General features: G+C 46.2%; 11 protein-coding genes and 1 pseudogene across 14 annotated transcripts; 7 read left to right on the forward strand and 5 right to left on the reverse strand.

Annotated features, from left to right (window-relative positions):
• Window positions 1-942: 942 nt before the first annotated feature.
• On the reverse strand, window positions 943-23722 carry LOC120650450 (annotated as a pseudogene).
• Window positions 15207-20546, reverse strand: LOC120650453. The gene is made up of 6 exons (XM_039927600.1): window positions 17135-20546; window positions 16855-16993; window positions 16421-16760; window positions 15923-16330; window positions 15536-15837; window positions 15207-15465 (listed from the first exon to the last, which is right to left on the reverse strand). Exon 1 carries the CDS (start codon window positions 18748-18750, stop codon window positions 17224-17226), a length of 1527 nt encoding a protein of 508 aa, XP_039783534.1. The 5' UTR covers window positions 18751-20546; the 3' UTR covers window positions 15207-15465; window positions 15536-15837; window positions 15923-16330; window positions 16421-16760; window positions 16855-16993; window positions 17135-17223.
• Window positions 23723-23849: 127 nt separating the features above from the next.
• LOC120650451 (lysine--tRNA ligase) lies at window positions 23850-30416 on the forward strand. 3 transcript variants are annotated; one of them, XM_039927597.1, is made up of 17 exons: window positions 23850-24155; window positions 24240-24315; window positions 24542-24616; window positions 24695-24857; window positions 24939-25032; window positions 25788-25873; window positions 26295-26377; window positions 26584-26664; window positions 27505-27630; window positions 27704-27986; window positions 28102-28198; window positions 28321-28477; window positions 28781-28924; window positions 29005-29073; window positions 29377-29520; window positions 29605-29669; window positions 30120-30416. In XM_039927597.1, the coding sequence occupies exons 1-16, from the start codon at window positions 24022-24024 to the stop codon at window positions 29641-29643; spliced, it is 1851 nt and encodes a 616-aa protein (XP_039783531.1). In that variant the 5' UTR covers window positions 23850-24021; the 3' UTR covers window positions 29644-29669; window positions 30120-30416. The 3 variants fall into 3 exon arrangements, with proteins under 3 accessions (XP_039783531.1, XP_039783532.1, XP_039783533.1); XM_039927598.1 differs by having other exon boundaries at window positions 30055-30393; XM_039927599.1 differs by having other exon boundaries at window positions 23858-24155; window positions 30136-30393.
• A 2061-nt stretch (window positions 30417-32477) lies between these two features.
• LOC120650454 lies at window positions 32478-48017 on the forward strand. Its single transcript, XM_039927601.1, has 19 exons — window positions 32478-32981; window positions 33891-34022; window positions 34352-34423; window positions 34816-34886; window positions 34976-35075; window positions 35148-35246; window positions 36834-36960; window positions 37213-37346; window positions 37426-37485; window positions 37575-37810; window positions 41166-41595; window positions 41959-42282; window positions 42396-43001; window positions 43087-43260; window positions 45201-45431; window positions 45502-45785; window positions 45873-46151; window positions 46313-46450; window positions 47514-48017. Exons 1-19 carry the CDS (start codon window positions 32493-32495, stop codon window positions 47644-47646), a joined length of 4119 nt encoding a protein of 1372 aa, XP_039783535.1. The 5' UTR covers window positions 32478-32492; the 3' UTR covers window positions 47647-48017.
• A 1201-nt stretch (window positions 48018-49218) lies between these two features.
• Window positions 49219-52088, forward strand: LOC120650455. The gene is made up of 3 exons (XM_039927603.1): window positions 49219-51184; window positions 51264-51396; window positions 51476-52088. Exon 1 carries the CDS (start codon window positions 49828-49830, stop codon window positions 50812-50814), a length of 987 nt encoding a protein of 328 aa, XP_039783537.1. The 5' UTR covers window positions 49219-49827; the 3' UTR covers window positions 50815-51184; window positions 51264-51396; window positions 51476-52088.
• A 3385-nt stretch (window positions 52089-55473) lies between these two features.
• On the forward strand, window positions 55474-58826 carry LOC120650457 (DNA-directed RNA polymerases II, IV and V subunit 6A-like). The gene is made up of 6 exons (XM_039927605.1): window positions 55474-55655; window positions 56566-56599; window positions 56688-56860; window positions 56935-56986; window positions 58317-58384; window positions 58475-58826. The coding sequence occupies exons 1-6, from the start codon at window positions 55621-55623 to the stop codon at window positions 58542-58544; spliced, it is 432 nt and encodes a 143-aa protein (XP_039783539.1). The 5' UTR covers window positions 55474-55620; the 3' UTR covers window positions 58545-58826.
• A 240-nt stretch (window positions 58827-59066) lies between these two features.
• Window positions 59067-60941, reverse strand: LOC120650456 (protein POST-ILLUMINATION CHLOROPHYLL FLUORESCENCE INCREASE, chloroplastic-like). Its single transcript, XM_039927604.1, has 6 exons — window positions 60499-60941; window positions 60327-60411; window positions 60028-60220; window positions 59807-59919; window positions 59574-59681; window positions 59067-59411 (listed from the first exon to the last, which is right to left on the reverse strand). The coding sequence occupies exons 1-6, from the start codon at window positions 60666-60668 to the stop codon at window positions 59292-59294; spliced, it is 789 nt and encodes a 262-aa protein (XP_039783538.1). The 5' UTR covers window positions 60669-60941; the 3' UTR covers window positions 59067-59291.
• Window positions 60942-64432: 3491 nt separating this feature from the next.
• LOC120650458 (arabinosyltransferase XEG113-like) lies at window positions 64433-76294 on the forward strand. Its single transcript, XM_039927606.1, has 10 exons — window positions 64433-65260; window positions 66537-66793; window positions 67017-67152; window positions 67340-67434; window positions 67530-67583; window positions 68074-68187; window positions 74761-74859; window positions 74966-75085; window positions 75416-75502; window positions 75585-76294. Exons 1-10 carry the CDS (start codon window positions 64531-64533, stop codon window positions 75753-75755), a joined length of 1863 nt encoding a protein of 620 aa, XP_039783540.1. The 5' UTR covers window positions 64433-64530; the 3' UTR covers window positions 75756-76294.
• Window positions 76295-78049: 1755 nt separating this feature from the next.
• LOC120648552 (dof zinc finger protein DOF5.7-like) lies at window positions 78050-79720 on the forward strand. Its single transcript, XM_039925301.1, has one exon. It carries the CDS (start codon window positions 78406-78408, stop codon window positions 79498-79500), a length of 1095 nt encoding a protein of 364 aa, XP_039781235.1. The 5' UTR covers window positions 78050-78405; the 3' UTR covers window positions 79501-79720.
• A 1985-nt stretch (window positions 79721-81705) lies between these two features.
• Window positions 81706-86456, reverse strand: LOC120650459 (alpha-soluble NSF attachment protein-like). The gene is made up of 9 exons (XM_039927607.1): window positions 86153-86456; window positions 85422-85471; window positions 85246-85318; window positions 84668-84747; window positions 84299-84450; window positions 82880-83039; window positions 82758-82805; window positions 82458-82538; window positions 81706-82283 (listed from the first exon to the last, which is right to left on the reverse strand). Exons 1-9 carry the CDS (start codon window positions 86295-86297, stop codon window positions 82200-82202), a joined length of 873 nt encoding a protein of 290 aa, XP_039783541.1. The 5' UTR covers window positions 86298-86456; the 3' UTR covers window positions 81706-82199.
• Window positions 86457-87771: 1315 nt separating this feature from the next.
• LOC120650460 (endoribonuclease Dicer homolog 2a-like) lies at window positions 87772-100126 on the forward strand. 2 transcript variants are annotated; one of them, XM_039927609.1, is made up of 10 exons: window positions 87772-87974; window positions 88238-88506; window positions 88641-88848; window positions 88978-89044; window positions 89148-89248; window positions 90307-90503; window positions 97210-97416; window positions 98045-98452; window positions 98780-99052; window positions 99506-100126. In XM_039927609.1, exons 1-10 carry the CDS (start codon window positions 87884-87886, stop codon window positions 99854-99856), a joined length of 2172 nt encoding a protein of 723 aa, XP_039783543.1. In that variant the 5' UTR covers window positions 87772-87883; the 3' UTR covers window positions 99857-100126. The 2 variants fall into 2 exon arrangements, with proteins under 2 accessions (XP_039783543.1, XP_039783542.1); XM_039927608.1 differs by having other exon boundaries at window positions 88641-89044; window positions 99506-100110.
• Window positions 90770-91937, reverse strand: LOC120650462 (uncharacterized mitochondrial protein AtMg00810-like). The gene has a single exon (XM_039927610.1). The coding sequence runs from the start codon at window positions 91850-91852 to the stop codon at window positions 90968-90970; it is 885 nt and encodes a 294-aa protein (XP_039783544.1). The 5' UTR covers window positions 91853-91937; the 3' UTR covers window positions 90770-90967.
• Window positions 100127-101800: the final 1674 nt, after the last annotated feature.

A 101800-nucleotide genomic window follows, 5' to 3' on the forward strand; every position in this document is an offset into this window, starting at 1 on the left:
TTTGAAATTTGGCTAAAATAGAAGTTGTAGAGGAAAGAAAGATCTACAACTTTGATATTGGGCGAAACTTGATTTGAGGCCTGGATTAGGGAGAAAAATGGGGTTGAACTTAGCTAAGGTTGATGTTTACTATGCATGCTTAATTAATGCTAATGACCAAAATAAGATCATGATTAATAAATTAAGCACAAAATTAACACTGCCGTGTTACACTTGGATGATGCATGCATCTTGCATTAGCATCAGATTTTATCGTCACGTGACTCCAAATCAATCACGGGCTATACATGCTGTCTTGTACTCCTGTCCCAACTCACCAACCAAACACACAATCTGAGATGGCTTGAACACCACGTGTCTCTTCTCGATTTTTTCCCTGCCGCGGGGACCGCCTTGACTATTTTTTTTTTGAGGGTGACCGCCTTGACTATTTTTAACACCTTGCAGCAGCATATTCTGGCGGATCTTCTCCGCAACCAGAGACCAGAGCAGGAATAGCGTCACCGGGATGTTTGGTTCAGGATAGGGAAGTTCATGCTAGTCACTTTAACCGCTAATTACAGATATTAAATAAAGACAGTTTGTAAAACCAACTCTTAGAATTCCTACGTTAGGAACTCTGAAGAATCTAATAAAGCATTTGGCGCTTATTTAGTACTTCATGCGTGTGAGATTTTTTTAAAAAAAATATACGCGTTAGAATCCTAGTGCGATCGAAACGGACCAATTCCACAGCACATTCTACACTGCGGAATATTGTGCTTTCCAACAGTTCATTCCAATGACATCAGCAATGGCAAAACGAACAGCATAAGAATATACTCGCTCCCTTCCAAATTATTAGTTGTTTTAGTTTTCTAGATGCATAATTTTTATTAAGCATAGTAAAATCAATGTATTAAAAACGCCAAAACGCCTAATAATTTGGGACAGAGAGAGTACTATAGGTAATCATGTATTCTTAACAAAAAATGCAAGGATAGTTAGGAATCGTAGCATTACAATGGACTTCACATCAAACTCCTATCTACTCCGTCCGTGGATACGGATATGGGGAATGCTACACGCCTACACTAAATGGATCACCCCTGCTTCCTGTTCAAGAACAAATAGAGTAGGAGCATCAGTTTGGAGGAGCCACCGCTTGAATTTGCGAAGGAGCATGGTACCGTGTCTGTCATGCCAGTCAGCTGCTCTGGTATTCTGAAGCGCTCAAGTACTCCCCATTCTCCTCAAAGTATTCAACCAAACGTTTCAGGAACTTGTCGCTGCTCACGGCCTCCACATCGCACACCAGGCAGCACTGCCTCCTAGCTCGTGTCACCGCGACATTCATCCGCCTGTGATCACTCAAGAACCCTGTTGGCGCAGAACTAGGGCCAACACACGAAAACGCTTGAACGCGCAGCGAGCGACGGCACAATGCAGCGCCGATGCTTAGACCGGTCAGACCGGTCGGGTATACCGGTCAGACCGGTTGTCGCCGAGCAGATCGGTGACGAAGCCTACGAACGTTAGCCCGGGAAGACCCGTCGGGGCAGGCGCACGTAGGGTTGTTCTAGGGTCGGCAGGCCACCTAAAACGCCCTCAATCGACGTAGAGACGATGGAGGAACAGCAAATAGTAGATTGGAAAAGCTAGGGCAAGAGAAAAGTAAAAAGATAAAAGTTGTATTGATTTGATCGATTGGATACCCTAATCGGCCGTGACCCTTTATATTTATAGGGTGGGGTGGACTTATCCCGCAAGAAATCCTATTACAGATCTAAATCTACAAAGAGTTCTAGTTGTACTCGGATTCCAGGTAGACCGGTCTGACCGGTCCGACCCACCGGTCAGACCGGTCGGTGTTGCCAGACCGGCTACATGGTCCAGACCGGTCAGACCGCTCTCAAGCACCGGTCAGACCGGTCTGTTCGACCAGTGCCAATTTTGGTCGTCAACATATGCCCCCCTGTTTTTTGGTAATGCTAGCATGCCAAAAAACAAGCATCTGGACCAAAATTGTCTAAGGACGATGATAAATATGCATCGGCCATATTTTGTTCTAAGGGCGATAAATTCTATCGGCCATATCTTGCTTCTTTTTTAAGTTGATGACGAAACAACTTGCTTAGGCCTCCATACCTGCTTCATGGTCGCCGACCTTGCTGGTACAACCTCCGATTGCTGTTCCATAGACTCCTTCTTGCGCATCCGCTGTAGCCTTCTCTTTTGGGTGTGAGACAAGCCTGAAGGGCACCACTTCGGCTGTAAATACTTGTTGTCTTTGCTTTATGTCTTTCTCACCCTCCTCGCTGCAATCAGGTTTGCTTTTGACCAGATTATTGCTAGCAACAATCGGTCTTTGAGAGGCACCATAACTTGGATATATAGAAGAATATTGAATAAAATATGGATGCATATACATTCTACTATAATCCATATGTGTGTAATAGTAAGGATACAACCAGGAACATAGAGCAATCGGCCCACCAAATGAATATGGCGCAAAAGCATTATTACCTTGTTGAACATGAGAAGCCGATTGCTCACGATGCTCCGATGATGGATTTGTATCTTTAACTTTGTCCGGCCGTTCCCTCTGCCTCTGGATGACTCATTTCTTCTCATATTTGGCCAAGAGTTCTTTAAAACTCGGCCTTTCTTTTTCTTTCTTGTCTCTGGAATTCTTTCCAGAAATTCCAGATCGACCGGTCAGACCGGTCTCCAGACAGGTCAGACCGGTCTGAGCAGACCTGGCGCCCTTCTTCTGTTCTTGCCCCCCCCCCCCCGAGTGTTGAATTCTTCAATGAATCTTCAGGGACTTTCTTTGCTGGAGCTTCCTGATGAGATTTCGAAGGCTCGGACCTTTCTTCACCAATGATTATATTTTTTCCTTTTGTTGATTCGGCTTGATTTGGCCGAATTAACACTTTAGGATTACTCAATTCAATCACATGTGTATGCGCAGGGAAAGGATTCTGATCCACCTGCATTTGTGGAACAATTATTCGGCCTTCATTAACAGCCGATTGAATTTGCCTTCGAAGCACATTGCAATCATTAGTCGCATGAGAGAAAGTATTATGAAATTTGCAATAAGCTCGCCGCTTTAATTCTTCGAGCGGTGGTATGACATGCGACATCTTGATGTATCCATTCTTATATAATTCATCAAATATTCTCTCACATTTGGATACATCAAAAGTAAATCTTTCTTGCCGATCTTTATGAATCGGCTTAAGAGAATCGCAAACGCAATGTTTATCATTAGAGGACCAAACAAATTCAGCAGTATAAACATCTTTACCTTCATCGTCCGAACAATTGGAATCACACCTGAGCACATAAACATGACGATTAGGTTTTTCATTGGACTTTTGAGAATCTCTAGCTTCTTTAGCTCGGCTTTCATTAGCCAGAGCCTTTTGTAAGACTTGACTAACATCTAGAAATTCTTGTCCCTCTAGCTTTGCTTTATGAAAATCAAGTAAACCAGCAAAAGCTAGATCAGCTAAATCTCTATCAGAAATTGTCAAACTATAACATCGGTTTCTAGTATCTCTAAATCTTCTAATATACTCAGAAACACCTTCATGTATCTTTTGCTTAACCGATGTGAGATGTGACAATTTCAATTCAGTTTCACCACTAAAGAAATAATCATGAAATTTTTGCTCTAAATCAGCAAAAGTGAAAACTGAATTGGGTGGCAATGAAATAAACCATGTAAATGCAGCACCCGATAGAGACAAAGGAAATAACCTCAATTTGTAAATATCATTAGTGCTAGCTTCACCACATTGTATAATAAATTGACCTATATGCTCCAATGTAGTTCTACTATCATCACCAGTGAATTTAACAAATTCAGGAATTTTAAACCCTTGAGGATATGCAACATAATCGTAATTCTCAGGGTATGGCCTTTGATAAGATCGACATTTGGCTTTAGGCTCTATACCAAAAGTTTGCCGAAATATCTTAATCACCTCCTCTTTGATACTACCTGATCCAACATCATCGGCGTTAAGCCGATTTGTGATCGGTGTACTACTAGGTTGAGCAAAGTTCGGCGGTGTGGAATGTCGCAACGAACTTGCTGCCCCATATGGCACATTGGCATGAGGTGATGCATCATAATTAATTCGGCTTTGCTGATTAGCCGAATTAGTCACAATAGCATTATTAGTTGGAATTGACGAACCACGAATTGTCTTATCGGTATTAGATGTAGATGCATTATTACCGACAGACTTCATACCAAGATGTATTTCAATTCGGCTAAAACGGTCATCAAACATATCATGCATATTTTGACCAATAAATTCCAACTTATTATTCACATGAGAAGAAACAGCATCATCTATATCATTAGCTATTTCAGAATTAAGGATAGGCTGCTTGTTCTCATCGAAATTTACCTCAAATTGTGAAGCATCGAAGGCGGCATCCGTAGTGACCTTCCCTTGTCGATCGATGGAGAAGTGCGAGATGTACTGGTTCATGGCTTCTTCTTCCAGCTTCTGGATCTTCTTCTCCTTCTCTTCTCTGATCTTCTTCTGGATGTCATCAAGAATCTTCTGATGCTCGGCCGGAAGTTGTTGAACATTCGGCCTCCGGATATTGGCAGAATCAACCTCACCAGGTTTAGGAATACCGGTCATGGCAACCGATTTATTTTTTCTTTTCCCCAGCGGAGTCGCCAAAATATGTTGGCGCAGAACTAGGGCCAACACACGAAAACGCTTGAACGCGCAGCGAGCGACGGCACAATGCAGCGCCGATGCTTAGACCGGTCAGACCGGTCGGGTATACCGGTCAGACCGGTTGTCGCCGAGTAGATCGGTGACGAAGCCTACGAACGTTAGCCCGGGAAGACCCGTCGGGGCAGGCGCACGTAGGGTTGTTCTAGGGTCGGCAGACCACCTAGAACGCCCTCAATCGACGTAGAGACGATGGAGGAACAGCAAATAGTAGATTGGAAAAGCTAGGGCAAGAGAAAAGTAAAAAGATAAAAGTTGTATTGATTTGATCGATTGGATACCCTAATCGGTCGTGACCCTTTATATTTATAGGGTGGGGTGGACTTATCCAGCAAGAAATCCTATTACAGATCTAAATCTTAAAAAAATTCTAGTTGTACTCGGATTCCAGGTAGACCGGTCTGACCGGTCCGACCCACCGGTCCGACCGGTTGGTGTTGCCAGACCGGCTACATGGTCCAGACCGGTCAGACCGCTCTCAAGCACCGGTCAGACCGGTCTGTTCGACCAGTGCCAATTTTGGTCGTCAACAAACCCCACCTGAAAGAACCAAATGCATAAGGTTTACTAAGCAGTGGATGTAGAAAAGCTGTACCAAAGACAAGTATTGTTGTTTGGATCAGATGGCACGAGCGCGACAGGAATCCCCACCTTATATATAATATAAAATAGGTAGGAACATCTTGTTTCGGCTGTGACAAGAACTGCAAACTACAGTGACATGAACAAAATATTTGGACATAATGCTAGTGATGCTAGTGATGCTTACTTATTTTATTTGGCAATTTAATGATTCAGGAGCATCTGCAGTGTTGAGTTTTACAATGTAACATAACATGTAGAGCAGCATTAGAGGTGAAGGCGAAAATAGGAAACCTTTCACTTTCATCTCACAGGATCTTGGAAGGGAGCTTACCTCTTTCTTTGAGTTAGACCGGACCATTGAAATGATGATGGCTTCTTTCTCCCGGCCTTGGAACCCATCAACTGTCGATATCTCTAAATCTTTCAGTTTAGCATCTTTGTTTCTCATCATCTTCAGGCAGGTTACCTATGACATTAAAATATTTAATGATTCAGTTCTTCAGAACTAGGTGAAGTCCTCAAGAAGCCAACCATAAATTCATAACATATAGATGAATTACAAGCTGAAGGTTGCAAGAAACAATGTTCACAATGTAAACGGACTACAATTGGCCATGTGTAGTCTGCCAACCACCAAGGATGGTATAAAGCAGAACAAAAGAAATACTGTAGATAGGCATCCTATATTATACATAATACATGAAAATAAAGCAACAAATGTCATGAGGATCAGATCGAAGAGTGATTCAACAGAAGATTAAGCTACTGCATGACTGGTAAACTGCTATAGTATTATTTTGATCATACTTATGGTATCCAAGGGGGTAAGGGACCAAAAACCTGAGCAGCATAAGGTGTAATTATTCCAACATCAGATGCACGAACACCACTCTCAACAAGCAACTTGGCATGAGCAATGGATACTGCTGCCTCACCCTCATTCATAGTGCTCTCCTCTTCATCTTTTACTTCTTCCATATCGCACCTAAGAATATATGAAAAATGCGAGAAGCATTATTTGAAAAGCATATAGCCTTAGAAAAAACAGTCTTCTTTTTCAATCAACCAAATGATTGTTCCACATTTGAAAAGATAAACTTCTGAGTATTTTCTCCTCAAATATGAAATATCTTTCTGCAGAGAAAATAGTAATCTTAATCTCTTGTAAATTTTACATAGCAATACTATTTGCAAGGCGCACAGAGAAAACATGAAACAGAAGAATCGTGAAATCTCTATGCATGAACAGTTTGACAAGTACAATTACAAGTGTTATGAACAGTCAGAAGCATCAGGTAATAATCACCCTGTAGTGTCAATGAGTATAATAGTTGGTTATGTTGAAGAAGATCTTGTGACTTCTTCGAGATCATAGAGCATATGCCCAGCTACACTACAATGTGCTTTGATCTGAGAAGAAATATGGGAATAATAACATTAAGGAAAAATGAGAATTCAAAGAATAAAACAAAAGGATCAGGTTACTGAACTGGTAGCACAATAACATGATGTCACACCTTACTGTTATAAAGTTCTTTAGATGACCAATTCATAATGTGCTCGTGCATTCTATACTGGACAGTGAGCATGGATGTGATCTCCTCTCCATAAGCTTCAGTAAGCTGTTCAAAGAGTGTCTTTCCCATCCCCTTCTTTTCAGCCTCAACACTTTGAATTGTTGGGGGAAGTTGAAGATGGTCTCCAGCAAGAATGCACCTTGGCCCCTGAATGCCAAGAAAATAAATTAAGAAGCTTCGTATCATAACCAAATTGACTGAGAACAAACATTGGGTAGATTACCAAAGCTACAGTATTGCACATGCTGACTCAAACCAAACAGAAAGTCTATCAGCCTATCACTTAGCTAATGACACTACCTAGTGGGGAGTTCACATCACCAGTAGCAGGATGCTTCAAGTGAATTTTATGTTAACAAACAACTTCATACATGTCCAAAGATTTACCTAGTGGGTAATATTTGTGATGCTTTTTCAGTATATTCAAATTGCATCCTTACAGAGCTTATCATAAACTTTGATTTTTGCTTCAGTCATATACTTACTTTCAGCAAGGCTATCCAGCATGCCACCTCAAGTGCCTGAGCAGCTTCATCAATGACAACCAAATCAAATGTAATGCCATTTAGCTTTTTTGAAGATGCGCCAGTCAAAGTTGTCAGCACAACATCTGCATTTTTTAGTACATCAGTTACTGCAAGCTGCTGTCGTTTTCTTTCCTCTTTGGCAAGGGTTTTGAGCTCTTTCCTGATGTCCCTTTTAGTGTTCCGATCTTTAGCTTTCAGCAATTTGCTATTCAGCACCTGCAAGCAAAGAGAGAACGTATAAAAAAAACCTAAATGCAAATATGATAAAATAACTGCAGTCACAACTATAAGAGCCTTGTAAGTAGTTCGTTCCTTTGATCGTAGTTGGTAGTGTGTCCAAAGTATGTACTCACTGCATTCTTTTTTATTTGATATTTACGATTTTTATCTGCTCTCCAATGACCCTTTGACCTTGATTTTGTAGTTACATTACTAAAATTCATAAAACTTCACAAAAATATTGTAACAAATCTGGTGATGTAGTTGTCTTATATCAGAACATTGATGATTAAACATATAGATGTTGAAAGTTAAGCTTGGTAGCATGGATTCTAAGAAGCAGTCATGGGTTGAACAAAAGCAACAATGTGGAAGCGAATAGTTATTTACCTTCATTTCCTTGCGAATGTCTCCTGCTAAGCTACTATTACCAGCTCGCAATACCTGGTCCCAAAAGTCATATGAATACATGAAGGTATCACAATTAACATAGCTTCAAACAAAAATTCTTACAAGAATTTTAAACGGCTTGTGTAGTTGTAAAAAAGAAGCAAAAAGAAAGAATCAGCATGCAATAACAGAGGCAAAAAGTGATCTAACCAAAGGGAATACAACACTCATAATCTGGATTTTCACAAAATCTCCAACAAAAACAAATGATTGTAACTCTTTACTATGCATTTCGATAGTACAACAGTTAAAAGACAGTCAATCATGACTTATGACGTAAATAGCAAAGTTCAAGTGTCTAGAAATTCTAGTTCAACAGCATAGAAGCAAATTGATAAGCCACTTAAAACATGGTTATACCTGTGCATCAAGAGCGCTGTCGAGAACTTGGGGTACTAAACGAGCAGGATGCCCCAACCTCACTAATTTTGTCCTGCAGAATTTCAACAGCCCCATGTCACATTGAGCAAATTGGTGAGAAAGGAATATACTGTGTCACTTATGGGACAATGAGATTATTTACACATTCTATCTTCTCTAAATTGGATACAGTATATGCTTGTCATTTTTTCCCAACAGAAATCATCAATCAAAAATTTTCAGTGAAAAATATCTTTCATAACTTTGCTTCAACAAACCTGTATCGTGCAAGTCGCTCAACAATATTATCCACAGTGATATTAGATGCAGCGCAGGCAAGAATCTTTGATCCACGCTTGACCTCCTGCAATATTATCTCAATAATAGTTGTTGTTTTTCCAGTTCCAGGAGGCCCATGAAGCAAGAAAACATCCCTTGATCCAAGCGCCTTCGAGATAGCATCTTTCTACAGAATAAACAAACATATTTTTGTATAACATGGCTGATAAGCATCCAATTTATGCTCTATTGTTAAAATACTATGATGTGTCTTGTACGTTTATTCAAAAGCAAGGTGAAAAAAACATACATGTCCAAAGATCAAAAAAGAACAATGAAAATGGCTCCGTCTTTAGTGCGATTATATGAGCAAATGCCTGAACCGAAATACGTCATTGCTATGGGAGCCTATACTATTACAGGCGGAATGTTCAGTACAGATTCCTATAGTACTGTTCGAGGAGTTGATAAGTTAATTCCTGTGGATATCTACCTACCGGGTTGCCCGCCTAAACCAGAGGCTGTTATAGATGCCCTAACAAAACTTCGTAAGAAGATGTCGCGAGAAATAGTTGAGGATCGAACTCTATATCAAAGTCAAAAGAAAAATCGATCTTTTACTACCCGTCACAAGTTTTATGTTCGGCGCAGTACTCACACTGGAACTTATGAACAAGAATTGCTCTATCAACTATAAGTTACCAATGCCAGAGAAACAACATAAAAATATGACAAGGTAAGCCATCAAAATTTAAGAGGGTGATATGATCCTAGACTAGACAGCTGACATTCAAGAAGAAGGCCAGCTAACTGATATTGAAAAGTAAGAGGGTGAAACGCAGAAGTAGCCATAGGGCATAACACATAATGTGATGTACATCCACAAGCTGCTGGCGCCTCCTGGGCTGGTTTCAGTTGCTACTTCTATTATCAGTTTAAAATTTAAGAAATTCTCCCATTTAAAAGAACTGCAGCTAAGATAAACTATCAACAAATGTTATTCCTTTCTTCTAAAACTAAATTCGAAGTGTAAACTGTTGGGTATTTCACCGGTTATATGGTAGACATCCATGCAGTGAATCACTCTGTTCACCAACGATGAAGGCATTAGGTATGTTAGTTTTAATTCAGGCTTGAAATTCTTTCAAATATAGCCATAAGATCTTTACATATGGTGTTACAACTGATAAAAGCAACATCAATTACAATTGTGTCATCTTCTGATGTGGTCCTCCTAAAATGCCAAGCATCAGATACTAAGACCATTCTTTCTGGCTTTTTTTTTTAGATCCCATTCTTTCTGGCTTGTAGCATGTGATTAATGCCAGACATCCTGGTGAGTTGAATTGCAATTATGACTCCCATAACTAAAATAATTATATACACTGTAAGTCTATCATTGTAGGTTGGAAAATCACGGTGTTAATTAATATATGATTCAACTTCATGTAATATAATTAATGTGTACGAGGGACAACAGAACAAAACAATTTACGGAAATTATATGGTATACCATACTGAGGAATGTGAGTACTCTATCCTGCCTGTGATGAGTGAATTGTCAACCGTGCGGTGTGATCGTGCACTTGGTCTTTGGATTGCAGGTACACGGGCGTCGAGTGTCGGCGGGGAGCTGCCGTGGAGGTGCTGTGGCCGATGGACCGTGCGGTGGACGGCGGTGAAGGGCAGCCGGGACCAGAGCTCGGACCGGGCGGCAGCTGTGGCATCCACTCCTTAATCGAGGGCGCAAGCGGCGACGGGAGGCGGGTTTCTTGGTTTGCGCCACAAAACCAAGGAGGCAGACGGCGGTTGAAGACGCCAAGTCGTGGAGGCACGGGCGTCGGTCTCGGGACTGATGGAGGCGACGGGCGTCGGGCGGCGTCTAGGACCGTCAGAAGGCCGAGGCGGGAACGGCGTCTAGGGCCACGGCGTGGAGGCGGGAATCTTCCCGCGCGTGAGGTTTTGGCGGTTTTCTCAAAACCGGCCACCTACCCGGGTTTCGCGGACCCTCCAAAACCGCGGACCGGATCTTCGTCGACGTGGCGGCATCGCAGCAAAGACTTCGAGTCGAAGAAAGAAGCTCCGCCGTCGATCGAGGTTGTACAGCAGGGTGCTGCTGACCCGACCGGTCTGACCGGTCTGGCCGCAGCAGCTGGGTATAAATACCCCCACCAGCCCGTGGCTGGTTGAGCCTCTTGAGCCTTTTGTTTTCTCTTCGTTTTTCCTTCTCCCTGCCCCTGCTCTAGGTTAGGGCCAAGGTCTCCAACGCAAAGGGAGGTTAGATTATAGCTAATCTCTTCGATTTAGAGGGTGGATGATAGTGTGGTCGGCTCTAGCCTTTGTATAGGTGAATTCCTCCGTGAATTATGAATGAAATTGTGTTGAGATTCACCCGTGTGTGCTGAGCTTTTCGTCCTCCCCTTCCCTTTATGTTTTTGGACTTGATTTTTCCTCCTTTGAGGTGTTTTGTGTTTGGAGAAGTCAAGTTCTTCGATTCGTGGTTTGATGGACTCGTTGTGACGATTCTAATCTATCTAGCCTAGTGCCAAACCTGTAGGAATCGCGAGTTCTCACAGATTGAGATTTTTGGGTTCTTGAGAAAACCCCAATTCTCTTTGATCTTCCCTTAATTTCTCACGATCTGTTAATATTTTGGGAAAGATCTTTTGGGAATATGTTCATGGGGTAAATGCGAAGCTTTCCTCCAAGTTTCGTTGGATTTGGACTTCGTTTACTCGAGATTTGACATTTGGAGCTTTGTTGGCGGGCTGTCTGGGAGCGACCGGTCTGACCGGTCTGTGCAACCGGTCTGACCGATCTCTGCAGTCTAGTTCTGCGTTTCGACTCGCTTTGCTTCCGCGCTGCGACCTGGGTCTTCTGCTTCGAGATAGCTTGTCCATAGCTATTCTCGCTGATCTAGGTTCGAGGGCTTGTGGTGATTTTGGGACATAGGCCGACGTTTCAAATTTCGGAGAAATTTTATTCGGCTCCCATTCACCCCCCCCCTCTAGTCGCCAGTTTCGGTCCCTCACATACTTATAAATAATATAGTAAATCCTACTGTTCCAGCAAAAAATTATATTTTTGATTTGCATATGACTTTTGTTTAACTCATCCAACCATGTGGATCAGAACAGAAATGAACTCAATGATACAGCATCAACAAGCTCTTACTGAATGTGATCAAGAAAGGAAAAGTTTCAAATAGTGACCTGTGAATCATCCAAATTCTTGTTGAATGGACTGAATTTCATAGCATCCTTGGAGCGCATGGGTGCTTTCTCTCCAAATAAAACAGGAACAAGGTTTGCACAAGGTCCTGTTTGGACAGCCTTGCTAAGTTGAATTAGCGCATCCTTCATCCTGCGATAAGTGACCTAGAATAGAGATTATCACAATTCGATATCTAGCAAATGGCAACAGCAAACCAGCAATTCTGAACTATGCTAGGAGAAATCTATGATGGATGAAGTCATATTCAAACCGTAGGCCAATATAAAAATCAAATAACGATCATACACATCTAAAACAAATTGGTGGTAGGCTACAAGTGTAATTGTTCGTGTGATGTGCAATTTTGAGCTGTGTAGGCTGCGATTAACAGAAATCATGGAGTAATGCAAAAGATGGTAGTACCTCATTTGCAAGCTTCTCAAGACGCAGAGGGCTGTTTAAACCATTTTCAGGAATATCATCGAAAGCAACAGTAATGGAAGAATCCTGTTGGTTCAAAAACAAAGTTCTATTGTTACTCTGACACACAGAGAAAAAAACAAAAGTAGGCAGTCTTAGATGACACGAAGGTACCTTTAACCGATAAACTACACCTTGCCCAAGAGAAGCAGATCCAGCATCTGCCTTATTTGGCTTCAGGGCAACTACATCATGCGTTCCAAACTAAAGTAGCAAGAAAAAGAAGCAAGCATTATCATGACAGTAAACATGAATGCAATCAACATCCTGCGAATTTACATAGCAATTGTGAGCCTTTCCTGTAACACAATTACTGCACAGTAAATCATGATTATGTTTAATTGACTGAAATTACAGTGTCTGCTCGCAGAAGAAACAAGGTGCCAATTTCAACAATGGTTGTAATGTGATCTCAGTGTGCTCAAACAAAAGGTATTCAGTACAAGAAAAAAAATTGTTTGGCTCTATAGTTAACACCACTAATATACACAAGATAACTAGCACAGGATTTGCAACTGTCAAGTCCCACAACAACTACTAGTACAACAGCAATTGGTAAAGAGCTCATTTACATTTACATAACAATCTGAATTCCCAACCCTACCAGTGTCATGACAGCAAGCACCCAAAAGAGAGGGTGAGGGAGGAAGGAGAACAGCCTGACCTTGTGAGACGGGAGCACGTCGCCTTTGTTGGGCTGGAACTCCAGGAGCGTCTTCCTTTTTTCATTTCTATATTAAAAAAAATCAAAAATATATGCCCGTTGGGATAAATTGCAAATATACCCCCCTGCCGCCCATTGCCCGGGCGACCGGGCACCGGTCGCCCCCTACGGGCGACAGGGGGCAAACTGCTAAATGGCGCGGGGGGCAGGCGGGGCCGGGGAGTGGGGGCGCTGGGGGGCGGTCGCCCCCCCCCCCCCCCCCCAACCGGCGACAGGGCATGGCTGCCCTATTTAAACCCCTCCTCCCCTCTCACCTCTCATTCTATTCTCAAAGATTCTCAAAGATCCCCTCTCACCTTTCATTGTGTTTTTCTTATGAATTAGAGTAGAAGTAATTTTTATATATTGAAATATTGGATCGTAATCTTAGAATAATAGTAGCTATTGTTATTTCAGCATTTCGCCATGGCTGCCTCCAATTTTGGAGATTTTTTCTAGACCGAAGAGAAATCTACTATAATACTTGATATCGTGAAATATCTTGTGCTTAGAAAGAAGTTGGATCCACTTGCGGATGGTACGATATGGATGGTTATGGCCAAAGTATTAGGGTTTCAAGTTTGCACACTGTTTCATAGTATTACAACGCAAGATCTAAAGGGACACCTGCTAGAACGTCGTAAGGTATACATGCGTATATGTGAACTTGCGAATCATCCTAATGTTATAGGATTCTTAGAAAGTACTGCTAAGATATGGATGCGGCCAGAGGTGTATGAGATACACATTAAGGTAACTTTCATTCAGATCTAATCTTTAATTTTTTTAATTCATTTTTTGAAACTATAATATTATTCCGTATTTATATGCAAGGATTTTCCTGAGGACACGGAGTTGATTAACAAATCAATACCCAATTAATTGGTATTAATCTTCGGTGGCCCTATGCGTCAAACTAGACGAAGGAGGTGCCAAAGATCGTCGGGTAATACAACTTTACGTCCGCATGAACAAAGATCCGGAAGTTCATCAAGTCATAATGCACCACCTGCATCACGAACTTCTGTTAACCTCGACGACGACCAAGATGACTTCATGCCACCCAAACCATGGTCTCCAAGACCTGATCAGCGAACCGGAGGTTCGTTCAGTCGTACTGGACCACCTGCAGCACCATCTTGTGTTACCTGGGACGACGATGATGATTTCATGCCCCCCAAACCTTGGGCTCCAAGACCTAATCAGGGAACCAGAGGTTCGTCCAGTCGTAACGCACCACCTTCAGCACCACCTTGTGTTAACTGGGATGACGACGATGATGATTTTATGCCCCCAAACCTTGGCCTCCAAGATATGATCAGAGAACCGGAGATTCGTCCAAGTCTTCAAACTCTTGTGCAGCACCACCCTATGAGAACTCGAATGACGATGTAGATGATTTCATGACATGATCTATGATATGTGTTGTACTGAACACGGAAGTTTGCATTTGTTGTGTATAAATAAATGTTTGTTTACGGTTTCAATGTCTATAATTCGTACGTAATGGAAAATGCGCGAGAGAACAGAGGAGTATGCATGAAAAGTAGTTAATAACAACGAGAAGACAACATCGTTGCTACCATAAGACATAAACGTTTGGCCACTATGTCATTACAAAGAAACATACGAGATACAAACATAAGTCATATCTAGCCACCCCGACGGTGTCGGACCCTCTTCGCCCTCTGTTGGGCATGGACATGGCCCTGCGAGTAGGTGTGACGATCCGGAGACCTCAGTTGTCGCTGAGGATGCAAAGAAGGCTGCGGTGTCTGCTGCTGAGAGTAACCAAGTGGTGCTCCTCCTAGATGTGAAGAGACCAAGACATCGGGGTCACCTTGCTCCGCGGGTGAGTGGGAACTGAAGTTGTCGAGGTATTCTAAGTTGAAGCCACCGCTATCTGGAACGAACGTGTTTGAGACGAACCCTGCATAATATGTAAATGTGAACCAACATATGTTGCGTCTTAACTTTGTGAAAAAATTGAGAGTGTTATGTACCAGGTTGTGCTGAATAATATTATGAATTCGAATTCATTCGCAAACACTATGAAGAGACTCACCGCGCCAGCTAGTGCCTCCACATGGTGCTGGGCGTAGCCATCCCGAAGACTCGCCTGGTGTGGCTGCGGGTTCGTGTCAGGAAAGACCAAACGAGCCCGAGTCCGAGGCAAGTACCAGGTGAGGTAAGCCCAGAAAGAGTTGTCTGTGTGTGGTCCTGTCGGCTCGACCACGTTCTCATCTGCATCGTCCCATTGCTCCAACCACGGCTGCATCGTGGTGAGCCAAACGGCTGAGCACGGCAAGCCACTACTCGACAACCTACAAACGTGGTAGACGAAAAATCGTTAGATTCGATACGATTGAATAATACAAGTGCATTCATAATTACCTGTGGTTGTGCCGATCGACTCGGTCCAAAGCCGTGGCCACCGAAAACTCCTGTCGCTGTCCAAACTGTCTCATGACTCTGTGCGGGCAATGCGCCTCAACCGCGATGTCGTAAACAACGACGGCTGTAGTAAGCCACATGCCCACATTTGCAGAGCAGTGTGGAGACAGGCCTAAAGGTGCACGTGTCGCCACCGCCTCTGGGGTGTATGGCTCCCAGATAACGTCCTCTGGCGTCAGCATATCCAGCTCCGACACGAACTCAGGATATGCGCGCCTAACCTGGGCATGCGCCCAAGATCTCTGCACATCGAAAAGGTGAAATTAATAATGAGCTTCATGTATCGAGTAACTAACCAAGACAGAAGTAGAGTTTCCGCGAACGTACCTGACGCCAGTTCCAGAGGGTACCCATCGTGGGCCAACCCTCCTCGTCGTCGCCGTTCACGATGTCATGGTATGGCTCCTGGCTCACGATAGGGCGACCAACCGCTATCCTCTCGTACGACCAAATCTGAAGCAGGAGTGGGCACCCCGAGAGAATAGCCTCACCATCGGTCTTGCTGCACCCGTCGCAGAGTCCACAATAGGTGGCCGCCAATACCGTCGAACCCTAGCTGTAGGGCGGTAAGTCATCCTCTGCATCTGCAATCTCTCGTGCGTACGGAAGTAGGATCCTATCGACGGAGTTGCCATGGGTGTTGTTGAATATAATGTAACCAAACAACCATAGCAGGTACGCCTCCAGCGATCTGGTCACACTATACTCGTCCGCATCCGCATCCAACTGGGTAGGCTGCATACACAAATATTATGTACGATTTAAACTCACAATGAAACATATGAATTTTAAAAACATAGTGTAAAGATGAATCGAAATACGTACTATAAACTGTAGCAACCAGGTATTCGAAGGACCTGCGGCTAGCGGGTGCGGGTTGATCGGTCCTGCTGCTGCCACGCGCTGTACCGGAGCAAAGAGCTCCTCCAGGTCATTCTTCCACGAAGCCGGCACCACGCGCGGACCTACGGCATCACCGACGATAGGGAGACCCAGTAGGTAGGTCACGTCCTGCAGCGTCGGAGTCATCTCCCCACATGGGAGGTGGAACGTGTGAGTCTCCGGCCTCCATCTATCCACTAGCGCCGTCAGGAGGAATCGGTCAAGCTTCACAATCCCACCCTCCACAAGACGGCCCAGAGTCAGTAGACCACACTCATGTAACCTGAAATAATGGAACAAACAAAGAAAAGTGAGTACAAATATTACAAAATAAAATAGTAAATACATGAACTAACATATAAAATTTAAATACATACCTTGCGACTCAATCTTGGTGTATAGAGATGACCTCTCCTGGTGGACGCGGTCGTAGCACTCCAAGGGCTCGGCGCTGAACTGCTGCGGCGAAAGACTGGTGGCTCGCGTCGATAACAGGGTCTAGCAACGAGCCCATACCTGCATTAAAACATTCAAATAGGGTTGCACGATTAGTACAAAGGTAAACATACGTATAGAAACACATTCAACAATATAACGCCTTATATGTTTTGGATTGTGCCACCAAGCAACAGCACCGAGTCGACAGAATGAACTTACAATGCCTTGAATCACGACACTGAGTGCCTTTCACGAGCAATTCTCGGCAATGATGGTCTGAACGTAGGAGGTGCTCCATCTGTTGGATTTCAAGAAGGACCAGCGTTTGTATCACCGTGAATTGCATTCTGAGGACACCTTTTGTAGTTGTGACCCAATGCTCCACATTGGCTGCAACGCTTTTGTGCCTTGCTTGACTCGGTCTCGTCCATACCATTTCTTATACGACGCGTCTGACGACGGCCTTTGCCTTTCTTAGTGGCTGGATCAGGAACATAAGTCTTAACCTCCCGGACCGTAATAAAGGGTCCAACTATGCCAATCCCGTATATTTCATGTCCCCAGGTGGATGAAACTGCCTCCTTGCTGAAATAGGGTGACACAAATACTCCTGGCTGCAACCCAGATTCTGCACAAACGGCAATGACGTGCGAACAGGGCAAATGCAATAACTTTGGCTTCATGCAGGTGCAGCGGGCAATGCTATCTGCTCTAATTAAACTCTCTTGCACCACCCTATCTCTACGGATGCCACGACCAGTTCTATCCTTGCATAGCACCGCAAATCTATGCTCCCTTGTACCCGTCGATAGGACGCGGTACTGTCTGGCCTTTGCTATCTTGTCTTGCATATATTGTGTCACTCTTGTGCAAAACTGAATTTGGGGGTTGCTCATGTTTATGGTTGCAGCCATGTATCGCTCTCTAAAATACTTCATGCATCCATACATGATGAACTCAACAATTCCCACGAGAGGAAAGCCACAACAACATCGCATCACCATATTGAAACACTCTGCGTGGTTTGTTGTCTGGATACCGTACCGCATTCCGTTTGTATCATAAAGGAATGACCATTTCTCCTTCGGTGCACCTCGAATCCAGTGCGAAAATGGCTTCTCCAAAGAAGCCCTTGCATCTGCAGACTGGCTACTGCTGGTTCCTGCTGCCCTTGCCTTCATTTGCTCCGCAGTTAGCTGATCAAGCATCTGCCACAAAGCATTAAATTTTCTCTGCTGATTCTGAGTGCACAACCTCTTGAACAAGTCCTTTAGTTCCTTGTTCTTGAAGTGGTCAAAGAAGTTTGCACCCATATGCCTAATGCACCACCTGTTTTGCACATCTGGCCATAATGGAGGCGTTGTTCCATTTCCGACTTGTAATTTCATAATTGCTTGTAGCAGACCTGCGTGCCTATCACTTATAAGGCACACATCTGGACGGGCGGCAACAATATGAATCTTCACTCGTTCAAGGAACCAATACCAACTTTCTGTGTTCTCATTCTCAACAAATACAAAAGCGACCGGTACTATTTGGTGGTTGCAGTCTACCCCGATTGCGGTGAGTATCTGCCCTTTGTACCTTCCAGTCAAAAATGTCCCATCAATGCATAAAACCAGAAGACAATACTGAAAAGCTCTCACACATGCACCTAGGCAAAAGAAGGCTCGAAGCAGAAAGCTTTGTCCCCTCCTCACGGTTGGCACGAGGTAAGTGTCATAGAAACTTCCAGGGTTTCTAGCAACAACATAGGATAACATTTGAGGTAGGTTATCATAGGATGCCTCGTACGTGCCAAACCGCATCTCAAACACATTTTGTTTGGCCCCCATGCCTTCATATAACTAATGTTGTACTGGTAAGTTTGTTCAATGTATCGAACAATCATTTTTTGCTCATAATTAAGGTTGTCCATAATCAACCCATAAATATGCTTTGCAACAAACTCAGATGATACATTGCGATGCGAAGGCCGAACTTCGGACATGAAACAAGTATACTCTGTCACAATAGAACATTTCCAATTGGAATTCCATTTGCCTTTGAATGCGTGCACACGCCATGGACAACCATCATTCACACACTTCACCTCGTATTCTTTTCGTCCAGATTTCACGACTCTGAATTCTCTCTTCAGAGATACTGCCCAGAGTTTCACAGCATCTTTCACAGCATCAATGGTGGATATGTAGCACCCTGCACTACCTCATTCCCTCTGTACTCTCATTCCTGATGACGTACATCCTCTACCACAGGATTGCCAAAACCATGCTCTTTCCACTCTTTTGGCAATGCGTACTGCTCATCATCAGATGACTAGTCATCTTCTTCCATGTCCATTGCGGCTTGGTCTTCTGTCTCCATCTCCTCCACGATGCTTTGTATCCTCTCTCCCTCGTCAGCAAGACCCTGTGGTTCGATGTTTTGGTTCTCTATCTGTTCTGACTCATCTTCCTCAACATAATTGGGGTCTCCTTGTCTACTCGTAGTGGCTTTATCTTCACCATATTGGGTTTGCGGTTGTGGCTTCTCTCGAGTCTGAACAAAAATGGCCAGAGGCCACCCACGCTCTAGAGCTGCTTGCATGTACTTCTGCCACTCCGCAGTGTTGTTTATCATCATCAATTCCCATTGCTCACCATCTACCACCCAATTCATAAGACCGTGCATGGTCATCAGATGGGTTTCCGGATCAACCCGGAAACCACGGTGCAGCCACTTGTATATGGATCCGAAACTCCTCTTTAGAGGTTTATCTATACCGCTAGATGTGCAGTTAAATGCTGACAAATCTACTCCATTTGGTCCATACAAAACACTGTAGTCACAAAAAAAACTTGAAACTGCATCTTGCTCGACATATCTGTGCATCAACGAACACTTATGCAGTCATACTCTTTATTTCACTATGTTATTCAATAATCTATACAAACTACGTACGAAATTCAACTACAACATATAAGTATTCCGGTCTACGTATATAACTAACGTGCAAATTATCCACCGATTCGTATGCATACATATACTACATATGCGATCCATAAAATAATTCTATTCTAATTCATTTATAAATATGTCTAAAAATAATTTGTATTGTACTAACTTCTAATTCTTAATTTTCTACAAATTAATTCATTACCTCCATATTAATATTATTCTAATTCAAAATTAATTTCTAAGCACATGTCTGAAATTACTGAAATAGCAAAACAGAGAAATAATCCTATTATAATCTAATACAATCTAAAACAAATCTAATTTATAAAGTAATCTCTAATATTAAAGATTTTGTAATAAACGCGTGTTCTGATATTCCAGAAATAATTTCATACAATGTAAATAATATATCCGCAAACTACTGCTAGAAATTAACTACTACAACACTACTTAAAATAAATTACAATAAAAAACAACACAACTACGTGGAAGGTCAAATGTTAATACCTGCAGATCACAGATGCGCACTCCTGCAAGGCTTCGTCGGTTTCCTTTTTCTCACCTCTCTCTTCTTTTTTTCTATTTTTTCTGGAATTTTTGAGAATATAATGAGGGGTGAGAGGGGAGGGGGGTTAAATAGGGTAGCCATGCCCTGTCGCCCTTTGGGGGGCGACCGGCCCCGTCGCCGTCGCCCCAGGGGCGGGCGACCGGCAACCCCCCCCCCCGGCCCCGCCTGCCCCAGCGCCATTTAGCAGTTTGCCCCCTGTCGCCCGTAGGGGGGGCGACCGGTGCCCGGTCGCCCGGGCAACGGGCGACAGGGGGTATATTTGCAATTTATCCAAACGGGCATATATTTTTGAAATTTTTTTAAAATATAGAAATGAAAAAAGCGCCCCCATCAGTCCCGTCTACACTACGCCCCAACCAGCGCGCTTTTTTCTTTTTTATATTTTCAAAAAATAAAAATTTCAAAAATATATGTCCGTTTTGAAATATTTCAAAAATACCCCCCGGTCGCCCCCCATAGAGCGACAGGCCTTAAGTGTATTTTTTTCTTCAAATTCGCAATGAGGTCCCTGGAAAAAAAAGGGCCTGTCGCCCCCCAACGGGCGACAGGGGCCTGTCGCCCACCCCTGGGGCGACAGGGGCCTGTCGCCCGTTGGGGGGCGACAGGGTCCCCTCCTCCTATATAAGCCATGGCCGCCATATGCCGCCATTCCCTTTGTCATTTGAGCCAAAAAATTCAGGAAAAAAGAGAGGGGCGAGGAGAAGAAAAACGGCGAAGCTCTGCCGAATTGCGTACTTGTGATCTACCGGTAACTTCCGTATGAATCCATTGATATTGTATAACAATTAAATTTAATTAGCAGATTAGCTGAATTAGATTTGGTGCTTTAGAACACTCGTTTAGTATTACAATTTCAGTACTATTACATACTTGTTTTTAAATTAATTATGAATTAGAATAGAATTATGAAAGTACCTTATTGATATTGCAGCATAAGGCAATGGCTGCCTCCAATTGTGGAGGATTTTCATGAACCGAAGAAAAATCTAGTATAATACTTGATATCATGACCCATCTTGTTATCAGTAAGAAGTTGGATCCGTTAGCGGATGGTACCATAGAGATGGTGTTGTCCAAAGTAGTAGAGTTTAAAGATTTCACATTATTTTGAGGTATTACGACGCAAGATGTAAAGGGACACCTGCTAGAACGTCGGAAGATATACATGAGAGTATGTGAACTAGCGAATCATCCTAATATCATTGGATTCTTACAAAGTTCTTGTAAGATATGGATGCGGACAGAGGTGTATGAGATGCACATTAATGTAACTCTCATTCAGTTGTAATCCCGTCCGTCATTTCGAATCCATATTTATGAAACAGTAACATTGTTTTTTAATTATATGCTAGGATTACCCCGAGGACACGAAGTTGATTAACAAAACGATACCAAATTTTCGTAAATTGGTATGTATCTTCGGTGGACTTATGCCGCAAACTAGACGAAGGAGGCGGATAAGATCTTCGGGTGATAGTACTTGGCCTGCGCAAGAACAGATGCCCGGAGGTTCGTCGAGTCATGCTTCAGCAACTCAACCACCAACTTGTGTTAACTGGGATGACGACATGGATGACTTCATGCCCCCCAAACCATGGCCTCCAACACATGATGTTCCTCCCCCTGTACATGAACCTAGAATCAGAAAGGAGACAAAGGGAAAGGCAAGAGGTTCGTCAAGTCATGTTGCACCACCTTCAGCACAAACTTGTGTTAACTGGGATGACGACATGGATGACTTCATGCCCCACAAACCATGGCCTCCAACACATGATGTTCCTCCCCCTGTACATGAACGTAGATCCAGAAAAGAGAGAAAGGGAAAGCTAAGAGGTTCGTCGAGCCATAGTACACCACCTATAGCACCACCATCTGTCAACTGGGATGACGACCTAGATGATTTTATGCCATGATCTATAACATATGATGTTCATCGGTTTAAGATGTATTCGCATTTAGTATTGTTAATATTATATTATACTTGTATGTATGTCTCGTACCAAACTTGTATTCACTGGACATGTACATAATGTCGAGTTTGAATCGTACTTAGTCGTAATGGAGCATCGAAGTATAAACATACTATCTATTGTATGTAATGTAAAATACAAGAGTGATCAGAGGCCAACGTTGAAGTGTATAAAAAGCACTAGGGCGTCGGACCCTCTTAGCCCTCTGCTGGGCACGGACATGGCCCTCGGAGCTTTTCATGTGACTAGAATACTATAAAGCACACATTTAATTAATATAACGATAAGAAATAAGAACTAAGAAATGCATTACATAATGTGAACCATCAAATTTTACATCATAATACAACGATAATGAAACACACATCACACATGCAGTGGCATGGCAGAACCCGTTGCAAACTACAGTAAACAGATTCCGGACTAACCTAACATGCCTTAGGTAATTTAAAAAAAACAGAACAAACACAACGATGCAGCAAGTCACTAGCACTAGGGTAGTTCTAGTAGCCGTACCCCCACGCCGCTTCCCTTCTCCTCACCTCTCTCTTTTTTTCTAGATTTTTGGTGGAATTTCCGGGCTCAAATGAGGAGGGAAGGGGGGTTGGAGCTTATATAGGGGGGTTGCCCCGGTCGCCCGTGGGTGGGCGATAGGCCCCCCTGCCGCGCCCGTGGGACGGGCCCAGCGGTCGCCCGATGGGGGGCGACAGGCCCCCTTTTTTCCAGGGACATCGTTGCAAATTTGAAGAAAAAAAATTACACTTAGAGCCTGTCGCCCTATGGGGGGCGACTGGGAGATATTTTTGAAATATTTCAAAACAGACATATATTTTTGAAATTTTTATTTTTAAAAAATATAAAAAAGAAAAAAGCGCCCAACCAGCATCATAAGCAAGTCAAAGCCCATTAGAAGATTAGCACTGAACTGCAGCATCCTAGATGACACCAAACAGCACAGGCAGCAAACAGCAACAGAGGTACAGAACTGAAGCTTTAACCTGGGCGTCGGTGCACTTGAGGTTGGCGATGACGCTGCCCCGCCTCTCCAGGCTCTTGGCGCTCGTCTCCGACTCCGCCGATATCTCCGCCGCCTGCGACGCTCCCACCATCCATTCCAATTACCAGCCGATTCAAAAGCAAACGTGAAATAAGGGAGAGAGAGAAAATACCTTCTCGAGATCGATGAGCGGGGCCATGGAGGACACGAACTCCTGCAGCGACATCATCCTCCCCGCCGCGCCCTTGCCACCGCCGCCTCTCCCCGCCATGGCTGATTGGCTGGCTGAGACGCTCAGTGGCTGGCTTGTCCAGCCAGAGTCGCCTCCGCCGAGAAGCCTTGGTCCGTATTGGGCTGGGCCCCCATTCCTGGCCCATCAACAAGCTAGTTATTACGGCCCATTCAGGCCCGGCCCTAAAACAAGCTAGTTATTTGGAAGGATGACCTGGCGAGAGGTTCCTCCTTTTTTTTTTTCCATTTTACCCTTTCCTCCGCGCCGCCACGAGCTGCCCTAAAACCCTACCACCATCCACCACCACCTGCGCCTCCGCAATCCGACCGCGTCGCATCTGTTCTCCTCCTCAAGCCGCTCCGCCGCTTCACCACGAAACCCTAGGTTCCGGCGCGCGACATGGCGGACGGCGCGGGCTCGGCTTCGGGCCTGGAGGAGAAGCTCGCGGGGCTCTCTACGGGCGGCGGGGGCGACGACAAGCAGAACGCTCAGCCGGCCGGTGAGGGCGGAGAGGAGCCTCAGCTCTCGAAGAAGTAGGGATTCCTGAGCATTCCTCTACCCTGATTCATTGGTTTGTGTTGGTGTTTTCATTTCCTGATTCATTGGTTTGTGTGCAGCGCGAAGAAGAGAGAGGAGAAGAGGAAGAAGCTGGAGGAGGAGCGGAGGCTCAAGGAGGAAGAGAAGAAGGACAAGGTGAGAATAATCGAATTGCTCTCTCTTTGTATAACTGTAGTTCGTATTACTATATGCTAAATGGGCTAGTCCTCGCTTAATTTAGTTGGTAATTGTCATCGCTTCCCTAAGTTTTTTGTTTTGCTCTGTTAGCTGTAGAGAAGACTGCAATGATGCAATTGAAGTTTCGATTTTAACTAATAGTGCCAAAACTCTTAATTGATGTGAATGCTTTCTGTTGCTGTAGGCGGCGGCGGCTGCTGCTGCCAGTGGAAAGACTCAGAAGGCATCTGCTGCCGACGATGATGACATGGATCCCACTGTATGTTTCATTGTGCTGCTTCTGTATTGGTTTACTGAATTCTATTCCTTGCTCTTACTGATGTGTTTCCTGCTGCAGCAATACTACGAGAATAGGATCAAGACACTTGATTCGCTCAAGGCCATTGGTGTAAACCCCTATCCGCATAAGTTCCCAGTTGGCATCTCTGTAGCCGAATACATTGAGAAGTACAAGAGCTTGAGCGATGGGGAGAAGCTAGATGTGACAGAGTGTTTAGCTGGTAATACCTTATGTTTTCCTAGGGTTGTGTTCTTAACTTGGAGATTCGTATAGGTCTCATTTGTAAATATATTTTTTGTAGGGAGGATCATGAACAAGAGAACATCCTCATCTAAGCTATTCTTTTATGATCTTTATGGCGGTGGCCTGAAGGTTCAAGTGATGGCTGATGCCAGGTAAAGCTTTACATGTCTTGTATAGTGTCCATTTTTCATATTTCTTCACAATGCAACTAGCCTTTTATTGCTTCAGCTGATTGCTACTCGTGCCTGGGTCTCTTTCATGGTTTCAATAGATTATCATTCACCCCCTGGGCTTTATCAAGCCCTTTGTTTAGTACTATAACAACATTGCAAATTGATCGGCTGGATGAGTGACGTGGAATAATACACATATTCATTGGATAGAAGAGCTGCATGTAGAATTCGTGCATCCTACACATGCTAAGGTCAAGGAAAAGTAAATGAGCTACTGATTCAACCTGGACGCATATGCAATAGTTTGCATAGGGAATATTCCTAGAACTATACTAACGACATTCTTATGGCTTAGCTAGTTCAAATTTTCATTGTTTAGTCAACAAGCAGGTAGTTTCTTATGGCAGTTTATTAGACATGTCACATAGTCGACCTTGAATGTTTGCTCGGTTTATAGTCATAAATGTTGCCTATTTTGTACAGTGGTTAAGCCTGATGAGACTACATATCTCGTTTTTTGTATCAAAAGGTCTTTGTTTGTCTCCTATAAGACCAAGTAAACAGTCTCCTTTTTTGGTGGACAATACATAGCTAAGAGATTTGCTCACTGATATTTCATTGATTAACTATTTTCTCAATTTAGATGTTTTTAATTAATTATAAAATGGGACTTTAGGGATCAATTATTTATTCCAATTGTATTGTATTTGCTGACTCTTTTATCTGTTATATAGGACCTCAGAGTTGGATGAAGCTGAATTCACTAAATACCACTCGGGTGTGAAGCGAGGTGATATTGTTGGCATATGTGGCTATCCAGGTCTGTAGAATTTGCATTTATCTTATAGTTTTGAATTCTTAACTATAAGCAGGAATGCAGGATGTCTATTAACTTTGTTAAGTAAAATATCATTTGTTCATAGCCTATAGAAATGTTATAAGTAGGTATTATGTTGTTACAGTTTCAGTACACATAAATTCCTTGATAAACTGTACTGTTATGTTTGCTTGTGTCCCTCGTTAGCTGCACTCTATTGTTTGGCTGAGAGATTGCCGAATGATGCAATTACTGTTTATTGTGATTCATTTGCTACATTCGATAACTTTGAGTTTTCAACATTGTAATTCGTAAGGCAATCCTGTTATCCAAGTGTGAGCAATTGCCAAATGATAATAAGATTGTTTATTGCAAATTTTTCAGTATAGTTTGTAACTGAAGTTTTTTATTTGACGAACATCAGGAAAAAGCAAGCGAGGTGAGCTTAGTGTATTCCCAAAGAAATTTGTTGTGCTCTCTCCTTGTCTTCATATGATGCCTCGACAGGTGAGAATCAAACTGAACTCAAAGAAATATTTGTCTTTGTATTATCTAATCAATGAGAAGGAAGGTGCCCAATATGTATTTTTAAGCAAATTTTTAAATTTCATCTTTTGTACCCCTCTAATGTTGTGGAGCAGAACTCTGCTTTGGCAAACTTAGCCATCAGGAAGGTCTTGCAATGTTTACATATTTAGTGTTTACCTCTACAGAAGGGTGAAGGAAGTGCAGCACCTGCACCATGGACTCCAGGAATGGGCAGGAACATTGAAAATTATGTTTTGAGGGATCAGGTTTGCTATTGATGCTCAGTACACTAAACATTATTTCTTGAAGCAAAAATTATCATTATCTACTTTGCTGGCATTCTATCTTTGCAAATAAACTTGTTTGATTATCTTTTTTTTCCTGTGAATTTAGAACCTATTTTATATTTGTGCTTTGCTTTAGTAGTTGCATCTTTTTTCCTACTATGCTTTTGCGTAAAGAATGCTGTGCAAGGATAAATTGCTTTACGGTAGTATCCAAAATAAACAATGGGGGTGTAATATCATTGTGGTCACCTAATCTTTGTAAGGGCTTACCAGGCAGTCTTGGCTCATGAACCTAGTTAGCTTGCACCTGTGCAATGCAGTCTTTTCTTTATTTGGTTCCTGTGTGCAAGTCATTCTTGTGGTGACATTAGGCTGAAAATATTGATAAGCCACTTTAAGAATCAGCAAGCCTGATGACAGATAATATATTTACTTATTTAAGCTATGTTTGGATGAGCTAGGATCATGTGCTGGCCAATGATCCTGGGGCCACAATGTCCGAAGCAGGCATTACGGTACAGAATGTGAATGACCCGTCAGGTCTCAACTTGGAACCTAACACTCCTTTTGGTGAAGGGTTGTTTGCTCTGGCCCATCGCCACCTTATTACTCAAAGCAGATTTTTACTATAATTGTGAGGGATAGTGTCATCCCACAAAGATAATCAGTTGATCCCATGGGAAACCATCCAATCTGGATGAGTTCGTCAAACCAAACACCTCCGTAGTTTCTAGAGCTAATTGCCAAAAATGAATAACTAGACAATGCTTTGGTAATGAAGCATTTGTTTTGGTTATTAAGTGTTTGTTTTCTTATCAGGAAACTAGGTATCGTCAACGGTATCTTGATCTAATGGTAAATCATGAAGTGAGGCATATCTTCAAGACACGATCTAAAGTTGTCTCTTTTATCCGGAAGTTTCTTGATGACCGTGAATTTTTGGAGGTAAGCACTTGCTGTTTCTTGTGGTTCCTTTCCAGTTCATACTTTAATATCTGACCTATCATGTTGGTGCTAGGTGGAGACTCCAATGATGAACATGATTGCTGGTGGAGCAGCTGCAAGGCCTTTTGTCACACACCACAATGAATTAAACATGAGGCTTTTTATGCGCATTGCTCCCGAGTTATATCTGAAGGAATTGGTTGTAGGTGGATTGGACCGTGTTTATGAAATTGGAAAACAATTCAGGAATGAAGGGATTGATTTAACACACAATCCTGAATTCACAACTTGTGAATTTTATATGGCTTATGCAGATTACAATGATTTGATGGAGCTTACCGAGACCATGTTGTCAGGCAAGCATCTGATTTTTTTTTCAACTTAATACTGAGCAAACATCATTTGAATGTGAAACTTGTGAGTATTTACCTTTTTTAATTATAACATACATTTTTGTTTTATGGTTAACAGGCATGGTTAAGGAGCTTACAGGTGGGTACAAGATAAAATATCATGCAAATGGTGTTACAAATCCCCCAATAGAAATTGATTTCACGCCTCCCTTCAGGTATTAGACAGATATTCTTCAAAGCATCAGGATAACTTCTACTTCCCCAGATGTGAACAATGTTCTTCAATCTTCAGTTGCTACAAAATAACTGATGCATTGTTTCTGTTATCTTACTGCAGAAGGATAGATATGATTAAAGATTTGGAGGAAATGGCCAATCTCAATATACCAAAAGATCTGTCAAGTGATGAAGCGAATCGTTACTTGATAGAAGCATGTGTGAAGTATGATGTCAAATGTCCCCCTCCCCAAACAACATCGCGGTTGCTTGACAAGGTTTTTTTTACTTCATGGAAACTACAACATGTTGTATTTGATTCTGATAGTTAGATTTGAGTACGGTTTCATTGCTTGAGGTGGTTGAATTTTGTTTTATTTCCAATAGATTCTCTGATTCGCTAAGGTGAATTTGTTCAATATTCCGCTCTACTGGAAAACTATCCTCAGTGGTGCTAGGCTGCTAGCCTAGCCTGAATTCATCTGTCTATATGTCATGGTCTTGGCCTTCTGTCATTCAATTATGCATTCTGTTGAAACTATATTTGCTATATACTGATGTGCTCTGTTACGCTTGGATAGTTAGTTGGCCACTTCTTGGAGGAGACCTGCGTGAATCCAACATTTATCATCAATCATCCAGAGATAATGAGTCCATTAGCAAAATGGCATAGGTCCCGACCTGGACTGACTGAGAGGTTCGAGCTATTTGTTAACAAACATGAGGTATACAGTGGTCTTCATTAGCACTTGCATGGTTAGTTTTCTTCATGTTGTTTTACAGTATAACCTTTGAATGTATGTAGGTGTGCAATGCGTACACAGAGTTGAATGATCCTGTTGTCCAGAGGCAACGGTTTGAGGAACAACTAAAGGTACATTTTTGAACTTATTGAACACCTTGGTAACATTATAACCTGTTACTCTGTTAGAACATAACCACATTTGGGATTTCTGAGTCTGACATGCATGCACAATTGCACATGCACATGCACATGTGCACTTATAAGAATATAGAACCAACAAAAAATGGACACTGGGAGATGGAACAAAGAATAACCAAGTGTATCTATTCTCCCGTTGGAATAGAGTCATGTTAACTGAGACTTGCATTTGCCTATTTTCTATTGTTGCTTATTAGAAAGTTGTACAATCTTTTAAGTTTCTATCCTGCTTAGGATCGTCAATCTGGTGATGATGAAGCTATGGCCTTAGATGAAACTTTCTGTATTGCCCTTGAGTATGGTTTGCCACCAACAGGTGGTTGGGGTTTGGGAATCGATCGCCTTACAATGTTGCTAACAGATTCCCAGAATATTAAGGTTTGAATCTTTCCATTGTTCATATGAATGCCCAACATTTCTTGACTTTCTTGGTGTTCATTGGATCTTTTGATGCAAACTCAGGAAGTTCTTCTATTCCCGGCTATGAAGCCTCAAGAGTAGTGTCCAGAGCCGAAATGCACAAAAGGGTATGTTTTACATTTCTGTAACTTGTCGCTCTCTTTGTTTGCTGTATTGAGACTGCAAATGTGGTCTTCAAGCATTTCTGCACATGTTTTCAAGTTCAAAGAGGCTACCACTTTTAAAAACACCTTTTTTGAGGTATAGCTTAGAATCACAGTGATCTCGTGCATCATGGAATAACCCTGAGAAGTAAATAAATAGCATCCTTTATTTTATTTATACCTTTCGCCTCGACTTCAAGCAAACCATAAGGGTTGCCTCCTTGCCCTTTGCTGGCTGTGATGATACTCAGAATCAAACGTAGTGAGGAAAATCACATTTTGTGGTGCCTTCAAAATGAGAGCACTACAGTTTTCTTAATATTAATTGATGTGTTACTTTTGATTTCAGAGTTACTTTTACACCTGTTCTACCACATCATGGATTCGCAGTTACACTGATGACATCATCTGCAGGACGTGTCATCTGCAGTTAAATTCAGCCGGCTGCTTTGCGCCATGACAGAAGGATATATGGAGGTTTGTGGATCTGTAGGAAACTTAATACATCTTTTTGCCAGTGCGTGTGAGGTTTTTTTTTCAATTTTCATTATTTTGATAAACCATTGTGAAACCTTGGCTGATGGTTTATTGACCAAAATGTACTCAGCAACTTAAAATGTACTAGCGTTTAAGGAGGATGTGCAAAATACTCTGGGTCTATGCAGAAGCAGAAATATGTGCCCGCAAAGCCTACGCGGATTTTTCACTGTAGATGTAAGAAGTAGTGGCGAAGTGATGTTTTGCCTCTGCAGTTCTGTCGCTGCCCGTTACCTGTGACTTGACTACATAATCCAAAGGTGTAGTACGTATGTCACAATGGCCAGCGCAGATGAAGCGAGCGTGAACGAATAGACAAGAAAAGCTGATCTCAGCGAGCGTGAAGGAATATACAAGAAAAGCTGAGAGATCAGGAACGATAGAGAAGAAAAGGTGTCCGGCCGTCCATGGCCTCAAGTGAAACTAGAGTGATTTAATGAAAACACATTGCTTAGTCTTGACGCAGGATCGTAACGACAAAAGCTGGGGAGTCACTAGTACTCGCTAGCCTGTCGGCGAGATCTTGTGGCTGAAGCTCCCTGGACCGGCACATCGACAGAGAGGTCGCCATCCGCATCCACTCGATCATCCATGCGACCTTTTTCATCGGTTGTAGCGACACTCATCGAGCGCGGCACACGTCCTCTCGCTTGTCGTTACGAGGAGGCGCGCCGGCCGGGACTGGAGCATGATCATTGATTTGCCCGAGCGAGCACTAGCTTGCAACGTGCGTAGTAGTACACATGCTTTTCCGAACTGCCCAGCTGCATTGCTGTGGCGGCACGCACGTCCCAACCCACCAACCTTCTTTCCTCGTGGGCGTGGGCGTGCCGTGAGCGCGGTGATCGGACAGGTCGGGTGAGTGGATCGCACTGTGGGGGGTGGGTCTGCGGGTGCCCGGTGACGAACGCGTAGTACGTCCGGCACTCCGGCCGGAAAAGGGCAGGGAGGAAAACGTGGCCCGCCCCTGACGTACGCGACGGCGCGTCGGGACGCCCCGGGTCAGATCGGATCGGATCGGCTTGGATCCTCTCTTGCGACTTGCGAGTCGCATGTCGCCCGCATGTGCCACCGCACGCGTCCTGCCACCGCCCGAGCGCCGAACTTGTTAGTCCTGGTGTCCAGCCCGCGCGGCGCGCGAAAAAGCGCGGTTGCACGAGGGGGTGGCGAGCGGAGCCCGAGCCGAATATGCCCCCGCGCCCGCGCCCGCGCCCGCGCACGGCATCGGCGGCGTCGGATATGCGGATCATGCCCCGCGCGGTGCCGCGGCCGCGGCAGGGGAGCGCGCCGCGCGCGTGGCGCGGGAACGAAACGAAAGGTAGCTTGGTGGAAGGGGGGGAATATGCCGGCGCCGGCCTTCGCGCCGCGCGCGTAACACGGGCGGGGGAGGAGCCGACGCAGATGCCGCGCCGAGATGCGATCCCCGTCTGCTCGGGGCGAGGCGCACCGTGCGTGGCCTGCGGGTTCGGCGCCGCGCTGGCACCGACAGTCGCTTTCTCTCACGCCACCACACCCCCGCGTCACCCGTTCCGTTCGCACCATATATATTAGTACCAATTTTTTTCCTTGAAAAAGGAGCCGAAAGCCAGTTTTTATACCGCGCCCCGTCGCGGTCACGCATGCAATCCTCGACGGCAACAACCGGCCGCCAGAATACGAGCGCGCTCGGTCGACGGCGACGCCGGCCTCGGACCAGCCCATTACTTAAGACTAGACGGTTGTTAACCGGCCACCCCAAAACACAAAGCATGTGTATTTTTTATACAGCAGATCAATTAACTATCAGGCCAGCTCGTGGCTTCGTTGATGAGAACGACGACGACCCCTGCGGTGCGGCGGGGCCCACCGGGCGAGTAAAAAACCGCAGCGCGTCAAGCAAAACAAAAAAAAAACCCGGCAAACCGCACGCCTATCGCGTGTGGCGCGCGTGATTGGATCGGAGTTGGAGCAGCGCTGGGCGTGGAGTTCCCTTTTCTTTTCTTTTTTTTTTGTTCCCTCTCTCTCTGGCGACACGGCAGGACGTGTATCTCCTCCGCGGCTCCGCAGGCGCATCTTCCTGGAGTCGACAGGAACTGGAGTTGCGCCTGCCCTGGGACACGGGTGTCAGAGGCGGCGACGGCCATAATTGCCATCTGGATCGAGAAAAGCTGCTGCCTGGGCGCCTGGGACTGACCGGGGGAGGGAGCGGGGCCTACGCGTACCCGCTTGCACGGAGCCAGCCCGCGAGGGAGAGAGACGAGCCTGCGCCGGATGCCTATCCCATCCTCCGCTCCTATAAGGCCCGCCTCCCCGCACCGGCCGCCCCCTTTCGCTTCCGCCCCGCCCCATCCCTTCCCCCTCCTATTGGCTTCCGCTTCCGCCCCCTCTCGGACCCCATCGTCCTTCTCCTCCTCCTCCTCCCGCGGCCCGCGCTCCCTCCTCCTCCCGCCACCGCCGCGCCGTCCCGGCCCGCCCAGTCTCCGCGCCGTCGCGTGCGCCAGCGCCCCGCCACGCCGCGGGAGCAGGAGGTGCCGCGCGGGGCCGAGGGGAGCGGGGCTGGGGGTGTCACCGCTGGCCGCGGCGGGGATGGAGGCCGGGGAGATGGAGGCCGTGCGGGCGGCCGCGGCCGCCGAGCAGGTCATCAGCAGCAGGGGCGGCTCCGTGCTCGGGAAGAAGACCATCCTCAAGAGCGACCACTTCCCGGGGTGCCAGAACAAGCGGCTCTCCCCGCAAATCGACGGCGCGCCCAATTACCGCCAGGTTGGTTTGGTTGGTTGGTTCGATTGGGTTTTCCGCTGCTCTCTCGTCTCGTCCCGTCTCGTGCCTTGTCGGCTCCCCCCGTAATCAATCGCGCGTCCTCTCTCTCTGTCTCTCTGGGTGGATGAGATGGTGGTGGTGGGGTTGAATTAGCAGCCACTCCTCTGTTGCGCGCCGCGGGTGGGTTCTCCAATCTCCCGCGTCGCCGGCATTCCCCGCGATCGTCTTTCGCACATGCTTCCCTGCCGACTTCAGTGCGCGTGCGTTAACTGCTTCGTTTTCAGGCGTGCTCTTTTTTCAGTCATAATAATCTGTCTGAGTTTCTAAGCATTCATTCTGATTCGTGTCACATGCTTGCCTGGTTTTGTTACTTACTTTCGTTCTAGACCGCCTTTGCTAATTTTAAGTTCCCTTGAAGATTCAGTTGCTTAAAACCACACACTACTTGGCTTGGCATTGCAGTGCTTCATGATGTTAAATTTTGGAGGAAAAAATAACTGCGTTGTTAACACTATATGGGAACACACATTGTTGGTTTTAAAAAAGTGCCCGAAGTATTTCAGTCACAAGATAATTGGACATTCTGACATTGCATTCATGGCAGCACAGAAAAATGTACTTTTCTATGCGGACATATGCAGGCACTAAAAAGTTCATTTTCAATTTGGCAAACTACATGCTGCCTTAAAAAAAACTCGACCAGTGGGGGAACACTGTTGGCTTGAATCATTAGCTTTAGAGTAGTTTCTTATCAATTTGTACTGCTCTAGTTTTGTTTTCCATGGGACCATTCAAATTCAGTGGTCTGTCTGGTCTTTCCCTGCCATTCTTAAAACCTGTCTGTATCAGTCATTTCTTGATGTTTAACAGAGTAGTTCTTTCAGCAGCTGCTATCATCTCTTTGTTTTTCAGGCTGGGTCGTTGCGTGTTCATGGTGTTGCAATGCCAACAATGGAAGGGATTGCTAATGTGCTAAATCATATTGGAGCAAAAAAGAAAGGAAAGCAAACCCGAATTCTATGGCATAGTCTTCGGGAGGAACCAGTAAGAGCACTAATTTATAGACTACAGTACACCAAATTTATGGGTTCAAAACCTTTGAAGACATATAGAATATCAAGTTGCCACTCTCACTAGTAAAGAGAAGTAGAAAAGCGAGCGCATGTGTTATTTAAGAAAAAAATTGAGAAACCTCCCTCTCTTCCTCTCTTTAGAAACATGTAATTTTTATTTCAAGTGAATTGAATATATATACCTTTTTACCTCTTAGTGAGCAGTTCTGCATCTCCCTGGAACAGGGTATATGTTCTGTCTTTCTGTCTCTCATGGCATGGTATCTAGTAACTTGTGTTTTCTTCACTAATACTATACAGGTTATCTACATCAATGGTCGGCCCTTTGTTTTGCGGGATGTTGAAAAGCCCTTCTCAAATCTGGAGTACACGGTTAGCTTACATCCCTGACTTACTTAGTGATTTCACTTTTGCATTTTTACTGATTTTGATAGAATCCACAAAGGTCATAAAGCACAAGCCATTGGTCTTGTTAAACTTACAAAGGGGGAATTATGCTGCTAACACATATTGTTTTATTTAGTAAAATTATAATGCAGCAGCATAGTTGCCAATCTTGAGTGATTTTCCTGGAGATCTATTAATTGAGTGCTTATGGCTTAACTTATATCTACGGCATACTTGTTTTTTCTTAAATTAATTGTCTTTACTTTTGCAATTGTTGTTAAGTCTTGGAAACATATTGACTATGGTATTTAACCTAGAAATATATGCTTTCATTTTTTTCCTTAACAATTAGTGATCCTGAATCTCTGTTAATATAGGGAATTAACCGAGAGAGAGTGGAGCAAATGGAGTTTCGCCTTAAGGAAGATATTCTTCAGGAAGCTTCAAGGTACATCACTTGTAAACTTATAAACCAAACTACTTTTTATGTCCATGTGACTATTAAGAGGTGTCTGGTACTGGAATGTTTGATGGCAGATATGGGAATAAGATACTAGTCACTGATGAGCTGCCAAGTGGTCAGATGGTGGACCAGTGGGAATCAGTGGTGTCTGATACAGTGAAGACTCCACTTGAGGTAATGCCATATTTATGGTTTCATTATTTCCTTACATTTAGTCCTATTCAGAGAAAAACTATTCCTCTGTAGGTCTATGAGGAGCTGCAACATCAAGGGTACCTTGTTGACTACGAACGTGTTCCAATTACTGATGAAAAAGCACCAAAGGAAGGAGATTTTGACAACCTGGTTAGTTCTATACGTTGCTGTTGAACTTGCTAATTGCTCCTGCTAGTATCATCTCACTTCATTTCTGGAAAAATAAGACCTTCACAGGTCTACCTTGTCTGGATCTGTATACGATGAAGCTTTGGGAGAGGGTTATCGAGCATCGCCTAAGAAGAGTGACAAGTGTGACCCAAAACCAATTTGGGTTCATGCCTGGAAGGTCAACCATGGAGGCGATTTTCTTAATACGACAATTGATGGAGAGATATAGGGAATAGAAGAAGGACTTGCACATGGTCTTCATTGACCTTGAGAAGGCATATGACAAAGTACCGAGAAATGTCATGTGGTGGGCTTTGGAGAAGCACAAAGTCCCAACTAAGTACATTACCCTCATTAAGAATATGTACAAGGATGCGACGACGTTTGTCCGGACATGTGATGGCAACACCACTGACTTTCCTATTAACATAGGCCTACACCAGGGGTCAGCATTGAGCCCTTATTTATTTGCTTTAGTGATGGATGAGGTCACAAGGGATATACAAGGCGAGATCCCTTGGTGTATACTCTTTGCTGATGATGTGGTGCTAGTTGACGAGAGTAGGGCAGGAGTTAATAGGAAGTTAGAGCTGTGGAGACGCACGTTAGAGTCGAAAGGGTTCAGACTTATTAGGACCAAGACCAAGTACATGATGTGCGATTTCAGCGCGACTAGGCATGAGGGGGGAGACGTTAGTCTAGATGGTCAAGTGGTGGTCCAGAAGGATACTTTTCGGTATTTAGGATCGGTGCTACAAAAGGATGGCGACATTGATGAAGATGTTAGGCATAGAATTTCAGCTGGCTGGTTGAAACGGCGGCAAGCTTCTGGCATCCTTTGTGACAAGAGGGTGCCACAAAAGCTAAAAGGCAAATTATATAGGACAACAATTCGTCCGGCGATGCTATACGGTGCTGAATGTTGGCCTACAAAAAGGCGACATGTCCAGCAACTGAGTGTAGCAGAGATGCGGATGTTGCGGTGGTTTTGCGGGCACACAAGGAGGGATAGAGTCCGGAACGAAGTTATTCGGGATAGGGTCAGAGTGGCACCAATTGAGGAGAAACTTACCCAGCATCGGCTGAGATGGTTTGGACATGTCCAACGAAGGCCTCCTGAGGCGCCGGTGCGTAATGGGGTTCTTGAGCGGGTCGATAATGTAAAGAGGGGTAGAGGTAGACCTAAACTAACGTGGGATGAGTCGGTTAAGAGAGACCTTAAGGATTGGAATATCTCTAAAGAGATAGCTTTGGATAGGAGCGCTTGGAGACTAGCTATCAATGTGCCTGAACCTTGAACTTATTTCTTTCGGGTTTCATCTCTAGCCTACCCCAACTTGATTGGGAAAAAAAGCTATGTTGTTGTTGTTGTAACTTTTCTTTTTAGTTGAAAAAGGTCTGGACTGTTTTGCCATGCTTCACAGGAAGCGTATCTGGCAGGTTCCAAATGTCTGCAGACAATGAACTATGGCAATTATGAAATATTCAGAAATTGTATAATATCAAAGTTATCCTGCTGTAGCAAGTTAATTGTTACATAACGTCGAGTTTCATTGTACTTAACAGGTACGTCGAATCTCTCAAGTTGATTTAGAAACAGAAATTGTGTTTAACTGCCAAATGGGGAGGGGACGGACGACTACTGGAATGGTCATAGCTACATTGGTTTATCTAAACCGAATAGGAGCTTCAGGTGAGAACAAAAGTTTACTTCAGATGCATTAATGGTTCCTTCTGTTATCTGTGTAGAACTAATTGAGAAACAGTAGTATGCCCGCAGACAGTTGTCTTGGGAACTGTTGTGTGGTCTTTTAGTATTACAAACTGATGGCAACTGATTCTACGTAAGGCACACTGAATCTTGATATATGCTTCTTGCATTTTGTGCTCATAATCATGCATGTACTTGGATTTTATAGGTGTGGGGATTTTCTATGTGCTGCAGGTATCCCGAGGACAGGCTCGATTGGGAAGGTCTTCTATGCTGGAAATGATGTAGATGACTATATGCCTAGCTCAGAGGAAGCAATCCTCAGAGGAGAATATGCTGTCATTAGGAGCTTAGTCCGAGTTCTTGAAGTAATAACCTTTTTTTCTTTTGTTTCCTTAATCTCTCATTTTCTGAGTCTCGTCATTTTATGATTTGGTATTTTTACAGGGTGGTGTTGAAGGAAAAAGGCAAGTTGACAAAGTTATTGACAAATGTGACTCTATGCAGGTATACCATTTTATGTTCTGAATGCTAGCAATTTAATCGGAGCAATTTATCAGTTATTTCCTATTTATGCCTCATTTCTTTGTGAACAGAACCTAAGAGAAGCTATTGCTACCTACCGCAATAGCATTCTTCGGCAGTCTGATGAGATGAAACGGGAAGCATCACTTTCCTTCTTTGTGGAGTACTTGGAACGTTATTACTTCCTTATATGCTTTGCTGTCTATGTGCATTCAGTGAGCTCTGCTCACCAAACAAAATTTTCAGTAGAAGTTAGTTTTTCTGATTGGATGAGAGCAAGGCCTGAACTGTACAGCATTCTTCGAAGGTGAGATATAGCAACTTTACTGTACAAATGTCAGAAGTATACAGCTTGTAAGAATGTATGTAGCCTAAACTATGTTTCCTTTCTGAGATTAGTTCTTGAAAATCAACACTTTTTTATTTTGTGATGCTTTACTTGTTGAGTGATAGCTTATTTTGCTCTCACGTTGCCCATTCATCCTCTTAGACTTTCCAGTGTGTCAACCAAGTTGTCATGTCTTGAAAGCTCCCTAGTCTCTGCAAGATGCTATATCGATCTTTGGTCAGATTTTACTTTTGAATTCTTGATGGCAGTGAGAACTGTTGCAGGCATACACCATTGTGTCTAAAGTTATATGGCTCACACATGAGTGTGATGATCATTAACGCAACATAAGAGGCTAATAACAGCGCCGTGGCTCAAGAATTCTTTAGGTCATGGCCAAAATCTGAATAATTACTGCATTTGTCAAAAATCTTAATTTGGAATTGTGGCTTCAGAGCCAAGAATTCTTATTCTTGTGGACTGTTTTGGAAAAGTGGTAGAATTATTAGATATAAGCAAGACTACCTGCATATCAAACCAATACTGTGAACTGGACATATAATTTGCACGCACGAAATTCCTAGTCAATCTTTTATAGTTAAGGCAATGTAAAGTCTTCGTGTACTAAAAATATATTAGGTCTTTTTATCTATATAGACACTTGCCATTTCTGAACACCATTATTTTCTAAGCCACACAATATGCTCTAGAGAAGGGCAGGCCTGGTGCAGTTGGTTGAGCGCTTGCTCACCGAAGTGCCAGGTTGTGGGTTCGAGCGGCCTCCCCGCAGTTTACTGTGGGGGTAAGGCTTGCCCGTATATTTCCCTTCCCCAGACCCCACTCGAGTGGGAGCCTCTGGCACTGGGTCTGCCCTTTTTACACAATATGCTCTAGACATTCATTGTTGAAGAGCTACTCTGCATCTAAGTGCCAGTGTTTACAGAGATATTATTTAAAATATAGGTAATGTTGTGGATATTGAGAGAGCAGATCATACAACATCAGTAGATATGACCCATTGCTCACTTGCACATGACATCTTCATAGCTTACAAATAATAATTTAGCAGTATCGCTATTCACTTTCATTCATCTATCTGCCTTCTCTCTTTCAACATATTTTAAGTTTATAGAGGTTTCATCGCTTTTCCCCCATTTGATAAAGGATGTTCTGTGGATATGCCTAGCAAGAATATGTTGAGAGTATACCAAGAATGCATACACATCAGAGATAATATCTCTGAAAATCCGAGCGGAATCAATGTGTTCCAGTTTCTAGCCTTGCACCAAGGGATGAGTGTATGCTAGTAGTAGAAGCAAGCGGAGATGGACGGAGGTGCTACTTAACAATTTCAAGGGCAGGATCACTGTTTCCACTAGTGCAGTATGAAGGACTAGATATGACAGGAATGTTACCTGGACACCCCTGTCAGATTTCATTTTGTTTGATTTTTTGCTGAATTGGGCACCCCACACCCGAGTCGAACTCTGATACATACACCTTTGTCCGGTAACACTGCGCACAGCTACTTTTGGCAGTTTTCGTGGTGTATTTGTGCAGGGTTCACAACTTCTTGCTATAGTCGGCTAGCGACAGTAGGGCACTAAAGTACAAAACCTTAAGGATTGCTTATGTAATTTGCTGGCATATTGATCTCTAGATATTGTCCACTATATAAAGTCCATTGATTCCATTGCTTTCTGTTTAAAGCATGGGAAATGATGCATTGTGATGAAGGTCAACAGTGCCAGATAGAAAATTTTCTTTCTAATATTACGACCGGTTTTATTTGTTGGAGTATATTGAGCCCATATATAGAGGTCCATCTAGAGGCCCATATATAGGAACTATATATCCCACCCTTCTAGGATTTGGAGGAATACAAGCCATTATTCTCTCCTATTCTCTCTTACATGGTATCAGCCTAGCTATTATGGCCGCCGCCGCCGCCGCCTCCATGGCCGGCCGGCCGCCGGCGCCGCCCCTCCCTTCCCTCTCCTCCTTCCCTCCCCTCTCTTCATTTCCTCTCTGCAGCAGGAGTTTGCTATGAAGGATCTGGGTCAGCTCCACCACTTCTTGGGCGTCACTGTTGAGCCTCGCGCGTCTGGCCTTCTCCTTCACCAGCGGCAGTACGCACTTGATATTCTGGAGCGGGCTGGGATGACTGATTGCAAGCCCTGCTCCACTCCTGTCGACACTCAGGCGAAGCTGTCTGCTGATCTGGGTGATCCGGTGGCTGATCCTACTGCCTACCGGAGTCTGGCTGGCGCTTTGCAGTACCTCACCTACGCTGTTCAGCAGGTCTGTCTCCATATGCATGATCCCCGGGAGTCGCACCTTGCTGCGCTGAAGCGTCTCCTCCGGTACGTCCGTGGCACTGTGGACCTCGGCCTGGTGCTTCACCGCTCGTCCTCTGCTGAGCTGGTGGTCTACACCGACGCTGACTGGGCTGGTTGCCCGGACACTCGTCGCTCCACTTCCGGCTACGCCGTTTTCCTGGGCGACAACCTGGTCTCCTGGTTGTCCAACCGGCAGCCGGTTGTCTCCCGCTCCAGTGCCGAGGCGGAGTACCGGGCTGTCGCTAACGGCGTGGCGGAGGCGTCCTGGCTACGACAGCTCTTGGCGGAGCTCCACAGCCCGCTCGCCAACAGCACGCTCGTCTACTGTGACATCGTCAGCGCCGTGTATCTCTCCACCAACCCCATCCAGCATCAGCGGACGAAGCACGTGGAGATCGACCTACACTTCGTGCGCGACAGAGTTGCAATCGGCGATGTTTGGGTACTCCATGTCCCGGCTACCTCCCAGTTTGCTGACATCTTCACCAAGGGGCTGCCCTCCTCGATCTTCTCGGAGTTTCGATCCAGCCTCAACGTAGCTGGTGGCTAGTTGTGGCTGCGGGGGTATTTGCCCTTTGTACTTTCTTCTTGTCCAGTCTTGAACACCGCTGCGTCGGTAGTTCAGACTGCGGGGGGTGTTAGCTTTCTTGTTGTCCAGTCTTGAACACCGCTGTGCCGGTGGTTCAGACTGCGGGGGGTGTTGGAGTATATTGAGCCCATGTATAGAAGCCCATTTAGAGGCTCATGTATAGGAACTATATATCCCACCCTTTTAGGGTTTGAAGGAATACAAGCCATTATTCTCTCCTATTCTCTCTCTTACATTATTCTCTATTCTCAATACATGGTTGTTCGTCATAAAAAGGAAGCTTTTAAGCTTGCCATAATAAAAAACTGTTTGTAATACTATCACCTATTCTATTCTCTACTTCCAGCCTCTTGTTCCATGCTCATTCCACATAACAAGCTCATTTCTCCCATTTAAATGTATTCAGGCTACTGAGGAGAGATCCAATGGGTGCTCTTGGTTATTCAAGTTCAAAACCCCCTCTTACAAAAATTGTTGAGTCTGCTGATGGGCGTCCACAAGATATGGATGTTGTTGCTGCCATGAGGAATGGTGAAGTTCTTGGGCGTCAAACTGTTCTGAAAAGTGATCACTGCCCAGGTTGCCACAACCTTAATTTGCCTGAAAGAGTGGAGGGTGCACCAAATTTTCGGGAAATCCCAGGATTTCCAGTCTATGGTGTTGCAAATCCTACGGTTGATGGTATTCGAGCTGTTATCCAGCGTATCAGTACAAGCAAAGGAGGGTGGCCAATACTGTGGCATAATATGAGAGAAGAACCAGTTATCTACATAAATGGAAAACCTTTTGTGCTACGTGAAGTGGAAAGACCTTGCAAGAATATGCTGGAGTACACGGTAAACACCATCTTCAGTTTCCTCAATGGATTTTGTGAAAAAGTGTTGGTTGCTTGTAACTTTTTGTGGTAATAAGAACAAGATTTTCAATAGTCTATATTGGATGTGCATTTTTATGCTTTTCTCTTGTTATCACAGGATGCGTCAATTTGAAAATTCTTAAGTTGATGTGATAATTTGTACCCTTAATTCTGCATATGGGTTGTATGGATTGAATGTGGCTTATTTTTTTCATGCGGTTAGAACTTATGGAGTGTCAATTATTATATCTAAACTTGTTGAGTGTATATTGTGTATATTTTAATGTGGTATGTCATTTGCTCCGGAAAATGGTTTAGTTCGCTAACTGATACATGATATCAGGGGATTGATCGTGAAAGGGTGGAACGCATGGAAGCTCGGCTAAAGGAGGACATTTTAAGGGAGGCGGAACGGTATGGTGGAGCAATAATGGTTATCCATGAAACTGACAATGGTGAGATCTTCGACACATGGGAAAATGTGGATAATGAAGCTATTCTGACTCCATTGGAGGTATTCAAACACTTGGAGTCTGAAGGCCTTCAGATAAAATATGCACGAGTGCCCATTACTGATGGTAAAGCTCCAAAAAGTTCAGACTTTGACACGATAGCCTTCAATGTTGCTTCTGCTAGCAAGGACACTGCTTTTGTATTTAATTGCCAGGTACAGCTGCTCAATTCTTTACTGTTATAGCATACTACATTAAGCAAAGGATTGACTCTTGACTTATTGAGTTTTAAAAAACCTAAATGTTGACTTTTGTGGTGTTTATATAGATGGGCAGGGGCAGAACAACTACTGGAACTGTGATTGCTTGCCTGCTGAAACTCCGAATTGATCATGGCAGGCCTATTAGAATTCCAGCATGTCAAAATAACCATGAAGATGCCAATGATGCTGTTTACTCAACTGGTGAAGATACTGCAGACTACAATGGGCACTTGAGTTCAGAATCTTGGAAAAGTCGCACTTTGACCAAGCTAACTGCTGGATTTGGAATTAAAGACATCCTCCTCCTGCGAAAAATTACAAGATTATTTGATAATGGAATTGAGTGTAGGCAGACTTTGGATACTGTTATTGATAGATGTTCAGCTTTGCAGAATATTCGCCAAGCTGTTCTGAAGTATACAAAAGTAATTAATCAACAACATATGGAACCTAGAGTTAGGAGGGTTGCATTAAATCGCGGTGCTGAATATTTGGAGAGATACCTCAAGTTAATTGCATTCTCGGCATACCTTGGTAGTGAAGCATTTGATGGTTTCTGTGGGCAAGGAGAAGTGAAGATCTCATTTAAAGGATGGCTTCAACAGAGGCCAGAGATCCAAACCATGAAATGGAGCATAAGACTGCGACCTGGCCGTTTTTTCACTGTACCGGTAAATATATTTCTTGTTCCTCACAAAAACTTCATTTTGGGCACCTTTCCAAAAGTGACTACAAAGAAATATTTGCTATTTGCAGCATGAGCAGAAACCAACATATCAACCTCCACAAGGTGATGTAACAATGGAAACTGTTGTCAAAGCTCGTAATGGTTCTGTTCTGGGAAAGGGATCAATACTCAAAATGTACTTCTTTCCTGGACAGAAAAGGTCAAGCAACGTGAATTTCCAGGGTGCACCACATGTTTTTAAGGTATTGCTGTGTTACTAAAAAATTGACGCATTCAATGTTTTCAGCCTACCCCAACTTGCTTGGGAAAAAGGCTATGTTGTTGTTGTTGTTGTATTCAATCTTTGATAATTGGATGTGTACAGTTTTTTAAGTAAATTGTAGAATAATAGAATTGGTGTATAATGCACGGATTGATTGCATTGAGTCCTCGGCCGGTATATATGAGAGTACATGACTTGGGGGGTAAGGCATCCCCCGGGATACATATGGCAGGATATGATATGAATATCTAAACTACTAAATATACTCTAATACTCCCCCGCAGTCACAGCGGCAGCACCGCAAACGGTGAGACTGGAGAAGAAGCCGGAAGCAGGAGCCAACGGACTAACATCTCCCCGCAATCGTAACGTCGGTGTGGTGTGGATGCTGCGACTGGAGAGAAAACCGGCGAGTAACTCATGCGGATGGTAGCCCTTTGTGCCGATGTCGAGGTAGCCGAGCTGGAGGGCGAGGAGCCATGGTCGAAGATGCCATGCGTAGAGTAGCCGAGGTCGACGTAGAGCTATCGCGGTTGCAGAAGACGAGGTAGCCGCACATGAAGCCGCGAGCGCACGAGGAGGCGCCATGGTGGTGGTGTAATGGAGAAGACGCCGGAGACGAAGATGGCGATGCGTCGAGGCAGTCGTAGAGGGAGCGATGCCGAAGTCGATGCAGTCAGGCCATCGGGTGACACATGCCCGGGTTTGCCAGGCTCGGGAATGCATCGGCGACGACGGGCACGCACCAGATGAGGTCAGGCCATCGGTGTTGCCAATACCGGACGTGCAAGGGAGGATGCACAACCAGACGCCGTCGCCGGGGGGACCAACAGAGAAGGCCTCCATGGCCGTCGCAGGCGCAGAAGAACGGCGGGGTAGAAGATGCCGTCGTGTGCTGTTGCTTGAAGTAGAGGTGATGGCGATGCTGGCGACGGTTGTGCTGGACGAAGCGAGGAGAGCCCGGATTTTCCATCGCAAGGCCGGACGATCCAGGCGACGCGGCGGCGATGCTCGAAGGAGACGACGAAGAACTCGAACGGCTTGGCGCGCAGCGACGCGTAGTCGACAACGAGGTCGTGGACGTGTTCGGCGGCGGTGAAGAAGCAGCGGAGAAGACCACAAGTGGCGCCACTGCTGCCCGAAGAGGTGAAGCAGCGACAGCCCTCTGTACTCGGTGAAGGAGCGCGCACGACGACGAGGATCATTCCTGTCCTAGTCAATTTTGGCATTGAACTTCTGTTGTTTAAAATTTAGATTAGGTGATGTTTTGGCATGAGACTGCTGATGGACAAATATTTCTAATCACTTCATACCATATGTAATAATATTGCAAAGAAGGAATGACTTCTCACTCTTTTTAAGCTTTTATTATGGCAACTAACCTGTACTAATATGTCTGCTGGGTTCATAATTGAATTTCAAATTGAGAGCCTTGAATCTTTATGTTAGGTTACATACTGAAATAACATGTTGGTTGTTTCACTTAGATGCAGAGTGTTAGTCTCTGCATTAGATATTTTTCAGTTTGTTGTTCTGTTAACACATAGGCTATGTTGAATCCTAGTGCATAAATAGGTTTTTATCCAAGTAGTCATAGTAAAGGGGAGAAAAATCTATATCACATTCAATGTGCAATTAATAAAAGTTTCCTGTTCATTAAAATTGCACTACAGCTGTAGCCACTATGGTGTTTTCCATCATGGGATCCTGGCTAACCTGGGCAATGTTTTTTTACCTCTTCTTTTTTGCGGGTATTTTTTTTTTACCTCTGTGCTTTCAAGTTCTTGAAATCATAAATTGATGGATTTTACAACCAAACCAGAAGATGTACTTACAACAATTGCCAATTTTAAACCTTACTTCAGAAATGAAGGGATAATTTGGAACAAATAGTTACAAATTTTAGAATATCTATTTCAGGTGGATGGATACCCTGTTTATAGCATGGCAACACCAACTATTGATGGAGCAAGCGATGTTCTGTCATATCTAGGTTCTAAAGACACAACCGGAAGAAGCAGTGCCCAGAAGGTGATCGTCACTGATCTTAGGGAGGAAGTGGTTGTTTACATCAAGGGAACGCCATTTGTTTTGAGGGAATTGGATCAACCTGTTGATACTCTGAAGCACGTTGGCATTAGTGGTCCAAATGTGAGAGACATCCTTGCAATAACTAAAGGAGTTCTTTTTTGTGGCAATCCTTAAATTATCTTCTGTGCAGGTAGAGAGCATAGAGACAAGGCTAAAGGAGGATATACTTGCTGAAGTCAAACAACTAGGTGGCCGGTTACTTCTCCATCAAGAAGAATTTAATGCAGACACGAATCAATGTAACGTGGTAAGTTATTGGGAACACATAGATCTGGAGGACGTGATGACACCAGCTGAAGTGTATGGCACATTGAGAGACAAGGGCTACTGTATCGACTATAAAAGAATACCTCTCACCAGGGAAAGAGAAGCATTAGCTGCTGATGTAGATGCTATACAATCATTAATAGATGAGTACGTACATTGATTTTCAAATTTCTATAACTTGTCGAGTTACGTTCCTCAGTTACAGGATAAAGGCTTACGGTTGCTTTTCTACAGATCTGCTAGGTACTATCTCTTTATTTCACACACTGGATATGGTGGTGTTGCTTATGCAATGGCCATTACCTGCCTGGGACTGGGTGCAGATGCAAAGTTTGTCATGGAGGAAACAGCAGAAACACACTTCGTATCAACATCTCTTACAAAGAATGTGCCCATCAAAACATCCACTGACATAGCACTTAGGCAGGGTGACTACCGTGACATATTAAACCTTACTAGAGTGTTGGTACATGGGCCAAAGAGCAAAGAAGAGGTTGACACGGTTATTGACAGGTATGTGGTGTAACTTGTGTCTGCTTCTGAAGCTGTGGATTTTATATTGACGAATTAAATGCAGTTGTGGACTAACTGAAAGCTAGATGAGTTGCCTCGCTAATGTGATCCATCTTATCGTTGCTTGTCATCTTTTCTGATAATCAATTTCTTCCGTGAAGGTGTTCTGGTGCTGGTCATTTGCGGGAGGATATTCTGCAATATAGGAAAGCACTGCAAGATTGTTCACATGACGACGACGACGATGATGATGATGAGGAACACTCTTATCTCACTGATATGGGTACGAAAGCTTTGAGGTATGTTTAACTAAAGGGTTTCTTGTTTTAATGCATAATCTCCTCTATTTGTCAGCAATTACCGTACATTCTACTTGTTCATCTTTGATAGATAGTTCTCAAGATAAATTTCCCTTGTTAGTATCTTGTGAGCAAACCATATTCACCTTATGTTGTAATAAATAATTCTTCTTAGACAATTTTAACTCCTTAACATACATGTTCCCATTATATTTTAGTCAGTCCCCCAAGGAATCATAGATTAGAGGTTCAAATCACTTGATGGTTCAAGACAATTAGATGAAATAGGGCCTAGTTTTGATCTGTGCCTCTCAAAAATAATTGATTTTGAGGTGCCACTGAAAACACGCAATTGACTGTATGCAGCTAGAAATATTGATTCTTTTCCTTGTAAGGAGTTTCCCAGTGGTTTAGACTTCAAATCCTTCCGTCCCTGTTAGCCACATGACAATGCTATAATACAGTTGGACAAGCCACCAGTTGGTGCTTTAGTTAAAATTCCTCTTAAGTAACTACCTCCTATGTGCTATGTTTAGCCTTTCCTGACATTACATTGTATTATCGTCCACGGCCATGAGAATTTATTAACATCAGAAAGAACTTTTGATGCTTCTGTAATGTATTCAAAACAGCCAAGGGACACTATTCATAAGGTCTTGTATGCGTGTCACAAAGTGCTTACTCTGTCATGGTCTGCCTGATAAACTATGTTGCTGAAAACATGACCATTATATGAAATAAAACATGGAGGCAACAGATGTTGGTGGTCATTTAGCCCAGATTGATGTTTGGATATATAGCAGGGGATCACATTTTAGATGTAGTCGTATGCTTCTAGGGGGAGCTTACGTACTGATATTGCAAGTTAGAAAAAATAAATGCTATTTAAAAGACATCCAGAAATCAGGTACTTCAAGATGTTGATCAGGTGATACATTTGGTTAAGCAGTGCTGCATTTTTTCAATTATTGTTTAGCTGCCTGATCCTAAATGCTCAAATACTTGCTTTGCTATGTCAATTTGTTTTTCACCTGGTATTGATTCATATTGTACTATGTTGCAGGCGTTACTTCTTTCTGATCACCTTCAGGTCCTACCTCTACTGTGCAACACCGCGTGAAGCAACATTTACATCATGGATGAAAGCTAGGCCTGAGCTTGGCCACCTTTGCGATAATTTAAAGCTGGATAAATAGATAATCTTCAGGGTCGTGGTTGTGTAGTTAATTCTGGCTCTTCCTTAGGCAAACTCACCTCGAGATGGAAAGGGAAGGAGATAGAATGGCTAGAGAGGAAGGTGTGGTTATGGGATTTCGGGAAGAAAGAAAGTGCAGCTTAGGCTGAGCATTGTACTGTAACTTGTTGGTGTTAATTTAATTGACACCAGCAAGCATGTATATATTGTCAAGCTTATGTAGGTTAACATGTTAGGACTTTTCGGTTTAGTTTTTTTCTTTTTACTGTTTTATTTAGTTCATCCTCATGTATGTATCTGATATGCGTTTCGACAGCTTTGATTTATGAGTTATATCCGGGCGTCGACATGGACCCTGCCCTTTTTAAAAAATTTATTGAGTTGATTGGCCAATTTTGAAAATCCAAAGAAAATGGGATTGAAAAGAATTAGAGATTAAATCCTTACGAGTTAAAATCCCCTCAATTTTCTCCAATCCAATCATGTCGCAAAGAGAATTAATTGAAGGTCTAGGAAAAAAAATTATATACAATGCCTAGTGCAATTTTGCTGTTCATCTCTTCATATATAAATTTCGGATAAGGATGGAGGTTTGTCATAAATGTCTGAATATCTAGGTATCTTAACCGACCGGTTTCTTTGTAAACAACTCGAGTAGATCTTTTCCCTTACTTGTAATCTATGGCTCCTAGGCTATAAAGGGGACGTGGGAGATATATAGAAAAGACGTGACATCATCTTCAACCTTCCACCCCGCAAACTCTAATGCAGCAACCAACAGGACGTAGGGTATTACGCTACTCTAGTGGTCCAAACCTGTCTAATCTCTTGCGTCATCACGTAACCATCGACCCCATGGCTCTAGAATCCTTCATCTAAAATTTACCGCCGGGCATATCCCTGGTGGACTTACCGGAAACGCAATCCGACATGTGCCTCTTTCGCATTTTTCAAGCTCCAGTGGAAGACCAACAATCGAATGAAGAAGATGACCAGAGAGCTATTCGATATAATTTTATTTTGAATATGTTGTTTTGTGTCAAGTTGTTCTTCTCTAGTACCACCAATTATTTTCCATGATATGAATCACATATCTTTTTCCAAAAAAAAAGAATTTTGAGAAGCGATGCTCTTTTCATTTTGAGCACCGGCACCTTTTACTCTGTTCGGCTGGCTGTAGCTGGTGGCTAGTGCTGATTTACTATGAGAGAAAAGTACTGCTGGCTGACTAGTGGCTGGTGTTAATTTGGTGTGAAAAAAAAATACTGCTGCTGGTTGCCAACAGAACAGAATGATTGTGGAAGACGTTATCCTCAGAGCCCGCTGCTCACTACAAGCTTAGACCACCATTCACACGCAAACAAATGCTCCTCTCATTCTCTCCGCACCCTTCCTCGAGAAATTGGCGATTTCACCATTATGAGAAACTGATTTTGCAGTTTTGCCATCTCTCAAAGCGGTTTCGCAAATTTGTCATTCTGGTGCAACTTGCTCAAATGCATTCTATGGATTTTAGAGCTGATTTAATTCACGAGAAAAGAAAAAGAAACACATACTTCCTATTCTCTCTCTCTCTCACGTACTTCATCAAAACGGATCTCAGAAACGTATCCTTCTCTCCCGCAGAAACGGATCCACCTCCCTCAGTCCCTCTTCCCCAGGCCAGCCGCGGCGCCCTCCTCCTCCTGCAAGGCCGCGTTGTCATCTCCACCTCCTCCCCGTCGCCCGCGTGCGCCGCCGCCGGCTCGCTGCTCCGCCCCTTTGTGCTCCGCGCTCTGCTCCGGCGAGATCTCCTGCTCCCACCCTCCCGCGGTGCGCGGCGCGTCCAGCTCCCCCACCCCACCACCCCCTGCGGCCCGCGGCACGTCCAGCCTCGGCTACCTCGAGACCGGCTCCAAGACTCACTCCGGCCGCGGACACGAGCAGGGACGCCCCCTCCGCCGGCGAGATCTCCCCGTGCCCACCCTCGCCCAGGTCCCGCGCCACCGCGTCGGCTCCATCCTAGACCCTAGCTGGGCCCCGGCCGACGGCGAGGCCGGCTCTGCCGCGCGGAGGCGGCGCAGGAGGGATGCTGCTTCTGCGCGTATGCTATTTGCAAAAATAACCTATTATTTAATTTACACCCCTGGATCCAATCGACTGTGGCCGATCACCATTCGCCCCCCGTGGCGATTCGCTCCTCATGTTCCCGCTGCTTTCGCACCTTCTTCGGCGCCGCGTCCTCGCCGCAGCCCCTGAACTCCTCGCCCCTCTCTTCTTCCGCTCCCACTCCACCGTCGCCGCACCGGCAGCCCGCAAACCAACTACCGTTGTGGCCGTCCTCTGGGACCTAGCCGCGTCGCGTCCCCCAACCACGCTGCCCCTCTACGACGCCGCCGTGCGCCTCCACCTCGCCGCCACCTCCTTGGGCCGCCTCCGCCTCTCCGCGGCCTTCGTCCACCCGACCCACCGCCTCCCGCCCCCCGCCGCCACGACCCACCTCTGCCGCGTTTGCGGGCGCCGCTTCCGCACCCGTGACGTTCTGCTGCGCCACTTCGACGCCATCCACGCCCGCGAGCACGCCAAGCGCCTCGCCCGCATCGACTCCTCCCGTGGCGACCGCCGTGTGCGCCTCGCAGCTGCGCTCTCCCTCAAGCTCTCCAAGTACGAGAAGGCCGCCCGCGAGCTCACCGCGGGCGCGGACACCGCCGCCACCCCTGCCGACGAGCTCGGGCGCGCCGGCATTCGTGTTGCGCTTACCAGCACGCCCGCCGCGTCCCTCCGGGAGCGCGCGCAGCAGGTGCTCGACGAAGGGTCCGTGGGGTGCCTGATGCTGGTCTCTGGCAAGGCCGACCTCGCCTCCCTGCTTCGGGTGGCGAGGGAGAGGGGCGTGCGATCGGTGGTGGTCGGCGGGGAGTCCAGGCTGGCGAGGTGGGCCGACGTGGGGTTCAACTGGGCGGATATCATCTCGGGGAAAGCCAGGAACGCTGCGCCGTCAGTGTCCGTCAAGTGGCGGGACATGGACGTGCTCAAGGGGCTGGAGTGGAGGTACGAGGAGGTAGACGACGAGGAAGAGATGGTGTTCGAGGACAGCGACGGTAATGGCGTCGAGGAGTTGGCACGCAGGGCGAAGGGGAAGCCGTGGTGGAAGCTGGACTTCGACGACGAGAACTCCAACGTTAGTGGTTGAACGACGATGATTTGGCCGGAGTGTGTTTGCCCGTTTGCCGCTTGGAATCCGTCAAAGGAAGTATGGATATCATGGGCTCATGGTCATGGCACAGCGCACAACAGAGTCATCGGTCATGAGATCATGGAAGTGTAGAAACAATTTGTGCGTAATTGTAGTGGTCACCGCTATCAATTATAGAAGTGTAGAAACAATTTGTGCGTAATTGTAGTGTTCTCCGCTATCAATTATGCAATCTCTATCTCTGCATTCTGCAGACAACCAAATTTGATTACATTCTAAAAGGTTCGGTACCATCCAGCGGATCAAACCAAATGTGCTGCCGCGGAGCAAGCGCTTAAAATGAAGAAACGGCCAGTACTCTCCATAGGTATCTTTCTTGGTCTTATCCGAGTTTTTACCTGCATTAACTTTAAGATGCTTCGCTAAGCATCTGATTTATGTCTTAGGGAGGAATAATGTCATCACAGGAGTTGCGAAAATAATAAATACACACTTCAAGAAGCATCCTCTTGCTATTGTGAACATAAAGAACAGAGCGGATGGGATGGGACTCCAATCCAGCAGCTGACAGAACTGGAGGTTTGTAACTTGCAATAGAGAATAATTAGATCCTGAGTACCTGAATTCATCTGATATCCTTTGACGTACAATGGAACAGGAGGCGACAGGATCGGTTCTAGTGTCACAAGAAACGAACAAAGTGATTTTTGTACAGAGGTTGGGGAGCAGAACTGGCCCAGAAAAGCTCAAAGGAAAATAGTACAGATGAAGAAAAGGAGGTGATATCACCTCAGCTCCTGGAGGCGATCAGGTTAGAGTGTGGATTGCTCCCTGGCGAGTCAGGATAGCTGGATGCCAGAGTAACCTCCCCACAGATCATGTTTTGAAAATGGATCGTGCAATCATTGCTCGTGGATAAATGGATCATACTCGTATAGAGGACATATATGCAACGAGAACTGAAGATGCATAAGAGGAAAGGTGTGGAACCCTGCTCACTGACGCAGTTGTGCTCATGCTGTTGAAGTGTCGATGCGCATTTGTTGGTCGCCGTCGCAATTGTTGGCGACTGCGCATCTTTCCTCTCTTTTTTCTCTTTTTTCTGGGTGGCCCTTGATGCAAATCATCCATTCGAGGATTTTCTGTGTTGTGCAGATAAGAACACAGACATGGACATGTTTAGCTGTGCTGTCGTATCTTCTTCCAAGTACTCCCTCCATTGTAGAATTTAAGTCATTATTGTAGAATTTAAGTCATTGGATGGTTTAAAATTTGTACTTAAATATAAGGCATTCTAGGTTCTTTGAACAAAAAAAATCATGCTAATCTTCTTGATTTTAGTGCAAGTTTTGTAAAAAATCAATTGCGGGTGGTCATATCTAGGACTCTTTTTTACCGGATGAAGCAGGGGGCTAGGGGAGTAAAAAAAGACATGCTAATCTTCTTGATTATGGTGCGAGTAGAATAAAAAAACATATTAATGAGGGGTACATGTGTTTTTTCTCTACATCTGTAATCTGTCTAAAAAATTCAGAATGTCCTATATTATTTGAGGACGGAGGGAGTAGATCTTACTCCTAAGCCCTTGTTTAGTTGCAAAATTTAAAATTTTAAAATTATCACATCAAATGAGAATTTTACATGCATAAAATATTAAATCTAGACGAAATAAAAAAGTAATTGCATAGTTTGCTTGTAAATTACGAGATGAATCTAATGAGCTTAATTAGATCATAATTAGATACTAAATTGCTACAATAATTATGTGCTAATGATGGATTAATTTGTCCTAATAAATTCATCTTGTAGTTTACATACGAGTTCTGTAATTAGTTTTATGATTAGTCTATATTTAATATTTCAAATGTGAAAAAATTTCATTTCAAAAACTTTATCCAATCAACTAAACAAGGTCTAAGGCCTTGTTTAGTTCCTTTCAAAATTCCAAAATTTTATAAGATTCCCATCACATCGAATTTTTTAATACATGCATGAAGTATTAAATGTAGCTAAACAAAATAACTAATTATACAGTTTATTTGTAATTTGCAAGACGAATCATTGAGCCTAGTTAATCCATGATGAGACAATAATTACTAAATATAAATGAAAGTGCTACAATGTTTTACATCCAAAAATTTTTACATCTAAACAAGCCTAAATCTTGCGTATACCTAGGGGGTAGGCGCCTCAGAAACTCGTCAGCGGCTAACATCCGGCAAAAGGTAGTGCCGTCTGCTGGAATCCGGCCAAAGACCAGCAAGGGTGATGCACGCATGGGTCAGCACATTTGCTATCATCAATCATCCATCCATCCATTTGCCCTGGCCTTTGCAGCTTGCAGGCTGCAGACCGCGTGCGGGCAAGAACAGTGGTGCTACATGACCTGTCGATTTGTTTCGGCACTGCCGACACCATGGTTCCGCTGTTACTAATACCAGCTCTCCTCCTGGCTTGTGTCCAACCTCTCCGTGCGCTGAAAATACTGCTCCTCGTCATGTGAAGTTACGAGAGGTTTGTTCTCGCAAGCCGCCACTGTTTGGGGTCGAGCTCGCACTTCGTTGCAGACTTGCACAGCTACCCTGAAGGCCTGAACTGGGCTCTTTGCTCTCACTATTTTAATACTACCTCTCGTACGCAAGAAAGAATCGGCGTCGGACGTGCTAGATGCCGCTGCTCTGGTGCGGCTCTGGCGCTCTGCCCTGAAAAGAAGAAGAAAGGCGCCCATGGGCACGGCTTTGGGCTCTTTGGGCCTGATTGGTTTGTTATCTAAATTTTGGCAAGCCCAAATATATACAAGCTTATGTGGGTGACACCAGCAATTATGTATATATTGTCAAGCTTATGTAGGTGAACATGTTAGGACTTTTCGGTTTAGTTTTTTCTTTCCTTCTTTTTTCTTTTTACTGTTTTATTTAGTTCATCCTCATGTATGTATCTGATATATGTTTCGACAACTTTGATTTATGAGTTATATCCGGGCATCGACATGGACCCTGCCCTTTTAAAAAAATTTATTGAGTTGATGGACAATTTTGAAAATCCAAAGAAAATGCTCCTTTTTCTAAGTTGCATGCGCAATCCAAATTTAATGGGATTGAAAAGAATTAGAGATTAAATCCTTACAAGTTAAAACCCCCTCAATTTTCTCCAATCCAATCATGTCGCAAAGAGAATTAATTGAAGGTCAAGAAAAAAATTTTATACAATGCCTAGTGCAATTTTACTGTTCATCTCTTCATATATAAATTTCAGATCATTTGAATCCCAGTAGTGGCGAAATTGGTCCATTTTACACCCCACACCCAAATTAAATCTGGATGTCTAATTTAAAATTTTCGTGCTTATTTTGTAAGTTGAAAATATATGGCACTAGCTTAACCATATACTGCCCATTAAAAAAAGAGCTTAACCATATACTGCATGAAAATTTCTTTAATCATTTTTTATTATAATATAGGTTATCGTGGCATAACATTTGAACTTTTTAGAGAGAGAGAAAGAGAGAGAGAGATTGGGAATAAAATGAGGGTGAAGGGAACAAAGTGTTCAATGTAGTAAAAATGGACCCTTTTGTAAAATGAAAGAAAGAATCGGATCCCCCAGAAGTTTTTCTTCTCAAGATTCGTGTCGTGAGCGTATTAGGGATATATAGGATCCCCACCCTCTTTTTGGGGAACGAGATCCTCTGCAGTCACGCTCTTCAACAGCACTCTGCAGTCATCGCATCCGCGCCGCCCGCGCCAATCCAACGGTGACAAGCTCCCCAAGCGCTCCACCCTTCACGCGCTGGACCTCGACCCAACAACAGCCTGGCCTGTTCCGCAACCACGGCGGCGCGGCCCCGGCGCTCCCTGCGCTCCTTCGTGAGCTGAGCTCCACTGGGGGAGCCGCATGTGGGGCTCCGCTGCAGGCCGGAGCACGCGAAGGAAGGCACGACCCCCGCCTGACGGAGCACGCGGCCGGAGCACGTGGCCCCGCCCGCTGGAGCTCGAGGCCAGAGCGCGCGGAGGAAGGGGCGGCCCCGCCCACAGCGCGCATCCAGCTGTGCGTCGCCATGGCTGCCACGTTTTTCTATTCTTGTGAGAGGTGGCAGCAGCGACGCTAGTGCCAGCCAGCCACGCGCGAACGTCCGACGGCCGGGAACTTTTGCAGCTGAAGTTCATGGCGGCGACCAATGCCAGCACCCAGTACACACTGTCCAGCCTCGACCGGTTCAGATCGTCGGGCAGCCACCCTATACGCCGATGAACAGCGACGACGAACGCCATGCTCAATACGAGTGTACAACCCCGCGGCGATGAACAGCGGCAACATCGCGGTGGCCGTGCTCCACAGCGCCATATGTTCCCTGGCAGGTGCAGACGTGCAGCGCCTCCTCTGCGCCGGTCAGCGCCAAATGCGCCACTAGCCACATCCTGCCTTGGAGCGGTGGCCGGCGGGAGCCCCCCAAGGAGCACGGGCGGTGGCCGAGGCACGCGCGGCGGTGGTGTCGAATGCGGAAGACGAAGACGGAGCAGAGATGGCTTGGACTCATATGGGCCGCTTCATGGGCCATTTTTGTGAGACTGAGAGGCTTGGGGTGCATGATCGCCGTTGGTTCGCACTCGACGATGCAGATTGTGATGACTGCAGAGAGCTGTGGGAGAGCACGACTGCAGAAGATCTCGTTCCCTTTTTTGGACCGGACCCTGGGCCTTTCTTTCGCTCTCCTCCAAATTCCTCTCCTCCCCTCCCCCACCCATCCGGCGGAAACCCTAGCGAGCGAACCACCGGAGCAGCGGCGCTTGGGCGGCGGAAGCCATGGCAGACGACGATTACAACGAAATGGACATGGGGTTCGACCTCTCCCTCCCTCCTCCCCCTCTCTCGTGCTTATTTCGTCTGGTCACGCAAAGCTTAGCGGAGCATTGCTAGGGTTTGGTTCGATAGGCACGGCCTCTGCTAATCCCCGCTTACCCTCGAACGAGAGAACGTCTCCCATTGTTTACTGGTAGTATTTCGGGTCGATGTTGATTGATTTGGCGTTCCTTGTGAGAGTGGGGGGATTTCTTTTTATTCAGGAGGGAGATGGGGTGTAGGGTAGGGGGTGTAAACTGGGTGGTCTTGGAGTTGATTTCCTATCGTTTTTTGTCAGTAAAGGATACCTTTTTGATTGGCCAAGTTTGTTCATGAGTCAGAAGCCTCTCCAATTAAGGGTGATACCTGTAGATTTAGTTCGTTATCTCTTATCTGTTGGATATTTTAGTTTTAAGGGCTTCACTGTTTATAGCCGCGTTGTCTCGCTCAAACTGTGACTAGACTTGTGGGTTTTGTTGGTTCGTTGGAACTTAGAGGTAATAAATTAGAGCATCTCCAGCAGCCCCCCATTCCCCAATAAACTCCTACTATTGGGAAAAGGATGGATGTGCTCCAGCAGTTCCCCAATACATCTCCCTTTCCCCAATAACTATTAGGTTGTCCCAATATTTCACCCCAACTCCCCTCAAATAAAGGAGGGCTAATGCTTTCCCAATATGTTGTTGAATTGGGACAAGATTATTGGGAGACTGCAAAAGCAACTCTCCCAATAATCCTAAAACTGCTATTGGGACATCTCCAATACCAGTTATTGGGAAACGATTATTGGGGAACTGCTGGAGATGGTCTTGGCTTAAACTTATTTGGTTGCTGTAATCACTATGCCTGCTGTTACATAGTTGTTTCACTGAATTTAGGAGCTTTACAGTTCTTTATTTTGTTATGCAGGTACGAGGATGAGCCCCCAGAACCTGAGATTGAGGTGCAGATCCATTGCTATTGTTCCATTCGACTTTTATAAGAGCTTATATGAATATGACTGATGCAACCAATTCACTTTTGTTGAACAGGAAGGGGCTGAGGAAGAGCTTGAGAACAACAATGAGGATGCCCCTGATGATGTGGTAGATGCAGAGGGTGAAGGGAAGGAACAGGAAAAGGCCAAGCGTGAGCGCAAAACGTCAAAGTATATGACGAAGTATGAGCGTGCACGCATCCTGGGTACACGGGCTTTGCAGATAAGGTTAATTTCTCAGATTATTGAATTTGTATAAGATATCTTTCAATTTAATACTGACCGTCGCTGTTATTTTACAGCATGAATGCTCCAGTAATGGTTGAGCTTGAGGGAGAAACTGATCCTCTTGAGGTAAAGTTAAATTTGGTTTTTGTAGCTTTTAAATTGGGATTCTTCATATAAACATTAGCCCTTTTCTTTTCCTTCTAGTAAAACTCCAAAAGTCTTTTCAGAGTGCACTTTTGCTTTCTAAATGAATACATTAAATGCAGTGCATAACAGATATCTATTCATGGTGGAAACATTTAATATCTAATAGCGATAGCATGTAGTTTGAGAATGCCCCATAATGGATTTTCACTTGTATTAACTATTAATTGCATCTTATTTCGATCAATCTGCACAAATGAAACTGACTGAATTTTTTATTTTAGTTTTTGGCTAGAATATTGGGTAGCTTGCATTTCTCATTATGATATTTGCTAGTTTGAGATATTATTATGCCATTTACAAGTAGTAGTACTACCTTTTCTGAAATCATGTGGCTAATGATTTGACTTTTAGTTTTTAAAAAAAATGGTAAATCAGTTTGATGGTCTGATAGTCAAGCATACTTTTATTGTACAACAGATTTGTTGTATGGCTCATGAATATGTCTAACTTCTTCTATATTTTCTGTGAGGCCTCAAATATCGGTTCCAATGTATTTTGTGGAAGCTTTCATTGTCTCAACATAGTATAGCATCTACATGTGTGAAGTTTATAAACAATGAGATAACTAGGGTGCAGAATTTAGCTAGAATGACTAGAAGAACATTAAGGGTTCTAGTTTAGAGAGACAATGCATCGTTGCAGACTGGGATGCCAGAACTAGAAGGGCTTAGGAACAGCAAATAGAGGGGACAGTTTTCTTCTAGTTGAAAAATTCAAAATTCACAATATGTGCATGCTGATATAGTGGATTTTATAAAAATAGTGTTGTCGTGCTGTAGAATCATGAATCTCCTATGATTTCATGACATGGCCAAATTGACTGCCAAGTTATTCTGGTTTCTACCTCTAATGTACAGTGCGCAGTACCTGCTATTAATTCCTGGAGACAAGCCCCCCTCTGGAATTGGATGAAGAAATAAGTTTTTAGAGTTCTCTGGACTTGGAGCCAAGCCAGAGAATCACAAATAGCTCATACACCGGGGTATTCTTAAAGTATGTTTTTGTTGACTTTCTACCGCCCTATGGGTGGGAAGGTCAAAGTCATTTGAACTAAAGGGGTTTAATAGCTTAAAGTTAATTACATCGAATGCATTATTAAACTGTATTGTAAAATGAAATTCCACCTTAGTTGTCAAATTTCAATAATTCCTTTCAAAAAATTTCAGATGCATTCTCCCATTTCTCATACAATTTGCCATATTTGTGTAATGCCTGCTTTGACGATCCATATGTATTTGCACAATGTTAGATTGCAATGAAGGAGCTGAGAGCGCGCAAGATCCCCTTCACAATCAGGCGGTATTTACCTGATGGAAGGTGAGTTTCAAAGGAAAAGCTCCAACCTTTTAAAGAAATTTCGCACAGCTTTACTAAAACCTCATTTTTATTTACTTTGTGCTAAAACAGCTATGAGGATTGGGGAGTTGATGAGCTCATCGTGGAGGACTCATGGAAACGCCAAGTTGGTGGGGACTGAAGCTACTGAGCTACTCGGCGTGGAAGGCCTTTGTGGTGCAGCTGGACTTTCCTGTATTTATAATGGTCTATGCTACTCCTACATATGTGGATGCTGTAGTGGATGAACTGAGACGAGATGATGCTATGTAACCTCAACGTCTGTGGTCGCCTTACACTCTGCAACTGTTGCTCACTAGCTCTGTTGCACTCCGTTTGTTTCAATTTCAGACATGCAGTTGCATCACGCTCGTGTTTCACCTTGTGACGTTGAACTTCGCTAATGGTTTGTTCGCCTGGTCCATTATCGGATATGGTCAAGTTGTTTCCGCAAGATGTTGAGAGCTGTGGCCGGTTGATTCATGAACCTGATAAGTGACTCGTGAGAAGTATCTTTGTAACCCTGCACTGCTAAGTGCGTCTTCTAGTTGTCTTTGCCGTTTTTCTACGGAGAGACGCAACATCTGGGAAGCGCCTATAGCTGATCTAGTGGCCAAGCCGCAAACCCATGGCAATGGTTTGCTGCTTTGTTGAGACTTTGAGATTGGTTTTCTAACAGAGTTTGCACAGATAGGTGGCAAACTACCAGAATAACTAGTGCAAGGTTGGTCACAATTCACATGTTGTTCACCAAAACGGTGTTGCTGTGGTTAAATACATACATACATACATACTCCTGTATGGCTGGATCTCACTATCACAAAGCTTCACAGACATTGTACCCTTCTTTATCAGTCGCGTTCACTGTGTCACTGCGGATGAAGCCCCTTCATTCCTCAGAATCAGACTCCAAGGGGCACGAGCCGTCGTCGACGGTGGCCAGCGGGTCGAACAGGTTGGAGCTGGGATCCATGCATCCGCTCACGATGTCCAGCTTGCACCGGTCTCCCTGCAATGCCCATGTCATATTGGCATGGCATGAATCAGAGTCAGTTTCAGTCCTGATGATGGTGTCACTGAACACATGAATGGTGAAGCCAGAGAGAACAGAGAAGTAGAGTAACAGCAGAGCAGCGGGCGATGAACCAACGGCAGAAGAATGGTCACGCACCCCCTCTTCGTAGTAGCCTTCTATGGCGCAGCTGGTGATGGCGATGTTCTCGTCGGGGTAGATGGCCCGGTCGCAGGCGCCCTCCCTGTTGAGCTCGTTCGCCAGGCCCTGCACCGCCATGGACACACTCACACCGGCCAGTCAGCACCAAACAAAATCCCCCTTCTCCTCATAGTGGTATCAAGTTGAAATGAAGCACTAGAGTCTACAAGTTGAATCATCAAGTTGATCACCTCGTTGAAGAAGCTCAGCGGCTTGTTCTGCCATGGCTTGGGGACCTTGAACTTGAGGGTGTAGGGCCCGTCCCACTCGGCCCCGTTGGTGAAGGAGAAGACGAGGCTCACGGCTGCAGCAGAACATACAAGCAAAAGCAATCAGCAACGCCGCTGGCTTCATCAGTGTCTGTCTGCTCGTGCGCCGCCGTGGGACAAGAAGGAGGTGATCGATCGCGCACCGTGCTGGGGGACGCGGATCCTGATGGTGTAGATGGGCGGGTCGGCGCTGCCCCTGACCTGCAGCGTCATCTGCCTCGGCTCGCCGCCGCACATGATGGGCTGGTTGAAGCCGCCGTTGAACGCCACGCCGAACACGTCGTTCGGGGCCATCTTCGCCGCCGCCGGGTTGTAGAAGAGGGTCAGGCCCTCACCCTGCCCATCGACGCGCAACCCATCATCAGTGCCAACGAAACAAAGCAAGAACCGATCGGAAAGGAAATTGAAAGATGGTCGTCCATGGAGGATGACTCGGACTCACGGGGGAGGGAGGGAGGCCGTTGCTGGTCTTCCAGTACACCGGCGCCCGCCCGAGCTCGAACTCCGCCCACGTCGGCAGCGACGCCCTGGGAACAATCCGCACCCCCAGCATCAGTCACAGTCAGCAGCTAGCTGCAAGATGATAACGAGCTTGGCAAGGTCGTTGTTCTTACTCCTTGCTCTGCTGCTCGACGGCAGCCGGGGCCGCCGTGGCGGCGGCGGCAGTGCGGACGCTCGCGGAGGACCTCCGGCAGGTGACCACGGCGCCCGCGCGGCCCGGCTGCCGGCGGGTAGCCGCGGCGCCGGCGCTGCTGAGGCGGGTGCAGGAGGAGAGCGTGGCCATGGATCGGATCGTCGTTCTTGCTTGCAACAACTTGCCAAACTGTGGCTGCGTGCTCCGGCAGGCTCGGGCAGCGCTGGAGGCGGCGTCACCGCAGCAGGCCGCCCGCCGGCGTAAATAGGGGTGGGTGGATCGATGGATGCGGGTGGACGTGTGTGGTGGGGAGGCGGCGGCAGCGAAAGGGAGTGTGTCCGGAGTGGATGATGCCGCGCTGCCCGCTGGCGACCAAAGCACGAGCTCATCTGCTTGATCTTTTTTAGCCGCGGGAACGGGACAAAGCTGGGAGGTGGGCGCGCTTTGGATTTCACCGGGAAAAGATCATCTCCTGCACGCGGTGGTCAAAACTCGCGACTCCAAAATATCCTGGCTTCGTATCTTCGCCCTCATCACTGAATTCCCACCTGCTTCTCCCTGTTTTAATTTCTGCTGGCTTGGTAAAATATGGCACGATCATGATGTCATCTTCAGAAAGATACGTGATCGTGCCGCGTGTAGGCATGAAAACGGTGATGGAAATTTTCCTTCAACCGGTTATTGTTGTTTTGCGAAAAAGAGAGGAATAAGAAATAGTTTAACACTAACAATTACAACTGATTTGAAGCCGTACCATGTAATTATGTATTGTATGCTTGTATCATTATGAACTAGTGTTGTCTACTACATGTCTAGCTTTCTCTCAGTGGACGACTCTATCGTCATTTTCACAAGGGTGTCATAAGATGGTCTTCATGTTTAAATTAAGAATAATCCTTAGATAAATTGGTATTCTTGCTTCTACTTCGCAGTGCAATTATGATTACAACATTATTTTCCTTAACTTTGTGATTTTTGCTCCTGCTATTCATGAGTCAATGTGATTTTGCCCTTGTAGAGAAACAAGATGCACAACAATATCTGTATGAAAAATTTCACAATTCAATATTATTAATAGATTGTAATTTTGTATTGGTGCTTCTCCTACATACACTTCTTGAGGAGTAGAGTTTCTTGCGTTACTTTCCCAGTTCTCCTTGGATGACTTTTTTTTAGAATCTCCCTAGACGACTCGGGGGAGGGGACACAGGTTGTGCCCAGGGTTCTGGGATTCGGTCCGAATTGACCGAATCTCACCGAAATTCACCTATCTCGGAAGGGTCCGAACCGAATTTAGTGCTTCAAAATTCGAATATTCTCAGGAATCTAACCGAAAACCGACCGAAATTGACCGAAATTCGCCCAATTCGGTTGGGACCGAATTTTTTCCGAAATTGAATCCCAAAACCTTGGTTGTGCCATCCCTGAACTATAGTTGTCCATCGTTGGCAACCTACAGCGGCGCCGAAGTTAGCAGCTGCCGCGCAACCCTCTCTCCCTTGCCGCTGGATTCACTCTTTTTGGATTCACTCTTTTTAATCGGTGGTATTCTTTCTTGGTAGTATTTTTTGGTGGTAGGCAACGTGTTCATAGGTATTGAGGTAGTATGGTGATTTTATCAATCTCATGATTTGCTGGCTCACTCTATCTAAGGTGCTGGTACCAATATGATGCATATGTGTATTTATAGGGGTAAATGAGTATATATACGTATATGTGAGTGTCTCATCTATTTTGAAAGAAATAGTTTCACAAAATGACTTTTTTTGCCTTGCTTATAAAATACATATTTATAAGTGTTGTAAAAATATACCTTTTTCTTACTACACTTGTAAAAACTAGTTTTCTTTCTACGCTCGTAAGGCACAAGATGTTTAGAACACGAAAGGCTTGTAAAACAATGTTTTTAATTAGTAATGTTGTGTGCTCCTCTATTAAGGCCTCAGTTTGGATCTACTTAGCAAATTGATCAGCTAAGCTGGCTAGAATTTCAAGTAAATTAGGTAGTTACTATTAGTGAATTTCAAGCTAATTGGATAGTCACTATCCAGCTAAAACTAACTACCAACGTCCATCAGTGGCTCTAAAGAGACTCTAATTACCGACTAGTTAAAGGTGATAGGTACGGGATTGTTATCCTGCCGTAATTTAATGAAGCTCTTATAATCTGCTAAAGAAAAAGAACACCAAAATAAGATGGCTCCTTAACGAAACCGAAATGGTCGCAAAATGGCCCGTGGGTGTGCAGTGTACCTGACATGCGGGCCCACATTCACCATCCGCTGACCCGCACGGCAGACCGTGTACGGGCCCGCAGCTTTCCCGTAACGGGGACGCCACAGTTCCTACCGACCATACCCCGTGCACGACACGACCGTGCCGTCAAGCACTCGAGCCGGACCCACCGTGCACCCGCCGTCCAGCGGGCCCCACTCCGCTCACTGCGCAGAATGCGGGTTATTTACATTTTTACCATTATAGGGAAGGTCACTCGCTGGTTTAGCACTCTTAAACGAGCTCCTACAGATTTAGCACTACTGTAGCTGGAAATCTTACGTTTTTACCATTTTTGCCTACGTGGCAGGACACGGCGGCAGGCCACGTTGGCGTCCGGTCAGCAAAGCGAGGCGAAATGTCCTTTGTGCCCTGCTCGTGACCTGCACCTCTCTTCTCCATCTCCGACAGCTGGGCCCTACAGATCCTCTCACCACCAAGTGGGCCTCACTTGTCAGATTCATCTCCTACCTCTGGCAGGTGCGCACGGACGCCGCCCGCCTCATCCGGACCCCTGCGCGCTGCTGCCGGCGCCGGCGCCGTCCCTCACCGTGGCTCTCGGTCCGCGGCGACCGTGACCCAGACGACGTGGCGTGGCGTGCTTGCGCTCCCGCACACCTTCTCCGCCAACGCGCTCTTCACCACGCTCGCCAGGCTCCCCTCGCTCGCACGCCTCTAGCTCGTCGGGCTCGGTGCCTGGGGCCCGCTCCCGGGCGCAAGCTCCGCCGCCTCCCGGCCAGCGTTCCTGGAGGTGGGGAAGACAGTGGCGTGACTGGTCCTCACCGACAACAACTTCACTGGGAAGATTCCGGCGGGGTAAGAAGCACCAATAATTTGAATGGATCATGGCATTGCTTTGCTTGCATTTCGATGAATTGAATACATTTCTCCTATTATCTATCTTCCGCGAGTAACTAACGAAAGCACTAGCTTGCTAGCTCTCGCTCCTCTGTTCCTTGCTTGTCCTGCTCTGTTCTGTTCCCCAAGCCCTGTGCCCCTGCCCCTGCTGATGGAGCTAGCAAACCGGGCAGGTTACAGCACGCACACGTGCAGCGACGCAAGGCACGAGCGGGCGTAGGCCGGGGCGAGCAGACGGCACCAGACGGCAGCCCAAATCAAGCAGGAGCAGGTCAGCTGTAGCAGCACCAGGAGCAGCGCTGGTCCGAGGGCCAGGGGCCAAGGGGCGCGCCGCGTGCGGCCAGCGAGCAGGGCGGGCAGGTGCCCGCCTGGCCGTGGCGCGGGGCCAGGGCCCAGGGGCGACGTGCTCGCGCGTCTTCCCGCCATGGCCTGCTCCCGAGCGTGCGCCTGGAGAGGATGGCGCTCCCGAGCCATGGCCACCAGCTGTGCGCCGCTCCCAATGCCCCCGAGGCTAGGGCCCAGCGGCACGGGGAGCGGAGGCCGGAGAGGAGGGGGAGGAGCTCGGTGACCGGGCTGGTGATAGAGGTAGAAGACGAATATGCAAGTGGGTCACGGGCACATGAACAAACGGCAGGGGCACAAAGGACATTTCGCCTCGCCTTACTGACCGGGTGCCAACGTGGCCTGCCGCCGTGTCTTGCCACGTAGGCAAAAGTGGTAAAAACGTAAAATTTCCTAAATCTGTAGGAGCTCGTTTAAGAGTGCTAAACAGCGAGTGACCTTGTAAATAACCCGCAGAATGCCCGCCGCCCCCACCGCCCGCTGACCCCGCCTCCGCCTCCGCCTCCGGCGACCCCGATCCCCGCTGGCGCCGGGGGAAATGGCGGCGTGGTGCTCCGGCGAGTCCACCAAGCCGGTCTTCGTCGGGATCTACGGCGCCGTGCTCGGCGGCTTCGCCGTCTCCGCGCTCTTCTTCCTGCTCTCCTCCTTCTCCTCCCTCTCCGTGCCCCCGCTCCCGCTCCCGCTCCCCCTCCCCACCACCCCCGCCGCCGCGGCCAACCTCTCCCGGCCCGCTCCCGCGCGGCCGGAGACCATGTACAGCCGCCCCATCTGGAAGCCCCCGCCCCGGGGGTCCCGGATGCCCTCGCCGCGCGCGTTCCGGCTCACCCGCGACATGGTCGCCGCCCGCGCCCGCGGCGGCGTCATCGTCGTCACCTTCGGCAACTACGCCTTCCTCGACTTCATCCTCACCTGGGTGCGCCACCTCACCGGCCTCGGCGTCGACAACCTCCTCGTCGGCGCCATGGACACCAAGCTGCTGCGGGAGCTCTACCTCCGGGGCGTGCCCGTCTTCGACATGGGCAGCAGGATGGCCACCGAGGACGCCGGGTGGGGCTCCCCCACGTTCCACAAGATGGGCAGGGAGAAGGTGCTGCTCATCAACGCGCTCCTGCCCTTCGGGTACGAGCTGCTCATGTGCGACACGGACATGGTGTGGCTCAAGAACCCATTGCCCTACCTCGCCCGATACCCCGACGCGGATCTCCTCACGTCCAGCGATCAGGTCATACCCACCGTCACCGACGACAGCCTGGAGAACTGGAGGGAAGGTAATTACTAACCACAGACATCGCGTGCGTTCTGAATCTTGCTGCTTGCTGAGTTGCTACTGTGTTTCTTACTGGTGTCTGTTACGATCAGAAGTAATCAAGTAACAGATCGCATCATATTCTACTCAATTCTGATCTTTCACAGGAGAAATGGTGTGATCTGCACCGGACTATAATAATCATACCAAAAGAAGTTCATTTATCTATTGTTGTTTACTATCTGAACTGAACATTATGTTAGGAACTGCATGAGCTGCATGCTAATGATGCTGTAGCATTTGCCATTTCCCTTGGACAGCTTGTCTGGGAACATTGAAATGAACTTGCATTTATGCACAAACAACACAACATTCAGCATTTTAAAATATTAACTGTGAATTAAGAAAGATTTTCACCAGTGACAGCAAGGCACAACTATGGTATCTACTTTGTGAAGTATATGTGAATAAGTAAAAAGTACCAAACACCTTCAATATAGACCTTTGTGAACAAACGCTCTTGCTTGGCACTCCTTTCTGTGTAGATGAAGACAAATAAGCAGCTCAGCATGCTCAAGTGTTTCACTGGCATTGAGTGATGGGATGCGCATTTCAATCATGCTATCACTATAAACTGTGTTACCCGGACACCCGTGTCTTAATTTTTTTGTCGAGTCGGATACCCTGCAGTCCCGCACCCGTGTCGGATTCCGACACCCGTGTTGGATTCCAAGTGTTATTTGCCGTGTCCCCAAAAATTCTAACGAATCGGACACCCGCACCCGAGTCGGACACCGACACCCGCACCCGTGTCCATGTAACACAGACTATAAATATTGTTATATTTGGTTCCTTTATCCCTCACTGTTGTACTACTAAGTTTTAGTAACTTTACAACTAGATTGAGTGATGTCCACCAAGTTTTTCGGCTATAGTTAGACAAACTATCTTCACAATCTTTTCTGCCGTACACATTGTTTAAAACCTAAGATATTGGTCTATTGGAGACCCTTATGGATCTGGTCACATTACCATCCAGTCCCCATGGTCCAAGACTCCAAGCCGAACAATATCATTTCACTCTCATAATATTTATTTTGTACTTCACTAGGCATGTCCGTTCCCAGTCTTGCATCTCCGTATAATTCTATGAAATTACCTAACTGCAGTGGTATAGGCAGGTGATTCCCAACTTTTGGGAAAATTATTATATCGTCTTTCGGAGAACTACATAACTGAAGATTCCAATGTTATATATTAGTAACATAACAGTCTCATTTGCGGTTATCTATGTACAGTTACTGGTGCATTCAATATTGGTATTTTCCATTGGCGACCCACTGAACCTTCTAAAAGGCTGGCAAAGGATTGGAAAGACTTAGTCCTATCTGATGATAAGTTGTGGGACCAGAATGCTTTTAACGATCTTGTACACAAAGTTTTTGGACAACCAGTTGAAGGACAAGGTGATCTGGTATATTCATATGATGGGAAGCTGAAGTTGGGAGTACTACCGGCAAGTATATTTTGCAGCGGCCACACGTATTTTGTGCAGGTAGGAGTATTTCTTTGTTTGCAATTGACAATTAGAAACTTTGCATGTGAAAACATTTTTTTTGTTAGATAATAGTTTTATCTTGTAATTTTGTGGGCATCCTTGTAGCTCTTTGGATATTCTGTTTGCATTTTTTTGCTAGTTTTTTTTCCACGCTTGCAATCATGTTCGTAGTGTGGTACTGATATCAACCTGCTTTGTGTTTATCTTGTTGGATTATCAGGGCATGTATAAGCAGCTTCATTTGGAACCGTATGGAGTTCATACTACTTTTCAGTATGCGGGTACTGAAGGAAAGCGCCATAGATTGCGAGAGGCAATGCTTTTCTTTGATCAACCATCATATTATGACTCTCCAGGTCTATACACCGTCTATACCTGTCACAAGAAAACTGTATTCTACATTTGTGAATGGTTTATTCAACTGCATTGAAATGGACCGTACTAGTACTCTTATACTTTGTACTTGTTTTTTTCTGAAGGATTATACTTTGTAGTCGTTACTATTTCATCATCCTGATTCTTAACCTGGTGTCCCGTTTGCAGGAGGTTTTCTGTCATTTAAACCTAACATTCCAAAAAGTTTGCTATTAGATGGCGCTCATACTGTTGAATCCCATTTTGCATTGGTCAATTATCAGGTATCTTCTTCCATATATTTGATAATATTACCTGTTTTATGCCTATTATTATTATTTTTCTAAAAAAATCTAATTAGTTGCTTGAAAATTTTCAGCTGAAACAAATAAGAACTGCACTTGCAATCGCATCTTTGTTAAAACGGACACTGGTAAGTGAAACTTCTCTTTTTTATACTAGCTTCCTTCATGCTTCATGGTTTCACGTGCTTGACTGTGGGGGTAAATGGGCATACCTGGTGGAAGCATCTCATTTAACTTGATTTGCCCCTACACCATTGACTTCATTAATTTGGTTTCTGTCCAAAATTTAACTTGCCTGATTTTATGGATTACTATTATGTTTTTGCCTTTTCGACTGTAGTGTTCCATCTCTCCTTAATACAAATTTCATAATTCCATCGTACCAGCAAAATTTCCACAATGGGAAAGATGGAGGTGCTTAGGTGAAAAATTAGATATTGAACATCTACATACACTAGATGCTTTTGCTTTCAGTTAAGACAAAATCACCATATTTTTATCTTTTTATCTTCTATTGCTTTTGAAGGTAGTAGAGAGAATTTTCGAAGTATTATCTGGCTTTTGGTAGTGTTCATAAATGTTTGATGTCCCTTTTCTGACTGCAGTTTGTACTTTTAGGTAATGCCTCCATTATGGTGCAGGCTTGATAGAATGTGGTTTGGACATCCTGGAGTTATGGAAGGAACAATGACCAGACAACCTTTTCTCTGCCCAATGGATCATGTGTTTGAGGTAATTCTGTAAGGACATTCTTTTTTTTTCTCGAACACGCAGGAGAGCTGCGCATCAATATATTAAGAAGAAAAGGGGAAAAGATCTGTAGAGAATTGGCAAACACCACACACCCTAGGAAAGGGGGGTGACCTTTCATTATATAGGCCGTATAGGCTTGGGTTACAAGAAACACAATACAATCACAAATACAACTCTATATATCTAACACCCGCCCGCAGTCGCAGGGGAAGCCTGTCGGACTCCAAGACTGGACCTAAAATCAGTAAACAACTGTACAGGAAGACCCTTAGTCATAATGTCAGCAAACTGATGTGAAGATGGCACATGAAGAACACGAACTTGTCCCAAAGCCACCTTCTCGCGAACGAAGTGAATGTCAATCTCGATATGCTTCGTTCGTCGATGATGGACAGGATTGGCTGTCATATAAACAGCACTGACGTTGTCGCAGTAGACGAGCGTAGCCTTCTAGAGGGGAATGTGAAGCTCCTGAAGCAGCTGACGCAACCAGCAACACTCAGCCATAGCATGGGCCACAACCCTGTACTCAGCCTCAGCACTAGAACGAGACACTGGAGTTTGTCGCTTGGATGATCACGAAACCAAAGTGTCGCCAAGGAAAACACAGTATCCTGAAGTAGATCGCCTGGAGTCAGGACAGCCAGCCCAGTCTGCATCTGTGTAGGCTGTAAGTGTATCGATCGGTCCAGCGCCGATATGAAGACCAGAAGTCAGCGTGCCCTTCACATATCGTAGGATACGCTTCACGAGCGCCATATGAGGCTCGCAAGGATCATGCATAAAGAGACAGACTTGTTGAACAGCATATGCAAGATCAGGACGAGTGAGAGTAAGGTACTGTAAAGCCCCCGCCAAACTCCTGTACTCAGAGGGATCAGCAACTGGTGTTCCATCTGTAGCTGAAAGTTTTGCCTTGGTGTCAACTGGCGTCGTCGTAGAGTGACACTCATACCAGCACGCTGAAGGAGATCCAAGGCATACTGACGCTGTGATAGAAACAAACCATCAGAAGAACGAGTAACTGATATACCTAGGAAGTGATGAAGAGCCCCAAGATCAGTCATAGCAAACTCAGTGTGAAGACGACCAATAATGTCATGAAGCAGACCGGTAGACGAGGCAGTCAACACAATATCATCCACATACAGTAACAAATAAGCAATGTGGGCGCCATCCTTGTAGATGAATAAGGACGTGTCAGAGACCGAGGCGACAAACCCAAGCTGTTTAATGTATGTAGCAAACCGTTGGTACCAAGCACGAGGGGCCTGCTTCAGGCCATAAAGCGACTTCTGTAGAAGGCAAACATGATCAGGAAGGGCTGGATCAACAAAACCTAGAGGCTGCTGGCAATAAACTGTCTCATCAAGATGACCATGGAGAAAAGCATTCTTGACATCAAGCTAATGAATAGGCCAGTGGCGAGAGGCTGCAATACTCAAAACTGTCCGGATGGTACCTGGTTTAACAACCGGACTGAATGTCTCATCATAATCAATGCTATGCTGCTGAGAGAATCCCCGAACAACCCAACGAGCTTTGTGACGAGCAAGGGAACCATCAGAATGATACTTATGCTTGAAAATCCACTTTCCTGTCACAACATTAGCACCAGGGGGCCGATGAACAAGATGCCAAGTACCATTGTCAATCAGGGCCTGAAACTCATCTGCCATAGCTGCTCGCCAACTGGGATCAGCAAGCGCACTGCGATAATTGCTCGGAATAGGAGAAGCAACGACATGATCAGCAGACAAGTTCCGATAATTGACAGGCTGTATGGTACCAGACTGAAGACGAGTCAGCTGTCGTAGAGTAGGAGGTGGTGAAGGGCCGCGCATCGGCTGAGGAGGAGGCGCAGGCGGCTGAAGTTCAGCAGCCGTAGCACCATACCGTCGAACGGGGAGGGGACCGTTGACGGGACGACGACTGTAGACAGTGCCGAAGCAACCAGCCCGAGTAGCAGGCCCTGTAGCAGGCGCAGGTGCAGCAGCAGGTGCTGCAACAGGCGCAGGTGCAGCAGCCCCTGCAGGCGTGGTGGAGCTGCAGGCGCTGCTGCAGGCCCTGTAGGCGCAGGTGCAGCCTGCACAGGGACGCCAACAGGAAGACGCCCGCCCGTAGTCGAAGCAGATCCTGACGGGGGCACGAGACCACGCCCGCCGGGACTAGTAGCAGGGAGCGGCTGCTCAACATCCATGGAGGACGGAGCTGCCGCTGGAGCTGAGGGCGGCTGCTCAACATCCATGGAGGATGGAGCTGCCGCTGGAGGTGTAGAACTCAAACGCGTCGAACCTGTCGCATGGTTAGTAGGACAATGCACAATATCCAAAACGTCATCGAGGAGGAAATCTAGAGAGGACTGAGGCAAAGGAGGATCCTGAGCAAAGGGAAAGGAAAATTCATCAAATATGACATGGCGTGAGATGATGACGTGCCTAGTAGAGAGATCAAGGCAGCGATACCCTTTGTGAGAAGATGGATACCCCATAAAAACGCATGCAGTCGAGCGAGGAGCTAGCTTGTGTGGGGAAGTAGCCTGCAGGTTTGGGTAGCAAAGACACCCGAAGACGCGTAAATGATCGTAGGAGGGAGGCGTACGATGAAGGCGCGTATACGGGACTTCACCACCAATGGATGATGAAGGACGGTGATTTAGCAAATATGTGGCTACTGCAAGGGCCTCAGCCCAGTATGGGGGTGGCATGGATGCATGAATGAGCAGTGTGCGCACGGAATTATTAAGAGTACGAAGGACACGCTCGGCCTTGCCGTTCTGGGGTGAGGTGTAAGGGCAAGAGAGTCAAAACAAGATCCCATGAGCTGCTAGGTGAGTTATGGTGGTCTTGTTGACAAACTCAGTTCCATTATCAGCCTGAAAGCATTTAACAGGAAGGCCAAACTGTGTACGAGCGTAGGCAATGAAATCTACTAAGTGACCGTTCACATCAGACTTTCGATGGAGAGGGAAAGTCCAGCAAAAGTGGGAGAAATCGTCCAGCAAAACCAAATAATACGAGTAGCCTGATATGCTAGGAACGGGAGACATCCAAACATCACAATGAATAATCTCAAAAGGAGAAACAGTGTGTGAAGTAGAGGTAGCAAAAGGGAGACGAGCATGCTTGCCAAGCTGACAGGCGTGACAAAGCGTGCTGTCTGATTTATTACAAGCTATAGAATGACTGTTTCTAAGTCTAACAATGGCTGAAGACCCCGGGTGACCAAGACGCTGATGCCATAGCGACGACGATGCAGCAAGGAGGGCTTGGGCGGTGCTAGGAGTAGCAGCGGATATGGTGTATAGGTCGCCATCACTATTGTAGCGAAGAATCACGCGCCGCGTCCTAAGGTCCTTCACAGAAAAACCAAAGGCATCAAATTCTATCGAGCAGCTGTTGTCACGGGTGAATTGACGAACAGACAGGAGGTTGCGAACAATAGAAGGAACAATGAGAACATTATTAAGGGCAAAATTTGATGCAGCGGTGGCTAGGACAGAATGACCTCTAGACGTTACGGGAATATGTGAGCCATTGCCTACTGAAATAGAAACATGCGAAGCAGGTGAGCGAGAGAGAAGTATACCATCCGAGGAGTGCATGTGGGTGGAGGTGCCGGAGTCCATCACCCATGGAGAGGTGTAAGGATCACCGGGGTGTCCGACCCTAGAGGGGGAGGGGGTGAATAGGGCCGCTAATCGCTTTTCTATCCTAGGGCTCAATCTAATTGCATAAGATAAATCTAACACGTCCTACACATGCTAGTTATGACTAAGGTTTATCTATGCTACCCTCTACTTACCCCAAAAGACTTGCAACCTATAGCCAATCCTAATCAAACTAACTAGGAAAGTAAAGGTAAGCAAGGAAGAGTAAATGCGGAAACGTAATGCGGTAAGTAAAGCGGTAAGGGAGAGGATATGCAAACTCCCGTGAAGACACCAAGACACACGATTTAACGTGGTTCGGTTAGGACACCAAAGTCCCTCCCTACGTCCACGGCCACTTGTCCAACACGAACAAGTGTGATGCCAAGTCTCTTCGCTTGATCACCGTCTTGCGTTCGCCACCAAGGCTTCCGGCAAGCAAAGGCTGAGTGACGCCAAGTCACAAAGACAAGGTCACCGCCACCGTCTATCTCGAAGCAGTCACCACGGCACCGTCTTCACTATCTTGGAGCTTTAACACCAAGTAGGGGCCTCCTTCCCCGCACAAAGTGTCGTTGCCACTCCACACCAAGTCGGAGGGTCATACGACGAGCACACAAGGTGCTTGCCGCAGCAAGGCTTTCTCTCAAGCTAGTTCTCTCAAGAACTAAGCCTAAACAAGCACTAAGCACTCTCACAAGTGTGCTTAAGCCTATATGATGTACAATGAAGCTCTATGGTGGTTGGAGATGTTCTTGGGTGTGTATGGGATGTCTAGCAACTCCAGCACACTTCAAATGGACGGGGTGAGGCGTATATATAGGCCACCAAGTCTTGTAGCCGTTGCTCCAACGGTCAGCTGAAAAACTGCGTATCACCGGAAGAACCGATGCCTCTTGGTGGGGTAGCGTCGGTTCATCCGGTCACTCACAACATGAAGTAGCCGTTGAAGTCCTGACAGCAGACGCAGAGACCACCGGTTGAACCGATGCAATGCACCGATGCCTCACCGGTTCAACCGGTGCTGAAAGAATCTTCTCCTGGACGCTGACGTCATTACCCCGGTGGTATGCACCGATGCCCCATCGGTTGAACCGGTGCTGAAGACACTTCTCCTGGGCACTTGACATCGTCTCTGGTACAAAGGACGGCCAATGCACCGACGGTATGCTCCGATGCACCGTCGGTTGAACCGGTGCTGAAGAAACTTCTCCTGGGTGCTTGACATCGTCTCTGGTACATAGGACGCCCAATGCACCGATGCCCTATTTTGGACCGTCGGTTCAACCGGTGCCTATAGGCTGACTTGGCTTCGATTCCCTTCTGCACCAAGGTATTATGGCGTCGGTTCTTCCGACTACCACCGGATGCTCCGATGCCCTGGCATCGGTTCTTCCGGTGCTCCTGAATCGAAGAGCTTTCAGGGCGCTGCCCTGAGACCCGCGAGGGGCGGCTCCCCCTCGACCCCCGTCCGCTAACCGGGTAGCGGAACCCCCGTAGGGGCGGCCCTTTGGGCCTAGCTACGCCTATCTTCTCTTTGTCATCACTTGAACCTAAAAGCCTGAGAATGGTCATCTTTAACAATCATATTAGTCCAAGTGTTGTGTGTGTCATCAATCGCCAAAACATTATATTGAAATATGGCACGAGAGGCCATTTTCGCCAAAACATTATATTGTTGGAGATGACAACCCAGAGCTGCCGCGCCGTCTGATCTTCGGCCATGGTGAAGTCAAGAACATCTTGAGAGACGGAGCCGTAGAGCCACGTGCGGACGTAGCAGTCAACCTGCTCCCAAGCAGGATCAGTGCGGCGAGGGGGGACAGATCCGTCGATGTGGTGAAGGTGCCCGAACTTGCCGCACATCGCCTTGAAGAAGGCCGACCACTTGCCGTAGTTGGCGCTGTACAGTTCCAGTTCGATGGGAACGTGCGCCTTGACGTTGATCGTAGCGTAGGGGTGGAGGAAGAGGGCGCCTGCTGATGCATTCGCAGCAGAGGGCATGGAGGGGGCGCCAGAGGAGGGAGAAGACGCCGCTGATGTCGCAGAGGAGGTCGACATGATTGCAGATGCAATCTGGACCATGCAGCAAGGGTCTGCGGCTGGTGTGGTGGGCGCCCAGGAGGGCGCAGGGAAGGAGGAGGGGGCGCCCTAGGGTTAGGGTGCAGGGGAGAGGTGCTGGGCGCCCAAGGAGGGCGCAGGGAAGGGAAGGAAGGGTGGCGCCGATGGGGAGGAAGCCCCTGGACGGCGGCTAGGGCAGCGGAAGGGGGGGGGGGGGGGGGGCGCACGGCTGGGCAAGGGGAGGGCCCGGACTTGTGATACCATGTAGAGAATTGGCAAACACCACACACCCTAGGAAAGGGGGGGTGACCTTTCATTATATAGGCCGTATAGGCTTGGGTTACAAGAAACACAATACAATCACAAATACAACTCTATATATCTAACAAGATCCCCAAAATGTTACAGAAATGATGGGCCTGCAAGGACATTCTAGCCTAAGTTTTTTTACTAACATATATATTTATATCTAAAACCTGAGATCCGCACTGCCAGCTCAGCTTCCAATAACGGAGCACTTCACCCCATGAGGTTGTTTCTGTAGTTGGTTTGTGATGTTGTCAATCCATACCACTGGTTGTGCATAGATGGCCCTGCTTGCCATGTTTTTTCAATCCCCTCCCTCCCTTCATCCCTGCATACCGTGTTTTTCCTCTCCCTTCTACCCTCCCTCCTTGTATTGTATACCATGTTTTTCTTTTTTTTTCCTTGAACACTTAGTTTATTGACCTTGAACCCAATCAAAATATACCACCTTATATAAGGTTTGAACACAATATTTAACTGATATTTGTAATCAGTTCTGAAACAAACTTTCCTTAATAAATAATTTCACGACACAGGTGCATGTTATGCTGAAGGACTTGCCCAAGGAAGAGTTTGGTCCACATATTGATTTCAGAGAGTACTCCTTCCTTGAGAATCCATCATTACCTAGAGAGGTAATATCAAGTGATTTGCTGCCTTTTCTACATTTCACCTTGAATGCTTGGCCACAAGAATAGTGAACTTGTCCCCTAATTGTTTTTATTTGGAGTGTTCAAATAGGTGAAAGAATCGTTGCTTGAGGTTCAACTCTGTGATGATCATAGCTCCAGATGCTCTGCAGTTAATAGAACTGATGAGCACAAACCCCTTCTTATACCAAGAAATAGCACTGAAGAAAAGGTAAATTGTTATTTCTTTCCTGCAAGACGTGGTTCCAGTTTAGTCCAAAGTACAACAGTCCTTGTCACATAATCAGACTTAGCTCACATCGGAATAACATCCTTTGGGTTTCCTTAGTTTCCTTGAATTCTTTTGCATATAATTTATGGAGAAAGCTAGGGAAAGACTTTGAGAACTAAAGAGAAAAATATACTGGTGAAGCTTAAAGCATTTCCTGCAAACTCAGAAGTACTTCTTTATCTTGTAGCTAGGAAATTTTGCTATATTGTTTGGCAGCTACTAGAATGAGATATGCTGAAGTTTGCAGCTTTCTTCCCTTTCTTTTGGCAGCTGCTGAATATCTTCTCGTCATATAAGAGTGTTAAAATCATACAATTCCCATCTATGGTTGATGCCTTCGGCGGTTTTGCTGATGCAGTAAGCTGCTATACACGTTTTACATTGTTGCGTAATGTTCTGGATAAGAAGTTTCCACCTGAACTCAAATTACTGAAACCAGGTTGTGGAGACAAAGTTCCGGAATCGTGTGAAAAGGTATGTGGGCCTATGGTGCTGTGCAGAGTTCCGCGAAATTGGCCACATATATTATGACATGTACTGGGACGAGAAACCAGGGTGGAAGCCACACCCTCCAGAGACAAGAGAACAGGACCATCCACCTTGGTCATGACAACTGACAACAAGATGCAAGAAAGATACTAATGATGATCTGAGGTCGTGTAACCAGAGGAAGATAAATTGCTAAACAGGTTTACTTGGGAGCAGCCTGCTCCTTTATAATGGTGGTCTAATCTTGACCCTTCAGGCCAATTTCATGCTTTTGAAGCAAAGAAATGGATCGGCATTGTAGTTCTGTTCCTCGGAAGAGTGATTAACCTTGTCGACAAGTGGTGGCCCCTTGTTTCTAAGATCCTCAGGTGAAGCATGAGCCCCTAATGATTTAGATTGAGGCAACATTTGGCTCACAGCTTAGTTATTTTTTCCTTTTATTTTTGCATTCATGTTCATAGAATCATGGCTGATACAACCAGCTCCAAAGGAGAAGAGGGCATTGTTTTTAACTGTAGAGCGAAGCTTGGCTGTCGCTGGTATTACAGGAGACTCTGTAGCTAGTTATCTTGCTGATACACAGCATTGTTCATATCTGTTGTGCAAAACTTGGCAATTCCGTTAAGAAAGTTTCCAAGCAGCTATCTGCTTTTTTTTTTTAGCGGAGCGCTCTCTGGCGTTTGACATACACAGTTCTTAACCATGAATACGAAAAGGTTGTGCTCATAACTGTAACTTGGCCATGCAGCTTGACTAGTTGGACTGATTGGCTGAAGTGAGCTCTCGCCTGACGTCCCTGTTATTGAGGCTTCTATGTGGAAACATGTCAACAAGTTTTCTGAATTTATACGTGAAATGATACAAGAATAGAAGCGTTCTGAATTTGAGCAAGGGATCATTTTTCCCAAGAAGCAAAACAGGAGGAGACACCGGCGCGAGAAAGGCGGTGACCCGGCTGAGCGTGGGCCAGATTGCTAAAGTTGATCGACGCATAATGGGCTGAAACTCAAATGGGCTATACTGGGCATTTTCTTTACTGAGATTACTGGCCACGTCGCCCACGACCGTGCTCCTCTCCGCCGCACGCCGCACACGATGCGAATATTCCGGCGAAGAACCCACTGAGCCCGGCCTGAGATGGCGTCCGTATGTTGGGTTGTTCGGCTGATCCAATTTCAACTTGTCTCGATTTATCTCCTCTCACATAATACTATTTATTCTACCAGCCGAACAATTCACTGGATCAGCCGAACAGCCTCGTCATCGATGGTCGCTTACTCCCGAGCAGGAGCTCAGGCTGCTGCTCAGCAGTCAGCAGAACCGGCAGCGCCGCCGTGCCCCCGACCTCTCGGTGAGTCAAACCCCGCCGCGGCGGAGGAATCTTCTCCTACCCATCATCCGCACCCGCGCGCGCGGGGCCGGCAGTAACTTCCCTCGCCCCGGCCGCTGGCCGGCCGAATTTACGGCGCGGCCGGGGCGCGCCGGCCCCAGGAACAGGGCGCGCGCCTGTTCAACAGTGGCGTTCTCTTCCGATCTGCTGCCGCCGGTCAGAGGCGGGTGTCAGAGGTGTCGCCGCTCTGCGGCGCCTGCGTCCGCGCGATTTGCATCCTGGCCGTGGCCGGCGGGGCCTGGCGCCGCCTCTGGCTCCGGCTGGGTTCGCGGCCACCGGCCCCACCAGCACCTGCGCCATCCATTGATGGCACCTTGATTGACCCCGGCCCCCTCTACTAGCGCCCTACGTACTGCAGGACGGTAGGAGGCTACGCCATTACGAGCTGGTGTGGTGCTCCTACTACGCGATCGAGATATATGCCATGCCATGCCATCATCCTATACCTTAACAAGGAGAGAATCGAGCAGGTCGCACGCCGTGATGACGACATACACTGACATCTCGCATATATACGAGGAGGAGCTAATAATAAGCTGATCGAGAGAGCTGGTACTACTAGCTACTAGGCAGTAAAACTACTACCAGCCTGCTGGCGCCCGCCTGCGCTCTGGATCGAGTGCGTATTTACTCGGGGCCTACCCGGGCGGCTGGCCGGAGGCAGTGGCGGAGGGCTCGGTAGGGCAAGGTAGGGCAGTCGCCATACCTCAGGTTTTGGTGGGAATGCATGCTCAACTTTGGACTGAGTTGTTTTGAGATGCATTTAAACCTGTTAAGCATCAACACTAGTGCTATATTGTAGTTTTAAGCTTCGTCAATCCAGTTCTACCATACCTAACTTTCAATCGGTCCTCCGCCACTGGCCGGAGGAACAGTGATTCCGATCATGGCCGCCGGCCAATATGGAGATCTGGAACCAGTAATTCCCCGTCGTCCTGCAGCTGCAGCCGGCAGGCAGGCCAGCTGCTGAGGTGGTGGTGAGCAGGGGCAGGGCAGCGCTACTTGATGGCAATCACAGGCGCCAATCCGCGGACGTCGCTTTCGAGGCTCTCATTAATCCCATGCATACATGCAGCTAGCTAGCGCACACATGAGACGCCATTCAATAGGACCCCCGTCGTCTTCCCTCCGCGCCAGGAAACCCTCCTCCACCGTTCTTCCATACAATACATACTCCTGCAGCTAGCTAGCTCCGGTGCTCGCCTCCTCGATCTCCTTATATACGCTCACGCGCCCACCGAAGCACCTGATACCTGCCTGCAGTACGTCAACATCGCCTAGCTTTGTAGCTAGGACGGGCAACCTGCAGCTGCGGCGGTGACCGGTGAGAGCCTGATCCAGAGGACACACAGCACGTGCTCTCGATCGCGGCCGGTGAAGTATGGCGTCGTCGACGGGGGTGGCGGCGGGGGACGACGCGGTCGGGGCGCGGAAGGGCGGTGCCGGTGGCGGTGGGGGCACGGCGGCGCCGCCTCCGGCTGCCGGCGCCCAGCATCAGCATCAGCAGCAGCAGCCGCCCCCGCCGCCGGAGCAGGGGCTCAGGTGCCCGCGCTGCGACTCGCCCAACACCAAGTTCTGCTACTACAACAACTACAGCCTCTCGCAGCCGCGCCACTTCTGCAAGACGTGCCGCAGGTACTGGACCAAGGGCGGCGCGCTCCGCAACGTGCCCGTCGGCGGGGGCTGCCGCAAGAACAAGCGCTCGCGCTCCGCGGCCGCCGCCGCGGCGGCTGCGGCGGCGGCCTCCTCGCGCCTCTCGCTCAACCTGCCGGTCGAGGGCGTCGGCGGCGACCAGCAGGTGGCCGCGTCCGCCGCGAGGCTCGGGTTCCTTGGCGCCGGCGCCGCTCCGGTGGCGTCGTCGCCGATCGGCGGCGCCCCCGCGGCCGACTACCAGCAGGCAGCAGGCGCCGTCGGTATGATGGCGCTGCCGCGGCTCCAGGCCGTCGGCCAGTACGTGCCGTTCGGGGAGTGGCCGGCGGGGGCCGGCGGGGACGTTCCCGGCGGCGGTGGCGGCGCGCACGGCGGGGCGGTGAGCAGCAGCATCGCGTCGTCTATCGAGTCGCTGAGCTTTATCAACCAGGACCTGCACTGGAAGCTCCAGCAGCAGCGGCTGGCCACCATGTTCCTAGGCCCGCCGCCGCCGCCGCCAACCTCCTCGGCGGCGCACGTCGACGGCGCCCCGGCATCAGCGGCCCACATCGGCGGCGCCTTCCTGCACATGGCGGGGCCGCCGCCGGGCATGGAGTCGACCATCATGCCGGCGGCGACGTCGTGGTTCATGGACAGCTCATCCTACGGCGTGGGCGTGCTCCCTTCCCCGACCGCTCATGCTAACAACACGGCCGCCGCCGCCGCCGCCTGCAACGTCGTCGTCAGCAGCGGCCGGAGTAGCGGCGGCGACGACGACAGCGGCACCAACTGCGGCAGCGCGATCCCGTCGTGGGGCGACATGTCCACGTTCGCGATGCTGCCGTGAGCTTGCTTCGCCGTCACCCCATCTGATCGATCGAACAAGGAAGAGCTCCAAATTTGGGAGGGCTGATTCCGAAGGAATTGAGCTAGCAGAGGATCGGTGCATGCATGAAGCGCCACCTATATGTTAATTTAACTAGTTGTCCATCTCTAACTTGATATATTGGTCAACCATTGTGTGTGGTATATTATTATATATATTTGTCAAAGACATTCTAATCGGCGATCCATGTTGTCATGGTAGTCTTTTCCTTTTCTTTTCTTCTTCTTTTCTCTTTACTTCATTCTTGCTCTTTTTCACTTTGTCGACCCATGCATCCATGCACATTAATCTGTCATATATATCTCTGTTGATTACTCTAATTTGTGCTACACTACTACTCAACCTCACGACCTCACACCTATATGTGATATGAAGGTTCTCTTAATGAAAAACGTGCTCAGGCACAGTCGCGAAAAAAATAGTGATATGAAGGTTCATTTAGGGGGAAATAAATAATGGGATTCATTTGGATTCAAACCTTGACAGGTTGCGATTATTTAATGTTAATTTTGAATTGTATATCGATCAGCATATGTAGTATATATATATATATATATATATATATATATATATATATATATATATATATATATATATACGTTGTTGTTTGGAAATTAGTAATACAGTAGTGCTTACGATGAATTCAGTTTCGTTGCTTGCCTGCACACAGTGCACACTGCACTACACCCTGCAGCAGCATGCATGTTGAGATCCGTTTGGTTCTGTGATCGATCCGATCGATCTATAATCCATGGAGATCGAGATCAAAGTAAGATGCATGATGGGGTGCGGGCAACGGCAATGGTAGTGCGCAGCTGTAGCGCGCACTGTTCCTGTGGGTGTGAGCTGTAGACGCGTCCAGCTCCAGTGGCGAGGCATGAGATGACCGGTGATGGTGTGTGTTAGGAGGGCGGGCGGGGTCGGGTCACGGGAATCCCCTCCCGTTCCCACGTAGAGGCAGCTCGATCGCGATCGAGCCCCCACATGTACGACCAGGCCAGCCAGCCACGTACTTCGCCTGCTACTCGTCTGCTCGATCCGGCAGCACAAGTGAGGCTACTGGGCTTAGCTTAATTACCCAAGCTAGCTCTCTGTTATGATAGCTGCAGCAATCGTCAGCGAAATCTCATTTCTTGTGCGTGCCAAAGTGCAGCTCGCCCATCAGCCTCTCTCTCTCTCTCTCTGGGCCTGGGCTTTCATCAATGAACCTGCGCTACTATATCCAAATCCAATGGTGCAGGAAGACGGTAGCAGCACATTCGGGCCTGCCAAGGTGGGCGCTCGGGCCCGGGGACAGTAATGGCCTGACAGCCCTGTCCGAAGCCCGCCGGCCTCCGTCTCCAGCGATAAATACACTCGATGAGCGATGCACGCGTCACGGTCCGGAGTCCTGACGGAAGCTAGCCTCCTTTCCCGTCTCCGCAGCCGGATCCTTCCATTCCATTCCTGGGATCGTCGAGCGCCGCGCCGCCCGCCATTAATGGACTTCTCTGGTCCGCCGATGGGGCTCGGCTCTGCCGCCGCAGGATCTCCCCTTCCGATTCAGCACCGGCGGCAGCGCGCGTGCAGCTGGAGGGCAAGGCCGCCGTCTGAGACGGTGGGCCGGTGTCCGGCCGGTGATGACGACATCTCCTGCTCTTGCTCCGGCCGGCCGCCGTACGGACGCACGGCGGCAGCGGCAGCAGCAAAACTTTAACCACCTAGCTGCTGCCTGCAGCTGCCTCCACCGGATTGGACGTCTGCGTTGACGTGCTCCGTGCGTGGGTCGATCGACCCGCGGGCTCCGACGGCCTTGATTCCGCTGCACGCTTGTCGCCGTGCCGAGGAACCGAAGACTGTTGCTAGATCACTTCGCTGCTGCTGGGACTTCATCCTATTAGCCTTGCAAAAGTTCCTCGTCCTATTGTCGAATCTTCCCCTCTTCTCATCAGTCTCCCCTCTTACGAATCTAATAAAATCTTTGACCACGTGATTAAAAGATGGTTACTATAACATCACTATAACAAATCAATATTTAGTTATCATCATTAGATTCGTCTCGAAAAGTTACATTCATTCCTGAAAAGGTTTTGCAAATAGACTTCATTTAGTACTCTATGTGGACATTCGTCTTTTTGTGTAAATTTGATGTGACAGCAAACCAAACACGGCCCTATTTCCATTCGCTTCAACGTCCAAACAGCACCCGGACATTTAAAACAATTCCAAACTCCTTCCTATTATTTTAGTACATTTATACTAGAAAGTCTGAAGCAGAACGCACATAACAGACAGTAACCATGAACAGCAGTGGACGAAATAATTAATGAGCATACATATAGCACGACCCCAGTAAGAGAAGAGGCTAAGAGCTACTGAGTCGAGTTGTAATGCGACAGCGAATTGGGTAGTAACCATATATGGTGGTCCAAACAGAGGCGTCCACTGCGGAGAAATTTTAGAAATTGGGTCTTAATTCGCAAGCCTTTCAGAATTTGACCCTGACCCACATGTTAGTTACTCAGGTTGACGCAAATTCTGAACTCTCTCCTCCACAGGCCACAGCACAAGCATCCATGAAGTTTAGTGCATCTATACCACTGTCAGGTACCAGTAATCCCGGGTGAGGACTTGGCAGGTGGCGGCATCGGCGATGCTGTCACCTTCTTGTAGAGCAAAGCCTAGGTTAGATCATCCTCGTCTTCTTCCTCCTTTTTCTTTAGCTCGTTCTTTACCTTCAGAAGGAGAGTTGTTTTCCAAGGATCCTGAAACAGAAACATACATAAAACACCTCGTGTAAAGGGGACGGACCTACTGTCGAGTCAAGTAGAAAAATGATGCGATAGTTTTTCTTAATTACATAATACCACTAGCCTAGAAGAGCTCCTGCCAAAAGCAATGACGAAGGGAAATACAGACAAGTTTCCTATTGACAGTACCAGGCGTGTCATGCTGTCAAACTCCTTTACGGCGTCAGTAAACTTGGCAACGTCTCCTTCATCTATAGAGGCTGCAAGATCCTGCCATGCAACTTTCAGTTCAGTAAACATGTTTTTGTTATTAGACAGCTTGGAATGACAGCCTTTTTGGGGCTTCATTTAGATTGTTGACGTTCAATAATCGAATTGTGCTACAGTGTTACGAAATCGTGTAATTAATTCAAGCTAACAATGTATGACTCGAAGAATAGACATCAAGAGGAACACAATGAAAAAAGGAAAGTGAGTATAATATTGTACCGCCAAAAGCTTGTATTCGCGCGTCCCTGAGAAGGTTGGGTCAATGTCCTGCCACAAGGAGTAACGCTTAGAAACTTGACAAATGACAACAGCAACCGGCAGTCCAATGGAACAGTTCACACCTGATAGCGCTCCAATGAATTATTTATAGCAACAGGATCACCTCTACATAGTTGGCAAATGCCTGCATTAAGTAGAATTCCTCGGACACTGTACTTGAGAAGGTTATTGTTTATTGATTTACGACCAATTTCTTCAAAGAGCTCGGTTGCCTTCTGGTACCTGAAAATAATGGCAGTATATGTGCTCAATTGTGCTAGAGGCCGCAATCATGCAAATTATCTAACAAGCTAAGTAAGCAAGACAAAATCATCAGAAGAGTCAGTAAATAGTTCAAAGAGACAGAGAAGTAACCACCAAACAACTAGGCCAGAAAAGTGGTCAGTTCAAGCTGGCACATTAACCTACCCATTTCAAAGCAGATACATATCCTGATTTAAAATCAGCCAATTTACAGGGGAAATTAGAAATGGGGCCGGCAGCTTCATTTTTTTAGATAAGGGAGACCGGCCTCAGCTTGTGATAGCTTGCAGCAATGGGGCCAGCAGCTTCATAAGTACAAAACAAAATCCAACTTTAACTATCATATAAAATCTCGCGCTTTGATTTGTATGCAGCATAGATAAGCAAAGAATTTAAAACCAGAAAATAACTATTAAATATTAATAGAATGCTTACTCTTTCTCAGTAGCCTAAAATGTCTTAGTTAATGCCATTGGGTAATCTAGATGGTATTCCATCATTCATCATGCTATATATTTAAGGCAATCACATTTTTAAGGCAAAAGATCTTTAAGGACATTCAGTGAAGGAGGGGGGCACAAAGCAGTTCATCATTCAAAACTCACTGTTAAAAAACAAATGTAGCTATGCATTTTCTATTAAGAATGACCTTCCATTTCCTATCAGAATTCCCCCAATGCAAGAGTTAAAACATAGCTGAAACTACACATAATTTCTTTAGTGTTGTGGATGCCTTTGTACGAAGCTTGCAAGAAGCAGAAGACAACGTCCACAATGGAGCAGAACCATGGCTGAGTTTCAGTCGGAAGAGTTATCCATTTAGCAGCTAAGCAGTTAGCTTTTGTTTAGAAGAGTTGGTTGTTTGAGAAGTGGATTATTTGTTACCGAGTTAATAGCTGAGATTGTTAGGGGGCGGCTCTATAGAATGAGTACAGCAGTTCAGATCCTCCACTTGATTGGCTGTCCAGAGCCTCTAACGAGGGCAAACATGCCATGTTTCCTTGCCTGTCCTTCCACCAAACTGGCCACACCATTAGTGTGTTGTAAGGTTTAACAACCAGTTATCAAATTAGAAATTAGAAAGCATGTACTGAGCAGGCTTTCATTTTAGAATACTAGCCAAAATCTGCACTTATGTCAGCACCAAAATAGTATTTTATTGGCAGATTTTTTTAGTTATTCAGAATTCTTATTTGCATAAAAGGCCATTGTTATGTAAAACTACAGATAAAGCTTACTTTTCCAGCTGAGCATATATTTCTGCAATTTTCTGTGTCATGCTATTTGCCTGAGATGATTGTCCCTCACTGTCAAAAAGATCAGCAGCCCGACTCAGGTAGACTGCAGCATTCTCTAAATCTTGTTCCTGCTGATAGATTTCACCGATATCCTGAAATGTTCAAACTCAAGGCCATCATGTTGGTGTTTCCATATAATAATGAGAATTCTTTGGTTCGTTTGAGTGAACACATAATCCAAGTGCATTGTTCGGTAATAAAGATATGCAGGTTATTCTACTATAGTCCAAGAACGGTAAAAGAAGAAAGTAAAATATAGGCACCCATATGTGCTCATATAACATTAAATGATCATCAGCAGTGTACAACCTTGCTGTATCTTGCAGCCATGTTCAGTCTTCCAATTTCCAAGAAAAGATTGACGGCATTGTTAAGTACTTGTGCAGCATCTACATCAAACATTATATGTATTAATTAGTAAAGCATGTTGAAGCATGAACAATCATACATCAAACTTCATTTGGCTCGGTTGGACACCAGGAGTCATGGATCAAATTCAATTAATGATGTTCGCTCAAAAGATATTCAATTAATGATTTGTTTAGTCACAGAAGGTATTACACATAGTCTTAAAGTTTCATATGTCACATTAAATCAATTATTTTTAAAGGATATAGCACCATTTGCATGCGATCTGTTAGCCTAGATGTCCCAATGGTAGCCAACTGTGGAAAGAGGCAGACATATTTAGCAAGAAGGAACAAATCAAGCAGCGTAACTTGGTCAGCTGGATGAGTTCCGCTAGCCCCAAAACTGATATCCCAAAAAATATGCAGAACCTATCTAATTATATATCTAGCTAAAAAGTATATTACAAAAAGAATGTGGAACAAAGAAATAACAATGGAGAATATTTATCATACCCAGGTAAGTGTAAATAGAAGTACCTTGTGGTGAGAACTTTTTGTAGCAGTTTGCAGCCTCAACATAAGCAGAGGCAGCCTCATGCTTGCTATCTCCCTATACAATAAACATTGGCAGCATGCATGTCCAATTTAATTCCCATGATCCCATAACATGGTAAGCAGAAAACAACAACAAAAAAAGTGCTAGCCAAACAAACCTGCAAATGACAATCTGCAATCCTTTTGTATACTGCAGCTGCTCTTCTCCCTGTAGCAAATAGTTACCGTGATTAATAGGGATAGAACAATTTTCTTTTCCTTGAATACAAAAGAGAATTTGATCAATTCCAGTACGAAGAAATCTGCAACATGGATTGGACATGGATGACAAGGCACAATAGTTATTGAACATGCATATCAGGACTTCAGGATCCCTAAATTCAGGTGTCCGACCAACACTATGGGGTTAGGGGACAGAATTCAACATTGGAATGAAGACACTAGACGAGTCAATTATGCGGCCAGAACAAATGGGGGTTGGGGGAGGTGGACGATGTTGAGAATCAAAACTTTGCAGTTCAGGAAAAAAAAAAGATGATAGTATCAGGGAGATCAAAATTCAGATCGGCATTTTTTCCATCATGGGCTATTGCCCGAATTTCATTACTCGCGTAACGAAATTACAAAATTCAGATCGCCCTATCAGGCAGCATCGACAATTTTCTGGAAATTATGAATACCGCGCGTAACCCCTTCCCAACCAAAATTATTCGTATGGAACCGTAAACCTAGATCTCAGAAATTGCGTTTCCGCTCGCACCCCCAGCTATCCCAAAGAAACGACATTATCAGACACCTACATATCTACGACCGATCGCGCGTTAATGTCTCAAAACTAGCACACGGAGGCGAGATTGCAAAGTCATGCAATGCAGCGCGGGGGCCTCACAGTTCTTGGCGAGCTTGAAGAAGTTGCCGGCCTTGTCGAGGTGGTCGGCGGCATCCTCGTACTTGTTGCCGAAGAAGCTCCAGCCCGAGAGCTTCTGATCGGCCTTCTTCTCGAAATCGTCCCCCCGCGCCTCGTTGTCCCCCATCCCTCTCGCTCTTTCTCGCTGCTCCGGTGCGGCGTCCCGGTGGCGCGTGCTGCTACCGATCGCTGCCGTCCGGGCTGCGGCGTGGGAGAAGGGAGGGAAAACCTGGAGCTCTCTCGGGTGGTGGGGACGGTGGGCCCACAAGTCACAACGCGGTTGGGTTCCACCAGAGGTACACGGGTGAAAAGCGCGGCACATATTATTCATCATCTTCAAAAGGGGAAAAAGAAAAACGAGTTTTTAGACGAATCAATCCATATGAATATTTGGTTTGGGTTCTCCAGCGACACCGACGAGGTGGTGGTGACGATGACGCTTTGGAATAAAGTCTCTCCAGCTTTTTTTACCTCAACGATATTCGTTCTGACGCCGACGATGGCCAAGTGAGAGTTAATTCTGCTATATCTGAAGGTTCTCTCCAGATCTTTATAGTTGGTGTGTCAGTCAGTAGATGTAGTTAGCTGTCCTTTGTTGTGGCGATTTTGACCTCTTCTTTTGATCTGTTCAGTGACAAGATTCGGTTTCTTCAACCCTCTAATTTGGTGGCGAAGGATTGCAAGTCTGTGTTACTTGGGGTGTCCCCCCAGCCGATGTTTTTTCAGCGATTGCTAGATCTCATTGCAAACAGCGAGTGATTTTTGTGGTCTTCAAAGTCTTGTGTGGCGATGGTGTTTGCAGGTGTCCCTTTCCCTTACTGCTTTTTCAGTGTATTTTTCAAGCTCCGGTGCACGGCGAAACAAATTTACTGCCTTTTCGGATGAAGAAGACGACCAGAGAACTCTTCAGTGTAATTTTATTTTCTTTATGTCGTCTCGTGTCAAGTTGTTCTTCTATTGTACCACCAATTATTATTTTTATATGAATCAGATATGAGACATTTTTTATGGGTCTTACTTTAAAAAAATATTTCATAGAAGAGTAATTTTGGATCGGAAATGTACTTTTGAAATGATTGAACCTCGACTGGTAGTATAATTCTTCGCTATCAGCTCTGGCGGCACAACACCAACTTATACACCCGCTTTATCATTGATCTTAGATAATTTGTAACTTATTATGTCAAGTTTGATGAAAAAATAATTATTATTTTCTTTTCTTTCAACGCTCATGAGTATTTTTAGATTTTTCTCATACAATGAGTTTTAGATTTTTTTTGATAAGGGATGAATTTTAGATTTAGATTAGGTCAAAATACTAAAACAATTGAGTGGTTGGTTTACAATTAATAGTGACATAGTGTACCTTTTAGACCGTAGCTCAATTAGTTATTTTTTGTTATTTTACTTCTTATTATTATTCAGGGGTTTTTTGGTTTGCTTCAACTGGTAGCTGGTCTGAGCATTCTAGATTATGAAATTTTGACGGCGTTTTAATTAGTAGCAGCAAACGTCAGCGCCCAAACGGCACCGATCGGGAGAAGTTCTCGTCAAGTCATCCTCAAAAGGCGCGCACCGAAAAGCAGAGGACCGACGCGGACGACAGCAACTGAGCTCAAGCGCCGCCACCCCCCGCACCCGGTTCCCTCCGCCTCTCTCCCGTCCCCTTTCCTCGCCCAACCTCTCACCATAACCTCACCAGTCGCCACCGCCATGGGAGGCTCCGCCGGCGCCGGCGCCGGCATGGCCGATGCGCGGGGAGGAGGAGCTCCGCCGGAAGCCGACGAAGGGGCCGGCGGCAACGGTACGCCCGACGGGAACATCCTCATTCTGCTTCGCTTTGTATAGTGCCACACGTATGCAGCATCAAACCGCAACTAGAGCGTTGCTCTTCCCGTATCGATCCCGCGAGCGAAATTTCTGGTGCTTTCGGCGGATCCTTATTTTGGAGACGGAATCTCATTCACTCAGTAGAAACTGACGGTGTCGCCGATTCACTTTGTTTGGAGCACCTGCAATACAGTTTTAGCTTTGTGACAACTCATTCGAAATTTCACACTCACACAGACACAGCCGAGGATACATATCAGCATGGACAGCCTGTCTACTTTCCAGAAGAACTGGTGGACAATTGGGTGTCGTTTTCTCGCCGCGGCTTGTATTATTGCTACAACATCTCCTTGCGAGGGTGTTTGAACACAACCGCTACTCCAGCAGACATAATATTAGCTGTCAAATGTGACATGGGTCCTGAATTCCTCTATAACTTATTTAACTCGGGTGGTGTCGATGTCACCATTCGGTACATGAGTATCGTTCATCTGAATCAAGAACAGGTAAACATGGAGTTTCTGTCATCTTGTTTCTTAATCTCTGGATCCTGTTTTTAGTTTCTTTCATCAACGTTTGCATTGCAAGTTTGAGCCTGCTGTATCCCTGATGGGGAGGGCGCGATTTTTTGCTTCTTCAGGTCATTTTTGCCAGAAGATTTCAGACCACCATTATTTCTTTGCTCATTGGCAATGGCCACTCGGAGGTCAGAGATGCTATAAAATACTTCCATGAACTACAAGTATCTGAAGGCGTTGTCTATCTTCTTCTGCCTTCAGTTTCTGGCAAGATTGATTGGTGTGGTATCAAGTTCTCAACCTCATCAGTATATGATGCGACTGAAAAAGATATGGGACATTGTCATTCTTGTAAAGATCCTGATTTACTGCAGACAATGGATGGTCCTTGCTGCAGGTGCATGCTTCAGAATTCTGTTGTCTACATCCCTCGTGATAGAAAATTTTATAATATTACAGGGTTCCTTGACTTAAATGAAAACAACCCGCTGCATTTGAGAGACGAGAGTGTTGTTAGCTCCGCGAGGTAATTAAGACTAGATATGTTTCTGCCCTTACATTTGTTAAATGCTCCTCTAAGCTGTGGAAGTTACGTCCACAAATTCAGTATTCTTTTTTGTATGCTCCAGACGTGGCCTATGTTTAACCTCTCAAAGCAACCCACTATTGGTTGCCAGTGGACTATTCACAGTGCAAAATTTCCTCTACAAGTGCTACGGAAAAGGGAAAGGTTGTTTTCTGTTAATAGTACCAATATTTTTGTCTCTTGCTATCTTGTTTCAGTAGCATGTATAAATTCAACTAATGTATGATCAAATCCTGGAACTGCCAAATTTATATATTTTGCATTTCACAAGGTATGGATGCTGATTGTTTACAAGCATTATCAAAATGAATGATATTTGTATGTATATGAATATTATTTGTTTTACATCCATCAAGTGTTTGCGATACTCTCCCAAATATTCCTTGCAACTAATACAAATGCTAAACATGTGTCTCAATTATTAAAAGATATATTCTTCCTTTGCAATTGGAATTGAATTTATATTGTACATATTTTATCTAAAATATTCATCAATACTTACTATTCACTGAAAGAGCATCACGTGCAAAAGGAGCATCTGACCATACACTATTTCAATCGAAGGACATGAATTAATAAAATGTATAAGCTGTAAATTCAAGTTTCAATAGCTGAAAATATTAAGTCTTCATGATTTCGACTTCCCTATGGTTTAATGCATGAACTAGTTCATCCAAGAGTTTAAATAATTTAGAAAAATACGCATTAATCTACTAGACTCCTAATGTATAGGCTCTACCAAGCCTCATCGATAAATAAATGTACATACGAAATTCAAGTTTCAATAACTATGGATCTTGTCTTCATTAACTTAAGCTGAAGTACCGAACAAATTATTTTGGAAATGTATGCCAACTCCGACTCTTATTCTTGGAGTTCAACCTCTATAAACAGATCTTATATAGGTTGGTGAGTAAGGCCTTCAGAATAAGCCTGTTTTTAAATAATAATAATAAAAGTGTTTCAATGTGCGAAGGCTCACACTTTTCTTGTCTTTTAAGCTCAAACAAAAGCGCTCCTAAACCAATGCTTAAGTAATTAGTAGACAGATTTCATACAAAAGAAAAGGTAGGCCCATGTAGTTTGCCTCTCAAAATACATAGAATCAGCTTAGAATTTGGAAGTGTAACAATTGATCCTACAGCTATTCATAGGCTATGGTTTTCATATGGCTAACTTGATCATCCTTTTTCTTGCTTCAGAAACTAGTGGCAGAATTGCTGTTAAGTTGCCACCTGAACTCTGCAGAGTAGTCATGGCGCCAGTTTCAACAAATATTTTATGCAGCTTCTCATTTGTTCCTTCCATAATGTATCGTATCCAGTGTCTGCTTCTTTCTGCAAAGTTGAAAATCCAGTTGGGCCCAAGAATGCAACAGTTCAACATAACAGCTCTGAAGGTTCTGTTCTCTCAGCAGTCATCTGTTTTACTACATAATAACTGTAGTAGCTACTAGATACTAAATCAACTGGGTGGGCTTATATTCTAGAAAATTAATTTGAGTTACTCCTGTTTAGTTAAGGTCTTGAGAATAAATAGCAGTTTTGTTATAGTCTTGAGAATAAAGAACTGGATTGGCAGTTGTCAATGTACATAGAGGGCTTACCAGTACTATACTTAGCATCTAAATTGATTGCAACTGAGAGCAATATGGCTAGGGAATAATAGATTGATTAGGGTGCAAAGCACGTATGAGTACATATAGGCAAGGATGCCACGGTATATGGAAGTAACCGATCAGGGGGATCCTTGCCTATCCTAATCAACACTAGGGGGGGCGCACCTGGACAGTGCGGCGCCCCAACCCTAAAGGCCACAAGGGCCGGCTAACCAAAGGCCCATGGCCTAGCTATACATGTCTCGCTAACACGCCCCCGCAGTCTGATCGTCGGCAGCACGAACGTTCAGACTGGACATGAACTCGGTGAACACGGAAGACAGAAGCCCCTTGGTGAAGATGTCGGCGTACTGTGACGAAGTAGGAACATGCATGACGTGGACATCACCAACAGCAACACGCTCCCGCACGAAGTGAAGATCGATCTCAATGTGCTTGGTGCGTTGATGCTGGACAGGGTTGGAGGACATGTAGACAGCGCTGATGTTGTCACAATAGGCCAACGAGGCGCGCTGAGGAGCAGCATGGAGCTCAAGGAGAAGCTGACGCAACCAAGTGGCTTCGGCGACACCATTGGCCACTGCACGATACTCAGCTTCAGCACTGGATCTGGAGAACGTATTCTGTCGCTTCGACGACCAAGAAACCAGGTTGTCCCCCAGAAAAACCGCATAACCCGATGTGGATTTGCGTGTATCCGGACAACCTGCCCAATCAGCATCAGAGTATACTGTTAACTCACTCTGCGAAGACGGACGAAGAAGAAGCCCCAGGTGTAGAGTCCCCTTGACATAGCGAAGGATACGCTTCAGGGCAGCAAGGTGTGGCTCGCGAGGATCATGCATGTGCAAGCAAACTTGCTGAACTGCATAGGCGATATCCGGCCTGGTGAAGGTAAGGTACTGGAGAGCACCGGCGAGACTCCGGAAATCTGAGGCATCCTGAACAGGTGGACCATCAGCCGCCAGCTTGGGGTTGGTGTCCACTGGGGTAGAGCACGGCTTGCAGTCAGCCATACCAGCACGATCCAGAATGTCCAACATGTACTGCCGCTGGGAGAGGAGAAGGCCGGAGCCAGAACGCTGAACATGCATCCCCAGAAAATGATGAAGCTCACCGAGATCCTTCATGCTGAACTCCTGCTACAGAGCCTGAATAGTCCGCTGAAGGAGAGCTGGTGAAGAGGCGGTGAGGACGATGTCATCAACATAGAGAAGCAAGTATATGGTGTCCGGACCACGGTGGTAGACAAACAGCGAGGTATCTGACTTGGCTTCAATGAATCCCAGACTGAGCAGATATGTGGCGAAGCGACTATACGACGCGTGAGGAGCCTGCTTCAACCCATATATTGATCTGTTGAGCCGACAGACGAAGTCAGGGTGAGCAGAGTCCTCAAACCCAGCTGGCTACGCACAGTATACTGTCTCGGACAGGGTGCCATGGAGGAATGCATTCTTGACGTCGAGCTGATGAATGGGCCAACGTCGAGAGAGCGCCAGAGATAGCACAGTACGGACAGTAGCAGGCTTGACCACAGGACTAAAAGTCTCATCAAAATCCACGCCGGGACGCTGAGTGAACCCGCGAACCACCCAGCGGGCCTTGTATCTCTCCAAAGAACCATCAGCCTGGAGTTTATGCTTGAACATCCACTTGCCGGTGACCACATTGGCCCGCGGCGGCCGGGGAACCAGATCCCACGTGTGGTTCCTCGGAAGTGCAGCATGTTCCTCCTCCATTGCAGCCCGCCAATTAGGATCGGCGAGGGCGCTACGGAAGGTCTTCGGGATCGGTGACAGGGGGGCTGCAGTGAATAGTGCAGGCTGTCGGAAGCCGAGCTTCGCACGAGTGACCATGCGATGCTCGTTGACGACGGGGGCCACCGGCACGGCTCCCTTAGGCAGGGGAGGAGCGCCGACGGCAGGCGGTGGTGGTGGCGCAGCCCTGGCACGGCGTGTGTAAACACGGGCATAGGGTTACACCGGCGCCAGGGGACGAGTGCCCTGGGCACCGCTCGGAGGCCCGGTGGAGCCGGGCGCTGGAGAGATGGCAGTAGGAGCTGGGCTTCGGGGGGCGAAGCCGGGCGGGACCATCGGGAGAAGAAGCTCCAGGGGCCGCACGTGGCAGAGCGGGAGAAGAAGCTCCAGGGGCCGCACGTGGCAGTGCGGGAGAGGGCGCCTGGAAGTCGTCCGTACATGGATGTGCGGGAGGGGGGCTGCTGGTACCTGCAGGCAGAAGACGCTGAGACGGTCCAATGGGAACCGGCGCAGCATTAGTGAACTCATCCAAAAACTCAAAGTCTGCCGCGGTAGGAGAAGGGGTCTCCCGAGAGAAAGGAAATGTGGCCTCGTCAAATGTGACGTGACGGGAGATGATAACCCGATTGGAAACAGTGTCAAGGCAGCGGTATCCTTTATGGTGGGGAGAGTAGCCAAGAAAGACGCACAAGGTGGAGCGGGGTGCGAGCTTATGGCTAGCGGTGGCGGACAGGTTTGGATAGCAAACGCACCCAAAGACGCGGAGGTGGTTGTAGGACGGCAGTTTGCCATGAAAAGCAAAGTGCGGTGTAACGAACTGAAGCGTCTTGGTGGGTAGGATGTTGAGAAGATATGTAGCAGTGGCGAGAGCTTCGACCCAGTAGGAAGGAGGCATGCTGGCCTGGAACAAAAGAGAGCGTATAATGATGTTGGTGGAACAAATTATGCGCTCAGCTTTACCATTTTGGGCCGAAGTGTATGGGCATGACATGCGAAGGGGAACGCCGTGGGTAAGGAAGAAAGTTCGGGCGCTGGAGGTGTCAAACTCCCGGCCGTTGTCGCACTGAACGGCCTTGATGTGTGTGCCGAACTGGGTTGCTACATAGACAAAGAAGTTAGCAAGTGTAGGGAATGTGTCAGATTTCATACGTAGGGGAAACGTCCACAAATGATGCGAACAATCATCCAATATGACCAAGTAATACTTGTAACCAGAGACACTAATGACAGGTGATGTCCAAAGATCACAATGTATAAGGTCAAAATTGCTAGATGCACGAGAGGATGACGTATGAAAAGGAAGACGAACATGTCGTCCTAACTGACAGGCATGACACAATGAGTTGCTACAGTATTACAAAAAGGTAGGATAGATGTAAGCTTGGACAAAACTTCATGACCAGGATGCCCGAGACGCCGATGCCAAAGCGAGGAGGTGGGGCCGCCGAGAAGAGCTGTGGCTGCAGGACGACACAACGGATAGAGGGGCCCCGAGCTATTGCACCTGGTGAGAATTCTCCGGGTTTGAAGGTCCTTCACAGAGCAACCAGTGAGATCAAACTCAATAGAACAATTATTGTCAGAGGTAAACTGGCGCACAGATATAAGGTTCTTAATAAGGTTCGGAGAAACAAGAACATTACAACAACAACAACAACATAGCCTTTTTTCCCAAACAAGTTGGGGTAGACTAGAGATGAAACCCGAAAAAAATAAGTTCAAGGTTCAGCCACATTGATAGCTAGTCTCCAAGCGCTCATATCCAAAGCTATCTCTTTAGAAATATTCCAATCCTTAAGGTCTCTCTTAACCGACTCATCCCACGTCAGTTTAGGTCTACCTCTACCCCTCTTTACATTATCGACCCGCTCAAGAACCCCATTACGCACCGGCGCCTTAGGAGGCCTTCGTTGGACATGTCCAAACCATCTCAGCCGATGCTGGATAAGTTTCTCCTCAATTGGTGCCCCCCCGACCCTATCCCGAATAACTTCGTTCCGGACTCTATCCCTCCTTGTGGGCCCGCAAAACCACCGCAACATCCGCATCTCTGCTACACTCAGTTGCTGTACATGTCGTCTTTTTGTAGGCCAACATTCAGCACCGTATAACATCGCCAGACGAATTGTTGTCCTATAGAATTTGTCTTTTAGCTTTTGTGGCACCCTTTTGTCACAAAGGATGCCAGAAGCTTGCCGCCATTTCAACCAGCCATCTGAAATTCTATGCCTAACATCTTCATCAATGTCGCCATTCTTTTGTAGCACCGATCCTAAATACCGAAAAGTATCCTTCTGGACCACCACTTGCCCATCTAGACTAACGTCTCCCCCCTCATGCCTAGTCGCGCTGAAATCGCACATCATGTACTCGGTCTTGGTCCTACTAAGTCTGAACCCTTTCGACTCTAACGTGCGTCTCCACAGCTCTAACTTTTTATTAACTCCTGCCCTACTCTCGTCAACTAGCACCACATCATCAGCAAAGAGCATGCACCAAGGGATCTCACCTTATCGGAGAAACAAGAACATTATTAAGTAAAAACGAACCAGGAAGCTGTGTGGAGCCAGTGGCAGTGACGGGTAAAAGGGAACCGTTACCGACAATAATGGACGAAGGAGAAGGATACCGCGAGAAGGAAGTATGTGAAAGAGCACTGGGATCAGAAGTCATATGAGATGTGGCACCTTAGTCGAAGTACCAATCGATGGCAGGAGGCTGCTGAAGGCTCACGGTGCTGAAGGAGTCAGCCAAGGACTGCTGATCCCAGGAGGAGGGGGCGCCCGAGGGGTACTGAAACCCTGGAGGCGCCTAGGCCTGCTGCGCCTGGAGCTGCTGGGCCTGCGCCTGCTGGGCCTGGAGCTGCGCCTGGAGCTGCGCCTGCGCCTGAGCCTGCTGCTGGGCGTGCTGCTGCATGGCGTATGCCTGCGCCTGGGCATGCGCCTGGGCCAGCAGCGCCTGCTGTTGTGGTGCACCGGTGGGGAGAGGCAGAGGGGCCAGCGGGGGGCGCGGGCCGGGTCACAGCTGAATGGACCCGGCCCACGGGTTGTGCAGCAAAGGCCAGGGTGCGGTGGAAGCACCCGAGCCGGCGCCCTTTGCCGTCCCGGAAGGAGTGGTCGTGCCGCCCGTGGCGGGCGGGTTGCCGGAAGACTTGCCGCCACGTTGCTTGCCGCGCCGCTGCTTCGACTTGGAGGAGGCGCCCCCGGAGCCAGACCCGCCCCCCGAGGGAGGGCGCTGGTCAGATGACCGACCGCCACCCGAGGAGGGGGTGGTGCTGGAAGGTCTCGCTGTGGCCGCGAGGAGGGCGGTGGGGGGCGCCGCTGCCTTGTGCGCCATGGTCATCTCCTCGAGGGTCAGCTCGGAAACGACGTCCTTGAACAACGGGAACGGCCGACCGCGGCGAAGATGACGACCGATGTCGCTGAACCGGTCGTTGAGGCTGCGGATGACGTTCAAGACCAACGTGCGATCGGAGACGGACTCGCCTAGGGCGGTGAGGCCGTCCGCCATGGTCTTGAAGCGACGGCAGTAGTCGTTGATGGAGAGCTCCCCCTGGACGAAGTTCCGGAACTGGTAGTCGAGGTGGAGTGCGCGCGTCTCCCGGTTCCCCAGGAATTGGGTTTCCAGGGCGAGCCAGACGTCGCGAGCCGTGGCGTCACGCTCCATCACGGTCTCGGCGAGATCGGTGGAGATGGTGCCCGAGATCCACGACTTGACGACGCAGTCCATGCGCACCCAGTCGGGGAAGTTCGGTGCCGGCGTGTCATGGAGCACATGGTCCTCGAGGGAGTACTTCCCGACGGCGAGGAGGAACTGATCCCGCCAGCGGTTGTAGTTACCGGTGGCGAGGTCGAGGACGGAGTGGACGAGGCTACGGATGTTCTGGACGCTCACAGCCTGGGCGTGCAGATTAATCACGGCGGCGGCTTCGTGTTGAAGCATGGCGCCGTGGAGATCGTTGCCGCCGGTGCTGGAGGCAGTGGACTGCCCGTCCGGCTCCTGGGCGTCGTCATCGTCGGCGGCGGCGGCCTTGCGGGCCGCGGCGGCGCGCGGCTAGGGCATCGATCTCATTGGCGGCGTCGGCCGCCTCCTTCTCGGCCGCGGTGGCCTGGGCCAGGGCCTCGTCGCGAGCGGCCTGGCGCTTCTTGTGCTCGGCCTCGGCGGCCTCAGCGGTGGCGGCGGCCTTGGGGGAGACGGGAGGAGTCCCAGCCATGAGATTGACGGCGCAGGCGAGGCAGGGGATGCCGCGCGGCGGGGGTGGCGGCGCGGCAGGGGAGTCTGCACGTGCCGGGGGTGGCGGCGCGGCAGGGTAGGCTGCGCGCGCCGGGTAGGGGCGCCGCCGGGGAGAGGCGGCGCTAGGGAGCGGAAGCAAATTCAGGTGAAACCTGAACTCTTGATACCATGAGAGCAATATGGCTAGGGAATAATAGATTGATTAGGGTGCAAAGCACAGGTATGAGTACATATAGGTAAGGATGCCACGGTATATGGAAGTAACTGATTAGGGGGATCCTTGCCTATCCTAATCAACACTAGGGGGGCGCACCTGGACAGTGCGGCGCCCCAACCCTAAAGGCCACAAGGGCCGGCTAACCAAAGGCCCATGGCCTAGCTATACATGTCTCGCTAACAGCAACGTCTACTAACATTACAATTTTTTCTTTGATTAATGCTTAAAGTATTTTATTTCCTATAAATTTAAATTTAGCATTTCGCTTCATATACAGATTCTGGAAGCGCTTACAACAAAGGAATGCCAGGAGGAATTTTCACTGGAATCATTAGAAACACTTGGGGATTCTTTCCTTAAGTATGTTACAGGCCAGCATCTTTTTAGCAAATACAAGCATCGAGAGGGCAAGCTAACCTCCATGAGAAAAGAATTGGTCTCCAACACAACTCTATGTCATCTAGCTTGCAACAGGAATCTTGTGGTACGTAAAATCTGTACCTTCTAATCTGCTTTGCATGTCTCTTTTGAACTTAGTACCAAAGTGTAACAACAGGCTAAACTTTGTGAGTGAAGTAGTTGGCGATTGAAACTCAATACGTACCAAAGCCAAGAAGTCGTGAACTTGGAACCTGGTTTGTTGCTTTGTTTAATGAAAAGAGAAAGGATTTTGTTCGCTCCAAGTCCAATTTGCTAGTAATGCATGTTTGCGCCCTGGTTCAAGTGACCTTGTTTGGAGCAGTCTTTTAATGGAAATGTTTGCAGGAATTGTTAGATTTCTGCACATGTGTTGCAAACAGGCCTCTCAGCTAAGATCTTGTTGGGAGCAGTATTTCATGGAAACCTTACTGGTGATATAGATATACTTTTTTCTTTCTATTCCTTCCTTCCATGTTTTGTAAATTCTTTTTTGATAATCCTATTATCCACAATTTTCTACCATGTTATGCAATGAAACACTAAGCTAAATGGACTAAATTTTGCAACCATTTTTATGCATGTTAGGTAGAATTATTTTTAGTTGCTTTGTCATGTCACACAAGACATAAGATTTATGTGCTTATTCTTAGGTCTACGTAATGTTTACAGAATTTTTTTTTCATGATTGGCAGGGGTACATTCGAGGTGAAGAGTTTAATCTGAAAAAATGGATCATTCCAGGACTTGGTTATGACATATGTGGTAACACCAAATGTTTGTTCTTATTAACAAATAATATGTACACACTGAAGGAAATATCCATAAAAAGCAAGAGAATTGCAGATACAGTCGAAGCCTTGATTGGGGCCTATCTCAGTGCTTCTGGTGAACAGGCAGCATTTCATTTCATGAAATCATTAGGATTGGATTTAGAACTGCATAATGAAATGCAAGGTGAAAGGAAAATTATAACAAAATCTGAAGAAATCATTGACGTGAGAAGCTTAGAGACGATGCTCGGTTATGCTTTCAATGATTGTTCACTGTTAATAGAAGCACTGACACATGGTTCCTACAATAATGCTGGCCCTTGCTATGAGGTTAATCTTGAAGAACCTATGCAATTCGACCTTCAGTAACTATTGTTTATATTATTTTGTTTTTAACTGAAAATAATTTTTTCCAAGTCAACAATACTTTTGCAGTTCTATTGTGCAGCTTTGAACTGAAAGAACACAGATGAAATAGCCCGTCCATAATTATCAACGCCTTAGTTAAACAAAACCAATAGAAAACAAGTCAAATGCATCAAAGTTATAGTACTGTATTAGCCCTTTTACTAACTTCTTTTAGGGAAAAATAGGTATTTTACTCCAGGTGTTCTTTTGTGGCTAATGTTTACTTAACAAGTTTGTGCCTACCTGCAGAGGCTTGAGTTTCTTGGAGATGCGGTATTGGACCACATCATAACTGATTACTTCTACAAACAGTACTACCCTGGATGTACACCAGCATTGTTGACAAATCTAAGAAAAGCTTCTGTGAACAACTGTTGCTATGCACATGCAGCTGTTAAAGCAGGATTACACAAGCATATTCTTCATTCTTCATCAAAACAGATGATTAGCGACCTTGAGAATTCGGGGCGGTCATTTTCAGGCCCATCGCATGGTTGGGAACCTGGCATTGGTCTACCTGAGGTGTGTTTTCTTGACTTTTCAGTTGTTTCAGGTTGCTTTGATGAGTGCTTTTTATTTGAGTTTGTTTTGAGCATAGTTCTACTGTATTTTCTATGTTTTCAGCTGCTATGCAAGAAACTGCCCAGTTCTGTTCAGCTCTTGTTTTTCATTATTCTTTGTTCTCTCATACCGTGTGTCGTGGTAGATAAACGCTGCTAATCAGCAGATGGTTTTGTACGGCTGTCATTTAAAGTTTTAAATATCACAGATAATATTAGGGTGAATATTGTTAAACATTTGAAATGGTAACATGCTATATGGGACTGCAATAGGTTAGCCATGATTTGACTCTGTTATCCAGCTTTCTGAATAGTTGGAAATGTATATTTTGCCCACTCTTTTGACCTTTTTGTTTCTATTTCACGGCTAACTTGGGTTTGCTGCTTGTTCACCAAAAACAATATAAAAAAACAGGACCTTGCAGATTTGATTGAATCAATAGCTGGTGCGATTTACCTCGACAGCAAGCATAAGAAGGAGGTTGTCTGGAGAGCCATGAGACGCCTACTGGAACCTCTTGCCACCCCAAAGACTGTGGAGCTGTCCCCGGTGTCAGAACTGAAAGAAATATGCGAGCACAGAAAATACCCCAAGCCGCTATACTTAACTCGTGATAATGGAGTTGGAGTAACAAGGGTGGTTGCAAAGGTGAAGGCTGCAGGTACAGTGTACTGTGGAACTGGAAAAGGCCGCAACAAGAAAGTGGCAGAAATTTTGGCCGCAAAGGCTCTGCTCCAGAAACTGAAGGCCGCATCTGTAGCATGAAGCTTGGAGCAGCAGCATTAGTTTTCTTTAGTTACCTACGTTCCTATAGTCGTTTTTGCAGTGGATTAAGTCTGGTCGTTCTTGAGCGCTGCAGCTTGTGGGAAACGTTCAAGGTTTGAGCGCGGCCTGTGTCAAAAGCTGCTTCTTTAGAATGGATGGGTCTCCGTTCATGTTAGCAGTTGATATGTGTTCACAATTTCAGTTTGTACATATAACAAATGCACATCGATACCTCATGACCATTCCAGTATCAAGCCTATATTTTATTTTTATTTTTCTTTGTTTGAAAGTTGCTAGGAGCACTGGTCGGCATGTAAGAGATTGGACGCTCATGCTGATCGACGAGACTGCCAGTAGTATGGAAACATGCCATAGTGAAGCACTCGTACACCAAACGATCACACACCTCAGCACCGGGACTGGCGGCCTCCGCTCCTGGAGCGCTTGCCAACTGAGCTACAGCTCGGTCCCCCAAGCCTATATTTTTTATTAGATACTGGAGTTTTAGGGAAATGATATTTTACTACGAGAATCTAGAATCAAGGTATTGTCATTTTGTTGCTTTTTGTCTAATCATGGCAGGGAGCAGGGCTTTGCCGGAGAGGTGTGTACCGCAAGTGACCGCATTGTATATAGGCTGTGTATTGAATTTGGGGGACATATCCAGTGCAAACCACAATTTTGTGAAAACCCGTGCAAACCACGGCAAAAAAATCGTCTAAATTCACTAAAAAAATAACACATGTAGATGATATAATGATACACAACCTTGTAAAATATGTTGTCCAAACTCGACTTCGTTTGTGAGATATAAAAAGATCAAATTTCAAGCCAAGAAGCTGTCCAGATGATTTGTTAGAAATTTATTCTTTTTATATCCCACAAACGAACACTGTGTGGTTTAATTAGTTCTGTAGTTAACCTTCATAACCATATACTGTAACTTCCGTAGACGGAGTCCTAGGTATGGTTTGCGTTAGCTTTAGGTGTCTTGTGTTCTTCAAATGAAGATCCTTCGTTGTTGAAATGTCCATTTCCATACCCCCTATGCATCCAGAATACAAGGCAATGATTCTTAAGCCAAGTTACAGATATTCTCAGTTTATTGCCCTAAAAACTGAAATTACATGAAAAAAGCTCCGTCGTGCAGTTTTTTTAAAGAGTTTCTTACTTCAATTTTACAATTTGTTCACAACATTAGATTATTTATTCACTCTATATATTTATTTGTGATATTGATGTATTTGTTTTTTTTTTGAAAAATCATCCAAACTTGTAGAGCATAGTGGCCTTAGCATCTAGTCATTTATTCGGGTGTCACACATTTTCTTTAGAGTTAATTGGATCCGTGTCATTACAATTTGCACGTATTTAACTGATGCCACTATTTCTCACATATATGGAGGATGCCATTACAATTGGTTCGAAAACTGAAACATGTCATTTTATACGTCTCAGACAATCTTGGGCTCGCGTGCAAACGTTTGTATTATCATATAGGTCAAAATACCCTTGCTACGATCATCCCTCTCCGCTTACTGACATATGGCCTCCACATGTCATCCCCTTCCTCCACTTCTCTTCCCCATGCCACGGTGTAAGCCGAGCTCCTCTTCCTCACTTTCTTTCTATACCTTTATTTATTATCTCTATTCCGTAAAAAATTACAGGCAGATAGGAGAGAAGGATGCATCCCTACATTTTGGAAGAGATATGGTATGTTTTTCCCAGTTACTAAATTTTTTATTAGCGATGGGACTAATAGCTTGAGCACTTCTATTCTCAAATACTAAGTAGTACTCCGTGGCGAAGGACCTCCATGTGATATATACTAATTTACTCGAAATCAGTGGCGAAGGACCATGGTGTGACCGATGCCACATCTTTTTTTTTTCCAATACACTACATATGTGCTTCTATAAAGATGTTACCCCAAATTTGTTA

The sequence above is a fragment of the Panicum virgatum genome, chromosome 9K (assembly GCF_016808335.1).
Source record: "Panicum virgatum strain AP13 chromosome 9K, P.virgatum_v5, whole genome shotgun sequence".
NCBI lineage: Eukaryota > Viridiplantae > Streptophyta > Magnoliopsida > Poales > Poaceae > Panicum > Panicum virgatum.

Coding starts and splice junctions, on each gene's coding strand:
- LOC120650453 (XM_039927600.1), bottom strand. CDS start 18,750: ATGGGGGCCAAACAAAATGTGTTTGAGATGCGGTTTGGCACGTACGAG.
- LOC120650451 (XM_039927597.1), top strand. CDS start 24,022: ATGGCGGACGGCGCGGGCTCGGCTTCGGGCCTGGAGGAGAAGCTCGCG. Junction 25,033..25,787: donor CAAGTGATGGCTGATGCCAG/GTAAAGCTTTAC, acceptor TCTGTTATATAG/GACCTCAGAGTTGGATGAAG. Junction 25,874..26,294: donor TGGCATATGTGGCTATCCAG/GTCTGTAGAATT, acceptor GACGAACATCAG/GAAAAAGCAAGCGAGGTGAG.
- LOC120650454 (XM_039927601.1), top strand. CDS start 32,493: ATGCCTATCCCATCCTCCGCTCCTATAAGGCCCGCCTCCCCGCACCGG. Junction 35,247..36,833: donor AAGGAGATTTTGACAACCTG/GTTAGTTCTATA, acceptor TGTACTTAACAG/GTACGTCGAATCTCTCAAGT. Junction 41,596..41,958: donor AGAATATGCTGGAGTACACG/GTAAACACCATC, acceptor ACATGATATCAG/GGGATTGATCGTGAAAGGGT.
- LOC120650455 (XM_039927603.1), top strand. CDS start 49,828: ATGTTCCCGCTGCTTTCGCACCTTCTTCGGCGCCGCGTCCTCGCCGCA.
- LOC120650457 (XM_039927605.1), top strand. CDS start 55,621: ATGGCAGACGACGATTACAACGAAATGGACATGGG. Junction 56,861..56,934: donor ACACGGGCTTTGCAGATAAG/GTTAATTTCTCA, acceptor GTTATTTTACAG/CATGAATGCTCCAGTAATGG. Junction 58,385..58,474: donor CGGTATTTACCTGATGGAAG/GTGAGTTTCAAA, acceptor GTGCTAAAACAG/CTATGAGGATTGGGGAGTTG.
- LOC120650456 (XM_039927604.1), bottom strand. CDS start 60,668: ATGGCCACGCTCTCCTCCTGCACCCGCCTCAGCAGCGCCGGCGCCGCG. Junction 59,682..59,806: donor CGCTGAGCTTCTTCAACGAG/GTGATCAACTTG, acceptor ATGGCGGTGCAG/GGCCTGGCGAACGAGCTCAA. Junction 59,412..59,573: donor AAGGCTACTACGAAGAGGGG/GTGCGTGACCAT, acceptor TGGGCATTGCAG/GGAGACCGGTGCAAGCTGGA.
- LOC120650458 (XM_039927606.1), top strand. CDS start 64,531: ATGGCGGCGTGGTGCTCCGGCGAGTCCACCAAGCCGGTCTTCGTCGGG. Junction 68,188..74,760: donor CAATGGATCATGTGTTTGAG/GTAATTCTGTAA, acceptor TTCACGACACAG/GTGCATGTTATGCTGAAGGA. Junction 75,503..75,584: donor TCGGCGGTTTTGCTGATGCA/GTAAGCTGCTAT, acceptor TACTGAAACCAG/GTTGTGGAGACAAAGTTCCG.
- LOC120648552 (XM_039925301.1), top strand. CDS start 78,406: ATGGCGTCGTCGACGGGGGTGGCGGCGGGGGACGACGCGGTCGGGGCG.
- LOC120650459 (XM_039927607.1), bottom strand. CDS start 86,297: ATGGGGGACAACGAGGCGCGGGGGGACGATTTCGAGAAGAAGGCCGAT. Junction 84,451..84,667: donor TGGCTGCAAGATACAGCAAG/GTTGTACACTGC, acceptor TGAACATTTCAG/GATATCGGTGAAATCTATCA. Junction 82,539..82,757: donor GCGAATACAAGCTTTTGGCG/GTACAATATTAT, acceptor GTTGCATGGCAG/GATCTTGCAGCCTCTATAGA.
- LOC120650460 (XM_039927608.1), top strand. CDS start 87,884: ATGGGAGGCTCCGCCGGCGCCGGCGCCGGCATGGCCGATGCGCGGGGA. Junction 89,045..89,147: donor AGTGTTGTTAGCTCCGCGAG/GTAATTAAGACT, acceptor TGTATGCTCCAG/ACGTGGCCTATGTTTAACCT. Junction 90,504..97,209: donor TCAACATAACAGCTCTGAAG/GTTCTGTTCTCT, acceptor CTTCATATACAG/ATTCTGGAAGCGCTTACAAC.
- LOC120650462 (XM_039927610.1), bottom strand. CDS start 91,852: ATGAAGGATCTCGGTGAGCTTCATCATTTTCTGGGGATGCATGTTCAG.